At 42.7% G+C, this 123,310-nt stretch overlaps 1 protein-coding gene and 1 long non-coding RNA gene across 4 annotated transcripts; one reads left to right on the top strand and one right to left on the bottom strand.

Annotated features, from left to right (window-relative positions):
- Positions 1 to 2,101: 2,101 nt before the first annotated feature.
- Positions 2,102 to 64,109, bottom strand: NUDT4 (nudix hydrolase 4). Of its 3 annotated transcripts, none has more exons than XM_050935945.1 (5): positions 63,828 to 64,109; positions 37,427 to 37,537; positions 17,472 to 17,516; positions 10,565 to 10,656; positions 2,102 to 5,830 (listed from the first exon to the last, which is right to left on the bottom strand). In XM_050935945.1, the coding sequence occupies exons 1-5, from the start codon at positions 63,924 to 63,926 to the stop codon at positions 5,635 to 5,637; spliced, it is 543 nt and encodes a 180-aa protein (XP_050791902.1). In that variant the 5' UTR covers positions 63,927 to 64,109; the 3' UTR covers positions 2,102 to 5,634. The 3 variants fall into 3 exon arrangements, with proteins under 3 accessions (XP_050791902.1, XP_050791905.1, XP_050791909.1); XM_050935948.1 differs by having other exon boundaries at positions 10,565 to 10,653; XM_050935952.1 differs by lacking the exon at positions 10,565 to 10,656 and having other exon boundaries at positions 5,706 to 5,834.
- Positions 63,231 to 75,078, top strand: LOC127042729 (uncharacterized). Its single transcript, XR_007772031.1, has 4 exons — positions 63,231 to 63,522; positions 68,957 to 69,068; positions 73,556 to 73,639; positions 74,580 to 75,078. It is a non-coding gene; the product is annotated as an uncharacterized LOC127042729 (long non-coding RNA).
- Positions 75,079 to 123,310: the final 48,232 nt, after the last annotated feature.

Raw genomic sequence — 123,310 nt, 5'->3', positions numbered from 1 at the left:
TAGTTCCCCTTCCCCCTCCAGTAAGTACTTCCCCTCCACTCAGTAAGAGACTACACTGTGGAAATTTGGCTTTATGACACTGGTGAGGTAGGTAAGTTTCCTCCCTGTGTACAGACGTTAAGACCTATTGGTGCCTCTCACTTCCAAGGTATGCCCAATTTCAATTGTGTTCCTGAAGCAGCCTTCAAAAGAGCAAGGCTGTAGTTTAGGGTCAGGGATAAGATGAAAACTACTGCTGGCCCACTGCTGTAGTTTGTATTTATCTCTATGCTGCTTTCTCATCAGGTGCTGAGGTTAGATAAGGGATACATCAGACCAATTTATGCCTGCTGGGTTGCTGAGTGAAGCCACCTCTGGCAATACCACAGAGGCAAGCAGGAATGCTGAGATACCCATCAGTCAAATACAACTGTAGGCCTCACCACCAGCACATACCAATTAAAAAATGCTACACCAGAGGACCAGCTGGCTAAACTGAAATAATTCATCTTCATGTCTTAGGAGATATCTACTCAAAGATCACATGTATGGAGAGGTTGTACTTAAGCAGCAGCAACTGAAACAGGATAGACTAGTATCAGAGGGGTAGCCGTGTTAGTCTGGATCTGTAAAAGCAGCAAAGAATCCTGTAGCACCTTATAGACTAACAGACGTTTTGGAGCATGAGCTTTCGTGGGTGAATACCCACTTCTTCAGATGCATGCATCTGAAGAAGTGGGTATTCACCCACGAAAGCTCATGCTCCAAAACGTCTGTTAGTCTATAGGGTAGACTAGAATGCTCCCAGGCTTCCAGTTTGCTTAATTACACATAACCAAGCAAACCAAAAAGGCACAATAGCTGCTTAAGACCACTCTGACTAGCTCTCTCTAAGTCAACCAGGATCAAGGCCCTGTGTCAGAGCTTCAAACCCACACTGCAAACAGATTACAATATACCTCTGCTACAATGCTTCCCCAGATAACACCATATGCACCCACTTTGTTAAAAAGTTCTCCAGCTTCAGTCTTGAGTGCAACAGGATTAACTGATCAGCTGGTAGTGGTTTGGTCTCAGGGAGAACAGTAGGGAGGTGAACATCACATAATACAGCCAGTCCTTGCCCTCATTCATGCTCCCAACCTTGTCCATGAGATGAGATGGACAAGAGAAAAGGTAGCTGTCAGGATGGGGTTTTTTGAGAGCAGCACTTAGAGGGACAGTCAATACAGACTACCCTTGATCCCATCTTTCAGAATGGGACACAAACATGGTGCTTGAACTTCAGTCTCTGAAAATGGATGTGACCTTTCTAGGTTCTCTCCATCACTACTCCTTTTAGCCTAGGGCCATTCTGCACAACTTCCTGGCTCCCAAGCTCCTGAAACTTCCTGCAGAAAAAGAGTGAAATGTTTTGGTGCTAGCCTTCATAGCTCTTCTCAGAAAGATTTGCAAGCAGCATCAGTGTTTGCTAGGTGTCCTACATGAGACATCTATCATGTTGGAGAAAGAATGGAGTATGAAGTTAAGATCCCCTCTCCTATAGTGGAAACAAGTGCCAGGATGAGAGAGAGAACCTGCCCTCCACAGCTGGCACTAAAAGACAAAAAGGAAGCTTTAAAACTGCTTTTCCTACAAAAAAAGCCGAACTAGTGCTACAGTTTAGGACTATCAACAATGTCTACATGGTAGACAGGGAGTAAGGAATGTGACTGATCTGGCTGGAGCAGAGAGGACTTGAACATTTACAAACCCTGGCACTTTAAGTAGCTCGAAGAATGAAAATAGCTCTACTCTGCCAAGTTCAGTTTAAAAAGGTTTGTGACTAGACAACTCTTACAGCACAGGGCTGTAGAAGCCATTAAAAAAAGTTCTCAACTGTATTTGCACCCACACTATTACTTCAACTATTCAGAACACAACAGGAGCATGTGTGCATGACTGTCAGTTTTAGGCCACATTTACAATGACATTTGAACTGGAGCACGGAGAGGGCTAACCATGGTGGTGGAGCTATATTTTAAGCAGTCCTCAAACCCTTTTCAGATGGGGCACAAGCATTGTATATCAGCACTTTGCTACCAGTGGTAAAACTAGTGCCTACTGAAAGATGGCACACAGCACTAGTTCAGATTTTATTTTGATATTTATCTCAAATATAAAAAAAGTCAAAATTCTTACATCAATCTTTAAAGAAAATCCATGCAAGCAGTTCAAAATGTTTACAATTTAAATTGGGGATTTTCCTTCAAATTTCTCTTCTCAGAACAAAGTTGATAAACAAACCAGCTAGGTTTTTCCCTTTTGATTTTCTCCAGTGACTTGTCAATACACCAACGTTGGGCAAAGTTAGTGTGCAGTAAGTCACCAAATTATGCTTTTCACTATTTCCATTGGCAATATCACATCACATTATTTTATCTTGGGTCATCATGATCCCAAACCATGGCTGCTACAGGAAAACCATTGATGCAAATCAGATTCCTTTTTCTGTTTACACAGCTAGGCAAACCTCAGAGCCGCAAGCAGCTCACTTGGGGGGGGGGGGGCGGGGTTTAAAAAGGTAAATTCTAGTCCTATTTGCACAAATGCACCACCGTAAGCCATAAAACCACCACTAGTTACTTCATAAACCAAACTGGAAACCTTTGTAAAAACATGAGGAAACTGCTGGCAGTAACATGGTTCTATAGATAATCTTGACAGCAGGAGCTGATGGAAAATTTTATCCTCCTTATCCCACGTTTTACACCATCCATTTCTGTAGAATTTAACTTTAGTGTTCACTTAGACTGTTAAAAGACTCAAATATACAAAAGGAATTTGCCAGAATGGTTTCCTGTAGCATACCTAAACCAAGAGCCTGCACAGTATTGTCAGTTTACCTTTACTGTCATATACTTCAAAGTTCTGTGAATAGAAAAGCATAGGAAATCAAATTGAACAATACAGGGCTTCATTTTGAAAGCTGCATAGAGACTGAAGAGATCTGTACAATGAATGGCATTTAAGAATTCATGTGGCACTATTAACAGTCAAAATGTGTGCAACCAAAATATTAAAATATTTATAGGCAATCAACAATTTGTTAGCAACAGCAATTCTGTACATTTTTACACAGTTATCAAATACATAGCGAGCTACAAAATAAGATCATGCATTACCACTAGTATCTTATACAAATATGGGTTCTCTTTTCATTTCAGGAGTCTGAAACTGTTTTGAGATAGAAGCAGTTATGAACTAGAAGCCAAGTAACTACTTTGGACTTTTGTATGTTGTTTCATGGATTATGTTGTACAATCAAAAGAAACTTCTCAAAAGGCTAACAGTTACGAGCTCAGTTTAATGTGTTAATGACTACTGCACAAAAATGAGTGAAAAGTTCAATGGTTCACTGTTTCAGAAAGACAGACTAGATCAACTTAAAAATCAGATGTTTCTATTACCATTAAACTATTCTGTCGTACATGAGACATTCTTTTCAAAGTACCCGACTTCAGCTCTCTAGATGTTTTAGTTAGTAAGTCTCTTTTCTATTCTGTAAGCCCTTCAGTCAGGACAAAAGCTAGGCAATGGTGGTGGTGTTTAGATCAGAAGAATTAAAATGGGTTTAAAAATCTCATGAATTGTTGAGATTTTGGCCCTCAAATACCTGAAGTCTCATGAGATCAACTGTTCATGATGATTCCACCATTTTGTGGGGCATCTGAACTACACGTAGAAGACATGCCTGCTCTTCTGATTTTAGAAGGTACCTGGAACTAGAACCATAGGGCTAGTGCTGATCTGGGGATTTAAAAAACATCCCACCTCAAAGTTCAGGCAGCTTCTGTTTTTTGGCTCATGTTTAGGGCCATTTCTAATCAGTAGTTCTTTTGGCCTCTTCAAAGAGCAGTTTACATGAGGTGAAACCTCTAAAACATTACTATCCATGGTTTAAATGCATTTATATATGGCACAAAGATCTCATTTTTCAAAAAGGATCACTTGTGGCACCAATATTTTCCTAAAAAAGTGTAACAGCACGCAAAAGTTTAATTTATAGCAGCATTTTACACAATTTGTGCTAAAAAAGTAGTTGTGTATTGAGTAACAAAATGTTTAAATTACATTTACTTTCCATTTTACACTCACTATTTACCAGTTGGACTATTTACAAAGGGTTTGAATGCTATGTAAAAGAATGAGTTTACTCAAAACAGCCTTCACAAGACACACAATGTTTACCCTAACCTCAGTTTTGGCTTTCTGCCCAGAAAGAAGAGGTGACTGAAATTAATATTTAGATTCCAAAAGTACCTGCATGAGCTAGATGGCATTCTTTGTAGAAAACTGTCTTAATGGCACAGTGGCAAGAACATATTTGGGACCCATGGTTAAGTTCAGTTTCTATCTTTTTTGGTTGACAGGTACAGGGGAAATAGTAATTATGACAGGATGCTGTCCCAAGTTTACGCTAGTCAGCTCTACTTTCACTTCAGAGAGCAAAAGCCGTTATTTTGAGCGGTCAAGACTATTTTTGAAGTATTACAACTTTAATTGGGATATCCAGCATAGTCATTAATAAGGTAACAAAAATTTTGGTAAATCTGAAATGTCAACACCAGCCCTTTCTGCTCCTAGTCCACAAAGTGCCATTTCCTCTTGATTACTAGTTTGCTAATGGACTTAGACCTAGCCATGTTGTTCCCTTATAGGCATAAATTTCTTCCAAATACTGTACTTTAGTCTTATATGCCACAGAAGCTACAAGAGACTCAAAACTGGAAGAAACTGATGCAATCCTAGGAAACTATGGGATCGCACCATCAGCAAAATGAATGCTAGGATATCAGAGGAAGGCAACAATTAATGATCAGCGGGAGTGTGTGTGTGTGGGGGGGAACAACATGTTTTCAGTTTTCATGTACCGCTTTCTACAATTATGAATTTCTTGCATATTTGGCCAAGTCCTACAAAAAAAGTCTTTGAACAGCTTTTGGAATTGTAGCAACTAAACATCAATGGTTGAGCCTCTTTTCCGAATCTTTGCTCGAGCTGTCAACTACATTTTGTATGTTATGATTCCACAGGTCAAGGTAACAGAGGGAAAAATGTTGTTTGATGTTTGAATCCTTTGCTGTGATTGGCTGGATGTATTTAGTGCTTTATTGTAGTCATGCTTATGTATCTAAGGTGAATACTATGCTCAGTTTCCCAGATAGTGGTAGTATTTTAGAGGTCATCTAGCACTTTAATTGTACATTTTGAGTGGAAGTTTAAGAGAAACATTACTGCCATTTGTTCAAGAATTTTCCTGCTAAATAATTTTTTTTAAAAGACTACCTGACTAAAAAAAATTATGCCAAAATCTGGAATAAGTTCCACTTAACCCAGACGTTTTTGTTATTTTTAGCAGATGTGTAAATTTATATTGATTGTTTTTAAAAAATGGCCAGTTAAGGCATCTTAAAAAATTCCATATATGGCTTTAGTTTGCTGAAATACTATTTTACATTGTTAAAAGGGAAAAAAAGTCAGCGTCTGAATGTTATGACATATTCACACATTTTGCTGAGGACTGATAGTCAAAGATGTCTACATGTGAACATAAATACATTCCCCCCTCCTCCACCTTGTCATGGTGCATGAGTAAAAAGGTAATCCCAATTTTTATCTCACAGTAGAGGGCAACCCAGAAGTCTGTGCAGAAGTGACATATAAGGAGTTATCAGGAAGATTGGGGACCACAGAATTCCCATTGGTTGGGGAGCAGCCCAGTTTCAGTTTTTCCAGGTATTCCGCATGAACAGGCTTATGACACTGAAGAACCTTGATAGCATCTTCTACTTTAAACCACTCTCTTTTCCTTCCTGAATGAGTAATTAACATCAAAGAAAAATAGGTTACAAACCAGTTTCAATAGCAGTTCAGCTACAATAGCCAGCTCCAAAAACTCCAGGTCCAAAAACTTAAAGGTCAAGTGCAAAGCAAAAATACAAACTGAATTAAGATCAAGCATCCTTCCCCCAAGTGTAAGTGGGGGTGGCATGTAACACAGGAGTAACAGCTGAGCAGCAGAGGAAAAGTGGTCTTTGTGCCTCCCCTTCTTTGTGTAGAGAGTCCTAAAAGGTTTGTTTTCCCCTGTTTCTTTACATTGGAAATCCAGGTTGTCTGCGCTCTGGTAGACTGACAACTGGAGAATAGGGAAGTGACATCAAGAAAAGTTGGACAACAAAGATTTAGTCAAACTTATCTTGTTCATTGAAACTAAATAGATGCTAACAAAAAACATTTTAGATATAGAGTCTCTTTTGTAGAGGTCCTATACCTACTCTATCCAGTCCATCAGTTTATGCAGAATCCAAGCTCTTTAAAACAAACACATCTAGTCCTAATGGCTGGGAACAGGAAAGATGGATTCATGGTTGGCTTCTTTATAGCACAGGGCATGTCGACACAAACTCCTCCTGAATGACTCCTTGTGTGGACACTTCTGAAAGCAGTGCCATTTTCCAAAGTAGCATAATCCACTCAAAGTGTTCATGCCTGAAGTTATTCTGGAATAGCTATTTCACTTTAAACATACCAAAGGGAACATATGCATTATTCATCTGCCGTCTTCAAGATGATAGAGGGGGAGTAAATTTAACATCTGACATTTGGCAGAGGATAGATTAGTAGCAGAGCTCCAGGCACTGGTAATTGATAAGGAAAAACAGGCCACTCCTGAGGAGTACCTCCAGCCAATGAGAACAAAGCAGCCAGGAAGTTTGCTGAAGCAACCTCTTTAAGTTGCTAAAACGCTCTTAAACCTCATGTCTCAGCTGATAAGACTAAATGAAGCCATCTAAAGCACAGCCACTAAAAAGTGTTTCCTTTTAAAAGTGTTACTGGCACGCGAAACCTTAGAGTGAATAAATGAAGACTTGGCACAGCACTTCTGAAAGGTTGCTGACCCCTGTTACAGTGTGATGTATAGAACTGAAAACACCTCTAAGTTCTGCGCTCAGTACACTGGACAGTTGCTGGACAAATGAACCCGCAATGTATGGTGATTGGAGGTGAGGGCTCCATACGTCAGCATCTGTGTTCTCATTGGTATATCTTGAAGTAAATTAAACTACCATATTTTATGTAACAAAATGTCCAGAATTTTAAAGCTTCATTTGAGTAGTCTACTATGAAAATACAATAAATAAAATCCACCATTATATAATTTCTCCCCCCCTCCCAGAGATGTCTTGCATATCCCCAGGGGTACATGTATCAGTTTGGAAACCCTTGCAATAAGGGTTTGTTTGGTTTTTTTTAAAGAAGTTATTTCTATACTGAAAACATGAAAAATTTGTTAATTCTATTTTCATTTTGCTGTACAACTTGCATTACATATATTGTGCTGCTACTGTAATTTTTAAAACATTCTTTTAAAGGGATACTGCCATGACTGACATACCACTAGATGGCAAAAAAAACACAATTCTATAAATTTACAGTATTATGTTAAAGTATTAAAATTCTAGTTCCTGAAACAGGAAAGCCATCTACTAACCAAGGATACTGTTTTAGTGCAGATTCCTGTGTGATCCATCAGATAACCAACACACTGTTCGATGAGTGCAACAAGTTAATATTTAGGTAAAACCACACGGAAGGCAGACTAACTTGTTAGGGATATCTGTAAGTGATTAAATTTAGCAAAAGGGTAGTCATGTGATACATTTAAAAAATGCTTTTTAACTAGACTGATTACATCACTGGTTCTCAACCTGCAGCCCATGGGCCACTTACTGCTCAATCAGCACACAGCTGTGGCCCATATGACATCCTCAGAGCCACACAGGGTACACATTGTGTGGATGCAGTCCACAACACAGAACTGCATATGCAGCCCACAATGGTAAATGGGTTGAGAACCACTGGACTAGATGCTATATGCATCTAAACCAGGGGTTGACAACCTTTCATACATGGTGTGCTGAGTCTTCATTTATTCACTCTAATTTAAGGTTTTGCGTGCCAGTTATACATTTTAACGTTTTTTAGTAGGTCTCTGTCTATAACTAAACTATTGTCATATGTAAAGTAAACAAGGTTTTCCAAATGTTTAAGAAGCTTCATTTAAAATTAAATTAAAATGCTGATCTTATGCCGCTGGCCTGCTCAGTCCGCTGCCAGCCTGGAGTTCCGTTCACCTAGGCCAGTGGCAGGCTGAGTGGGACCGGTGGCCAGGACCCCGGCTGGCAAGGGGCTGGCAGCCAGAACCCCAGACTGGCAGCAGGCTGAGTGGGGCCAGCGGCCGGGACCCAAGACCAGAAGGGGGCTGAGCAGCTCAGCCCGCTGCCAGTCTGGGGTCCCAGCCCTGCCCAGAGTGGGTACTTACCTTCTCCCTGGTTCGAACCCATTCTCTTCCTCTCTCTCTCTGCACTGAGCTGAGGGTGGGAGTGCACTGAGCTGGGGGTGAAGGGTCTGGCCAGGAGCTAGAATGAAGGAGTGGGCTCAGGGTTGGGGCAGAAGGTTTGGGTGTGGAGTGCTTACCTGGGCAGCTCCCATTTGTTGCGAGGGGTGCAGGAGCTCCCATTTGGTGCTTAGGGTGGGAATGTGGGGGGTGCAAGAGTCAGGGCATGGGGTGTGTAGGGGCTGGGTATGTGTGGGGGTGCAGGAGTCAGGGCATGGGGCAGGGTGTGTGTGAGAGGTGTGCAGGGATCATGGCAGTGGCTTGGGGGCATGTGGGGAGGTGGTAGGGCAGGGAGCTGGGGGGGGAGGAGTTGGGACTTCTGGGAAGGGGCTGGGGTCTGATGCTCAAGGGAGGAGTGCTGGGAGCGAGGCCTCTGGATTCCTAGGTTTCCAGCTGGGCTCTAGTTGTTCGAGGGGGTGGGGGGCAGACGGAGACTAGGGCTCCGGACTCCTGGGTTCTCCCCTCAATGCCAGAGGGGAGGGGGATCCAGTGACCTGGGGTGAGAAAAGAGGTGCGACCCAGCTGTTCCCAGAGTCCAGCAGGCAGCAAGCTGTAGCCCCGGGGCTCAGGTTCAGGCTGTGGGACGCCGCCTGCCCCAGTGCAGAGCTGAGCTCATCCCGGCACCGGGACTGCAACCCCGGGGCAGCCTGCCTGAGTCCAGGGAGCGGGGCTGGCCGTACTCAGGACCCAGGACCCTTCCCCACGTACAGGCCTCATGGGCACTGCAACTCTGGTGGGGCTGGGTCCCTCTTCCTGCCCCTGCCAGCGGGGCCGCTTCAAGGACTGCTCAGACTCTGCAGACACCAGGTAGTGGTATGGACACGCTAACCCGGAAACACAACCTCCTGCCAGAAGTGACAGAGGTCAGGAAAGCATGTACAAATGCCAGCGGGAGGGGTGGAGACGAGCAGGCCGGGCTGGGCCGGATTTTTAATGGCATGCTGCTGCCTGCTGGGGTCCTGGCTGAGCAGGGCCAGCGGCCGGGACCCCAGCAAGCAGCAGAGTGCCATTAAAAATCGGCTCGTGTGCTGTCTTTGGCATGCGTGCCATAGGCTGCTGACCTCTGATCTAAACATAGCACAGGGTTTCTCAAACTCAGGGTCATGAGGTTATCATGTGGGGAGTCATAAGCTGTCAGCCTCCACCCCAAACCCCGCTTTGCCTCTAGCATTTATAATAGTGATATAAATTAAACACACTTTTTTTTTTTAATATTTAAGGGGGGGGGTGGCAGTCAGAGGCTTTCTGTGTGAAAGGGGTCACCAGTACAAAAGTTTGAGAATCACTGACATAGCAGGCTTTAGCCAGTGAACGTAACTTATGTGTAATGTTAAGATTTTTTCACGGTTATTTTTAGTAAAAGTCACGGACAGGTTGTAGGCAAACAATAATTTACCGAAGCCTGCAACCTGTCCATGACTTACTAAAAATGGTTGGGGAAGGGGTGAGACAGACTGTAGTCCAAGCAGGGGGAAAGACAGCCCAAGCCCCACTCTGGGAGATGGCTCCAGGTACTCCACTGCTGGCTGAGAGCTCTGGCCCTGCTGCTCTGAGGCTGATGCGGAAAATGTCACAGAGATCTCAGTTATGGAATCTGTGACTTTATGATCTAATCTTATCCTTGATAATGACTAATATTGGCATTGCTTGAGTGCTAGAAAAGTGATGAAGTATAAGTTTGACTAAAGCTAATCCAAGTTTTTCATTAAAGTTTGATGCTGCCTTTGTCATTGTTTTTGTATGGAAATCAAAACCTTTTTGTTTTCTGGAAACAAAAATTGAAAGTTTTTCAACAAAAAGCAAAAATCTGCTAAAAAGAGTTTTCTATAAAATATACCCATTTTCTAAACACTTGCAATTATGACTAGACTAATTATGACTAGCCAACTGGGAGTTCCAATTATGTCTAAAGTTACCGTTTATCCCATCTTATTGCTTTACAAGGCCTACTTCATATATTGTGTTATTTCTATATTGTATTTGAAGGTTAAGTTTTGTACAGTTGAGGAAACATTTACAATCATTTCAGTTTTGCCACAGATTCGGGTTCTCTCCAGATTTAGAAAAGAATCCACTGTTGTAGGTTCTAGAAAATAAAATACACTTCATAATTAAAGTTAGCACAGAGCAAGGATAAAAACAAACTTGCCTATATTAACTGAATCCTCCCAGTCTTCCAATATTTCAGTCACTGTCAGAACATAAACGTAAGTCCTATGCTTCCGGTCTTGGTTCTGCTTGAATGTCAGAAATACACATTTTAATTCACAGTAATTTGGAAGTTATTTTTAAAGACATATACTTCTTAAAATTCACATTCTTAAATTATTTACCTTAGATTAAGGTGTGCAATGTATCTGCTGACAAAACCAACTCTTTTATTGACTACATTCGATAGTTATAAAATCCTTCATAAGCCTTACTATTGCAGCACTAAACACAGGAGTATTTGAACTTCCATTTTTCCATTAAACAGGAAAGCCACCCTTAGTACTGAATAGAATCAAAATTGAAAGCATAGTGGATGCTATGGTGTGAAAACTGGATGATATTCATTTAGTTAACTCTCAAACATCTACACTTACGAGAGAGTCCAGGAAGGACAATCATGCTCATCTAGTCTGACCACATGTATAATGGAGACTATAGAATTTCACTCAGTATAGGTGAAATAGACAAGGGATTCATGAATCTCATTCATGAGCAAAAGAGTGTACTCCTTAATACTGAATCTAGATCTACCAATAGTAAGTTATGACTGTCAATGTTCCCTCTAATTTTTTCCATCCATGTGTGGAATAAATTTTATGTGCACCAAGGTAACGTGCGGATGTGTACCACCAGTAGAAACAAAAAATCTATATATATATATTTTTTTAACGTTACCATAGGGATAATTACTTCAGCCAGCACAGGTTAAGCACGGTAGAACTCACTACCCAAAGTAGTAAATTTAAGTGTAAGAAATAAAAATTATGAAAAGGCATAGACCAGTCAAAACAGTAAAACATTTTGAAAGAATAAAATTACAGAGAATACAGGTGCATTGCAGGAAGTACCAAGTAGAAACAACAGCAACTAGTATGCATTGGGATGTGAGTTAGACAGCGTGAGAGAGAGCGCGACACAGACGGAGTGTGTGCTGGCTGCTGGGGAAGTTTCTGAGACACACTGTGCGCAGTCTCTTTAAGGCACTCACTGAAAGCTCTCCTGCTCCTATCCTGAGCCATGTCCCCCCTCCCCTGCTCTGCAGAGATGGGGTATGGGGTGCGGGCAGCACCCGACATCAGCACCCCCCTTCCACACCCTGCACAGCCAGCAGGAGGGTCCCAGGAGCAACGTGGCTGCAAAGGGGGGGAGGTAGAGGGGGGCACCTGAACACAGCTACCGGATTGTGCACAGCTCTGCTAATCAAGTGCATGGCACTTAATCACTCCTGGGCAGCTGCCCGACCACATAGCTTAGAGGGAACACGGGTGACTACTACATAACAGAAAGCTTCTTTCACCCTGGAGGTCTGACTGGTTAGCAGACCCCACTAACCTATTAGAGAGAGCCTCCTTCCTTCTTCTCTAGTCACCCAACAGCTTACAGTTATGGGTAACTCATGGATGATAGCGAAGTAAGTACCCTTAATGGCTGCTCTTTGGGGCACTCCAAAGCCAGTTTTAACAAGGTAGAACAGAGAAACAGATTGAGCAGAGACAAGAGGATTTGTAGGGGAATTTAAGCTGGCTACTGGAACAAAACAACCATCTAACTTGGTTTGTATGACATATGAGACTTCTGACTTATCTACACAGAATGTTACTGTGTGGCAAGCCAAGGTGTGAATCTACAGTGCATTAGATTGCCATGCAGTATTGTCTCGTGTAGACATGCCCTAATAGTGCATATGTAGGCTGTTTTAAATAATTTACTGTTTTGTTCTAATTCCTAAATAAAAGTTCTAAGAAAGTTGTTGGTCATCAATCCTTAAAACCCTGTTAGAGCTGCAGGCTGATAAGCAAGTAGTGTACCCAGATCCCAGTTTAAGGGTAGGAGAATTGAGAAATTCCACAGAGACAGGTAAGGACAAGAAACCAAACACCTAAGGTGGGCACACTCAGACTAAAGGGGCAAAAAGGTGCAGTAACTGCAACAGTGATAGAGGGAACTTCTCCAATTCAGTCAACTTAGTCCTCACAGTGTAGGCATCTTTATTGCTTTACCACTGGAGTCCAGCATGCCTGCCCAAAAACAGCCTAACAAACTATTCAGATATGTAGCTTAACTCCTAGCTTTAAACTCTTCTCCTAAGAGAGGTATAGTGGCCAGTTCCTTACCTTCTAGCTTTGCTTTAGAGATGAGGCATTACAAATTGCCTCCAATTTAGAAAGTTAAATATATTAGCTGGTAAGGAGCTCCATCCAACATGCCCTAAAACTGAAGTCAGTTATCTAGGGGAGTGAAGCTGTTTAAGGTGCAGCCATGCCTCCAACTGAAGAGCCAGATAAGAGATGAGTAACTAGACAGATATGGTACAACTGTTACCTAGTCCAAGGGCTTGTCTAGACCTGCATGCTAAATTAGTGCTGCTGTGATCAATGTAGCAGCACTGATTTAGCGGGCCTGGTGAAGATGCGATAAGTTCATGGCAGAGTGCTCTCCTGTTGACTTCAGTCCTCCAACTCCTCGAGAGGTGAAAGCTAAGCTGGAGGCAGAGCATCTCCTGCTTACATAATGCAGAGCAGACACCTCACTAGGTCGAGATAAGCTACATTGCTCAGTGACGTGATTTTTTCACATCCCTGAGCGACGTAGTAACTCACATCAACTGTCCCTCTCGCCTCGGAGCCCGAGCGGCCGGAGCCAGCGAGACCCGCCGCCGAGGAAATGAGGGTCCACAATGAGCAAGAACAGTAACTTACTGCAGCAACTGTCTGACTTCAAAGAGAAACTGCTGAGCTTCAGTTCATCTGCAAATTTGACACCATCAGCTCAGGATTGAACAAAGACTGTGAATGGCTTGCCAATTACAGAACCAGTTTCTCCTCTCTTGGTTTTCACACCTCAACTGCTAGAACAGGGCCTCATCCTCCCTGATTGAACTGACCTCGTTATCTCTAGCTTGCTTGCTAGCACACATATATATACCTGCCCCTGGATATTTCCATTACATGCATCTGAGGAAGTGGGTATTCACCCACGAAAGCTCATGCTCCAAAACGTCTGTTAGTCTATAAGGTGCCACAGGATTCTTTGCTGCTTTCACATCAACTTAAGCAGCAGCGTAGGCAGGCCTAGGAGTCCTATAGTATTAGATGTAGCCTAAAAGAAATGCTAGGGCTACACTATGAAACAATCTGAGCAATAAAGTGAAAGCAACAAAGAACAGAGGTACCAAAGAATATTGTGAGTGTTCTCAGTTAAGGGGGGGTAGGGTCCAGAGGAACAGGCTGCCCGCAACTAGGCTAATCCAAATTTGACGACCTTTAGGGCATGCCACAAATCCTATCTGTGTAAGATTTTGTACCAAAATGATAGTTTGTGTATATAAACTATACAAATTTAGGAACAAAAAAAAAAGCACAGAAGATTCCAAAAAGTCTACCTATTAGGGATCTCATGCATATCTAGTTTGCCTCTGAAATATTTGGATACTATGGTGACACTCGCATGAACAGTGGCTGAACTTGGAGAAAATATTAACCAATCAGCATTTTATTGGTTTCTGGAAACCTACAGCTAAAGTAGATATAGCAGATGCAGTAATCTCTCTGCCTCACTCCAGGTGACTTGGGCATCAATCCATCAGTTCCACAGTATCCTCCTCAAGAGGAAAGAGTATTGTACCATTAAAGATGTTAGAGAAAGAAGGTGGGTGAGGTAATATCTTTTATTGGTCCACTTCTGTTGGTGGTATTTGACATGGAACGTGAAAGGGGTATTTAAGTATGGGAGACAGATTTTTGCCATTTCCAAAGATGGAAGTGTATCCCTGGGCCATTTATGTCTTAGCTGATTCAAAGTTTGTCATTCAGCCTATAAGTAGGATAAAATGCCCCCTTTTTTTTTTTTTTTTCTTTTTTTTAAGTCTGTTCACTGGCCGGTTGCTGCTCTAGATAAACTCCACTTAATATTTGATTCTGAACTCTTGTAATGCGAGTGCCTCTCTCAATATATATTTCATACCACTACATAGAAAAATTGTATCTCTCTACTCAGACTGCCATTTAAGATCCAAAGAAGGAAGAAAATTTGAAGCTATCTGGGTTTTCAAAGTAGAAAGAAAAAATTAGGAATGTGAGTACTCGGACATCATTTAGACATTGAAGCCATAGTTTTATCTCCTATGGTATATGAAACCATATTTTTTAACTCATGTCTTAAAACTAAATATCTGACAATCAAGTGAATGTTTTAATTTTAATTCTAGTTTTTATCTGTTGATGCTTCGTAACTGTTCAACAGTCATTGCAGTTCAACAAAGTCTGACAGCACACGACTGGAAATTTTGAAACAGGGTATCAGCCTATGGAACTGACTGCTGCACAATATGGAAAACAGACAAGAGCCAGATTAAAATAGAAGCACTTGTAGTTTAACTAGGCTAAAAGTTAGTCTGAACATCAGTACTATATATCCAAGCTTACTATCCGCTATCTCAAGGAATTTCTGCTCTCCATAATATAGCATATCGAAGTATGCAAGGTATATTATGTTTGTCTTCCTCTGAGGCAGTTATAAGTTTCTAAACACTTGTTAGGACTTCAGTTCAGAACTTGTGAAACAGTTGGCATAACCACCATCTAAAATAAAGCTACATTCACTGCATTGCTTGATGTGTTATGTCATTAGCCAAGCTACTGTCCGAGAATCAGTCCTTGAGAGGCATGGTTTTGGGAGGTAAAATAAGGTGGAAATTGAGAACTACTGTCAGAGTCTATGTAAAATAAGATTTGTAATTTTTAAATCTATTCTTTAACAATCTGTAATCCTAAACAGTAATTTCCTTTAAAGAAGCAAAGTTATACTAAGACTATTTTCTTGTTGACAAATTTCATCTATTTTTATTTACTTCAATTTAGTTTAAGATCACCCCACTTATTTTTCATACTGGCAAGGCGTTCAAGTACGTGTTAGATTTCAGTCATGAAATAATGGTAAAATTATTACATTAGAACCTTTTGTAGTAGATGTAATTCACTCTACCTTTCTTTATATAAAAGTTAATTTCCTGTGCCAGACAGCATCCATTTATATGTAACACCTTCGCCTAATAAATCTGTTTTCATACAATGGCCAGTCAATGCAATATGTTCAACATGCCTTTTTCAGTAGGCACCTTTATTTTGTATAGCATTCGTTTTCCAGGACAGCTTGGCATCATTTAATGGATCCCACCACACACTTAAGTGGCGCTTCAGGTGCATATTGTACTATGTATTAAAATTGAACCATATAACTATTTTAATTATTTTGGCCTTGTTAATATAAGCTATTTATTTACAAGTACCCAGCAAGGCTTTTATATGGCAAATATAATTAACACATCGACTCAGCTTTGCTTTGATTGTGGAGCAGGGGAAGACTCCACTTGTCTTTGAAGCTATTGATCTGTTACTCTTTTAAAGGGATAAAGAACCTAATATGCTACTGTTGCAACCAATGTTTAAAGTAACTATAGCAAAAATTGGAGGTTTTATTCTCCAATTCTTTGTGAGCATTTGACATTATTTTGTATCATCAGTTCCCCATTTGTGTGGGTCTGCCACAAAGCATCAGCGGAAACATTTTTAAAAAACAGGATAACAGTGACTGTCAAACTACAAAAATTGGAAGATACAGTTGTGGTACCAGAAGTTAAAAAGTAACTCAAGCTGACTAGATTGGGTCCCTTTGTCACCCACACTTCAAGGACAAAGGAATTTGTTGTTTTTGTGATTTTTTGCTTTTGAGAAAGCCTGATTTTTAGAATTGAATTTTTAAATCTCCAATATACTAAGAATGTTCAATCTTGTCTCGCGTGAAGCCAAAAGTAAAACCAAGGAAATGGACTGAAAGCTCTCAGAGACCTTAAAAGGACTAGGTATTGAATCTGAGTTGCCCCCACTGATATTTTGACTGATTTCTTTTTCGTCTTTCATATGAAGCACCAGAGATGGCCACAGCTGGAGAAGGGACATTGGATGGTATTGGCCAGTGGTCTAAAGTGGTATCAAGCATTCTCTCAAGTCTTGCTCACGTGCTCAACAACTAACTGTTGCCCATATTCAGGGTCAGGAAGGAATTCTTCCCTCCCGCCAGCCAGACTAGCAGTGACTAGGTTTTTTTGGTTTGTTTAAAAACACAAAAACAAACCACAAACCAAAAAAACCCCACCTTTCCTGCAGTTTGGAACTAGTCACTTGCTAGAAACATCTGGGTCTCATTCTCTGATTTCAGGGGCTTCAGGCACTGGTTCACCCTTATCTCTCCTGTTCTATGTGGCATACAACAGAGAAGTCTTACAAGGGCAGTAATACTTTGGTTTAATTCCAATGGGCTTTTAGTGTGCAGGTGGCTGGGTAGTGTTCAGTGACCTGTGATATACTGGTGGTCAGACCAGATAATCTGGTGATATTTTCTGGCTAAAGATCTATGGCTATTTTAGAAAGCTGGGTGCTGAAGAAAATCTTTAGTCTGAATTTAAAAGTCTGGTTTCACTTTTTTGGTTTCCAAGTGTCAAGCCTATTAATTCTTCAGATATCCATACATTTCTTCCAGGAAAATTGGGAAGAGAACACCTGGATTTCCAACATCTTGAAGACTTCCTACTTTCCAGGCCCTAAACATCAGAGAAGCAAAAAAGCACAAGCCCATTTCCGCACCTCCTTTTCCAACTTTTTTTTCTTTTAACCACTTTAAATCTACTTTGTAAGATCAAAACAAGTAACACTTGACTTTCTCAGAGAACTTCAAATCTGGTACTACTGCACAGATCTCGGTTTCACCAGCCTACCAACTTGCACAGTTGACACATCTGTTTTAGGTATGTGGGTTTGGGTTTCTTTGTTTTTAAATAGCTCACCTCAAATATCCCCAGCAGTCTGCCTAGTTTTCCCTTTACTCCAGCCTACAAAAGAAAAAGAATAAAGTGTTACCATGTCAGGTTTTTTTTTTTTTTTAGTTCAAAACTGAAGTCTGACTTGTGATTTTGTAAAGGAGTTGCTGTAATCCATTTTTATATGGCTTGCACAGTTTTATCAGCGGATACTGTAGAATATTTACCTAGACACCATTATATTACTTCAAAATGACCCCAAACTTTCTGGCGTCTGAATATGCTTGTGGGTCAAAAAATTTGTCTATTCAATAATTTGTGGACCGAATAGGAAGATACATATCTGATCTTATTGACTTAAGGTGGTGTGCAAGAGCATATTAGCACCAAACTGCAGAGAACAAAGAATAGCTGAACTCATATGCATCCAGACCTAAATGTTATTTTATTTGCCACATTCCTCGTAAGCTATTTACACATTAGAAAGAAACCAAACGGGGGACAAAGCGAGTTAAGGTGAGTAGAATGAAATAAATGGAAGCATTAGAGCCATACTTTACCAAGGCTAAATAATAAATTCAAACTAAAGAACCAAGATAAACCCCTTTAACAGGTCAATAGTCATTCCATAAGAAGAAGTCGTCCAGCCAGTGATGCCTGAGAACACTGTCAACTGGGTAAATCAACAGGCAAGACTCTAATACCGTTTTAGGATACCTGATATGCCAAGCAGAGTTATATGAATTGCCCTCACACAATCTGGACACAATACTTACATTGTACATGGTTCACAAATACAGATTTAAGTCATGCCCGAACCTACCTTCGGGATCCCCACACCTGTAGTTTACATCTCTATTTTTTGAGTTGGCAATGCTAAAATTCAGAGTTTTATTTTAGAAATAGCTTCTCGGCACACCTCCTATACAAGAGAAATCATTATCTACCTAGTTTTCTTCACTTTCATATCTACAAATAGTTTGAGATATTTCCAGTGAAGAGGCACTATTTTATGCTTTACACTTAGGTTTGGATTTGCAGTTTGTTCAGATTACTGATTTAGGACTCAAGGATAGCAAACCCATTTGCAGATGAGGCTATAACAAAGGGTTTTGTACACCTGAAATGTTACAGCAGCACTGCTGCAGCTGCAACACTTCAGCATAAATGCTACCTATGCCAATAGGAAGGGTTCTAGGTAATCCGCCTCCCTGAGAGGTGGTAGCTAGAGTGATGGAACATTGGTTGTTTGGTTGGCTTAACTAGGCCACTCAAGAGTTCTAGATTTTCACACCCCTAAGCGATGTATTTAAGCCAACTTAGTTTTCTACTGTATACCAGGCGTCAGTATGGACTTTTGATATAATGTATATAATACATTATTTTACAGTACTGGGAATTAATTTTCCAGCCTTCAATCCCTATTTCCTGTCCTAGCTAAAGAATCAGAATAATCGATGGCGTTTTATGCCTTTGAGATATTTAAGGAAGGAGATGGATTTTAATGAGAAGCTCAGACAGGAGACAAAAGCATGTAGAGGTTTTAACAAGCTGCTAAGAGACACTGTATATTGCTTTATAGTGAGCTCTCATGACCACTAAAGTGACCATTTTTTTATTTTATTTTAAACAAAGGCAGATGGCTGGTGTTCTTTATGAAGCATCTTTGGAAGATTAGGACTGAGCTCAATCCTATTCCAGGCAATGGGAGTTTTGCCACTAATTTAGTAATAAGTTTGGGCCTGAAGTTACTGCAGAATACACAGCCAGCTGCTTTGAATGCATAACAGCTTGCTAGAACTATTACTACACAGCTTTGAGCACACTTTATAAAAAACTTATTTTTTTTAAGCATCTGAAAATTAGGGTTGACCTACCTATATTGGTCACAGTTGGCAGTTTCACACCCTGTCTAATGGAGTTGGGTTTACTAACCCCCACTTAGATGCAGCTAAATTGATGGAAGGATTCGTCCGTTGACCTAGCTACTTACAGAATAATAGAAAAACTGTCGTTGTAATAAGTGTCTATGCTACAGCACCACATATGTCCTGCTGTAGCTGCTTTTAGTGTAGTCATACCCTCAATGAAGACAGCAGTGAGCCTTCTGTTGAGCATACTTACTAAATAATCCTTTGTATACTACTGAACAATACAGCTAAGACTCAGAATATTTACTGCCTTATGTAATTCATTAGAGGTCCCTGTGTCTACTGTAACTTCAGATGGAATTTCTCTCGTTGTTCTGCTCTGATGAAGTGCAGCTGCCCAGACATTCTTATTTCAATAGTCTATTCTCTCAGCATGCAAGCAAAACTTGGCAATTTAGTAAATTGCCTGAAATACAGAAACCTGTATTTTTAATAATACCCTTTTTAGCATGTGGCAATTCTAAACTTTATTGTACAAGATTAGAAATTATTCATTTTTTTATTATCTCCAGAAGAAGTGGTCTCTTCTTGCCACTCCAAGAATCTGAAGTCTGAAAGAACCAGCTATTCTGTAGTAAAAATGACAGTTTACTGGAAGTAATGTTAATGGAGAGCATGGCTACAGTTGAGGCAAACAGATTTTCTTCATAAAGGAAACCTGTTGGTTTGTGTCCAACTGTACCAAGACATTTGTCATTTGAGAAAGTCAGAAAAATGTTAAGAGTCATGCAGTTGGAATTCCATAGAATGGTTCAGTGAACTGAGAAAATTGTGCCATTCCAGAAGCTACCCAATTGACAACTTTTTTAGTATATAGTTAGGTTATATTTCATCTGATCCAGAAAAGCTTTAAGTAAATTGAGATTTGTTTTGCTTGCTTGTTTTTCAACTCTCTCCCAACTCTAAGGCACCCTAGTCTGACAGACCATGTTAAATTGGGTTCCAGAAGTCTGGCAGAGTTAGATTAGCACACTTCACTACAAATATACGAGTATGGCTCCTCCCTACATCAAACGCCACAGGGACTTTCTTACAAAATCAGTTTGAATTGGTAAGAAGTATTTAACTGCTTAGAGCAGTGGTTCTCAACCTGTTACCTGGGCCACAGGTTAAAAACTACACAGACTCCTCCCCCACCCCCCGTGCCTCCAACCCAGAGATCCCTCCACTAAGTGGGGCCAGGAGTGGAGCCCTGGGTGCGGGGCCTGACAGCAGCCCCAACACTGAACCTGGCTATATGGGGCTGGGTATTAGCCCTACCGTGCGGGGCTGGCCGGTGACTCTGACTCACCCTGCCCGGCAGGGCAGCCCAGACGTCACAGCGCTGGGCGACCAGCCAGCTAGTAACCTGTACCTGCGAGGCCACGGCCTTTCGCACACAAGTGGGCTGCAGCTGTGTGCTAATTGGGCTGTGGGTTGTGAACTGCTGGCTTAGAGTAATAAGTTTTAAAAGAACATATTAGTCTAATCATTTAGCAGTTTTAGTCAAATCTTCCAGCAACTCAGCCTTTAGTCTGCAAATGACTTAGTCCATATTATAGGAAAGTTGCATTTTACACTGGAAAATCTGGAAAAAGCTTCACAGGTGATCCAGGGAATTACAGATCAGTAAGTCTTACACTTGTACCTGGCAAATAGAACAACCCTATTTTTAATTAGTTCAAACATCTGGGAGATCATGATGCAACTGATCTAATCAGCATGGTTTCTACAAAACAAAATCATCTCTCACCAATCTTAAAATTCTTTGATCATGTCAATAAAGTAATGGATATAGAAGAGCCAGTTAAATTTAGACTTCCAAAAAGGTCCTGCCTGATTTTTAGTAGCCTCTTGTGCAAGTCCTGAGGCATAGGTAAAAGATTGGCTAGAAAATAAGACAGTAGAATTAAATGGTCAGTTTTCACCAGTGGAGGGTTAACAACAAGCAAGGTGCCTCCAGGAAATTCAAGCAAGTTGTGTGGTAGCAAAATTTGCAGATGACTCAGTTTACATTAGTCAGGACCAGGGAGGACTGAGGATCTTCTGAGAGACTTAAGCAAACTTGGCAAACAGGCAACAGGATGAGAATTTAAATTCAGTGTTGATAATGCAAGATAATGCACATGGGAGGGGAAAAACTGAAGTGCTCATACTCTTTACAAGGTTTCTTTGCTATGTTAATTTAGAACCTAAGTGTCACTGTAGACAGCTCAAAGAAGACCTCTGCTCTAGGTGCAGTTGTAGGGGAAAAAAAAGGGTGTTAAAATGCATAAGGAATAGGATTGAGTGTAAGAAATTGTAATACCTTTTATATACTCGTGCAGTATTGGTCACCCCATCTCAAAAATATTGCAGAAATAGAGGGGATTCCAAAAAGCAGCAACAAGTATGAAGTGAAGGGGAAAAACTGGGATTATTTACTTTAGGAAATTAGTAAGAAGGGATGTGACAGAAGTATATAAAACAAGTTGTTCAGAGAAATTAGATAGCTTCTGTTTTTCCTGTCTTGTAACAGGAGCGAGATCAGCGGGCAGGTCATCCTCTCCTGAGTCCAATGCCATCTTAGCAACCTCCTTGGAGCAAGTCTATTTGAAGCTCTAAGGCCAGCAGGTCCTAACTGAGGACTGACACTGAGCAGCAATCTAGAATATTCTTTCCCAGGAGCTGGGGGAAGAGAAAGACACGCGTACAGTATGTCAAACTAACAAGGCTTGAAGATAAAAAGGTTTTAGCTCCACCATAAAGCAGGAAGGGAGCCTTGGTACCCGGTTTTCAGCATGAGAAGAGAAAGTTGCTCACCTTGTGTAATAATGGTGGTTCTTTGAGATTATGTCCCTATGGTTGCTCCACTTCAGGTGTGTCTGCATCCCTGCCATTCTGATCGGCGATCTTTGGTAGCAGTGTCTGTTTGGCCCACATGTGTGATGAGGCTAATTAGCGCTGCATGGGTAAACCACCCTCAGTTCCTTCTCTACTGCAATGTCTCCATTGAGAACTCTGAAGGAGGAGGAGGAGGATAGGTTTTGGAGCACCCATAGGGACACACCTCAAAGAACCCTTGTTGCTGCACAAGGTGAATAACTTCCTCTTTGAGTAGTGTCCCTATGGGTGCTCCACTGTAGGTGACTCCCGAGCAGTATCTCTGATGGGAGGTTGGGGCTTCAGAGTACAGTCTTTTATGGATGACACCACTGTGGAGCCGAAGATTGCTGGAGACTCTGTTTCCAATGCTATCGCATAGTGTTCTGCAAATATATGAGCATCAGATGCCCAAGTTGCTACCCTGCAAATTTATGAGATAGAAACATTCTTGAGGAAGGCAACATGCATGGAAACTGATCTCATGGAATGTGTATGGATTCCAGATGGACATAATCTATTGCAAGCATGACAGCAATGGTTAATACAGTTCAAGATCCATTTGGAGAATTTCTGGGCTGATATCACAGAGCCTTTGGACTTTTCTGCAATGGAGAGGAAGAGCTTTGGTGATTTCTTAAAGGCTTTCATCCTGTCAAAATAAAAGGCCAAGGTCCTCTTAATGTTGAGTGTATGTAGTATAGCCTCGCTGTTGTCATGTAAAAAGTGACAGAGTCCTGTGGCACCTTATAGACTAACAGACATACTGAAGCATAAGCTTTCGTGCATGAATACCCACTTTGTCAGATGAATCTAGTGGAAATTTCCAGAACCAGGTATAAATATGCAGGCAAGAATCAGTCTAGAGATAATGAGGTTAGTTCAATCAGGGAGGATGAGGCCCTGTTCTAGCAGAATTGTGAATACCAAGGGAGGAGAAACTGCTTTTATAGTTGGCTAGCCATTCACAGTCTGTTTAATCCTGAGCTGATGGTGTCAAATTTGCAAATGAACTGAAGGTCAGCAGCTTCTCTTTGAAATCTGGTCCTGAAGTTTTTTTTGCTGCACGATGGCTACCTTTAAATCTGCTAGTGTGTGTCCAGGGAGGCTGAAGTGTTCTTCTACAGGTTTTTGTATATTGCCATTCCGAGTATCTGACTTGTGTCCATTTATCCTTTTACGTAGGGAATGTTGTCATGGTGAGGCTATGGGTAAAAGGTGGGGAGGTGAATGCGTTGGTTTATGTGAAAAGATGAGGATGCCTTGGGGATGAACTTGAATATTGCCTAAGAGTGACCTAGTCTTTAAAAACTACCATGAAGGAGGGGCGGGGTGTCATTAGTGCCGCAATCTCCCCTATTCTCCTTGCCAAGATGATGGCCATTAGGAATGCCATCTTCACTGACAAGTAGGTAATCAAGCAGGTGGCCACAGGTTCTAAAGGCAGTCTAGTTAGGCTCTTTAAAACTAGATTTAGATCCTATGTTGGAATGGGGTATCTGGTTTGGAAAAATCTATTTGTAGCTGGGTGAGTGAAAACAGAGTATCCCTCTATCTGTTGATGGAAAGCCGTTATGGCCGAAAGGTGTACTTTGAGCAAACTGAGGGATAGCTCTGTCCTCTTGAGATCTAGTATGTAGTCCAACATCACAGGGAGGACAGAAGATGTCAGGGTGATTTGTTTGGACCAAACCTAAAACCTTGACTTTTGCAAGGTAAGTGAGATGAGCAGCTAATTTTCTGCTGTTTAGTAGCACTTCCTACACCTCCTCAGAGCATTAGCTCTGTGTTGGAATCATGAAGGAGCCAAGCCTTGAGCCAGAGTATCGGCAGGTTGGATGGAGAGTTTGTCCTGTGAGAGGAGGTAAGGAGTGGCTTGAAGATGGATTGATGGACACATCGCAAGCTGTGACAGGTACAGGTACCACATCTGTCTCAGCCAGGTAGGAGCAATCAGTATAACATTTTCTCTCTCTTTATCAGGACCATCTGCAGCAGAAGAAACGGGGAAAGGAGTATGGGAGGCCCTTGTCCCATGGGAGACGCAGAGAGTCTCCTAACAAGCATTTTCCAAGTCTGGCTATAGAGCAATATAGAGTGGGCATTTCCTGTTCAGATAAGCAGTGAATAAATTTATCAGTGGGGTCCTCCATTGATAGAATATGCTGTGGAGGACTGTTGGGTTCATTCGCCACTTGTGGTCATGTGAAAACTTGCAACAAACTGTCTGCTGTTATATTCTGTACTCCTTCCCAGATTTGGACCTTAGCGTCCAAAATATGGGTGTTAGCATGAAAACCTCCAAGCTTAGTTACCAGCTTGGACCTGGTAAAGCTGCCACCACCCAAAAACAATTAGAGTGTTTTGGGGCACTCTGGTCCCCCCCAAAAACCTTCCCTGGGGACCCCAAGACCCAAATTCCTTGAGTCTCACAACAAAGGGGAATAAACCATTTCCCTTCCCCCCTCCAGGTGTTCCCTCCCTGGGTTCCTGGAGAGATACACAGAAGCAAGCTCCGTGAATCTAAACAGAGGGACTCCACCCTCTCCTATTTCCAGTCCTGGAAACACAAGCACTTCCCTCTTCACCCAGAGGGTATGCAAAGTCAGGCTAGTAAATCTAACACACACAGATTTCCCCGACTTCTTCCTCCCACCAATTCCCTGGTGAGCACAGACTCAATTCCCTGGAGTTCCCCACTAAAGAAAAACTCCAACAGGTCTTAAAAATTGTGGCAAATGCATCAGTTCCATCCCTTTAGCGCTTCTGTGCACAGTGGGGATGACTTGGCACCCCTCTGGCAGTTTGAGTACATGTACACTGTTGTCTGTCATGATTTTTTGTGTGTGTCCCTGAGCAGTGGGAGAAAGTGAGCACATGCATCTGACCATTGATTCTGAGTAGATTAATATGGAGAGTCACCTTCATGGGAGACCCCTTGCCCTGAGCCTTGAGGTTGTTCACATGTGCTTCCCAGCCTATCATGGATGTGTCCGTAGTCAGAAGCAACGTGTGTGTGTGGGGGATGTGAACGAGACCCTCATACAGACATTTGTTGGGTCTTTCCACCACTCCAGGGAGTGTGACCCTGAAGGGCATCGACAGAGGTTTGTAAGGGGGAGGCATAATTCAGCGGTTTGAGCATTGGCCTGGTAAACCCAGGGTTGTGAGTTCAATCCTTGAGGGGGCCATTTGGGGATTGGCCCTGCTTTGAGCAGGCGGTTGGACTAGATGACCTCCTGAGGTCCCTTCCAACCCTGATATTCTATGATAATCTGTCTGTGTTTGGTCTGTAGACAGATTTGAGTCATGTCTGCAGATACCTCCTCTGTAGTCTGGCAGGAGATATTACTAACAAGCCTGCCTCCACATGCCCAAGAAACTGGAGGCAATGTCAGAACTGTCTCAGAGTGGTCAGGCTGTGAAATCTGTGTTGGGGAGAGATTGACCCCTATAAACACTAAGTGCTGTACTGGAGTTAAGGTTGATTTTTGGACATTGATTTGTAGACTCAACTTTGTGAATACATCCATAGTTCCCTGGATGGCCCATAGAGCATCTCTGAAGGAGAGAGTTCTGAGGAGACAGCTGCTTAAGTATGGGTAAATCATGATTCCCAGGGTGCATAGATAAGATACTCTGGAAGCTGATGAAAGGCCAAAAGGAAGTACTCTGTACTGGTAATGGTTCTGACCGAGGGTAAACCTCAGGGATCATCTGTTGGATGGTTGATCTGATATGTGGAAGTAGGCATCCTGGAGGTAGAGGGCAAGATGCAAGTCTCCTTGTTCTACAGATTTAAAAAAAAAAATTACTGCTAGTGTGACCATCTTGAATTTATGCATTCACATATTTGTTCAATGCTATGAGATCCAGTATGGTCTCCAACTTCTTTTCTTGGGGATCAGGCTATATCAGAATAAAAGCCTTTACCTCAGAGGTGTACCAGAATGAGCTCTATGGCACTCAGGCAGAGCAGGTAACTTATTTCTCATCTTAAGTCACTCTTGAGAAGGGTCCCAGAAGAGGGATGGGGAGAGAAGGAGGTAAAATGGATAGAGAATCTATTGGAGATAGACGTATCCTTGGAGGCTACACTACCCACTCGATCAGCAAGTAGCAATCGATTTATCATGTGTAGTATAGACACGATAAATCTATCCTCTATCGCTCTCCCGTCGACTGCTCAACTCCAACTCAGTGAGAGGCAGAGGCAAAATCGACAGGGGAGCGGTGGCCGATCCTGTGCTGTGAGGACACGAAGTAAGTAATTCTAAGTTGATCTAAGATACGTCGACTTCAGCTATGCTATTCTCCTAGCTGAAGTTGCATATCTTAGATCAATTCCTGACCCCAGAGGCCAGGCCCAGGACCCATCAGTCAGTTTTCCCAATTTTGGAGGAACAGAGCAAGGCAGCATTCAAAGGGACACAAATAGTTAGTGAGTTGCAGTTGTTGTAGGGAGTTGTCTCTCAGGGCCTTAATCAGAGCATCAAAATTGGTATTTTGAGGTGAAAGTCTAGGATGTTAAGACTTGAGAGTGTTTACACCTCAACTTTAGACTTTTGTTGTGGCTCATAGTAGCGCTGCAGCAGGTACTTGCCCTCTACCTCCAGGATGCCTATTTCCATATATCAGTTCAACCATCCAACAGATGATCCCTGAGGTTTACCCTCGGTCAGAACCATTACCAGTACAGAGTACTTCCTTTTGGCCTTTCATCAGCTTCCAGAGTATCTTATCTATGCCAGGATTTGTCAGAAGACTGAGGACTAAATTTTCTTTTTTGTCCCAGTATATAGATCCCCAAATCCTTCAGTGTGGGCCTAGAGTCTTTGAGAAGGTGAAGTGATGTGTCACTCTTACCTGCAAACAATTTGGAGCCCTCAAACATTGTTGGTACCTTCTTTGGCAGCCCCAAAAGGTGTGATGCAACAAGCATCATGGTTATGACTGCTGTGATACTGAGGGGGCGGCCATATCTGCAGCATCTAGTGCAGTTCTCTCCACTCACTGCCCTTCATGAATAATGGACTGTTCTCATTGTGCTTCTGGCAGGTAGTCAATAAAAATGTTACATTTGGCATAATTAATGTGGTCATATTTTACCATAAAGGCCCGGTAATTCACAATTCTGAAGTGCAAGGTTATTGAGAAGTATACTTCTTTGGAAGGCAAGCAAAGTCTTTTCCAGTGCCTATCTTATGGGAGTATTTAACATGATGTTGGTGGCCATGGGAATTCACTCCATCCACAATGATGAAATTACATGGAGGGTGTGAAAAAAATTTGTATCCTTGGGCATGTATGTAGTTTTTACTCAGCCATTTGCATGTTGGGTGATATGGAAAACACCAGCCTCAGTATTACCTCAGCTGGACCCAAAAGCACCAAGTTAATTGGGAGGGTGATCCTCAAGGAGGACATGTGCAGTATGTCTAATGACTTATGGCAGGTGTCCTTCACCTCCATGAGACGGATCTACAGTGTCTATCACCCTCTTTGTGATGTTCTGAAAGAGTTTGAAATAGTTTGCCATGGACAGTGGAGGAAGCAACACCGCCTTTTCTGGGGAGTAAGATGAGATTTGTTTGTGGTGTGGCCTCCTCTCCTAGTCTGGTCTCCTTCTCCTCAAGTTTTCTCACCAGGTTCTAAGGCTCTGGATATAGAGGCTGAAAGACAGTGCCTCAGACTCCCCGTTGGTGACAACAGATACATGGAAAGGATGGGGCCTGTAGACTACCCAAAGATCTCCATATGGCCAGTGGTGTGGTGGAACTCGTGGCTGGTTATACCACAGAAGTGGAGGCTCAGAGCAAAGATGTATCTGGGAAGTTGCCACTTTGTGGACAGAGGAACCATGGTGAGAATGCCAAGAAAGTGACCAGGTGGCCATCCTATCTGAGGATATGCTGGATACTCATGGAGCCGATAAGGAGAGTGGAAGTGAATACCTCGCTGCTGCTGTTGATTCTGGGATTTGAGATGCAGTCAGTACCAGTACTGAGTAGAGGGGACTACTAGGATCTCAGATATAACAAGGCCCCTGGAAAAACAAACTCCTGCAGGGCCATGATCAGTTCTACTAGGGCTTGTCAGTATTGACTTCTCAGTACTGAGAAAATTAGCAGCCTTACTCAATGTGGACATTCTGACAAGAGTTGTTTAGAAGTTGTTGGTACAGAGGATTTATGCGCTGATGCAGTCTTTGTAGGGATAATATGGTTTGTGTTCTTGCCTCTGACAGGTGGTGCTGCTGTTTTGGAAACTGCTACTATACACCAGCAACTTAGTGTTTCCTAAGTTTTACAACCCATTATAAGTATACCTGGTTTCTTAAATTGATAGAGTTGTCATAGTTTTAAGATTTTCTGCTTAAACACTGTATTGTGTACAGTATATAAAAGTCTCCCAAAATGGAAACATATCACTAAACAAAGCAGTTTAGAAAGTTTCCTCCTTTTTCCCCATTTAAGCCACTTGTGTGTGAAAACTGTACTTCTTTGTAAAGAATTCCATTTAAGTTATACAGAAGGGCAATCCACACACCTTCAGTTTTGAGCTACTATTAGATAAGTCTTCACTATCAAGCAGGCTAGCTTCATCTTGCTACTCATGACATGAGGTTCCAGAGACTAAGCTGTTGCCCCAATACTGTATACAAAGGATGTATTATTGCAACATCTATATAAATACTTGTTCTGTTTTCATATTTCAAAATCTCAAACTACTGAATCACATTTAAGAATTTACTGTAGTTTGCCTGGGCTTTAGGAGACTCTCTTGTTCATAACTTAAGTCTAAAAGCAGTCAGTCTTCTAGTAAAAGAAGCCAGACAAACCAGAAGTTTTCTACAAAATGGCCCGATGAAGGCAAATACCTCCAAAAAGTGATTCCATTTCAGTTAGAGGCAGCATTATAAAATCTTAATCTTAATTTAAAATTATGCACATTAAATATATTCTAGAAATAAATTGCAAAGTTTTGAACTGAGTTGGTATCAGGAATTTGAAGCCTATCCTAGTTCAGTGGTTCCAACTGGTTATCTTTAGAGATGGCTAGTTTCAAAAGGAGTAGATGTTTCCAGCTGCCTTTTTTTTTTTTTTTTTTTTTAAAGTGGTCAGAACTTTATGAAGTACCTTGAGCCCTGTTAAAATAGTTCCCACTGCAGATACTGCTGCAAACATAGTAGTGGGGATTAGAACACCCCACCACAAGCAGAAGATCAAGGTGGCTGGGCAGCACTTTTAGGGTGAAGGAAGCGCTACGCTGGTCTTAAAAAGGGTCAGTTGTGTCACCAAATTTGCTCATTACTGAATGCTTATCCATTAGCTAGCATAAACCCTTGTAAATGTGTTCTGCAAGTTATATTGTTCCAGTCCCAATCCCAATTCCACTGACAGTTTTTTTTAAATCAGAAGTGTCCCTTAAAACTATTGTGCCATCCATGAAAGTCAAGTTCTCACAAAAATTAGTCACTTCTTTTTGAAGTGCTTGTTTTGCTCAAAATGCCAGTTTAAAGACAGGAGCAAAATGATTCAATTTTATATTTGGCACTCTCCTGTGGTAGAAATAGAAGTTTTCCCCTCCTCCCCATTTCTTAACAAGGGGAGAGATTTTAACTCATTAAAAAGTTCTTACTCAAGACAAATCAAGAGTTTTAGAATAGTTTTAGTGTTTACTCCTGGAATGTTTAATAAACAAAGAAAGTCTACAGCAGAATGTGGCTAGATTTGAAGTTCCAGGGCATTTACAAAACTCTCTTACCCAAAGGTTAGAAAAGAATGGTTACTTACTTTACAGTTACCATGGTTCTGAGTCGTGCACAAAGAGTAGAATCTGTGTGGACATGTGCCATATGCACACACAATTGGATTCTTTTGAATAGCAGTGTCTTGGAGCAGTGCTTGGGTCCTGGATACCCTCATGACCATCAGAGCTGAGGGCATAAGGGGTGGGGCAGCCTCAAACACGTTAGTTCTTTTGCCAATGAAGAATCCCAAGTTAGCAGGGAAAGAGATGGGTCATGGAATCTGTATGGTCAACACATCTTAAAGAATCAGTTACTGTAAGGTAAATAAATTATTTTGAGTGATTGTCCTCAGAGTATCCTGTTCCTGGAGGTGTGCAAAAGTCCTACTTATATAGATTGGAGGACCACCCTTCCGAAGCTTACATCTGATCTAGACGCATGCGCTAAGGTATGGATGCAGGGTGGTAGAAGTGTGGAGTGAACTCCAAGTTGCTGCCCTACAAATCTCAGTCAAGGGGACATTGTTCAAGGTGGCACCAGCTGTCATCACCTGGGCTTGAGTTGAGTCAGACTTAATGTGTCCAAGGGAATTTCTTAGACAGCAGGCACTCGTGCAGTCCAAAACCCATTTAGACAGCATCTGCACAGCTACTAGTTTGTCCTCATCTTCTGCACATGACAAATAGCTTTGGCAAGATCCTAGGTAGGCAAAAGGACAATGCTCTAACCACACTGAACACATGAAGCTTTCAGTGAAGAACATTGTTTGGGAAGAGAAACTGGCAGAAGAATGGGCTGATCATTCTTAGGCAGGAATTTCAGATACTGCCTCACCGTAACCTTTACTTGTTTAAGAAGGACCACTCCACATAAGGACCTGGATCTCCTATACTTCTGGAGAATGGGCATCAGGAGGGTAGACTTCATGGAGAGGTAGCCCTGGGCTCAAAGGGAGGACCCATTAAGCCAGCTAGTGTGACAGATCTTACAGAACAGGGGAATCTGACTGGTTGAAAGGCATGGGTCAGTTCTTTAAGAAACCTCATTACAGCTTTTGTTTTAAAGAAACATTACACAGAATAGTCTTCAGATCCTTGTATTTGACAGGGTGTTACCATATGGGAAATGACTGCTTATGAAGGAGTACTGTGGGGGTCATAGTGGATCACAAGCTAAATATAAGTCAGTAATACTTGCAAAAACAGCAAATATTCTGGGATGCTTCCAATACTCCTGCTAATACAAGACACAGGAAGTAATTCTTCCCCTCTACTCTGCGCTGATTAGACTTCAACTGGACTATTGTGTCCAGTTCTGGGCATCACATTCAGGAAAGAAGTTGGAGAAAGACCACAGAAGAGTAACAAAAATGATTAAAGATCTAGAAAACATGACCTATGAGGGAAGATTGAAAAACTAGGTTTGTTTAGTCTGGAGAAAAGACAGGAGACGTAACAGTTTTCATTTACATAAAAGGTTGTTACAAGGAGGAGTGAGAAAAACTGCTCTTAACCTCTGAGGAGAGGACAAGAAGCAATGGGCTTAAATTGCAACAAGGGCAGTTTAGGTTGAACATTTGGAAAAACTTCCTGTCAGAGTGGAATAAATTGCCTAGGGAGGTTGTGCAATCTCCATCACTGGGGATTTTTAAGAGCAGGATGGACAAACACCAGTCAGGGATAGTCCAGATAATACTTACTCCTGCCTTGAGTGCAGGGGGACTGGACTAGATGACTTCTCATGGTCCCTTCCAGTTCTATGATTCTATATTAGAGTGAGCATGACATGTCAATTTAATAAAATCACTTAAAATGGGTGAAATCTCTACCTGTACACATTTTTAGTAGATCAGGCGTGTCTACCAAATATTAATATTCAAAGAAACTGGATAGATATACTTTTCTTGCAGGTGACTGTACTTAAGAGTATTAATAAAAGGTACCCAAATATCAAAGTACTTATCTGTCCTCGAGTCTATTTTGGAAGCCTGCTTTATGACATATGGTTTGACATTTCAAGAGATCCTAATAGAGTCAATGTTGATAGGAGCACTGTGGGAGTGGGGATGTGTAGACCAGCTTGATGGTGCCCTTCTGGACTCTGAAAAACTATGGGATTCCTTCCTCCATTGCATAACCAGGTCCCACTGTGCAAGCCTCAGTGGAGATAGGTCATATTTCAATGAGGATGGTCTGCTGTGCTCCCTGGAGGCAAAAGTGGCAAAAATCCTCCTCCATAAGTGGGGCATGCCATTCAGATGTCTTGTTCTCAGATCTATAGCTGGTTCTGATCAGTACTGAGGGACCTGTCTATCTACTGATTGCCTCTAAATCTGTCTAGAATTGGAGACTCTGGTACTGTTCCCAGAGCCAAATCTGCTGGTGTGAAGAACTGTCAGTGCAGATAAGAGTGTTGGTACCAAACACACTGTCAGCGCCAAAGTCTTCCTCAGCACTGCATTCATCAGCACAGCACCACCCAGAGCTAGTGTAGGATCAGCCACCTGAATGGTACCAGTAGCAATGTGGCGTTTGTTATGGAAAGCTACCATCTTTTGTACCACTTTTGCCTTGGAGCTTGGGCGAGACTCAGCCCTGAAGCTCTGATGTGTGAGAGCGTTAGGAAGGGCTGGTCTTCTGGCTGAGAAGGGAAAGCTAGGTCCTTCCCTGATTCTTGGAGGGGTGCTCTTTACCTCCTCCCTCCTGTGCCAATATCAGGGCATAGAAGTGATATTTCTTAATGTGATATCATAGCTCACTGGACAAATGAGTGACATGAGAAAGTGGCCTCTTCAGTTGCCTATTGGGATCAGACGCTTGTGTGAACGTTTAAGAAATGAAGTTTCCATCTGACTTTTCTTGCCCTCAGGGTGTGTCTGAAGTTTTGCACACTGAACAGTGTTCAGCACATGTTCCTCTCCCAAGCATGAGGCACGTAAAGTGTGTTATGCATCTTGCAATACAGCAGTGCCTATTTTAAATCCTGTAGACTTGCTTTTGCCTATTTATACCTAGGTGCAGGGTGTCTAGCCCTTGCACGGAAGGTGGAGGATGTAAGAAAACCTATCTATACCTTGAACCTCGAAACTACAATAAACTTTACAAATGGGTCTAAACTAACTTATTTTAATAAGTAACAGTTCATAGATAACAAAAAGATCAAACTATACTGTCAACTACAGTGGCTGCAAAAGTTCTTGCATGGTCTCTACTTTTTTAAATTCTAGTTCATAGCAAATATTTCATGACTAAAAGCAGTGTGTTATGATCTCCTTGATATTTTAGTATAAACAGTGAGCAAAACCAAGTATTTAAGGGTACCTTTAGCTAATATATATTTGAACAGTTCATGTAATTTTAACTGCAGGATCATGGCTTGTTCATTTCAGCTACAGAAGAATCCTAGAGAACTATTTAATGAAAAACAGCTTAGAAGTATATTTTAGTATGAATTTCAGGATTTCATGTAAAACAGAAAGGAGTCCAATATGGTCTACACAGCCATATTTAAAAAGCTCTTTTGAAATACTCACTTACTGAACTATAAGATGCTTCAGAAGGTGAGACTTCAGGTTGGGATTTTCAAATAAGCTTAAGGCCTTGTCTACAGTAGGAAAGGTTTTGCTGGTGTCACTTACACCAGTTCACCTTCCCCTAAACAAAACAGATTCTCTCAACCAAGTGAGCTTTTTGCTGGTATGCTGCATTTATACCAGGACTTTCATTAGGGGTTTTATTTCCCCCTGACATAACTATACCAGCAAACCTTGAGTAGACAAGGCTTGAGCATCTCTGCTATGGAAGATCATAAATTCGTGAGCCAGACTGAATTAATGAGTTTGAGTTGGGTATCATTTTGGCTGATCCAGAAGAGAAAGTCAAGATAAATAAGACCTGGGAACAAGCATATCAACAGCTTTTGTGCTGACATGTTACTTAAGACAGTTTTATGGCAACTCTTCACCATTAAGAAAGAGGGGAGAAGATTCATCTTAAGGGCCTGGTCACTGGTACTCTAATACACCACCACTGGCATCAAGCACCAGGCTTCAGTTAAGAATGTTCTGCATAAGCAATGCCACAATTTGGACTGATCAATATTGAATACCTTTATGCTTATGGGGTAAGCTTTTCCTATTAAATCCTAAACATTCTATAGGGTTTCTTGATTTCCGCTGAACAGTGTCTCAAACCACTATTTGCATAGTAGCTTAATATATTGTGTTAAGTAGCTTCTTTGAAGAACTGAATTAAAGCGCATTTCCCCATTCTAATTTTGAGGAAAGGACAAGAATATACACTAGCAGGTTCTAGTAAAATCCACTCCTTTAAGGGAGCTTCCATTTGAGCAACCAACCATAACTGGGCTAAGTAGGATAAGTGGTCAGAAGCCACCTACCGATTTTTATTTTTTGGTTATAGTCCATATCCAGAGCTCTTCTAGTTTGCCTAAAGAGAAGTGTAGTTTTTGTTGGAAGTTGTCCACTAGTTACAACAGAAAAGGTGAGAATTAAGATGAATTGTTTGTGGTTTTCCTTGTAGAATTTTGTTTGTACAGTTGCAATAGCAAGTTAGAGCCTTTATTCAGGTTTTGGGAGTCAAATAGTCAGTGTTAGCTTGTTACTCCTATGCAGGATAGGACTGTCAAGTCACTGCTTTGAAATAACTCTCTGCAGTTCTTTTGAAATGTTTCATGCAGGAAAGTATTTAAGACATTCCTTTATCAGATTTTATGCATTCCCAAATATCGGTGGTCTTTAACATGCATCCAAATTGGAAGATATTCAGTTTTAGCCCGTAATCTTTAGATCTAGGAGTCATAGGCCATCAGCTGATTTTTTTATATAAAATATTGCAGTGTCAGACAGTGCTGACAGTCTTACCTCCTGTTTCCTGTAGATGGAGCAACACCCATGCAGTAGTTTAGTGAAGCAAACTTCTGTATATTTATCACCCAGTTAAAAGCTTTGAAGTTTGATTGTGAGCTGAAATTAATATAGTATCCAAGTTTTGCCAGATTTATATCCCAAAGACACTCAATAACCAAGCAGTAATTTACTTTGATGTAACACTATTCTTGCACTTTTTTGCATGCTCAAAGTAAAATCCAATGAGTTTCTCCTGCAGGGAACATAATTGCTGCAAATGCAGAACTGTATTCAGATATACATAATGCAGAACACTTTTTAGGGAAAGTTTTTGTAGGCACTTATGTATCCCTCCATTACTTGTGTTTTATTATTTTCCATGTATTTAAAGAACTACTAGAGTGAGTTTCCTAGTTTAAATTAATCCTCTATGATAAGTTCAGACATGGGACTACCAATACATTAAATTTCATTGCACCAGTGAAATGTAGCTGTTGCAGAAGCTAATGTTTGCAGAGAATATCTCCTTATATTCAATCTTCTACAACGCCAAGACTCACTTTGTTTCAGGCACTCTAATTTAAAGTTTGCTGAGAGACAGGGCCTGGTCCTTTCAGCTGGCCAATCCTTCACTACTTTTGGAAACCCTTCCCTTTTGCAATCACAGCCTGTTTTATTTCTATCCTCCATACTTAAAGAATTAAACCCCTGATTAATAAAGTGAAACCCTTAATTAAGGGAGCAGCTTGCCAAGGCCTCTTCCTTAACCCATATTTTTTTTAAGTGCTATTTAAGATGTTTTGCATTCTGTTTTAAGTATACTCAGATGCCTCATTATATGGGTAGACGTACAAAGGATATACAAAGTTTCTTTTCTCTATTGTAGTTTGCATTTAGAGGACTCAAGGTGTCAAGGGATCTTAAATTGTTACTTGTGTTTGTCAGAAGATGAAGCCATCCTTTAAGACTCGTTTTACACTATAAAAAACAGCAATAGTTAAACCTGGAATAAGAGTATGATTTAAAATGCATATTAATTTAATTGAAGCTCAGATTAAATATTTGCTTGCAATACCTAAATATTTTACATCTGTGGCTTTTATGATTTTAAATAAAGATTAAAAGAATACCAGTGTGAACTGCAGTCTTTCACACCTAGGCAGAAAGCTTATTAAAAACCAGCTAGCATCTACTACTTCTGTTCAAGAGACACACGCAGCAAGGGTTAGGCTCATGTCAATATGCAGCTATACAGCTACCAGTACCTCTCAAACTGCTGTCTTGTTCTCTAGAATCTCAGCTTTCATTTAAAATAAAGCTAGTTACCATAGCTTATGCTTTTTCCAACTAACTAGTTTAACCAATGGAGAGATGTTTTGGTGAGTCTACAGAGAGCTTGGAACAAAGGTTTGGAATTGTGAACGGCTCCTTTGTCCTCAGTGAGGTATGTTACTGTGCAGTTTGGATTTTTTTTGTTGTAGAAATATCTCCATTTCCTCCTGATTTGAGGATCTATAGAAATCCCTTACCAGGACAGTATCTCTATTTTTCCCCTTTTATTTTCAACCAGGGCCTTCACTGGTCACCGCCTTCTGAAGGTCAGAACAAATGCATATATTCATAAGTCTTAAGATCTCTAAAGCTGGCTTTAGAACAAAAATGTGAGTTGTTCCTGTCTTGCTTTATTGATGGATAATGGCCAGAAGCACTATTTTTACCGTTGAAATATCAAGTCTCTTCTTGAAGAATTACCATTATTGGTGTTCACCACATACTACTTGTAAATTCTGTTTAATTTACTGTATATGATCTTGAAGAAATTTTATGGTGCAATGCTTTTAGCAGCTGTGCATGTAGATGAAATATTCACTGCCAGAACCATTTACAGAAATTTTAGGTACTAAGTTACTGCCTATATGGCGTTCTTATACAAGTATATGAACACATTACTTGATGCCAGAACATTAGTTTTTATCTATTAGAACAGAAACTCAGCCCTCAAAATGAAGAGGCAGGGGTGAACTATTCAAACAAACATTCTCAATACTTTATCAGGAGTTTGAGTTACATTTTAAACTGAGGAACACACTAAGAATCCCTTTCCTTCCAACTACTCAGGTCTCATTACTTGATTTAAGAGACCTACTAGTCCTCCAGTAGTCCATAAAGTCTCAGGTAAGATAGAAAAGTCTGATATTAAGGTAAAAATAAGCAGAAAGTGTTCCCCTCCACCCCCCTAATCTTGCAGGCTTCTTTATAAACTCCCCCCACCCCCACCCCACACACCCCTTTACCCTTTGCATGTCACATTCTAAGAATTTGCTATGTCTGCAAAATCCAGGTTTCAATCTAATATTGATCATAACCTACTTCCATAGCAATGTATTCTGATCATTTATTTTATGACTTATTTCACTTTTAATGCAAATTAAGTCCGTGAAATAGGATAAGCTATAAATTCTTTGGAGTTTGTGGATCATTTGAATTTTGGCAAATTATATTGTGAAAGAAGTCACTGAAGTTCTGATTTCTCTTTTTTCCTTTAAGATCCCTATCTGAATAGGAGTGGAACTGTTAAATCTAAGTTTACCTCTTCATAAACCTCTCGGACTGCAGCACCTCCTGGTTCCTCCTCTGGCTCCATTCCTCCACCTGGTACAATCCACTGATCTGGGTACCGGCTACTACTCACTAACAGCACCTGAAAGGTCAAAATACATGCATTTAAGCAGTCATTTGAAAATAATCTGATTTGAGAGTCTGAAGGCTACTAACCATTTTCCTACAGTGCACTTGTTCACGAAGCCAGATGGATTATAGCTTTCAAAAATTTAAGTCAGAAATAACCTGCAGCTACCAACTTTTAAAAAACCTTGAGATTAAAAAAAAGGTTAAGAGTCAAGATCCTCAGTCCTATACTCAAACCCCTGCACATGTTTAAATAGGGCATTTTCTTGCATCACATTGTTGAGAACTCTGACTGTTGTCCCTCTAAATCAACTTGATATATTTCATCATACATCTTTCTAGACTGATAGAATTGTCAAAAATATGAAGTTTAAGTTAGATATTTCCCTGCAATTTTTACAATATTGACATTGCATGATTTAATGATGCAACTTCAATATAACTTCTTGTTCAGGTTAGAGAAATACAAATAAACAAAAAGTTAGTTGTACATTTTGAAAAATGTATTAATCCGTTATTAGTAAATTAGGAGATACTTATTTAAAATTTAAGACTTACTTTGTCTTCATGTTTAACTATTTTGCATTAAAGTTGGAAAGGACATATTGGGCAGATAGGTACAACAGACCTTTAATAAAATTATCAGAGTGGGACTCCACTGTGCTAGGCATCGTACAAAGAGGACAAAGATGGCTTTTCCCCCAAGGAGCTCTCTTGTATAACTGTTGCTGCAATAGAATTTTAGCATTGTACAGTTCTCACCATTAGCCAGCAACTGCAATTTAAAATATTTTACCATCTATCCAAGAATGAACTGAAGTTAAAGGGTAGTTTTATATAAAATTGAAATATGGCAAGGAAGACCATGAAAATGGAACTTAGATGGACAGAGCATCTGGAGTTAGTAAGATTACCTGTATTTGAGGCCATTTCCACTCTGACTAGTAGATTCTATCTATAGTAATTCAGTATGAAGCTTCTTGCAAGTTAGCACAAGATCTCTTACGTATATCACTTTTCTCCTTAGAAAATACATTTTCCTTTTTAAAGACAGAAAGGAATACAAACATGTACTATAAGCAAGCTATTCTCAGATAATGAAGCCAATAAGTCCAAAAAACAAAATTATGTAGTGGATCGAATTTTCAATAGAACATATTGCTCAGTTTAGCTATACTAGATGTTTAGATGATCACATTTGGCCTTACTGGGGGGTGGGGTGGGGTAGGGAAGGTACAGCGACATTTTTTTTGTTCTGTAAAATCAAATTAAGGCGTTCTTAATTATAATACTCTAGAACAGGGGTAGGCAATCTATGGCATGTGTGTCAAAGGCATCACACAACCTGATTTTCAGTGGCACTCACACTGCCCAGGTCCTGGCCACTGGTCCGGGGGCTCTGCATTTTAATTTAAATGTTTCAGAAGCTTCATTTAAAATTAAAAGAAAGACCTTTTAAAAACATTAAAAGGTACAGTATTACTGGCACATGAATCCTTAAATTAGAATGAATAAATGAAGACTCGGCACACCACTTCTGAAAGGCTGCCGACATCTGCTCTAGAAAATATGCAGATTATATCCGATTCCAATAAAGTTAAACAGAACAATGTAACAACCTATGGCTGGAATTTGGGGCGTTTTGTACTCACAGAGGGAAGCTTGTTTGATTTTCACATATATACTAGTATTACCACCACTGGATAACATATTTGCCCACTATCAAGTGATTTTTAGACAGCAGAACTGGTTTCTATTAATACTTTGTCAAAGATAAAGTCCTAATTTGTGGAGACAGTTGTCACAGCAGTATAATGCTCTGTAGTAACTCCTATGGTCCAGTTATTGGTGTTATAGAAGAACTAAGTTGGACTCTCAGAGCAGGGAAGGGAACCCATTATTCACTGGGCCTCTAAAGTGAACCCAGTCTCTTGTATAGAAGGCCAGAACACTGACCACAGGATTACCCCACATATTTTACAACCCATTTTTGTTAGTACAGTTGTTTAAAACCTAAAACTATTGGTAATAGGTAAATTAACTTACTATGACTCATGAAGTTGCCTATATGGATCTACATCGCTCATTCTTCCTATTGAGGCCTGGGCTACACTAGCCGGGTGGGGGGAGGGGGAGCGGGTTTCAAACTTAGACACTTCGAGTTCAGCTATGCACCGAAGTATCTTAGTTCGACTTATCTGGCTGTCCTCACAGGGGTGAGTTGACTGGCACAGCTCTCCCGTTGACTCCGCTTACTCCTCCTGCAGAGGTGGAGTACAGGCACCGATTAGCAGATCGATTTATCGCGTCCAGACAAGATGCAATAAATCGATCCAATACAAACACTACCCACAGATCCAGCAGGTAGTACAGATGTACCCTAAGTCAAGTATCTATTGTAAGAGACTATGGGGAAGGAGATACATAACATACATAGGGAGTCTACAAAAACCAGTTATGGTAATTAAATGTAAGAGCATTAACTGCTAGGTTCCCAGACTAGATGATTACAAAGTAGTCTTTAACCCAGGGAGGAGAGTTTGAGAAGACCCACTGAACAATGATTGTGGAACTGCATTCCTACTCAAGCATTTGCTCTAGAAGCTAATTACAAGGGCCAATGTTGTATAAAACATATCAATATAAATCCAGGTAGCGATTTTGCCTCTCTGGCGAAAAATGTTTTTAAAAGACACTAAAATAGCTGTCCTAGCAAGACCAGTATTTACTTCAGGAGGAATTCTGCACGCTATTTAAAACACTGCATGTTTTATTTGTCAATAATATAATCAGTTTCAATTATTTTGGTAATTTATTCCAAAATAAATGTAGGCAAGTACATCTGTAACAATAGAGACAACAAAAAAGATCCCCCAGGAGTAAAGAACTAAAATACCCTAGAACAACCTAGTTCCAATTCCTATTATGCTTTTTGTTGGGTGCCTCAGTCTGGGTGGGCCCCATGTGCCAGCTGGGGGGGGGGGGAAGAGAATCTGCCCCTGTGCTCTCAGACACCCACCCTCCAGACCCTAAGCTGTGAGGCATTCCCTGGCCTTCTCTCCACACTCCCTCCTCTCCAGAGCCCAGGGATCTCAAGAGCATGCAAGAGAGAAACAGCCTGATGTTGGGTCCTGAGCTAATACAAAGCCACCTCCTTCCTTCAGGACATGCTGTAAACCACAGCTGCCCGGAACCCTCCAGCTCCCTCTCCGACAGTGTCCTGTATTTGCAAGCTGGAGAACCAGGCTCTGCTGGGTCCAGCAGCTTCTAGTGGCAGCCAGCAGCTCTGCAGAACCAATTCTGCATGGAAAAATGAAATTCTGTGCAGAATATTAATTCTATGCAAATTCTTCATTGCACAGTGGCACACAATTCTCCCAGGAGTAAGTCTTACTGAAATTGTTGAGGCTACCTTAGAATAGATGGGGTAGGAACTGGAAAGGAGCAGTGGTAGATTACCAAGCTGCTCCTACAGCAGGGTAGCTCTGTGCTTTCATTAGTTAATGCTAAAGTTAACATGGAGATGGAACCATTCACAATATGAATCTTCAGGCTGTAGATTCAGGCAGACAGACAATCTGTTAGTTTACCACTATTCCATCAGGAATGTTCTGCAACCCCAAGAGCCACAAACAGAAATTCTCTCTTTAAGCACAAGATAGACGCTTCCAGAAAAAGAGTACCAGCCCAAGCTAGACAAGTTTTACCTCCTGGGCTTGTCTATGTGCTCTAGCAACCTAATGATACTAGGATCCTTGGTCTCTCAAGCAAGAAGTCAGTCTTCACTACTTAGGCCTGGTCTACACTACGCATTTAAACTGATTTTAACAGCGTTAAACCAATTTAACGCTGCACCCATCCACACAACGGGGCCCTTTATATCGACATAAAGGGCTCTTTAAATCTGTTTCTGTACTTCTCCCCGACGAGAGGAGTAGCGCTAAAATCTGTATTAGCGTATTGGATTAGGGTTAGTGTGGCCGCAAATCGACGGTATTGGCCTCCGGGCGGTATCCCACAGTGCACCACTGTGACCGCTCTGGACAGCGATCTGAACTCGGATGCACTGGCCAGGAAGACAGGAAAAGCCCCGCGAACTTCTGAATTTCATTTCCTGTTTGGCCAGTGTGGAGCTCTGATCAGTACAGGTGACCACGCAGAGCTCATCATCACAGGAAGCAATGCAGTCTCCTGAGAATAGAAAAAGAGCTCCAGCATGGACTGCACGGGAGGTACTGGATCTGATAGCTATATGGGGAGAAGATTCAGTGCTAACAGAACTCTGTTCCAAAAGACTAAATGAAAAAATATTTGAAAAAATTTCCAAGGCTATGATGGAAAAAGGCCACACCAGGGACTCAGTGCAGTGCAGAGTGAAAGTTAAGGAGCTCAGACAAGCCTACCAGAAAACCAAAGCAGCAAATGGAAGGTCCGGGGCAGGGCCAAAACCATGCAGCTTCTACGCTGAGCTGCATGCAATTCTAGGGGGCTGCGCCACCACTACCCCACCCCTGTCCGTGGATTCCAAGGTGGGGGTTGTAATCTCAACCATAGCTGAGGATTCTGTGGAGGGAGAAGAGGAGGAGGAGGACCTTGCAGTGAGCACACAGCACTCCGTTAGCCCCAACAGCCAGGAGCTTTTTGTGACCCAGACAGAATTACCCTCCCAGCCCTCCCAAGCCACTAGCCCAGATAGTGAAGCCACGGAAGCGACCTCTGGTGAGTGTACCTTTGTAAATATAAAACATGGTTTAAAAGCACGCGTTTTTTAATGATTGATTTGCCGTGAGGGCTTGGGATGCATTCACGCCAGTAAAGTTACTGGAAAAGTTTGTTAACATGTCTGGGGATGGAGCGGAAATTCTCCAGGGACATCTCCATGAAGCACTCCTGGAGGTACTCCAAAAGCCTTTGCAGAAGGTTTCTGGGCAAGGCAGCCTTGTTCCATCCACCATGGTAGGACACTTTACCACGCCATGCTTGTAGCGAGTAATCGGGTATAATTGCATGACAAAGCATAGCTGCGTATGGTCCCGGTGATTACTGGCATTCAAGAAACATCCGTTCTTTATCTTGCTGTGTTATCCTCAGGAGAGTGATATCGTTCATGGTAACCTTGCTGAAATTCAGGAATTTAATTAAGGAGACAGAGATGGCCATTCCTACTGGGCTGTTTGCCTGTTGCTTAAAAGAAATCCTTCCTTGCACGTAGCCAAGCGGGGGGAGGGAAATAGCACTGAGCTTTTTCGTGTTTGGCTATCAGGGATCTTCCATGATACCAGCCATGTGGTGGGGGGAGGGGTAAAGCGATCATCCCACATAATTGGAGGGGGGGCTTCTGCTGCTGCATGTTAACAGGAAAGAAGCATCACTGAACGGAATTTGCTTGGTTTTTGGGAAAGGAGGGCACTGTGTATATGAAGGCTGCAGAAGCTGAAAGACAATGGCTACCTTGGACGCATGCAAGCTGAATTCTGATGCCCGGGCCTGCATCTGTGAGATCTGCAACACCAGAGTCACAGGCACTCAATATTAAGATGCAAAATGCGACCTTGTAGTGAAATCACATGCGCTATGTAAGGTGAATAGTGTTGTTCACTGTGAAAGAGTATAACCATTGTTCTGTAAAATGTATTTTTAAATACTTCTCTCCCTTTTTTACCTCCCTCAGGCAGCTGCACATTTTTCAAACCTCCCTACTCCATCCCGAAGGCTATCTCGGATAAGGCGGAGGAAAAAAGACATGAGACGAAATGTTCTCGGAAATCATGGAAGTGACCCGCAATGAAAGAGCTCATCTGAATGAGTGGAAGGACGTGGTATCAAGTTACAGGAAAGATGCCAGTGAACGTGAGGACAGAAGGGACGCTCGAGATGAGAGGTGGCGCCAGGAAGATCAGAGGTGTAGGCAGGAAGATATGCGGTGGCGGGATGGGATGCAATGCTGGGGCTGCTGCGTGATCAAACTGATATCCTCCGACGTCCGGTGGAGCTTCAGGAAGAGCAGCGGGGTCACAGAGTGCCGCTGCAGCCCGTGTAACCACCCTCACCACGTTCCATATCTTCCTCACCCAGATGTGTAAGAACGTGTGGGGGAAGGCTTCGTGCACCCGCCCACTCCACCCCCATGGATAGCCCAACCAAAAGGCTGTCATTACATTGAAATATTTTTAGTAGCCTTTTCCTTCCCTCATATCCTCCTCCCAAACCACACCCGGGATACCTTGTCATTTCTCTCCCTCTTTTTATAATGACTTTTTAATAAAGAATACCTGTTTTTTAAACGATAGTGACTTTATTTCCTTAAGCAAGCTGTAATCAAAGGGGGAGGGTGGGTTGCTTACAGGGAATGAGTCAGTCAAGGGGGGGTTCATCAAGGGGAAAACAGTTACACTGTACCCTGGCCCGTGATGAAACTCATTTTCAAAGCTTCTCTGATGCGCACCACTTCCTGGTGTGCTCTTTTAATCGCCCTGGTGTCTGGCTGCGCGTAATCAGCGGCCAGGTGATTTGCCTCAGCCTCCCACCCTGCCATAAAGGTCTCCCCCTTACTCTCACACAGATTGTGGAGCACACAGCAAGCAGCAAAAACAAAGGAGACACTGGTTTGGCTGAGGTCTGAGCGAGTCAGTAATGTGCGCCAGCACGCCTTTAAACGGTCAAATGCACATTCTACCACCATTCTGCACTTGCTCAGCCTGTAGTTGAACAACTCCTGACTACTGTCCAGGCTGCCTGTGTATGGCTTCATGAGCCATGGCATCAAGGGGTAGGCTGGGTCCCCCAGGATAACTACAGGCATTTCAACATCCCCAACTGTTATTTTCTGGTCTGGGAATTAATTCCCTTGCTGCAGCCGTTTACACAGAGTAGTGTTCCTGAAGACACGAGCGTCATGAACCCTTCCTGGCCATCCCACGTGGATGTTGCTGAAACGTCCCTTGTGATCCACCAGTGCTTGCAGCACCATTGAAAAGTGCCCCTTGTGGTTTATGTAGTGGATGCCCTGGTGCTCCGGTGCCAAGATAGGGATATGGGTTCCATCTATTGCCCCCTCACAGTTAGGGAATCCCATTGCTGCAAAGCCATCCACTATGACCTGCACGTTTCCCAGAGTCACAACCTTTCGTAGCAGCAGCTTAATAACTGCTTTGGCTACTTGCATCAGAGCAGCCCCAACAGTAGATTTTCCCACTCCAAACTGATTCCCGACTGACTGGTAGCTGTCTGGCATTGCAAGCTTCCAGAGGGCTACTGCCATTCGCTTCTCAACTGTGAGGGATGCTCTCATCTTGGTATTATGGCATTTTAGGGCAGGGGAAAGCAAGTTAAAGTTCCATGAAAGTGCCCTTACGCATGCGAAAGTTTCGCAGCCACTGCGAATCGTCCCACACCTGCAAAACTATGCGGTCCCACCAATCTGTGCTTGTTTCCTGGCCCAAAAATCGGCATTCAATAGCTAGAACCTGCCCCATTACCAGCAGGATCTCCAAAGCGCAGGGGCCCACGGTTTGAGAGAGTTCTGTGTCCATATCCTCATCACTCATCGCTGCGCTGCTGTAGCCTCCTCCTCCTCGCCTGGCTTTGCAGGTCCTGGTTCAGCGTAGACTGCACAAGAATGTGCGAGGTGTTTACAACGTCCACGATTGCGGTATTGATCTGAGCAGGGTCCATGCTTGCCATGGTATGGTGTCTGCCCAGTTCACCCAGGAAAAAAGGCGTGAAATGGTTGTCTGCTGCTTTCAGGGAGGGAGGGGTGAGGCTGTATAATGATTTTTGCCCCATCAGCCACTGGGATCTCAACCCAGAATTCCAAGGGGCGGGGGAGACTGCGGGAACTATGGGATAGCTACCCACAGTGCAATGCTCCAGAAATCGACGTTAGCCTCGGACCATGGACGCACACCGCCAAATTAATGTGCCCAGTGTGGCCGCATGCACTCGACTTTATACAATCTGTTTTATGAAACCGGTTTATGTAAAATCGGAATAATCCCGTAGTGTAGATGTACCCTTAGTGTCTAGGTGAAAGCCAGCTCACATCAAGTGCCACAAATCTAAGACTTTGGAAATATCATGCATTACAAAATGTCCTCTATATACTTTAATACTGCAGCTTCATCTCCCCTGGTCTCAAGTGGTGCTTGGGAGAAAGATACAGTAGAGTTAGATTAATATAAAGACACTTTGCTAAGAGCTTTGAGATGTCAGAGCAGCATCTTATCTTTACAGAACACACTGATGGATCAGCATGGAGAATGGAAAGGGAGTATGCATCAGCTTGGAGAGTCTAATAGGAATGAAGACAAAAAAAGGGATATAAAAAAACCATTCGTAAATGAGTGGGGCCACTGATTTGGTTTGCACTACAAGTAAGCTCCAGGACAGGGACAACTCCTAAAAATGACAGATCTATACCTTTTGAAAGTTTCACCACTGTAACAAGGAAAGATTACAGAAGATTCCTATACTAGGGAGGCTGAAGACAGAAATTTGAAGCCAAGTGCACACTCAAGCTCAGGAAGAGAATAAACAGCAGCAAAGTAGGCAGTCCAGAATAAATGGAATGAATGGAAAACTGGAGAGAATCCTATCCTTTATCTTGTCCAGATGAAGTAAAGTTTAATGGAAGGGTTTTCCTGCTTTCTAACAGCATTTTCCGGACTTATACAAAAGAATTTTCCAGGTTGCTTAACTAGTCAGCAACCAGACTGTTGTGCTCTGGGACTTCTGGTTGGGATGCAGGATCTAGCTGAAGCAAGTCTCTCAGACTGCTTGAATTGAAGGATGCTGAAAAGCCAGAGATCTTTGTCATTACACAGATAATTCCTAAAGTTCAGCAAGTCACCTCTAAGAGTTCATGGAAACTTGAAATCAGATGAAAAGACTAAGTCTGGGGACAACCCTCAGAAACTGAAGATGGGAACAGCCCTTCTAAATGCAGCTACTAGTTATTTAGAGAATGGACAACCTTTATAAAGGATACTTGAGACGAACACGTCCTTATGGAAGCTCAAAGAAAGATCTAACTGGAGGCAATCCTTTTGGGGCACTGGGGAATCATTTGCTTTTCTGGACCCCAAACTGCTTAGCCTGTATTGCCCAATCAGGTCAAGGAGCTCATAGTATCTCCATTTTGGAATCCAAGGGCTGACAAATCCTGTAAATGGCACATCTGTTTACCCAAACACAGGTGTACAGTATTGAGAGATCCTGGAATGAACATCAGACTCCATCATAATTAAGGGTGAGGTTGACTAATCCTCTAGGTCCTTCAGTCTGATCTTTGTGAACTAAATGGATGATGTATGGAAAGGGCAAATAAGAGTGCCCTCTCGAGGACAGCAGAGGAAGAAACTGCCATGTGGAAAGACAATAAAAAGGCAGTCCCCACAGATGCCAGACAGTTTGAATCACCAGATCTGATGGTGTAGAAGCATCCAACAGTGAAAACTGCCTATCAAGATTATATCCAAAAGCAAGGCATCAGATTTCTGTCACTAAATGAGTCCCTCAACCCCCTTCCTCCCCAACACCAAGCTTTCAGTGTTGAAGCAGTTAATATGTTGGGGGAGGAAAGGAGGGGAAAAATCACAAGACTCAAGACTTTTACCTCTTCTCCCTTGGTTTCAAAGAATAATGGTGTCAGAGAACAGCATCACTTGAAGGCACCTCAAATTTGCTGTGAAGACTTACAGGAATGCTGACACAGAAGAGATAAATGCTGCCATTGAGCACTAACACCATTAACAGACAATTTGGGGAATGGGAAAGTCGTATCTGAGAATTTTCTAGAATATTTGTATGCACTGGAACTTGCTTTACAGGACCTTGAGACACCTGACATCAAGGCTTCTCTGGCTGTAGAGTCCAACATCAGCAGTCAAGCACTCAACATCAAGGTCTGTTCTGGTTCAGTGCCTTACATGTAGGCAATAGGGCCTACTTCCCACAAATTGTTCTTGAGAGCTATGCTCATGCGCCACATATGGATTTGGAGAAGCTCAGACACATGGAGTAGAATTTGGAATTGTATTTTTCCAAGGCAGAGGAAACACTAGGAGTATTCATCCTTCATGAGCATGATAATGCAGGGGGACATAGCCTGAAGATGGTCTCCACCGTCCCCTAAACAAGAAACCAGACCCACAATAAGTGGGCAACCATAAAGACTAAAACAAAACAGCCAAATGAGGCCCCAAACACAGAAGACCTTACTTACTAAGACTATCTTAACTGAAAGCCCAGAGTAGTTTCCTAGACAAAAACAGAGTTAAGCAATTGTCATCACCAAGATTCTCCTCAAATGTTTATGAATTAAGGCTGATTCCCCTTGTATCCTTTAGTATGGGTTTAAAGGGAGGGTGCATACATAAGTGGTGCTACTGAGAAAGTTCACCGCTTGTAAGCTGATGGCATGTATATTTGCTTGAGTAGAGATCCACTTAAACAATGCTCAAAGAGCAACTTTAAAACCTTACAAGATGATTAAAGGTTAAGCACAGCTGACATTCCACATAACATGAAAGTTACACAACTTCATGCTGTTCAAACTAGTGTTCACTGGAGTTAAGCGAAAGCAATCAGTAATAGTGATGACTATTACATTAAATCATTCAGAGCTTAGTGGAATGGTTTTAATCAGCATTTATTGTTTAGTTAAGGACTGAAAAATCAGTTTTATAGCATGGGATAAATCAGAATGCTTGCCCTGACTAGAAGCTTAGCATAAAGCCATGCATTTTTAACACAACTATATAAAATTTTACCATTGACCTGAGCAACAGTTACCACAAAGCTGTGTTTGTATGATGGATTGTTTATAGAGTGAACGTACGCTTTGAGAAATGGACAAATGCATGTTAAGATGACCAGACAGACTTCATAATGATAGGTACAGTAAGGAAACTCACAAGTGTGAAGGTCATTGGTTACAAGTCAGCAGTACTAAACAAGATTTCAACTCTAAGGAATGTAATGTGAGGCAATATTAACTAGAATATCAAAAAATATTAACACCCAAGAAAAATCTTAAGGCACAGATCTCATTCAGTTCACTTTAATTTTGCAACATATTACCATAAAAGTATCTTCATCCAAGAATTTGGTCCATTCATGGAAGAGGAAATCCTGCAAGCTTACTCTGATCCATACTCTTTATGTCTAGTGGAACGTTCAGGAATATCTGGGACCCCCTCCCAGAAGTAATTAGCACCTTCCTTGCCTGGTTCAATTAGACTTCCTCCTTCAAAGGCTTGTGTCATAACCTTAGTCCCAGATTTGGACCTTAGCGTCCAAAATATGGGGGTTAGCATGAAAACCTCCAAGCTTAGTTACCAGCTTGGACCTGGTACCTGCTGCCACCACCCAAAAAATTAGAGTGTTTTGGGGCACTCTGGTCCCCCTGAAAAACCTTCCCTGGGGACCCCAAGACCCAAATCCCTTGAGTCTCACAACAAAGGGAAATAATCCTTTTTCCCTTCCCTCCTCCAGGTGCTCCTGGAGAGATACACAGACACAAGCTCTGTGAAACTACACAGAGTGACTCCCCCTCTCTGTTCCCAATCCTGGAAACAAAAAGTACTTTCCTCTTCACCCAGAGGGAATGCAAAATTAGGCTAGCAAATCCAACACACAGATCTCCCCTGATTTCTTCCTCCCACCAATTCCCTGGTGAGTACAGACTCAATTTCCCTGAAGTAAAGAAAAACTCCAACAGGTCTTAAAAGAAAGCTTTATATAAAAAGAAAGAAAAAATACATACAAATGGTCTCTCTGTATTAAGATGACACAATACAGGGTCAATTGCTTAAAAGAATCTTGAATAAACAGCCTTATTCAAAAAGAATACAAATTAAAGCACTCCAGCACTTATATTCATGCAAATACCAAAGAAAAGAAACCATATAACTTACTATCTGATCTCTTTGTCCTTACACTTAGAAACAGAAGACTAGAAAGTAGAAACTACTTCTCCAAAGCTCAGAGAAAGCAGGCAGACAGAAACAGACTCAGACACAACCTTCCCTCCACCCAGAGTTGAAAAAATCCGGTTTCCTGATTGGTCCTCTGGTCAGGTGCTTCAGGTGAAAGAGACATTAACCCTTAGCTATCTGTTTATGACAGCATGGCCAACACTTACGAAATTATCACGTGCTACTCTGTGACCACATTTGTGAGCAAGCCAACAGAGATGCTAACAAAGTCATTTCTAATTTGTTAGCCAAAAAGGACCCAGAATATTTACAATTAAGTTTCAGACAGGACACAGGACAAACTGTATTTATTGTGCCAATGTATGACTTGATCTTTCAATGCGCAGACATATGGCTGGATTTCTCATTTGATACGGTCAGTCACCAAATACATCTGTCCTTCCTCAGAGATGTAGCAGTATTGAATGAATGAGCACAAAAATCTGCAACTTTTTATACTCTGAACCCAGAGGATCACTAAGATGAACTACACCACACCTAGGAACCTCACTTGTGAAGTTCCACAACACAAAATACTCCCCCATATCCTATTAAACATGAAGCCACTGGGACATTTGAGACCCTATGGGATGTGTCAACAATTCACTGGCACCTAGCTCTTACTAATATAAAAAAAGCACCATCTCCCTGCAGATTATTATCTGCACCAGGATAAATAACTGGCTGAAAATGAAGTGGGAGATAACAGGTTATGCTGATGGGGAGAAGGGAGTGCTTTGGAGATTCACCACATATACGATCTCCCTAGAGAGGCTGCTTCCTCCAATTAAGGCAACATGCAATTTTGGACTCAACACCTCACTAGTTCTAGATATCAGACTAACTACAGCTAATAAAGACACCGGCCACCTATAGCTGGCTAGAAGACGCATCCCATCCTATTAGACAGATTTGGCCACAGCGATCCATGCATTTGTGACTTAAGAATGAAAGCACTGAAAAGCACCAACTGTTCAGAATACAGCAGCTCATGAACCCAGCAGCACAAGCTGCCAAGAACCCATTCCCCCACTGCTCTGCTCTTTAGAGAATCAAATTCCAGGTTGGGATAACCTGGCACAACCTGTGAAATGCGAGCCAAGGGCTTCTCTCTACACAATTATTACCATTACTGTTTTAGGTAAACAATGGAGCTGTCAGCTACAAATGCCGAGATGAATGCAAGCAAGAAAGCAAACTAACACAGGGCCTATGACTGTTTCTGGAGTTCTACATCAAAGTCTCACTAGTTCAGAAAACAGTGCAACACTTATTTGACATGATCATAGCTTGAGGAATTTCTCTTGTCTATGAAGGAAGGCTCTCAAATTGCATAGTATAGCAAGGAATTAGATTTCTTGCTATACTATCACTTATTTGGGATTCCTGACCCAAATTTTGTCCCCTTCCCCAAAAGCCTGGGGAGGTTTTGCCTTTGATGACCAGACCCCTCTTCTTGGGGATTCTCTCTTATGTGAAATGAAGGTGATTTGGATAGGTTAGCTATCTACATCCACCTCTAAATTTAACTTCTCCCAGAAGCTGAGAGAAAGTTAATCTCTTCCACCTGCCACAGAAGTTAAGTGAGCCAGTGGGGTGCAGCTCAACTGAAGCAGGGAGGCAAAAGCTGGTCTCCCAATAGGTCTTACTGAGCAAGTTTTTACCCCTTATCTGAATTACAGAATTAGCTGTACCCTGCAGTCAAGGAGGAAGAGAAGCTGCTAGCAATCTCTTGGTTAGAAGCAGCAATTGGAAGCTGCCTAACCCAGCTGTGTGGCAAAACATGTGGCATCATGGGGCTTTTGTTATATAGAAAGCACTATTAGAAAAAAACAGGAGACTAAAAAACTCTGGGAAGAAACTCAAGGCACAGCTGTAAAAGTTTACTAGTCTTTAGTAATTGAAGGAAACATTGCATCTCTCTCTTGAACTCTTGATCTCTTTGCTTAAGATTTAACACCTCATGTTCTGGAATAATGTGTTATGTAATAAAGCTATGTATAACACATTCAAAATCTACTTTAAAAATTGTAAGGTTGCAAAGTCAGTCAGTCAAAGTTAGAAAAATGCCAAAATCAAAGTTGATTTGTGGATGTTCTTATACCTGAATTCTGGCTTAACCTAACTTTTGAGTGCTTGCCTTTGGAACCTTACCACTCAAGTTCCTTGGATACAGTTTTTAAAGGTTTAACAAAAAATCCAGTCTTGTAGAATCATATTACCCATTCCCAAATGGTGGAATCAGCAGGGTTGGGATCTTTAGATCCACAGCACAGTCCTCTACCACTTGAGCTAACGGAATAACTGGCAGCAGACTGCTATTTTCTATGTGGTCTAGCCACTAGAGGGGGATGGAGACACTTCAAGTGCTATTTGCTAGACAAAGGAGTGTTTAGACTCAATATTTGTTCAGGTTCAGGTTCTTTAGGGGAATGCTCTAGTGATTAGAGACCCATCTGTATCCTCCTCCTTCACACCTCTCCTCCTGGGCAACTCTTGCCCCACAATTTCCCACATACACATGTCTATCCACCCTGTTCCTCAATCTGCTGTTGCTTCCTCCTCACTGAGTGCATGTCAGGAGGATTGCTGAAAGACGAGAGAGTTTCCCTTCTCTCAGGCCACGTCCAGACTACCCGCTGTATCAGCAGGTTAAAATCGATTGCTCGGGGATCGATATATTGCGTCTAATCTAGATGCGATATATCGATCCCCGAGCGCGCTTATATCGATTCCGGAACTCCATCAACCCCAACGGAGCTCCGGAATCGACAGGGAGAGCCGCGAACATCGATCCTGCGCGGTGTGGACGGGTGAGTAATCCGATCTTAGATATTCGACTTCAGCTACGTTATTCACGTAGCTGAAGTTGCGTATCTAAGATCGATTTCCCCCCCGTAGTGTGGACGTGGCCTCAGTTACAGTGTTTAATGCCAGAGTGACCCACAACAGCTAGAAAGAGCAATTGCAGTAGAGGTCCTTCTCAGCCCCTGCAGCCCTGGGAATGCTCAATTGCTCTATAGGGATGGCATGTGCAGTTTGGACAGGCAAGCTGGTCAATCTGAACATGATCAGACATTAAATATTCCTGCAAGAAAGTCCTAATGTAGGCAACAACCTGCCTTCTTGGTTGCATCATGGTGCCATCTGCTAGCAAGATGAATTAACGGAAAGTTGAGCATCTTAATTGGCTAGAATCTTCTAGAACTAACACTATCTTTATTTGTATACTAGGCCATCAATGCACAGTAGAACCTCAGTTAGGAACATAAGGGTTATAAACTGACCAGTCAACCACATGCTGCATTTGGAACCAGAAGTACACAATCAGGTAGCAGCAAGAAAAAGAAAAGCAAATACGGTTCAGTACTGTGGTAAATGTAAATTACTAAAAATTAAAGGGAAACTACCACATTTTTCTTCATAGCAAACTTTCAAAGCTCTATTAAGTCAATGTTCAGCTGTAAACTTTTGAGAGAACCACAACTTTTTGTTCACAATTACAAACATTTCAGAATTATGAATAAGGTGTTTGTAACTCAGATTCTACTGTACGTGGCAGTTTAGAAAGCACATTAAAAAAGGGATATAGTCCCTGCCCCGAAGAGTTTACAATCTAAACTGACTAGACAAACATACAGAAGTTAACTCAATGGAGTGGGGGGAGGGAAAAGAGTTCAGTCATTAAACTTCCTCCCCCAATAAAAAGAGAATAGGTGCATAGCCATTAAGCTGCTTGAAAATGTGGCAGGCTACTCACCTATCCTAACAGCATTTGAAAATGTCTCATGGTTGCTATGTATTTGTTTAATTTCATACATCTTTTGAAATTGTTTAGTTTGAAAAACTTTAGCATTTAAGTGCTAACCTAACATTGCCAAAAAAGGAAGTTTTGAAAAAAACAACCTATATTTCACTATCACATTTTTCTGAATTAAAATAACTCAGTTAACTTGGTTTTTGGAATTAGGCCTAAGTATCTAAGGCTAAACCTACGGGAAACCATAACATCTTGCTCTTTTATTACTATTATAGTGCTTTAAAATTTTACCATTTTTGATATTTGACAATATCTGACTTGTCAAATGCCTAACTCTACTTAGTGTAGACAGAATATTTGGAGAATTACTACTAACTAGCTGTTCAGAGTATCTCATAACTTGACCAAACTTGGTCAATTTTTCACAGGGCTGGCAAAAGGCATGTCCTTGATACCAAAGCAACCCCTACGCCAAATTTCAAGTTTCTGCTCCAAAGCTACAACCCCTCAACAAAATGGTTGTAATTTTTGTTTAATATGGGCCAAACATTTTTCCCTAATCTCAAAAAACAAGAAGCCACTTCAGATGAATTTTTTTTTTTTTAAACTAAATCCTAGACGGATAATCATCATGGAAAATTTCAGCCTGTGTGGTTAAAGTTTATAATGGGAAGTATAGTGAAGCCTTAACTATAAGAGTCACTTATACACCTGTAATACACCTACACCCCATACCACGGAGCATAGAAAAGCTTGTGTTCTTGACTACATATCATGGTAGATGCTTTTACGGCTTCTGGTGGGATTTTGTTCAAGGGGTTTACATTTTCAAGAAGTGATGTATACAGGTTTTTGGACTAAAGAGTTCTGTTAAGCCTGCTTCTCTAGTTAAGATACTGTTACATAATTCCTTGATCTAAGAAACACTGTATAGTTTCTGTAATTCTAAAATAGTTTCTCAGTTTCTCTTCTGTAACTGAGCTTACCATGGGTCCATAATATTACCATTTCAGTTTGGACTCCAGAAACTGAAGTCTGAGGAAGACTGCAACAAAACTTCAAAACTGGAGCTTTTCCCAAAGACTGGGGAGGACCAATGCTACCAGGTTGTGCAGCTTTAAGTAGCATTTCACATGTACTGATGCCTCAGGAATTGTTTATATTGGGAATTTATTGGCATAGCTATGTAACTGCTAAAGTTATCAGTAACTTCATGTCAACACATTGTTCCAGAGTGTCTTTCCACTTTGCCACAAACTAAACTGGAAAAAAGTACTCTTATTCTGCAATAACTGTCCATATAGGGAGTTATACTGATAATTACAACAGTATAGTATAGGCATATAGGCAAGCCCTAAGACTGGTTCTCAATCAGGGTACATGTACCCCGGGGGTATTCAGCAGTCTTCCAGGGAGTACATCAGCTCATCTAGATATTTGCCTAGTTTTACAACAAGCTATATAAAAAGCACTAGTGAAGTCAATACAAGCTAAAATTTCATACAGAGAAAGTAAGCACTTTTTCAGTAATCGTGTGCTGTGACACTTCTGTATTTCTAGGTCTGATTTTGTAAGCAAGTAGTTTAAGTGAGGTGAAACTTGGGAGTACGCAAAACAAATCAGACTCCTGAAAGTCCTGTAGTCTGAGAAGTAGTATGTGAAATGCTACTTAATAAAATCTTAGGGTACGTCTACACTACGCGATTATTCCGATTTTACATAAACCGGTTTTGTAAAGCAGATTGCATAAAGTCGAGTGCACATGGCCACACTAAGCACAATAATTCGGTGGTGTGCGTCCATGTACCGAGGCTAGCATTGATTTCTGGAGCATTGCACTGTGGGTAGCTATCTCGTAGCTATCCTATAGTTCCTGCAGTCTCCCCCGCCCATTGGAATTCTGGGTTGAGATCCCAGTGCATGATGGTGCAAAAACAGTGTCGCGGGTGATTCTGGGTAAATTTTGTCACTCATTCCTTCCTCTGTGAAAGCAACGGCAGACAATCATTTCATGCCCTTTTTCCCTGAATTGCACTGGCAGATGCCATAGCATGGCAACCAGGGAGCCCGTTCTGCCTTTTGTCATTGTCACCATATGTGTACTGGATGCCGCTGACAGAGGCGGTACTGCAGTGCTACACAGCAGCATTCATTTGCCATTGCAAGGCAGAGACGGTTATCAGTCGTTCTGTACCATTGGCTGCTGTCATGGGTGCTCCTGGCTGGCCTTAGCTGAGGTCGACCGGAGGCGCAAAGACAAAAATGGGAATGACTCCCCAAGTCAATCCCTCCTTTATGGTTTATCTAAAAATAGAGTCAGTCCTGCCTAGAATATGGGGCAAGTGTACTAGAGAACCAGTGTGCCAGAGAACCAGAGAGCACAGCCGCTCCGTGTCAGATCCTGCAGAAATTATTAACTGCATGCCATTTTAGGGGGTGCCCCTGCAACAACCCCACCCGTTGCTTCCCTCCTCTCCCAACCTTCCTGGGCTACTGTGGCAGTGTCCCCCCATTTGTGTGATGAAGTAATAAAGAACGCAGGAATAAGAAACACTGACTTTTTAGCGAGAAAATGATGGGAGGCAGCCTCCAGCTGCTATGATAGTCCAGGCAGTACAGAATCTTTTCTTTAGACATGAAAGGAGGGGGCTGATGGAACTCAGCCCCCAGTTGCTATGATGAGGACGGTTACCAGCTGTTCTGTACCATCTACTGGGAATGACTGGGAGTCATTCCTATTTTTACCCAGGCGCCCCCGGCCGACCTCACCTGATGCCAGCCAGGAGCACTCACAGGATGATGAGGACAACTATCAGTCCTTTTGTACAGTACCGTTTGCCAGTGGGGAGGGGAGAGAATGCTGCTATTCATTGCCGCAGCACTGCGTCTACCAGCAGCATGCAGTAGACATAGGGTGACAAAGTCAAGAAACGATTTTTTCCCCTTTTCTTTCATGGGGGGGAGGAGTGGTAAATTGACGGCATATACCCTGAACCACCCCAGACAATGTGTTTGACTCTACAGGCATTGGGAGCTCAGCCAAGAATGCAAATACTTTTCGGAGACTGTGGGATAGCTGGAGGCCTCAGTACCCGCTCCCTCCCTCCATGAGCGTCCATTTGATTCTTTGGCTTTCCGTTACACTTGTCACACAGCACTGTGCTGTGGATTCTATCACAGCCTGGAGATTTTTTCAAATGCTTTGTCATTTTGTCTTCTGTAACGGAGCTCTGATAGAACAGATTTGTCTCCCCATACAGCAATCAGATCCAGTATCTCCCGTACGGCCCATGCTGGAGCTCTTTCTGGATTTGGGACTGCATTGCCACCCATGCAGATCAGAACTCCACGCTAGGCAAACATGAAATGAAATCCAAAAGTTTAAGGGCCTTTTCCTGTCTACCTGGCCAGTGCATCTGAGTTTGGATTGCTGTCCAAAGCGGTCACAATGGTGCACTGTGGGATACTGCCTGGAGGCCAATACTGTCAATTTGCGGCCACACTAACCCTAATCCAATATAGTAATACCGATTTCAGCCCTACTCCTCTCGTCGGGGAGGAGTACAGAAACTGGTTTAAACAGCCCTTCATATCGATATAAAGGGCCTCTGTGTGGACAGGTGCAGCATTAAATTGGTTTAATGCTGCTAAAATCGGTTTAAACGCGTAGTGCAGACCAGGCCTTGGATGCACAACCTGATAGTACTGATCTTCCCCATTTTTCAGGGAAAACTTCTTGTTTGCTAGTGCCTAAAAAGGTAAAATACTTAAGTTTTACCTAAAAATTTGGGGGAATTGTTTTCTTCAGTTCTGTGTGAAGTGCCAGAGTGGTTGCCATGCTAAATTCATAATCATGTTAATAAGACAGAAGGGCAAAGCAGTCTTTTTGGCTGATGTGATTTGACATGAAATGCTAAAAGGTGACTCAGACTAAGACTGGAAGGGACCTCGAGAGGTCATCGAGTCCAGTCTCCTGCCCTCATGGCAGGACCAAATACTGTCTAGACCATCCCTAATAGACATTTATCTAACCTACTCTTAAATATCTCCAGAGATGGAGATTCCACAACTTCCCTAGGCAATCTATTCCAGTGTTTAACTACCCTGACAGTTAGGAACTTTTTCCTAATGTCCAACCTAAATCTCCCTTGCTGCAGTTTAAGCCCATTGCTTCTTGTTCTATCATTGGAGGCTAAGGTGAACAAGTTTTCTCCCTCCTCCTGATGACACTCTTTTAGATACCTGAAAACTGCTATCATGTCCCCTCTCAGTCTTCTCTTTTCCAAACTAAACAAACCCAATTCCTTCAGCCTTCCTTCATAGGTCATGTTCTCAAGACCTTTAATCATTCTCGTTGCTCTTCTCTGGACCCTCTCCAATTTCTCCACATCTTTCTTGAAATGCGGTGCCCAGAACTGGACACAATACTCCAGTTGAGGCCTAACCAGCACAGAGTAAAGCGGAAGAATGACTTCTCGTGTCTTGTTTACAACACACCTGTTAATGCATCCCAGAATCACGTTTGCTTTTTTTGCAACAGTATCACACTGTTGACTCATATTAAGCTTGTGGTCCACTATGACCCCTAGGTCTCTTTCTGCCATACTCCTTCCTAGACAGTCTCTTCCCATTCTGTATGTGTGAAACTGATTGTTCCTTCCTAAGTGGAGCACTTTGCATTTATCTTTATTGAACTTCATCCTGTTTACCTCAGACCATTTCTCCAATTTGTCCAGATCATTTTGAATTTTGACCCTGTCTTCCAAAGCAGTTGCAATCCCTCCCAGTTTGGTATCGTCCGCAAACTTAATAAGCGTACTTTCTATGCCAACATCTAAATCATTGATGAAAATATTGAACAGAGCCGGTCCCAAAACAGACCCCTGCGGAACCCCACTTGTTATACCTTTCCAGCAGGATTGGGAGCCATTAATAACTACTCTGAGTACGGTTATCCAGCCAGTTATGCACCCACCTTATAGTAGCCCCATCTAAATTGTACTTTCCTAGTTTATCTATAAGAATATCATGCGAGACCGTTTCAAACGCCTTACTAAAGTCTAGGTATATCACATCCACCGTTTCTCCCTTATCCACAAGGCTCATTATCCTACCAAAGAATGCTATCAGATTAGTTTGACATGATTTGTTCTCTACAAATCCATGCTGGCTATTCCCTATCACCTTACCACCTTCCAAGTGTTTGCAGATGATTTCTTAACTCAGACAACATTAAGCAGCTGTATTGTGAGTGGGCTAAAAAGGTCAGTTTTTTACAAACATTTCATTAAGTTTGTAATTTCATTAGCTACATTTACAGTAGTAAACTTTCAATTTGAAGTTCTGATTATTATACCTGCATTTTACACAGTACTGAAGTTAGATTAAACAGTGTGGAGTAATCAGCATTCAGCTGCTGCATTTGAAAGGTGACCTCTTAAAAAAAAAAGAGGAGTTTGCCTTATGTTGTATGAAGGCCAGAAAGGTCTCTCTCTTCTGGTTGCACCCCATTCCCCTTTTTTCCCCTTTATGCACACTCCCACACCCTTGGAAACAAAACATGGAAGTTTAACCTAACTTTGTTGGAGGTCTCAAATTGGGAAGTTGCTCTCTCCTTAACTGATGATTCAGGAATGTTGACTAACAGACATGTTCCCAATTATCTGTAAAGCATTTAAGTTAAATGACTGTTCACTAAAAAATATCCTTCCATTTAATCACTTTCAGTACCTTTGTACCTGTGATCACATGATCCTACAAGTCCCACAGTTGTACCCTGAGCTGTACCCTAGTTGCCCAATTTCATTATAGTCTTAAATCCATGCAGAGTACAAACTGTTGCAACCAGGTTCCCTAATTATTATTTTTTAATTGTAGTGTTGAAAGGACCATAACAGGGTGGTGGAGCCAACATGAGTTCAGGTCACCTGTAAGTAAAGTCCCTTTACATATATTAATACCCAAGAGCTTGAACAGGACAGTCTTTGTATGGTTAAGCTAGACAGGCCTATACTGTACTGAAAATTAAATGAGAAAATTAAATGACAAAGACTTGGCCCACTATGCAAACATCTCCCTCACCTTAAATGCACACCACAGCCATATCAAATGGGATCTCACTTCAGCTTGAATCTGAGCCCAAATTGCAGCAGAATGTGTTTTTTACTGGTAAAACTTCAGTATCTCAATCACTTTGGGCTCCTTGCAAGAGCCATTTCTCTCTTGGTGTTGTGCTTTCCCCATTAATTGCAAGTAGCCATAAGTGTGATTTAAGGATCAGCAGGTCAATAGTTCATTTGCCAAAGTAGGACAAAGTTCATACCTTTGAGAATCATTCAGTTGTAAGGAGGACCAATTAAATATCACTGACTTGTCTTGGCATTAAGATACCTAGAAAAGCACACTACATCTTTGCAGAGGAGAGATTCTGCTTCTAGGTATTTGATTTTGTTAGTATTTAAATTTACATAATGGCTCCAAACTTCTTTAGGTCCAAAGAAACCAACACTTAACAGGTCAACTAGCCAAATAACATTAAACACTACAAAACCAAGACCATCCTCTCTCAAGCCAGCACTAACAGAAAACTACACTGAACAAAACCTTTGCAATATACCTGTGAACAAATTCTACTCTGACAGTTAAGTGAGAGGAATATGTTCCAGTCAAAAGCCCTGTGCCCCCAAATTTAGGCATTATACAGTGCCTAAAGCATGTTTCAGATACTCAGTTAGGACTTGTATTTATGGGGGGAAATGGTGCTTTTTAAAAAAAATAAAATATTCCCTGTTTCTTAAAAATTAAGTTAACAAACATGACATCTTCATGAAACAAGGTGGGTGAGGAAGTATCTTACTGGATGGACCTTGTGTTGCTAATATCCTGAGACCAACACGGATGGAACACTGCATATGATACCTTAATGTTAGATCAACTAATTTTTAAGAACACACTTCCATAATCAAGACAAGGTATGTTGCCATGTTTTCTAGGCAAAAGAAAACATTCTGAACATGTATTAGCTAAATGTTAAAATCTTAGTGTACAGAAGACATGTGGTTTTTAAACACAGCTGAGGTAAATACTAATTCAATCAGCTAGCATGTTAAAACTACACCTTTTTTCCTAGTGCAGATATAGCCTAAATGGCTGAAGTCTGTAGGTATGCAACATGAACACAACTGGTCTCTCAAATGGACAGGAGCCAGACAGCTTTTTACATCAAAAGGTAATCATCTGGAAAGTTCATTCAATCTAGGCCCATACATAAGAAAAAGTGATCCTATTAATAGAGAGACATTGTTTGAAACAACTCAGTGGCAAAATCTGGCAGGAGATCCTTCTACTTTATTAATTCCCCCACAAAAAAAAAATATGCAGAGATCAATAAGGACCAAGGAGCTACAATACAAAAGGAGGCAAACATTCACTACATGTACATGCCATTTGCTTCTTGGAGCTTTTAAATTCTCCTATACAGTAAATGCTTTTATTATGATGCTTCTTTAAAGCACTGTTGTTGCCCATGTAATATTACATTCAACATAATTAAGTCAAAATAGATAACCTGTCAACTTTAGACACTTCTGGTTTTGGGAGTTTGCCAGCCTTGACTATGGTACATAACAGATTTCATTTATAATCTGACTGCATCACATTTAAGAAGTGTACACTCTCAGGGTGTCTTGGACAGTATCAAAAAAGAAGTTAATGAACGCTAAATGCAGAAATGGATGAATTCTAATTACAGCAGCCAAGTATTTAGAATTTACTGCAGCACCTGGCAAGCCCCATCTCAATCAAAAAACTGGGGAGGCTATACTAGAGAGTACACCACAGATGCTGCTGAAAGTACTAGGCTAAGTAATATGAACAAGTGATGAACATACATCAGGAGCCTAACAAGAGGTTTGAGGACCACAAAATGAAATTAAGAATTTTAAGTTACTACTTTTTCATACCTTCTGTTGAGGTTACATAATGATATAGCTCATGTGACTTGAGTTAATTCAACAAGTGACTGGCTGTTCAAGGAAGTCATCTGGAAAGGAGTATGTGAATGTAAAGAAACAATATATTTCTGAACACCTAAATTAAAGGCTATGCCTACACCAGCACTTATGTCAGCAAAACTTTTGTTCTTCTGGGATGTGAAAAAACAGGACAAGTCTACACTGCAGCTGGCTCAGATCAGCTGATTGAATGAGACAAGAAAGCTGTAACACTGTTGAAGTGCTGGACAAAACAGGTGTTTGAGCACCAAGAAAAGCAAAAACCAGCAGTTCTTGAGTATTGAGATAGGCACTCAAATTTGAGAAAAAATAATGCAAAAGAACTGAAGTGTGCCAGAACACCTGAGGCACTGCTGGGATCCAAAGGAAAGGTGGTGCAATAGCTGAAGAGACATGGGGCTTGTCTATACCTACAACACCACCGTGGCACTTAGGCCTAGGCTACACTGGGGGGGGAGAAGAAGAGCTGGAACTAAGATATGCAACTACAGCTGTGCAATAGCGTAGCTGAAGTTCAAGTATCTTAGTTCAACTTACCTGGCCGTCCTCATGGCAGCGAATGGAGCACTGTGTCTCTCCCTGACTCCGCTTACTCCTCCTGCTGAGGTGGAGTACAGGCATCGATTCGGAAACTGATTTATCATGTCTAGACAAGACATGATTAAACAATCCCCAATACATCAAACACTAGACATACCCTTAGTGAAGATGCCACCGACCAAAGAAAGCACTAGCACTATCTACACCAGGAGTTTGGTTAGTATAACTGCATCGCTCAGGGGTGTAGATTTTTCACACCCTTGAGCAACACAGTTATACTGATAAGTTTGCAGTGTAGACCAGGGCATAGTCTCTTGCAGGTTGCTCCTTTGCAGACCATGGTAAAGGAGGAATTGAGTGCAATGTCCAGAAGTTAGGATAGTCTCCCCAGCTATTGCAAACCTCAAGGGTCAATACTCTGATAGAGGGCTTCTTCTGTCTCACACTAAGGTGCCATATTCTAGGAATAAGAAACCTGAAAGATGGTATCTTTAGAAAAAATACTTCTTCCCATATGCAGATGAGGGGGGAAACTCAAGTCTTAAAATTTCTGGTAGATAAGTTTCATTACCATTTTAGTTATTTAAGAACATTAACAGCTCAAGTTTCTAGCATTTGTTTCCAAATCACAGAAAATGTCTGATTACATTGTTCAATGCAACCATCAAAAAAGTTCTTAATGACTGCCTGTGCAATTGACCTTGATTAAGGGTACAGAACTTTGTTACCTCCTATATTTGCTGCAATATAAGACCCTGCTCACATCTATATTCACCATTTCAACTTTCCTCTAAAATTCAGTGCAATGTAGAAAGTGTCTATACAATATTTTTAAACTGTGAAGTGTTCAGTCTCCACAAAACTGTGCTAAAGACTTCATTGAGTGAAATGTAAGTAAAGTAAAATCCAAGACAGCTATGCAAATTCACTAGTAGGGCACAGTCAGGTTTATCCCAAGTTCATCCTAACACACTGTCATCACATACAGAGTATACCTCATCTTCCAATATATGCAGTATTATCTGTTAAATTACAAGTTGCTTTACCAAACATTTGGTAAAAAATGCAAACCATGAATATACACACTTAATTAAGAGAAAGCCAGCATTTAAGAAGTTACTGTAAGCTAATCATGTTCTGGTTAACGTCAGCACAAAGGCTGCTGTACAGTCCAGTCATAATTCTAAATACGCTACGAACTAAAAAGACAATAGATTCAGAGACACTGTTTTCGCTCACTATAACGATTCTGGCCATAAATCAGAGCTGGTGCCGCCTATCTGTCAGCACTCCGCTTTACACTCTGGGTTTGTTGATTATAAAATGGTGACAGCCCCAATATCTCAGTCCTCCGCAATAACGAAGTTGAAATACAAGAAAGAAAGTAATCGAAATGATGTTTCGCTAGGTCATACCCCTAAAGAGGCATCTATGATCTGTTCGACTGATGGAGCCCCACGGGTGCATAAGCGGAACGAGACGCCCGGCAGGGCGATGCGCACAAGTCATGCCGAGATGATGCCGCTTTCGCCACATGCGCGGAACCAGGGCTCCGAACAGACGGCTGTTAGCTCCAATTCACCGTACAAAAGCCGAGAAGTCTGAGACCCTCGCAACTTTCCGCCTCCTTCACAGAGTCACCGTGACATTTTCTGTCTGGAACCCGGAGCTGCCCACCCCCACCCCGCGCTCGCCGGGGCGAAGCGCAGCGGTAGGACCAGCGCCCCGGCCCGCAAAGCGATCCGATCGGGCCTTAGGCAAGCGCCACGGAGCCTGGGTGGGGAGGAGAGCGTCTCGCACCCAGCCATGCGGCTGCCGCTACCCTGCCCTGGGGCGAGGGAAGGGGAGAGAGAGCGGGAGTCGCCCCGAAACAGCCCCTTCCCCCGACACCCCGCGCGGCCCAAAGGAACCGGCGGCGACACGCGATGGGAGCCCCCCCCCCCAAGCCTGGCTCGGGGAACCATCCCCTGGCCTGTCCCCCGTGCCCAGCTCACAGCCCTGCCCCGGCGCGCTCACCTCGTCCTCCCGCTCGCTGCGGAAGCACAAACACGCCGCCCGCTTCTTGTAGCCCTCCCGGTCGTAGGTCCGCGTCTGGTTCGGCTTCAGCTTCATCATAGAGGCGGAGGTGCCCGGCCGCCGGCCTCCGCCGCCCGCCCCAAGCCCCGGCGCGCCCAGCAGACGTGGCCCCGCTCCGGCCGGCACCGGCCACGGCCAAGCTCCGCTCGGTCCCGGCGGGGAAGCGTCTCTCACAGGAGCGAGGCGCTGCCGCCCAGGGAACCGCGCCACGCCATGGAGCCCGCCCGCTGCCCAGCGCCTCCCGCTTCCCGGCCGCCGCCGCCTCCCTGCGCTGCCCGGCTCCGAGCGCCGCGGCGGCCGCTCCTGCGCCCACTATTTAACCGTAACGCACATTCCTGCGCCCGCACTGCCCCCCACGCGCCGCCGCCGCCTCCCCCCCGCACTGCGCAGGCGCCACCTGGCCGGGGAGGGGCGGGGGAGTGGAGCGCGCTCGAGAGAAAGAGGGGTGGGGGAGGGAGCTCATAGGTGGGCGGGGCTGGCGAGGCAGCTGGAGGGGCGGGGGGCGGCGATCAGAGCTGCAGCACAGGGAGAGGATAGGGTGGAGCGCTGGCTGGATGCTGTGGGTGGCTGCTGGAGGTGGAGGCTAGTCCCTCACTGGATGATGTCCTGAGTGCAGAGCAGGGATCGAGGCATTGGTGAACATGGCCCATCCTATTCTCTGTTTAGTCACCCATTAGGTGTGGTCTGCTTAGTGGATTAGCTGTAGCGTAAGTGCTGGCAGTAGGGATGCTGCTGCACCCCTATGCTTGAAGTGGTTTCCATCATATACATAGTTTACAGTCTGGTTCAATGGCTCTCAGCTGTAGATTCACTTCTGTGCAAGGTCCTAGCATAGCTGTGCTGGGGGGATGGCTCTTTTTACCAATATAGCTTTGTGGGTGCTAGGGCTTTTGCTAACAGAGTTGTGTTGACTGGGTTTGATCATGCTTGACTGTTTTAGCTATGCTGGCAAAAGTTTTAAGCATGGACCAGGCCTGAAAAACATACACCTGGGAAACTGATGTCAGGCTGCCCACTTAAGAGTTTGCACTGGTATAACTAAGGGCTTCTCTCTGCAATGTTTTTCCAGTTATACTAGTAGTTAAGCTACTATGCTGGTATAACTCACCCATGTGGAATAAGCATGGCTTTTTTGGCTAAGTCCGTGTCTACACTACCAGCCGGATCGGCAGGTAGTAATTGATCTATCGGGGATCGATTTATCGTGTCTCATCTAGATACAATAAATTGATCCCTGAATCGACGCCCGTACTCCACCTTGGCAGGAGGAATAAGCAGAATCGACTGGGGAGCCACAGCAGTCAACTTGCCGCCGTGAGGACAGCCAGGTAAGTCAAACTAAGATACTTTGACTTCAGCTATGCAAATAGCATAGCTGAAGTTGTGTATCTTAGATTGATTCCCCCACCCCCGCCCCCAGTGTAGACCAGCTCTAAGGCCTGGTCTACACTAAGAAATTAAGTCAATATAACTATGTTGTACACAGGTGTGAAAAATCCACACCCAAGTGATGCAGTTAAACTGGTCTAGCCCCAGGCATACATAGTGCTAGGTCGACAGGAAAGTTCACTGAAGTGCTAAAGTGGTGCAGCTGCAACATTTTAAGTGTAGACAAGCCCAGTTTAAAACGCTTTCAAAGTGACATAAGGTAAACTGAAAAAGGCACTAGACCTAAGCTATGTGTGCACTAGCACTTTTGTCAGGGGCGTGAAAAAAATCCCCCTGATTGACAAAAGTTTCACTGACAAAAGAGCTGGTGTGGACAGCACTATGTCAGCGGGAGATGCTCTACTGCCAACCAGTGCTGGGTTTACAATGTCTCCAGTGGCTCCATGGAGCTGGGCCCATGCTCAGAAGAGGCCCTGGTCTGCTCTGTTTGCACTGTGTCCTGACACCCCGCTGGCTCCCCCTGCCCACCACTTGATCCTCTCGGCCTGTCCCCTGGCCAGTCGAGGGCTCTTCTCTGCCCCCTGGCCCTACTCCCCTGCTCCTCTCAGTCCCCTGACTGGACCCCAGTGGACTTATGGCTCCGGGCACTCTCTGCTTCCTACCACCTGAGGAGCCCCACCTATCTCGCCGGAGCTGAGCCACCTGGGACTGGTGCAGAAACCTTTCCAATCTCAGCCAGGTGGAGGGGGAGACAGTGTGGAGGGCTTGACTGGGCCCCTCCAGGCAAGTGTGTCTTGAGGGACCCTGGCCGGGGCAGGGGCCAGAGCAGTTCCCGACCCTGGAACCGGCTCTGGCTGTACTGCCAACTCAGCCTGGCAGACACAGTTACCTCCCAGCAGGCCAGTGAGTGTGGCCAGATGGCAGGGTATGGGGGAGTGGGTCTCTTGGAGGATTGGGGGCGGGGCTGAGCTGTGAGAGGGTGGGGAAGGTGTGTGGGGGCACTAAAAAGTGTGGGTTTGGAGGGGGTGCTTGGCAGTTGTGTTGGGGCTGTGGGCAGGGATGGTGTTGTGCAGGGCACTGTGCATTTGTATGTGGGTCTCGAGGGGCACTGGGCATAGTGGGTCCAGGGGGGTTCTGGACACAGGGAGTCAGGGGGTGTTGGGCGGCGGGGGCTGTGTGGCGTGGCATAGGCCACCGCCGAGGGGAAGGAGCATGCTGGCAACACGGGGCTGGGAAGGCCACTGTGTGTCTAGAAACTGCTGGTTTGTAAATAGTGCCTTCACATTGGGTGGATCAGGGCCCCCCCCCCATGCCATGCCATGCCCCATTGCCTCTGGCTGGCCCCTCGCTCCAGGGACTGACCTCCCTGTGCCAGGGCTGGCTCCAGGCACCAGCGAAGGAAACAGGTGCCTGGGGCGGCCAATAGAAAGGGACGGCACATCCAGGTCTTCGGCAGCACTTCGGCGGCAGCTCATGCGCTGTGCTTTAGTCTTCGGCGGCAATTCGGAGATGGGTTCTTCACTCTGTCTCTTCCTTTTCGGCGGCACTCAATCATTTTTTTTTTTTAATTCTTTTTTTCCTTCACCTCTTGGGGTGGCAAAAAAGCTGGAGCCGGCCTTGCCCCGTGCCATGCTCCATTGCCTCCATGGGGCCCACAAATATGTTTGGCGCCAGGCCACAAAAGGTTAATCTGGCCCTGCTGCTCACATAACTACCACTGCTTGTTAGGGGTGGTTTAATTTTACCTGCAGGAGAGCTTTTTCCTGCTGGCATAGAGTAGCTACATAGGAGACCTTACAGCAACACAGCTGTAGCAGTACAGCCGTACCGTTGTAAGGTCCATAGTATAGCCATAGCCTGATTCCAGGATAAGAGTGTTCAGGCAGGGAGATATATCAGTGTAACTATAGAGCTTTAAATTCATACCCTACCTTATGCCAGTATAACTTCCCCATGTAGACAAGCCCTAAATCAGTTTGAAATCTGATTTTAATTAAACTAGGGCAAGTTCTGGCTGTAGATCAACCTCAATTATTACAGTTCTGCAAACTCACAGAGACATCATGCCATTGGTTGTATCTAAGGCCTGATCTATTCTATAAACTTTGGCCAGTAATGTCTCTTATGGTTTGTGTTTTTTACAACATATTTATACCGACAAAAGCCCTTGTGTAGATGCAGTTATACCAGCCAAATGCTTTTGCCAGTATGTTTTCTTTGGGGAACTGGTGTAGCCCATGCATCTACACAAGGAGGAGTTACCAATATAGCTATACAGGCAAACCCTTTCTAGTGCAGACAAGGCCTTAAAGAATACTTTGCTGATTTAATAATTCTTCAGAGAAGTGTGAACTGGCCAGTCATCTGGATGTGTGTTAGTATAGATGCCTATTAATGGTAATTTAAATGTCAGCATTAACTATTTCACTTTGATTAGATCTTCCCACTCCTTTCTACATATTTTGAACAATTTGCTGTGAGTGGCACAGTATTGTCAATCTCAAGTATTCAAAAATCCTGAATCAGCTACTAAAAATCATCAGGTTCACTTGATTTGAAGCAAGACTATCACTGCCTAACCCAAGGATGTTCTTTACACAGGCATCTGCAAAACAGCTTCATGCTGCTCTCTCTATACATTTACATAGCATTACTATTAGGATTTGGCCTTACAGATGCATTCTTCTGGTCCAGTGAAGATCACAAAGCCCAGGATGAAGCATATGAGAACTCAGAACAAAACATTATTGATCAAGGCAATCTGGCTATGGACTGAATTTGCAGAGTCAATCAGGCAGTCCAGACTGACTATCTTCATGAAATGTTGCAAAACCTTTATCTTTGAAAAAGTCACCATAAGAATTTTACACTCACTATACTGACACCTCCTTCTACTCCATAATCCCTAAAAGCAAGCAAACAAAAACCAAAAATTTACCTGAAATGGAGGGTTTTACCACCAAAATGGAAAAGAACTAGCAATTTATGTGGAAGGTTTGGATACTACAGTGATGGGCAGAAGTGTAAAACAGTAAAATAGATAGTCTTGGTTCCATTAGAGCCATTTTACATCTCTTAGTGCAAAGTAGCTGGATACACATACCCCTAGTCTGCTCCAGTGGCAGGGGCATGAAGAGGATAACAGTTTATTACTACTATCAGTTACTCTGTTAGCTCCCTTGGCAGAAATCTATGCTCTGAATCTAAAGGGCCAAACCCTGCTGATGACTTAAGTTTGGGATCAATAGGGTTCCACATAATCAAATTTCTGTTTTTTCAGTTTGTTTTCTAATCAACTTAGGAAAGTACACCCAAAATAAACAAACAAAACATTAAAATAACATTACGTTTGCAAAGTCAAACACTCAAAAGTTGGAAAAAACAGCATTAAGGTTACTTGTGCCACATGCACTATGATTCAGTATTTAATTACATGATTGCATGCTATTTTTTGCACATTCAGTGCACAGGATGGACCTACGCTGGGTATGAATCAGGATTGTCTAGTGAATAAGGTTGTTGACTCTAGTACCCCTGTATCATTTGTTGCAAAAGTTTCTGAATGCGACCCTGGAGAATTGGACAGTATCCCTGTCTCTGTCACAGAGTTCCTGTGAGAATGCTACTCTTAGCCAGTTGAGCCGAAATTTAGCCACTAATTGTGTGTTCCTCATTTTCAGAGTGTTGAACATGAAACACCTAAGGTTAGATATGCAGAAGTGCTGAGCACTCTCAACTTCACCTTAAGTCAATGGAAGCTGTATTTTGAGCGTGTAATGTCCAATTAAAATGGTAAGTACTCTGGAAAATCACAGCCTTAGATGTCTCAAGCTGTTAGCCAAGTCAATGCATCCTTTTGACAATTTTTGGCCTCAATCTCTCTGTGTCTCCATTCTCCCACTGTCAAAGGGTATGGGTGGGTGTTAAAACCACCTCACCCTACAAGGGCATTGTGAAGATAAATTCATCAATATTTGTGAAGTACTCAGATACTATAGTGAAAGCACCTTAGAAACTCCCATGGGGTAATTAATTTTGTATTCAATGCAAGGTTTGGCCATATGTGGTAAATAAGGGCTGGGTCTGCCCTGCTAAGTTTTGCCAGCATAGCTATGTCAGCTAGGAGTGTGAGAAAAATTCACCCCCTCGCAAGCAACATCTATGCCAACAAAACCCCTAGTGAAGACACACAACTGTACTGACAGAAGAGTGCCTTTGTTTGCATAGCTAACGTTGGTCATCACTGACAATTTTAAAATCAAGATTGGATGTTTTTCTAAAAGATCTACTCTAGGAATTATGTTGGGGAAGTTCTATGTCCTGTGTTATACAGGAGGTCAGACTAGATAATCACAATAATCCTTCTGGCCTTGGCATCCATGAAGTGGTATAGCTACATGGGCAAAAGAACTCCTTTTGCATCTCCATCAGGAGGCTTTGCTGGCCTAGTTGTACCCCAAAGAATCTGTAGTAGACTAGCCCCAGGCCTGTTGAATGAGGAGAATAAAAATAAATATTGAGTAACTAACCATTCATTGAATTGGCAACCATAATGTTCTCTTAACATAATTTTTTAATGTAATATAGATAAACATAGTGTGTATATATTCTCTTTCTGTGTATATGTAAAAATTTTTCCTGTATGTACTGTTAGCATGGGCCTGGTTGTTCTTTCTCATAGCAGTTATGCTCACATTTTCTTTTGGGACATCCCTTCAGCTCCAGGAGTGAGAATCCTCCTCAGATGGTAACTTTAGAGAAGGGGGACATGCTTTTATCCCCTAGCCCAATTCAGTAAAGTATTCAACTTCAGATACATGAGTAGTCCCATTGTGTTCAATGTAATTACTCAGGTAATTAAGGGACCATATCATGTAATTCTGCTTTTCTAAAAAGATAATCTTGCAGGATTCTTAGGCCTAGTCTACACCTAAAATTTAGGTCAACCTAGCTATATTGCTCAGTGGTGGGAGAAATTCACACCCGAGAGATGTAGTTAAGATGACCTAGCTCTGGTATAGATACTGCTAGGTTGATGGAAGAATTCTTCCACTGACCTGGCTACCACCTCTTGGGGAGCTGCGTTACCTATGCTAACAGGAGAACTCCCTGCCCTTCAGAATCAAAACACTTTAAGAACTAGGTAGTTCCATTAATCTTGTATTGATAAGAGAAGAGCCAGGAATAAGAATTCTGCAAGACGATACATTAAGAGAAGCAGAATAACAGTGTGTGTAATTCCATTTAAACTTTAAATTCATAATAGCTAGAGATGGAAAAGACCTATTACCTCATCTAGTCCATATCCTTTCTAACGCAGCAACAGTATATTCATCTGTGTTTTGTCCAGTCAGTGTTGCCAATTCTTATGATTTAATCATGAGTCTCGTAGTTTTTGTATTTTCCCAGAAGCCTTAGTTCCAAGAGGCAGGTGATTAGGCTTTCATTTAAAAGTTTCTAACCCTTCTGGTTTTGGAAAAAAGCTTGAAAATGTGACCCAAATGTAAAATAAAGACTCAAAAAACAGAAGGGAAATAAGAACACATTTATTTTTAAAAATTATACAGTTTAGAGGAGCCTGAGTCATAATTTTTGAACATCTGGGGTAAACATTACTATGGTCTAGTTTTAAATTACAGATGTGGCTTCCATTACAGATGGAAATCTGTGGCTTCCATTACAGATGGAAATCTGAAATTATTATAGATTTTGTAATCTTTAAAGATTATTTTTTTAAAAGTTACAAGTTTTGACCATTTTATGTTCTTATAATTGTAAAAAGGCCATGTTATTTAGAATTACATATAATTAAACTTTAGAATTTTAAACTGTTAGCAGTAACGTGGAGACCTTGTGGAATATTTGAAAAGAAATAAAGTAAATAATGGTTATAGATTTTATATTACCATGCAGTCACAGTATCTGTTATGTATATCAAGTTTGTAATGATTTCCTATTACTGATTGATATACCCTGTTAATATGATACCTTGTATTCATATGATGGTCCATTAGGAATGCATAAATTATACTATTTAAAGGAGCTGCTATGGTATTAGGTCAAAGGTCCATTTCACTGTGACATTAATGATTCAAAATAATATTTTATTACAGTGTCTCTCGGTTTGGAGCTCATACAATAGCAATAATGATTTGATTATAAAGTAAAGCTGGATACCTTGAATTCAGATTTATTTAGAACTAGTTTACACAATGTAATATGTAATGATGATGTAACAAAGGTTCAAAAAGCCTTGGTAATCAAACAAAAATAGATCTCCAACTAGTTTTAACTCAAAGTTTACATTGGTGTGACTATGAGCAAACTTTTTCTTCCTTGAGATTGAAGAAATGGTTTAAAAATTTACAGACATAGGTTTTCAGATTTCCTTGACCTACATTTATTACCCAGATTAGAAACTGCAGGATTTAATAACTATGTTCTGGGAATTGATACCAGAAAAAAATGTTTTGCACTCATGTAGTTTATCATGATTAATAAAAATAAGACATTTGTGTTGGAGGTGCTTTAGTCATTTGTTTACCATTTATCCTGAAAACAGAGAAAGCCAAACTTTGTTCTCAAATCAGTGAGTCAGATTAATAGATCTGTGTTAATAGATCTCATTGTTTTTAACTGTCTTCATGCTAAACTGCTATTTGTTCCTTCATGATTCTACCCCTTTTTGGTATGTCACCAGTTACACTGCCACAGAAACGCTATAGTCCAGAGGTAAACAATCTCTTTCGAGCACCTTGAATGCCTCAGAGAACACTATATCCTAATTCAACTGCATCACAACCCAGTAAAGTGGCTGCCATGTAATCATGTCAACAAAATTTACCAAGCATTGTAGAGACCAGGAATGGGAAAGTCAACTAGACAGTCATATTGGGGACCTTTTATCTCGTTTACTATGCCAGGACACAGCCTTAATTGTATTTTTTTTGAATCTTAAAAAAAAGGTTCAGAGTGAGAGAAGAGCAAAGATTCATTAGGTAGGTTCTTATTTTAACACAGTTCACCTTTCCCAAGTTACAAATGAAACAGGTGGTGTTTCTTCTGAGATTTAATAATGCCACCCTGTGTTAGCTCTGATGAGGTTATCAAGAGCAATGCCAATTTATTTTCACTGTAAATAGAGAATCTCTATGATGCTTTCACCAGTTATGAATGTTGCAACATTAGACTTACAACCTTTGTAAATGCCACTGCCATCAAAGAAGCTTATCAAGAAACACATACGTGCTTCTTTAAATAACATGAAACATAGGAAACTAGAAAATATTTATTTCCAACTCTTACTCTCCATTAAAGAAGTTTTTAATACTACGGCCTATGTTCTCTAGCCCAAGATCTGCATCCTGTTTTCTTGAATCTAATATTCCCCGCTATCTTGATATAATGCTACCCGATATAACACAAATTTGGATATAACGCGGTAAAGCAGTGCTCCAGGGGCGCGGGGCTGTGCACTCTGGTGAATCAAGTTCAATATAACACGATTTCACCTATAATGTGTTAAGATTTGTTGGCTCCCAAGAACAGCGTTATATCGAGGTAGAGGTGTACTAGAAAAATATTTTTTTTAAATTCAAATGTACCTGTTTACCAGATATGTGGATTAAACTTCCAATATGCATATCATCACTTTTATTCAGGATGAACCTTTGTAGTTGTTAATAATCATATCTCCAGGCAATTTGTTATTGAGAGGCAGGTCAAACAGCCTGGGTGATAGTTCTGTGATTCTGTTACTGAAAATTATGATCACTGTGCCCCTGTGAAGATAGCTACTCTCTTAAAAATGCCACAAGCTTCAGAGTGGACTTTTAGCCATAAAACAAATGGATGAATACTGAAAAATATTTTGTTGAGTAATGGGCTTCATTGTTAGTTCCTTTATGGCCCCTTTGTACTCTTCTGATATCATAAATGGGCCTTGAAAGGGGAGAAACTGTCCCCAGAGATATCCCCTGTACAGGAGGCATCCCATGCTGGTGTAGAGCTGATGTAATAGCTTTGTCCAACCCCTAGCATAGGCAGCATGTTGGACGTGGATCAGCGGTGGGAAACAGGGGTTTTCGGTTTATTGTATTACTAATTTAGCAACATTTCCTGATATGAATCAAGTATTTTGAAGATTTATGTTCAGTCTGAAAAACCATTTGTACCATTGTAGCAGCTCAGTGGAGGCTACACTCCATCCCACAGTGTGACCCATGATGCAGGCAGTTCACACCGGAGATTAATTTTATGCCCCTTACTCTCCTATGCAGGTGCATAGAATAAGGGATAATCCTGCCCTAAACAGGGTTGCTGAAGAGACTATACCTCAAAATATGGAAATTTAGAAGATGCTGGTATGTATATAATCCTTTTGGGCAGGACACAATGTCGAAAAACTTATATGATAGTGCTCCAGTGATCAAATGGATCAGACAGGGAAACTAGTCATCTTTTTGGTGAAGATTGTCCCTCATGCTCCAGAGCATCAATCTCCTACACTAATTTGCACCAGTAATGCACTCATAGTTTGGATTTCCAGAATTTTGCACAATGTAGTATGATTTAGAACAGTAACCAATCAGTGAACTGGGCACCAAATGTGCTGCTTCTAATGAAACCAGTCTTGTGTCTAGCATTAGCTATTACGTTTTTGACATCCTCCCAAAGATATATAATACCAAGCAGAACCATGAGGGATGCAGATGAGTCTCTGGGCCAGACTGTACCCCTGTACAAGAAAACTTGGAGGAGGAAGCACCATTACAAGAAAATTCTTCTGGTGGGGTGAATGAACCCTACCTTGGATCAGGGCAGGAAGAGATTAATGGTCTGTCTTAGAGGCAGGGGCTGAAGCCAACCTTTCTCTGTAAAACCTGCAAGCAATATCAAAATAAAGACCTACCCCTTCCAGGTGGGGCCCCCAGTTGCAGAGACCTTCCCTGTTGAGCTTCCTCCCCTGGAAGGTCATTGGTCGAAGATCATTCTGGCTAGAAAGGCAATGGTGCTATTATTATTAATAGAAGAGCTTACAAAGGATATACAGAGCAGTGAAAAAAGGTTGCTTGAGCAAACTTCTTTCCTTTTCTCTAGGAAGCTTGGAGAATCTACTTGGCTAGACCTGACCATCAAGTCCTACGTGTTAGGTTGTTTTGATTATTTGTTATATTTATGTTGGTATGTTTGTGTAGCCAGGCAATGGGCAGGGTATTTGAACTTCTCTCTGATGTGAGATTATAGAAATCTAATATGTGAGTTTTTTTCCTAACAGAGTGGCTCTTTCTTTTGTTTAAGCAGAAGAGCCTGTGTTATTTATGGTATGGAAATGTACTGGGTGGTTGACTACAACACGCTGGATAAAGATTCAAACTAAACATGAGTAAAATTATATTCTGTCTCCATGAGTACAGAGAAGAAAATCACTAAGGTGGATCAAATGATCCTGTGCATTGATCTAGGAATTTTTTTCTTGAGTACTTTCATCCAAAGAATCTCCAGATTTTTACAAACTTCAGACACCTTGCTGCAAAATGTTGGAGTGCCAGAATCATTGACATGCAGCCATCTTTACAGTGGAATGCAGCAGTCCTTTAACAGTTGATGGGAACTCTATACAATAGATCAGGAAAAGTAGTGATGAACCATATTATACCCAATGGAACTTGTGAAGCAAACCTTAGTAGATAGAATATAATGATGAACTCTCCTAAATAAATGCATCTCTTGCGTCACCTCGTAATGTTTTGCAGGATTGTTATGTTTTAAATGTCAACCAGATTATTGGAAAAAATTATTAATGTGGGATGAGGTGGCAGAGAAAGCAATAAAAAATTAATTGACCTAATTTCTTTACTGTTTTCATCAGAAAGCTTCTCTTCAAAATGTTGACTTTTGACCCCCGCTTTGTTTAGTCAGGTCTAACCTTTCTCCTACAAAACACTCTTTTGAAAGCTTACACATCAGTCTGAGAAGACTCATCACATCTGCCCTATCAGCTTTTTATGGAATTTTGTCATAACAAGCTGTATTACAAAAGAATACACCTTTGATAGTCTAAAATCATTGTGAGATATCTGGAAGTAGGTAGGCACACACATTAGCTTGTTGCTGCATTTTCAAGCAGCAGAGCTGGCAGGTGATGTTTGAATATGTTCCAAATTCTGATGCCAAATCGCTGGATGGCCTGATACTATCGCTTTTATTTCAGCACTTTGTTTCATACAGTGATTTATAGTCTTTTTGCACATACAGTCAAATTCTGCTCGGAGCGGAGGGCCAGCACAAGAAACTATTAAAGCTCAGCCTAGGAGTTTTATAGAATGAAGTTAACTGAGTGGTCATGGACGGGTGCCTGTGTACCCTGGCACACCACAGAGCTGGTCTTTCTGCCAGCCTACATGGGACTGACATGAAAGAGCAGGTTTTGGGCACTCTATAGCAGTGGTTCTCAACCAGAAGTACACGTACCCCTCGGGGTACACACACAGCAGTCTTCCAGGGGGTACATCAACTCATCTGGATATTTGCCTGGTTTTACAACAGGCTGTTGACAGATGTTTGGCTGCATGTGTGTGTCTCAGGCTCTCTTCTTACTACACAGGCTACATAAATAGCACTAGTGAAGTCAGTACAAACTAAAATTTTATACAGACAATGACTTATTTATACACCTCTATATACTATACACTGAAATGTAAGGACAATATTTATATTCCAGTTGATGTATTTTATAATTATATGGTAAAAATTAAAAAGTAAGCAGTTTTCCAGTAATAGTGTGCTGTGGCATGTTTGTATTTTTAGGTCTGATTTTGTAAGCAAGTCATTTTTAAGTGAGGTGAAACTTGGGGGTACGTAAGACAAATCAGACTCCTAAAACGGGTACAGTAGTCTGGAAAGGTTGAGAGCCACTGATCTAGAGACTAGGCCTGGAGGGAGGTTTCAGACCTATCTGTGTGCATGTGGCTGTAGTACCCCACACAGCTGCATTGGCTGGTTTAGTAGCTGTGGGGAATGGCTGCACCACTTTATGAAAATGATTCTGTGCATCTTTGTGATGGGAAACACTGGTTGCAAACAGCAGTGGTGTCACAAGATGTTGCCCCAAAGACATATGAGGTTGTCACCCTAGATGGATACATGTAATCAGAGAAATGTAAGTCTGGAAGGACCTCCAGAAGTCATCTAGTTCAGCCCCCTGCACTGAGGCAGGATCATGCATATTTAGACCATTTCTGACAGGTGTTTGTTTAACCTGTTCTTTAAAACATCCAATGTCAGGGATTCTACAGCCTCCCCTGAATCCTATTCCAGTGCTTAATTACCTTATAATTAGAAAGCTTTTCCTAATATTTAATGTAGATCTCACTTGTCCTACCTTCAGTAGACATGAAGAACAACTGATTCCTATCCTCTTTATAGCACCACTTAAGATATTTGAAGAATGTTATCAAGTCCCTACTCAGTCTTCTTTTCCCAAGACTAAACGTGCCCAGTTTTTTTAAACCTTTCCTCATAGGTTAGGTTTTCTAAACGTTTTATTACTTTTGTTGCTCTTCTCTAACTCCTCTCCCCACCACCACCGCTGCCGCATGAAGGCAGAGGAAGAGCTAACAGTGGTGTTGGCAACATGTCTTTTTTCTCCTATTGCAGGTTCTTCCAAGTACCTGCAAATTAAGGGAAAAATCCCTGCCTTCTTTCCTCTGCTAGCAAACCACCTTAGGCTATGTCTACACTACCCACCGGATCAGCGGGTAGCGATCAATCTATCAGGGATCGATTTATCGTGTATAGTGTAGACACGATAAATCGATGCCTGATCGCTCTCCCGCCGACTGCTGAACTCCAGCTCGGTGAGAGGCAGAAGCAAAGTCGAGAGGAGAGTGGCGGCCATCGATCCTGCGCCTCCAGGACGTGAAGTAAGTAATTTTAATCGATCTAAGATACGTCGACTTCAGCTATGCTATTCTTGTAGCTGAAGTTGCGTATCTTAGATTGATCCCCCTCCCCAGTGTAGACTGGGCCTTAGTGTCCTAGCCACATATCTTACCAGCCACTGGGAGCCTGTGTGTTTCTTAAAGCCTGGACCCCACTCCCAGCTGGAATGGGTAATTCAACCCTCTCAGCTGCCTCTAATCTCTGGCCTATTCACTGCTCTCACTTTAAAGAGCCCTGCTAGAAGTCAGGTCCTACCCCATCTAACTTCATGGCAATCTAGCCCAGACGGTTGGCAATTTAGCCCAGACTGTTGAGCAGCCAAGCCTAGATTTCAAACAGCAAACCAGTAAACAAGCCCAGAGTCCTACCAAACTTGATGACAAGTTCCCAGCACAGAAAAGTGCACCTTCCTCCCCCCGCCCAGTTAATCAATAGCAATAAGACAGATGTGCTCAAGAGATATTCAACAGCTGGGTAATTCCCTTAGTCTCCCAGCTGACATCATCTCACCAGCCTGTGGAGGAATAGGTGACATCTTCTCAAAATCACAGAAGGAAGGGACACTGAGTCTACCATTTTGCCCCACACTTTGGCCCTGGATTTCATGTTCTTGTTTCCACCTCTCTAGAGCCACAAAACACAACCTTTATGCATGTGGCACAAATCTTACCTATAGAGGCACAAGACCATGGCATCTAATAGCATTAGTATATACCAGAGTTGAGAGGGGAGGGGGGAACTGCATTATGGCCTGTTTTAGAAGCTTTTTGCACTATCTGTATAATGATGAGACTGAATTTTGCAAAGTCATAGGGCAAAATTTTGCTTTTCCATGTTCACATGATAGATCTCAACACAAGTAGTCTGACATTTCTGATGTACATGCATAAATCTCCCAGTGACATCTCTGTTAGGTAGAGGTATACCTTATAAATCAGAAAGCAAAAGTTTGTCCTTAGTTCAGATCACAGAGTAAGATCTCTTTGGTACTTTCTGCGTGTGTGTGTATAAGTTACTATCCCCATTTAAATTTCAAATGACTCAGAAATATTCGCTCTTTCCTTCAATGGCACTGGGAGAGAATCTGAATTAACTTAGAATCATGGAAGTTGGAGATGAAAATGACCTATTGTATCAAGTTTGTCCTCTCCCCACTTTGCAAGATCAGGTTGCTGTTAGAAGATGGAACACATGTTAAATAAGCCAGTAACTTTGTTAGTATAGTCCAGGGTCGGCAACCGATGGCACGCAAACCAATTTTTAATGGCACGCAGCTGCCTGTTGGGACTCCGTGTGCCATTAAAAATCCTGCCGACATGGCAAGCTGAGGGGTCCGCGGTCTGAGGCCGGAATGCCGGCCGAGCGCAGCAAGCCCTTGCCTTTCCCTCGAGCCCTGCCGCCGCGAACGCAGCTCTCTGGGTGCTGGGGCTAGGCACTCCCGCGGGGCAGCGTTTGGCTTCGTGGGGAGGGAAAGACGCTCCCCGCTCATCCGGAGCCCTGCTGCCGCGCACATAGTGCTCTGAGGGGCAGGGCAGGGCAGGGCTATGCACGCGGGGGCGGGGGCGGCAGGGCTTTGGATGAGCGGGGAGTCTCATGGTAAGGGAGCCAGGTCCGGGGCCGGCGGGAGGGGTTGGTGCAGTCAAGGGACAGGGAGCAGGTTGGGTGGGATCCCGGGGGGTGGTTAGAGGTAGAGGGGTCTCTGGAGGGGGCAGTCAGGGAGCAGGGGGGTTGGATGGGGCATGGGAGTCCCGGGGTCTGCTTGAGGGGTGGATAGGGGTCAGGGCAATCAGGGGACAGGGAGCAAGGAGGGTCCTGGGGGAGCAGTTAGGGTGTGGGGGGGTAGGGTGGTCAGGAGACAAGGAGCTGTGGGGGGTTGGATGAGTCGGGAGTTCGGGGGTGGCTGTCAGGAGGCAGGGGTGTGGAGAGGGTTTGGGGCAGGCAGGGAGCGGTGGGGGGTTGTATGGGTCAAGAGTTCTGGGGGTCCTGTCAGGGGGCGGGGACTGGTTAGATAGGAGGTCTGTCTGGGTGTGGGTTGGGGCAGTCAGGGGATAGGTAGGGGGTAGGGTCCGAGGGGGGCAGTCAGGGGATAAGGGGCAGGAGTCCCAGGAGGGGGTAGTCAGGACAAGGACCTCAGCCCTGACTGGCACCCACACACATACCCAGCCCCCCTACCCTGACACCTGCACCCCCCTCACATGCCCCAAGCCCTCTGCCCTGACTCTTGCACCCCCCACATCCCCAGCCCCCCCACATCCCATGCACCTCACACATCCCCATCCCCACCCCCACCCCCACCCTGAGCACCAAATGGGAGCCCCTGCACCACCACTCACATTCCCACCTGCACCCCTTACACCAAATGGAAGCTGCCCAGGTGAGTGCCCCCACACCCAAACCTCCTGCCCCAAGCCTGAGCTCCCTCCTTCATTCTAGCTCCTGGTCAGACCCTTCACCCCAAGCCCTGTGCTCAGTCCACTCCCATTCTCAGCTCAGTGCAGAAAGAGGAAGAGAATGGGCCAGAACCAGGGAAAAGGTAGGTACTCACTGTATGTGGGCAGGGCTGGAACCCCAGACTGGCACCGGGCTGAGCGGCTCCGGCAGCTGGGATCCTGGCAGGCAGGAGCTGGAGGATGGAACCCCTGAGCGGCAGAAGGCTGAGCTACTCACCCCACTGCCGGTCTGGGGTTCCGGCTGCTGGCCCTGCACAGACCGCTTCTGGTCTGGGGTTCTGGCTGCCAGACCCTTCCAAGCTGGGGGTCCTGGCCGCAGGCCTCACTCAGCCCACTGCCAGCCTAGGTGAACAGAACCCCAGACCAGCAGCGAGGTGAGCGGGCCGGTGGCGTAAGATCAACATTTTAATTTAATTTTAAATTAAGCTTCTTAAAAATTTTGAAAACCTTGTTTATTTTACAATACAACACTAGTTTAGTTATATAATATAAAGATTTGTAGAGAGAGACCTTCTAAAAAACATTAAAATGTATGACCGGCACGCGAAACCTTAGATTAGAATGAATAAATGAAGACTCAGCACACCACTTTGGAAAGGTTGCCGACCCCTGGTACAGTCCAACTTCAGGGACCTTTGTTATTGGTACATTTTAAGCCTGTGTCTGCAACATATTTACTGCAAACCCCAGGCTGATAGGACATATAGTGATCCTTCTATGAGTACTGAAGAATTTTCCCTCTTGGGTTTTACAACTGTGAAATCTTATGTATTTTTTTTTTTACTATGATTTTGTTTTCCTCATTATACCCAACTGGGAGCAGGCCCACTTTACATCCATATATTCTTTGAAAAGTATTAATTAGTCCCATATTTATTCTGAATTCTAATGCACATTTTAAGTAGCTCTGCTAGGTCTTAGATGCCCCTGGCATAAATGAAAAATACAATTGCCTAGAAAAAAATTGTTAGTAGCTGCTCCTTCCTCTGAAACCCAAAAATAAGCCAGCCATTGTTCCCTTATCACAAATACCACCCACTTCCCAAAAGTCTGAGTCAGTAAGCTTTGGAGTGTGCCCTGATGGCCAATAAATATGGGCAATTTCAGATCAAGGGTGGGGGAATGAGGTCTGAAGTTAAGTTCCTCATGGAAATCTCTAACAGCAGTTTCCCTTCCCTTATTTTAATGGGGCTCCAGCTTTAGTGCCTCTGATGATGACAACTCTGGCAATATTGTCTATAGTCTGAGGTGGTCTCTAGCATAAGCTCTGTATAAGTGAAGGCCTTATTCACAGTTACTGTTTGTAAAGCTAAACCACAAATAAACTTCTTAATAATTATTTATTTGTGTGGTGATACTGATCACAGTTGTCAGGCTAACTGCACCTCTGATCCTTCCTAGGCTCTCTGAGGACACCTCCCAAGGCATTATGCTGTCACCTTTCTTGGATGAAATCATATTCTCCCATTCTCAAACTGGGCCCTGGCTGCAGTCACCTGGTACTAACTATGATTACCTCAGCTGGTGTGACCTATGATCCATACCTGTACTCTTGGAGCACTGGCAGTGGTAACCAGTGACTAAACAGCCTTCTTGATGCAATGTATAATTTATTTAAACAAAAAATTTCAGAGATAATACATCTTAAAACAATAGACAGTCTACATGCTTGCCTGTCTTTCCTTAAAGTTTTGCCATTCCCTGGATCTGGGGAAAGATCAAACTCTTTCAGACTCCTCTGCACAGCCTCTCTGTTAACCTGTCCTCAAGACAGATCCTGACAACTGACCCCTCCTTCTTCCCCAAAAGGGCTTTTTAACAGCTTAGTGTACTCTACTTTTGATCTCTTTGTTTTCAGCATTGTCAGAAGAGCTGTGTCACTTCAGCCTGAGGCCTAGATACATGCCATTGTCCAGTAATTGTCTCCTCAAGTGTTTGTTTGGGGGTTGTTTATCAAGCACCATTGTGTTGTTTCAGTGCATGTTTTTCCTATTCTGAAAGCAGTCCTATTCTGAGTTAGATCAATACATTCATACAGGGAATTATAATAACCCACCAGAGTTGTACAGTAACTTGCCCACACTGGCCAAGTTACAGTGTTCATAAAAAAATGTTACATCTCAGTATTTATAAGTAGCAATTGCACATTCATCACAAGACTTTCTAAAATATTGTCTTGGGTCCCAAGCTGCAGCCCCCTTGGAGTCAATGGAAACAGGAGCAGGCCTTTTAAACTGTTCTAGACTGATTCTGCAAGGTGCTAAACGTGCTCCACTGCCAGTAAAACTACTGGGACATTAGGGCATTTATCAGGTGCTTTTCATCTTGCAGAATCAAGCTCTCAGTTCTAAAATGTGATTTATAAAAACCTTTGCTTTTCGATATATGTTTGGATTCTGATTCTTGCTTGCACTGGTGTAAATCAGGAGTATTTCTAATGTAGTCAGTGGACATCAGAATCAATTCCTCTGTATGGATTTATAATACTTTCTTCCAAGAGTGAGGTGATTAATATGATAGACATGTTTTTTTAACAATGATGACGACAGCCAATATATCTTAGTTCTCAAACTCCATTTATATAGTTTTCCATGCAGTACAGATAGGAAGACATAATCCTAGTGAGAAATTTCTTAGCTTAAGAAATACCTTATTTCTCATTTGTTTCTGAAGATATTTTTCAAATTTCTGGCAGTATAGTAGAGGATATAGACAAGCTGTAGAAAAATACAACTTCTGTTGATTTTACACTCTTTCCTGAGACTGTTCTTACTAATAAAGGAATTAATGAACAGCTTTAGTGCAGTTAGGAGTCTACAGAAAACATCTTTTTACATAAGAAATATCTTGACAAGAACAATGCAGACATAAAATTAGCCATTAGCAGTGTCTTTGTTTTTTAAAAAGATACGATGCGGGGCCGGGGAGGGACAGACCTGAGCTCTACCCAGTGTTCATTGTTTATTGCATTGCTTTGCTATTTGCACAGTGAAGACTCCTTACAGGGAGAGACTGGTAAAGCTATGCTGCTTCAACATAATATACCCATTTTGTTTTTACTAGCATTTCCCTCTGAATTTCCTGCTAAGCCTACCTTTTGCAGAGTGCTCTGCAGGTGTGTCGTACAAGGTTTGATATTAGTTGTAAAAGAAAGAGTTGATACTATATTAAAGATGAGCCAAATAAATGGTATTTTAAACCAAAAATTTAGGTTTAGAATAGGGGTTGGCACTTAGACTGAAACTGAGTAAAGATTAGGTGGATGGATGATGCAGAAATTTTATCAGCTGTTATTACCAAATTTCATACCCTAATCATAGAAATGTAAAAAGATCCTGCAAAATTACCACTACTCTGAATGTTGGAAATCTTGTGAAATCAGTTATTAGGATAAGTTTTCTGCTGTCTTGGACTGTGGCTGAACTAGATCTGGAAATAGGATATTTGCTATGTGGTGTAGAGGGTTTCTGTTTCTCTTGGAACCAAAACTGGTGAATGGTATTACTGTACCAATACAGCACAAATTTAGAGGAGCATTTACAGAAGTTTACCCAGGGCCTGCTCCAGGCACCAGCCCAGCAAACAGGTCCTTGGGGCAGCCAACGCAGAGGGGCGGCACATCCGGCTCTTCAGCAACAATTCGGCAGCAGGTCCCTCACTCCCTCTCAGAGAGAAGGACCAGCTGCCAAATTGCTGCCGAAGACTGAAGCGGCAGTGGTAGAGCTGATTGTGATTGTGTGTTTGGGTGGTTTTTTGGGTTTTTTTGCCGCTCAGGGTGGCAAAAACCCTGGAGCTGGCCCTGGGTTTACCATGGGATGGTCCCAGGGAAGTCTAATAAAATAAATGATCCTGAATACCGTAAATAAAATTTAACAACCTGGAAGCTGTGCATTTCTTGTAGCTTTTATTTTTCTCTTTCTCTGTAGTCATTTTCTTATTCCATGTCTGATTCATTCTGGACATCTGCATGCAATTTTCTCTTTTCTTTCATCTTTTCTCGTTGAAAAGTAGCATACCCTCATCATTTCCTCTCCTCTCCTATACACATACACGCTACTGTCTGGACCTGGCTCTCTCCCATGTTATTCTCTCTTTCCTACCCTTACTCACCTACTTCTGAGCTCTCACATGTCTGCTCCAGTCTCACTTCTCTGTTACTGTTGCTTCTACCTGTATTCCATTGTGTCTCAAGGTGCTGCTTCTTTCTCTTTCTCTGATACTAATTACTAGCATTTATATAGCACTCTACAAACATAGACAACAGTCCTGTAATTTAGATCTTGCAGGTGGACCTTTGCACTACTGAAGTCAATGGGGCTCCATGGAAGTGCAAATATTTTCCTGCCCTGATCCAGTTGCAGAATCAGGAGTATGCTTAATATTATCAGTGACAACAGCATTGTGAGGTGGCTAGTAGGTAAGTAGTATCCCAGTATAAAAGATCATCAGTAGACCTGGACAAATAATGGATTTTTGGTTTGCTAGAAATTCCAAAAAAGGATTTTAAAAAAGTTTTTTGTTTAATGTAAAATCAAAAATGAAAAATTTCAAAAAAAATTGATGAATCGAAAAGTCAAAAAAGATTGAGTCAGGTCAAAATAAACCAAATTAAGAATGTTTCGATTTGTGGCATTTTGACGAAAGGTGAACGAGATTAACTAAATGATGGGGACAGGGGAAGACGTGGCCTCCCTTATAACCTTTAGCCCAGTGGTTAGGGAACTCATCCAGGATATAGGAGATTTGGGTTCAGTTTCCCCCTCTTCTTTTCACATGAGTCTCACAAAGTGCAGAAGAGTGCTCTACCACTAGGCTTTAGAAGTTGGTCCAGTAAAAGATATTACTCCATCCAACTTGTTGCTCTATTAGACTATAGAGTCATTCTCACTTTTTTTCTCTGTCCCAATGAATGACAATGAATAGTGACTAAGTCCAGGAAAGAGTATGATAATGATTCTAGCGCCTGATAGTCAGGGCACTCACATCACAGAGGATGTAGGAGACCCATATTCAAGTCGCTACTCCAGTGATGATTTATAAGAATTGGAACAGCTTCAACAGGAGAGATTGAGAAAAAGCCATACCAAAATAGCTCATAGCCCAGTGGCTAGGGTACTCTGATGTAATGTATAATAAATATACCTATGTCATAGAACTGGAAGGGACCCTGAAAGGTCATTGAGTCCAGCCCCCTGCCTTCACTAGCAGGACCAAGTACTGATTTTGCCCTGATTCCTAAGTGGCCCCTTCAAGGATTGAACTCACAATGCTGGGTTTAGCAAGCCAGTACTCAGGCCAACTAAGCTAGCCCCCTCCTTCCCCCAAGTTTAAAGCCCATCTCCAAATGAAGGAGAAATTGAATCTGGATTTCCTACAATGCAGGTGAGTTTCCTAACCACTGGGCTAAAGATTACAAGGGTGATCACCCTTCTCCCTGTTTTGCAAATCTATTCCTTTGCTTTTGTCCAAGTGCCTGAAATGGAAAGAAAAACATTTGAGTCAGGTTGAAATGAAACATTTAATTTTGACATTTCTGAAACATTTCAATATTCTCAGTTTTGTCAGAACTATTCAGTGACCTCAACACAAATGTGTTAATCGTTTTGGGTTGACTGAAACTGCATTTTTTACTCACTGAAAAAATTTCACCTAGGTCTAATCTTAATGTCACTTTCACTGCAAAGCATTACAGAGTGCCATGCTAATTCTATTATGTCAGCTCCACATATACTTTCTCCTGATTCAGAAACAATTGAGCATTCCTATTCACTTTGATGTAACAGCTGCCATTAGATTGATTCTCAATTTGACTTAATGTACAGACTTCTTATATAAAGAGTAACACAGAACAAGCATGACGTTGCAAAGACTTCATTATGCATGTTTATGTTTCATAATAGCACTGTTGTATAACATGTCTCATATTAAACAATTTTAAATATTATATGCAAGCATTAAACCGAAATGTAATTTTATTCTAAGATAATTAGAAATAATGACTGTTTTACCAACTTCCCTGTTATATAATCATTTTGGCTCATGCTGTGAAACTATCTCAATAGCCATAGTCTTAAAGGCATATAATTACTGTAAAATGCATATTTCAGTGTACTTTTATGGATAATGATCAAACCATGACATAGCCCTCACAACAGATACCTGAAGATATTTAATTTACATATTGCTATAGAGCATCTGCCATCATACAAGTTGTAATTAATTGTACAGTATAGATTACCTCATCACATTCCAGAATGAGTGAGCTATTATGAATAGTATTATATTGTTGTACTATTCAAAAAAATCTAGATAAATATTTCAAGCACTTCCTTTTTAACAAAATTCTTCACAAGGTAATGAATATTATATTCAGAATAACTAGGCCTAGATTTCAGTGGTTGGAGTGGAATTCTGCTGTCTTTTACACAAATGCAACCTCACTCAGTGGGGAAAAACAGAGACCAGAATCTGGTCCATGGTGTGCAAATTATTCCTTTCTGTACTATCAATAAACTGCAAATCCTGATTTGTAGTACCTCTGCAGGCTATTATAAAGTGTTGCAGTCAGTATTGAGAAGAGAATGTGTTTTAGTTCCTTGTTACATAAATTAGGAAGGAGAGCTGAGTTATTTATTTATTTATTTATTTGTTCAGTGTATGAACTGAAAAATCTGGAAAAAAAAAGTCATTTCCTTTTGAATGCAAACTGATTTTTGGTTTTTCTTGCTGAAATGAAAAACTGAAACAAATTCGAGTCAAGTTAAATGTTTTCAAGTTGTCATTTCTAAATGAAATGTGATTCAAAGTGACAGTTTCAAAACACAGTGGTTCCTTTTGAAATTAGACATTGAAACAGTTTGTTTTGAAAAACAAGTTTTGCCAGAAAATGTCCTAATTTTTTTTTCAGCTCAAAGTGTATACCAGGGGTCAGCAACCTTTGTCATGCAGCTTGCCAGGGTAAGCACCCTGGTGGGCTGGGCCGGTTTGTTTACCTGTTGCATCCACAGGTTCGACCAATCACGGCTCTCACTGGCTGCAATTTGCCATCCCAGGACAATGAGAGCAGCTGGAAGTGGCGGCCAGCACATCCCTCGGCCCGCGCCACTTCCCGCCGCCCCCATTGGCCTGGGACGGTGAACCGCGGCCAGCGGGAGCCACGATCGGCTGAACCTGCGGACGCAGCAGGTAAACAAACCGGCCCAGCCCGCCAGGGTGCTTACCTTGGCAAGCTGCGTGACAAAGGTTGCCGACCCCTGGTGTATACAATATAACTTTTGAAAGATACACACCTCAATCCTATGTTAGTCATTGCAATACAGGAACATATTGCCAACAAAGATGGTCAGAGCTCAAGGGCAGCCACTCCTTTTTCAGGATAAGAGTGGAAATATGTCTGCTGTAGGTGGCATAATGGGGAATAGTTGAGGCTGAGAAGGGGAACTGGAAGGTGGATGATAGACGAGAAATGGGGAAGTTGCATTAATTAAGTGGTTATTTACTCACTTTTATGGCTTGTTTTGATGGGATACATAGTGTAATCTTAACTCACAGTTGACTATGTTTTCTCTGCTCTCTAATTCTAGACATGCCTGTAGTCCAGGGATTAAAGGAGGGAGCATGGGGGACAGCAGCTTCTTCTCCCCATTGACTCCAGACTCTACGTGTGTACAGAATTATTTATTAACTCTGACACTTCATCTTTTTAAAACTCAATCTTTGAAGGCTTTGGCAAACTGCTGAATTATTCTTTGTTGGGGTTTTCTTTTTCTAATATTCCTAAAACGTATAACTGCAGATACTGAGGTCTAAATTTTCAATCTGATAGTGTGTAATTGTATTAGTGCTTAAAACAGGGCAGTTACAGCCCACGGCTGGAGTTTTTCCACCTCTAAGTTAAACTAAACCAGCCAGACAAAGAAGACTTTGGTCTCACCCCACTGGCTAACCACGTCACACAAGCTATTCCCTTAGACACTCCAGTTTCCCAGTATCACCACCAGTGCCACTCGTCATGGGGATGAATGGTTATGAAAACCAACACCCCAGTAAAAGAAAAAAAAGGTTCTCTTGATCCCAAAGAACCAAGCCCCAGACCCAGGTCAATATACGGATCAAATCTTACCCACAAATCACGCTGTAGCCAATCCTTTAGAATCTAAAATTTAAAGGTTTATTCATAAAAGGGAAAAGATATAGATGAGAGATAGAATTGGTTAAATGGAATCAATTACATATAGTAATTGCAAAGTTCTTGGTTCAGGCTTGTAGCAGTGATGAAATAAACTGCAGGTTTAAATCAAGTCTCTGGAGTACATCCCCCGCTGGGATGGGTCATTCAGTCCTTTGTTCAGAGCTTCAGTTTGTAGCAAAGTCCCTCCAGAGGTAAGAAACAGGATTGAAGACAGGATGGAGATGAGACATCAGCTTTTTATAGTCTTTTCCAGGTGTAAGAACACCTCTTTGTTCTTACTGTGGAAAATTACAGCAAAATGGAGTCTAGAATCACATGGGCAAGTTCCTGCATACTTTGCTGAGTTACAAGGCATATCTGCCTTCTCTCAATGGGTCAGTTGTATAGCTGATGGTCCTTAATGGGCCATCAAGCAGGCTAGGCAGAGCTAACACCAACTTGTCTGGGATGTCACCCAGAAGCATAGCATAAGTTTGAAGTACAGACAGTATAGAGCCAATATTCATAACTTCAACTACAAAAATGAAACACTCATATAGACACCATAATTATAACCAGCAAACCATAATCTTATCTTAGACACTTCATTTGACCCCCTTTATACAAGATTTGGTGCCACCACAGGGCTTCGGTTGCAACCATGTTCTATATGGTCCCAGATTATGTCAATAACGTCACACCATCCTTAGCAATTCTGGGCTCCTATGCAGCCTACCCATGGGAAGGGTGTGTGTGTGGGGCCCCAGGCCTCTGTGGGGGGGTGAAGCTGGCTTGGGGAGCAGGGGGAACCAACCCCCAGCACTCACCGGCGGTGTGGCTGGGTCCGGGTTGCTGCACTTCCCGCCACAAATGAGCGCAGGCCTGGCCCTGCTACAGAGCTCAGAGGAGTGGGGGCAGGGCTGGGGCAGAGCAGGGCAGGGGCCTTGGGGAAGAGGCAGAGCAGAGGCTGGAGCAGCACACAGCTGCACAGGGAACCAGGAAATTTCATGCCTCAAATTTCCTGGTGCCCTATGCAGCTGCATACTTTGCGTATGGGTAAGGATGGCCCTGGGTAAGGATGGCTAGAATAGGGGTGGCCAACCTGTGGCTCTGGAGCCACATGCAGCTCTTCAGAAGTTAATATGCGGCTCCTTGTATAGGCACTGACTCCGGGGCTGGAGCTACAGTTGCCAACTTTCCAATGTGCTGGGGGGAGCTCACTGCTCAACCCCTGGCTCAGCCACAGGCCCTGCTCCCACTCCACCCTTTCCTACCCCCTCCCCTGAGCCTGCAGTGCCCCCACTCCTCCCCCTCCTCCCCAGAGCCTCCTGCATGCCACAAAACAGCTGATCAGGAGGTGTGAGGAGGGAGGAGGAGGCACTGATCGGCGAGGCTGCCAGTGGGTGAGGGGTGCTGGGAGCCGGGGGGGGGGGAGCTGATGGGGAGGCTGCTGATTTATTACTGTGGCTCTTTGACAATGTACATTGGTAAATTTTGGCTCCTTTGCAGGCTCAGGTTGGCCACCTCCAGGCTAGAAGAAAGCATCTTAAGCATGCTTATTCATGTTCAACATAATTAGGCACCTAAATTTGTATTTGAAGAAAAATAAATTGATTCTGTTCTTGTATTTTCAGGCAGGCAACACTCATTGTTTTAAATGGAAATTTTACCTTCACCAAAATTGCAGCAATTAGGCCTGATGAATTTTTTCAATGCTTTGTTTTTTATTTTATCCAAATAAAATTGCATATGAATATGATTTTGGAAAGGTTTTTATGTCTTAAAAATTTGGTTTTTATAGCTTAGAATATTAAAAACTTAAATTACTACTCTGCACTTTTCACATCTTCATTTGAGGCAATGAAAGCCTCTTGCTTCAATGTAAAACGAACAACCAGTATGAAGCAACATAGAATAATGTAAATCAAGCTTGAAAATATAGGGGCAACCTCTTCTCTTGAACTGAGATGAATCTTCCCATATAGGAACATTATTCCATAACTTCCCACTTCAGTGCTTCTTGTTACACCATATGAAGTATCTTTTAGTAAAATTAGTAGCCACCATTAGGGTAGATCAGTCGCTGACCTGACAAGTATGGTCAGGCCTATGACTTCTGTGATAATTTTGCTCAGTTATAGGACATTGGCAGTTCCAGCAATCTCACTGTAGGTGGTAAAATCGTTGCTTGTATTCTGCTCTGCTGACGTGTCAAAACAGTATTGGAGAAGCTTCTACTAGATGTCCAATGTGGATTTATATCAGGTCAAAGCACCACAGACATGCATTGAACAAAACTGTATGCTGTCTTCATTGATCTAAAAACCAGTGTTCAACACTGTGAGTAGAAAGGGCCACTGGAAAATTCTAGGAAATTTTGGCTGGCCCACCAAATGTAACATCATATCTCAATTTTACAAAGACATGACTGGTCAAGTACTGTCAGATGGTGGTCTCTCTAATCAATTTAATGGGGGTGAAACCAGGCTGTGTGCTGGCACCAGTCCTCTTTGGTCTCTTCTTTGCAGCTGTTCTGAATTATGCAGTTAACAATCTTCAAAAGGGCATCTACGTAAGGTACAGAACTGATGGAAAACTCTTCAGTCTCTGAAGGCTTATTGCAAAGACAAATGTTCTAGAGTAACTCATATGTGAAGTATTTTTTGTGAATGATTATGAAAGTGACCTACCGCTTATCCTTGTCAGGTTCTCAAAAGCAACTAAATAGTTTGGACTCACCATTAGTCTGGAAAAAAATGAAGTCCTCTTCCAAGCAGTCCCATCAACCACCATCATAGAGCAAACATCACCACTGATGGTACAAAATTAATGCACATCAATCACTTTACCTACTTTGGCAGTACCATCTCAAGTGACAGTTCCTTGGATCAAGAAATATCAATTAGAATCTGAAAGGCAAGCCTGGCTTTTGGAAGACTTTGCTATAGGATACTCAACCATATACCAACAAACTATCAATGGAACAGCAGCTGGGAGGCTTTAGACTGGACACAGCTGCAGTTATTAGAATGTGACACTTCAGGTGTTCATCTTGAAGATTTTGACCTTTGCGACAGTAAAAACAGATTCTTACACTGTGAACTTCTAATTTGGTTATAAAACCTTCTATGAGGAAATATTTTATCACCTATGGGACATTCCACCCTGAACAGAGGGACATCACTTCACCCTTGGTGATTAGGGAACAGAAAGAAATTCATTCAAAGCTTTGCTTGACTTCACAAGTTGTGGCTTCTCTCTGTGTTTTTTTTTGTTTTTGTTTTGTTTTATTTTGTTACACAAGGGGCCAGACATGCAGATGCAACAACAAAATATAAAACTCTTCTGAAGAGAAGCATTCATTTAGCAAATTTTACAGTAGGATACTTAAGAGGAATGTAAGCAATCCAAGTCTCTGAAATAACATTTTTATCACCTGGTTGATTAAACTACATTGATTTCCATTACTCTTTGGATGGGGAAGGATAGTTTGTTTACTAATAGGCTAGACATGTCATGTCTTATGTCTAATGATAAGTAAGTTCTTTGGCATAAAATTACTAATAGAGAATAGATGCAGAAAATGAAGCATATTTCTTGTCTTTCTACATTGTACTTATAACCAATGTTAAAATTGTGTCATGATTTGTCCTTAATGTTGTACAGGGACAGGTTATAGGAAAACCACTTGGAAAGAGATAGGGGTTGTAGTTTTGAGGTGTTTCTGCAATTTCATGAAACCAAGTTTATATTTTAGAAAAAGGATTTCCAAGATTTGATTAACAACATAGAATTTGCATGATAAACTGATGTACAATAAGAACAGGAGTACTTGTGGCACCTTAGAGACTAACACATTTATTTCAGCATAAGCTTTCGTGGGCTACAGCTCACTTCTTCGGATGCATGGAGTGGAACACACAGACAGAAAATATTTATACATACAGAGAACATGAAAAGATGGAAGTACCTATACCAACTGTAAGAGTCCAATCAATTGAGATGAGCTATCATCAGCAGGAGAAAAAAAAACCCACCACCTTTGAAGTGATAATTGAGATGACCCATAGAAGGTACAACAGTGTCACCAAACTTGTCAGCTCTACCCTCCAGACTCTCGTCTGCCTTTGGTGTTAAAGGTGAATTGCAAAGAAACAAGTTTTGACCTTTGTTTCAGCTTTATGATGTCTAATGCATGACAAACTTCACTAAAAATGTATACAACACTTGAATTTCTATCTTGGAAGACCCTGGGTATGGGAGAACTAGTAAAATGATGACAACAGTAAGAATGGAAAGTGAAATGGAGAGGGAAGATATTTTTGTCAGACATTGTAAAACTTTTTTTGTTAATGCCTGTTTAACTCTAATTGTCTAATGAGTATTTGGAAAAAAGGATGACTTAATTTCAACACCATTGCCACTTTTTCACAAAACTTCTCAAACCTTTAAGAAAGTTCTGCAGCAGAAATAGAAGTATCAGGAATGTCACCTAATCTAAGGTAAACAAACAGACAAAAAACCCAAGCAGAACAAACAAAATGTATCTTTTCATAATTTTTTGCTGATCAACTCTAACTATAAACCCTTAGTGATGAAGTGAAAAATTTTCTGTAATATTTTTATGATTCTGATGCATGCCTCAATTTCCTCTGCACTGCACATTGCTACCCAGTGGGAGCAAAAAGGTTAACAGGGCTCCTGGAACAGCACAGGAGACAGGAGGTATGTGTGTCACCTAGCAATCTGGGTGGAGTGGCTGGATCATTAAAAAACTGACCCAAATTAACAGAGGATCCAGGAAAACAAGGAGGCACCCCAGCCACTGAACAGTCAATACCTAAAAACAGGAAACCCCCACAGACATGATGTGCAAACTGAACAGGAAAACCAAGGAGAAAAGGTGTCAGGTCAGGTGGATAGAATAAGAGCTTCCCTTTGGAGAGACTCTCAGTTGCTCTCTCACATGGGACTAAGGACAAAGAGACAGGGGAGGGAGCGCTGGAGCTGGAGTCCATTACAGGTTAGCTGGCTTGTGGCACTGCCTCTCTGTGCTAATCTAAAGACTTTCAGATTTTGTATGCCAGGTGACTAATAAACCGTTACCTTGTTTTGGAAAGGCTGCCTGGTGTCACTGCAAATACTCACTGAGATCATTGAACCCTGATAAGCTATAGTACAAGTCTCCCACAGGACTCTGGCTCAGCTGGTTTCATTGTAGGGAGCCAGAGAGAGAGAGAGGAATTACTGGTGCTGAAGGCTGGGTCTCGGATTTGGGACCTGGTACATTAAAAGGGTGACTGACTCCCAAGAGACTGGTTACAGGCTGGGACATAGACCAGGCCTGTGGATCCATGATATCCTTGTTGGCTTTAAATCTTAACTGAAGCAAGCTCTTAGCTGGAGTGCTCCTGTATTGTTTTCCAGGATGTGTGCTCTGCTCACCTAATTGTTAAAATGTGAGTTTTCTGATTCACTGCTGTGACTTTGGAGACTGCAGATTTCTAGTTCCTAAAATACCCTCCCTAGAAATTGTTCTGCAGAGTCTAACATGCAGCCCAAAGGATGTCAACCTGGCTCCTTAGTTTTATTACTGCACAAATAGCTTGTCATGGACTGTTGTAGCTAGAAGCTTCATACCTCAACCCTGAAGACTTGGACTTTTATTAATTATAATTATTGACATTTATTTAGTAATGCCAAAACTTATAGTGCACTAAGTTATTTGTGCTTGCTTTGCTTGATCCTTCTTCCGCTGTAGTTAATGCAAGTGTTACCAGCCATTTCAGTGGGAGTAACATATGTCCTTGTATGTACATGGGCACTGGAATTTGAAAGATTTGGATGAAAATAAGACACTTACCTTTTCAGTACCATATAAGGAGCCCAAGCCTTCAAACACTGAGCATGCTCAATTCTTGTCAGTGAGTGACAGGTGTTTGGCACGTCACAAGGAGGTAGTCATCAGCTTGCAAGATCCGGCCCTGCAAGTCAAAGCATTCCTAGGAACATAAAAAGCTTTTAGGGTTAGATTATTTATCTAGATTTCTATAAATGCTAAAAGATCTCTTACTTATATGCTCTTTACTCCCCTGGTATAGTTAAAATACATTCTAAGGGAAACTGTACAATTTAAGATGGTGAACCACCAGTGAGCCAGGAAACAAACCCCATAGTCAGCTGACCGAGGAAAAAGCTAGACTTTGCAGTATGCCCTGACGATCATCAGATTTGGGCTATTTCAGGCTGGGGAGCATTCAGTTTTCCCTTGATTTATATCAAAAGGGCTCTAGTTCAACCACCTCTGCTGATTGCCACTATGACAGTATGGCATGGAGAGAGATGATCTAATGGGTAGGCAGATCCTAAGCCTTTTATGGCTTTAAAAGTTAAAACCAGAACCTGACATTTGCAAGCCACTAGTACACATTGCGGAGCATTTTTTTTTAATATTCTTGTGGTATGCTAAGAAAGTCAATGGGAGGATTACTAATGGAATAAAGTAATAGCACAAGCAAGGGTGATGTAATATGATCCTTAATTAAGAAATAGAATAGAAATATATAATTTCTTAATGTAGAAATATCATACAATCCTAAACTACTAAACTGATTAAATAAATCTAGTTGAGTTTCCAAGGCTGGGATATTTCATCATCAGTATATAGCTCAGGGTTTCTCAAACGGGTCGCCGCTTGTATAGAGAAAGCCCCTGGTGGGCCGGGCCGGTTCATTTACCTGCCCCTTCCGCAGGTGCGGCTGATCGTGGCTCCCAGTGGCTGCGGATCGCTGCTCTGAGCCAGTGGGAGCTGCTGGAAGCGGTGCCGACCAGCCCGGCCCGCCAGGGGCTTTCCCTACACAAACGGCTGCCCTAGTTTGAGAAACCCTGATATAGCTTGTTGTCTAGCATCTTATGCACTTATATTTACCTCCTCAGCAACAAGAATTTCTGCTTCAAATCCATGTTTTCTTAGACTGAAACTTGGCAGGAACACATTCCAAAGAAAATGCTACAGAGCAAGATTCAACTTGTGCTGCTATCATTTACAGTTTTCACTGAGGTTCATGTCCTTTAGTACTGTCTTGATTTTTGTGGTGAATATCATAACTAGGGCCCTACCAAATTCACGGTCATAAAAAACACGTCATGGACTGTGAAATCTGGTCTTTTCACAGATTTCACAGGGAGACCAGCATTTCTCAAATTGGGGGTCCTGACCCAAAAGGGAGTTGCAGAGTGGAGAGGGGTCGCAAGTTTATTTTAGTGGGGTTGCAGTATTGCCACCCTTACTTCTGTGCTTCCTTCAGAGCTGGGTGGCCAGAAAGCAGCAGCTGTTGGCCAGGTGCCTAGCTCTGAAGGCAGCACCCAACCAGCAGCAGCATAGAAGTAAGGATGGCAATACCATACCATGCCACCCTTACTTCTATGCTGCTGCCTTCAGAGCTGGGCAGCCAGAGAGTGGCAGCTGCTGACAGAAGACCTAGTCCTTACTTCTGCACTGCCACCAGCAGCAGGGCAGAAATAAGGGTAGCAGTTCTGCAACCCCCACTACAATAACCTTGTGACCACTTCACAACTCCTTTTTGGGTCAGGACCCCTACAATTACAACACTGTGAAATTTCAGATTTAAGTAGCTGAAATCATGACATTTACTATTTTTAAAATCCGGTGACTGTGTGTGATGCTCTGTACCTTGGGGGAACACCCAGCACCCCCATGTTCATGCTTGTAAAATGATTATGTGGTATCCAATGCAAAGTTTGTCATGTCGGGTGTCTTTGGAAGGCTCATGATGCACTGAGCGTGGTTGTTATAGTGATGTTATAGTAATTGTCACAGTAATGTTACAGTAATGTTACAGGTTTCATGTATATGTTATGAGTCTGAAAATGTATCCTCATGGCTTAAAGCAAGCCCAGGCAAAAACTCTCCAAGAACAGAGAGGCAGTTCACACCTCATCAGGGCAGGTATGGGACAAACCCAGCCCAGCCTCATAGGAACAAGGGATGCTGGCCTCGGAAGCAACAAAGAATCTGTTAGACTCTCGAGGGAGCCACCCTCTTCCTTTGGTCAGTTTGGAACTGCAACGAGGTAATGCTCTCCTGACTCTGAAGTGGGGGGCAAAGCCAAGAGGGAAGAAAGGACACAATAAAAGGGAGAGACATTTGCCATGCTTGCTCTCTCTCTCTTCCACCTACATCTACAGACATCATACCAAGCGACTGAAGCATTGATCAAAGGGGAGAGCCTGGCTGAAGAGTAACCAGCCAGCCTGTGGTGAGAAGGCTGTTTGTAAGGCTATCTAAGTTTGTAAGAACATTGAAAGTGTTAAGATTAGCTTAGAATGTGTTTTGCTTTTATTTCATTGGACCAAATCTGACTTGTTATGCTTTAACTTATAATCACTTAAAATCTAACTTTATAGTTAATAAATCTGTTTATTCTACCTGAAGCAATGTGTTTGGTTTGAAGGGTGTCAGAGGCTCCCCCTTGGGATAACAAGCCTAGTACATATCAGTTTCTCTGTTAAGCTGATGAACTCCTATAAGCTTGCAGCATCCAGTGGGCATAACTGGACACGGCAAGACTGAGGTTCTTAGGGTTGTGTCTGGGACTGGAGATATTGGCTAGTGTCATTCAGTTGCAAATAGCTGGGAGCAGCTTACATGCTAGAGACTGTGCATGAACAGCCCAGGAATGGGGGTTCTCACAGCTGGGCAGGGTAAGGCTGGCTCCCAGAGTCAAGGATTGGAGTGATCTAGCAGATCACCAGTCCAAATAACACCAGATAGGAACGTCACACTGTGAAATTGACCAAAATGGACTGTGAATTTTGTAGGGCCCTAATCATAACTTTACAATGTACAGTATACCCAAAGATGTCCTGTTGCCAGCCCAAAAATGAACACACACATTTTCTGACAGAAGGCAGATGAAAGTGAAATATTTTCTTCAATTCTTTTGCACTCACAGAAGTTTGAGGGGGGAGGTGGGGGAGAGGGATCCAGTAAAAGCTGTAACAAATCCTCAGTTTTGAAATAACTGCCTTGTGCTCTCTCTCTTCCTCAATACACTGTTTCCTCTCATATTCCACGATGTAGGAAGCTGAACTGCTATACAAGATCATTCCAAAGGAAGGTCACCTTAAATACTGCTGTATGCTACTCCAACTTCTATTTCATTGTGTTATTAATAACTGATGCAAACACTCTGGTTGACAGACATGGTAACTATACTCAAGTTTACTTTCAAATATTTCGTTATAAAATAGCTAACAAACATAGTTCATATACAGTAGAAGCCTTTGAGTTATTTCAGGAAGGAATTTGAAAAAAAGGGAGGGAATAAAAATAAATAAGACCATTACAGATTACATATTATAATAATTAGTGCAAAGTCACAGTTCATGAAAGAGCCATAGTACTGTAGCAACAATCAACTAATGCCAAATTTATTATTAAAACTAATCCACCAGGTTATGCCAATTGAAATGTAATTGACTTATGAGGGAAAACATGGGTAAACATAAGCTTATGATAGATTACCCAGCACATAAGGTAATTAAGAAGTTGTGCTCTTACTTGAATCATAAACCGCACCCCAGTAAATATAGGGACAAAGGTCCACCCAAACCCAGATTCATCAAGATTCATGAAGTTTTCTTAATATTGTGTTTTTGCCCAACTGTTACATAAAACCCAATTGCAGAGCTCTGAGGGTGTTGTAGTCCTCAATATAATTTGCCAATAAGATTAATCTCTTGAATATCTTGGCTACAAATTAAATACAGAGGCTGCTTTACAACTGTTACCAACTTGTGCATCATGTCCTCATTATGCAACAGCGTAAGCTTGTATGTAGTTTTATTAAATTTTGTGAGATGTTCATTAATACTCGGCATTTTATGTGTTCAAAGTGTTTTACAGATACTCATTAACAAAATGTTACATATAAGTAATACCCAAACCATTACATATTGTGTGCTTGACTATGAAATCTATTGTTCTGGATTTATAGGAGTGTATCTCTACTGAAGTCAATGCAAAATATTCCGGTTTTAGACCAGTGTTTAACAGTTCACACTGACCATTAGCTACTATAGTTCTCATTAAATTATCCTGGTTCTTGTTTAAGGAAATATAAAATATTACTTCTGTACCAGGTTTCTTTTGGGATTCACATTGGTCACGTTTTCATATCTTAATCGGTGATATAGTTACCTCCATGCATTAGGATTTGATTCACCCTGGGGCTTGGATGTTTGCTATTTCCATGCTCTCTCAGGCTTTGGGGCAGCTGCTTGAGAGTGAGGACAAGCCCATGGAGAATGGAGGCGGTAATATCGCCTTTGTCCGCTGACTATAGGAAGTGGTTTTAAGTTCTGACCAGGCTCCATAGCAACCTCACAAGTAGGAGTTCCATAGGAGCTGTGGTGAACCCAATGTCTACACTACAAACTTACGTTGGCTCAAGTTACGTCTGCATACAGCCGCCACAGTTAGTATGCTGCCTGTGTGCATGCACAGATGGCTCCTTGTGTTGGCAGTGCATGTACTCACCAGGTATGCTTGTATTGATGCAGAAAGTGGTGATCCATGAGTAAGTATTCCACTGTACAACTCACCTCCATCCAGTGGACTGTCTTTTGGAAGTTTTGGCAGTGCATGGTGGGGCTGAAATGAATTGCACAGGGATGACTTGGAGCATGGGGTCAACTTCCCAGTTTGCAACTGTCTCCATCTTATAATGTTATCTGTATCCCATGATTTTCATACCTTTTTTTCAAAATCCCACAAACACTTGTGCCCTTGTCTCTCTCCACCATCTCTGACAGAAATGTGGAGGTTGCACAGCTCTTCACTATTGTCATAAGTGTTGCAAACATAGTGTGCATTATCCTGAAGTACTGCAGAGCCACAGGAAGAACTGAATGCATGGGGAGTATGATGATTCCTTGGAGGGCAGACTGCGGTGGGACACAGCAAGAACCAATTCAAGGTTCTTGGTGGCATTCATAGAGTAGCTGCTGATAGTGCAGTGCTGCTTCTGAGAAACAAACACTGGCTGGTGGGATCTTATCATAGTGCAGGTTTGGGATGATGAGCAGTGGCTGTAGAACTTTCAGATGCCAAGGCCACATTCCTGGATCAGTGTGCTCAGCATAGGGACACCAATTTGAGAGCTGCACTGACAATAGAGAAGTGAGTGGTGATCGCACTGTGGAAACTTACAATACCGGTCAGTCAGGAATCAATTTGGAGTTGGGAAATGCACTGTGGGGGCCACTGTGATGCGAGTGTGCAGGACCATTAATATATGGAGATATACCTATCTCATAGAACTGGAAGGGACCCTGAAAGGTCATTGAGTCCACCCCTCTGCCTTCACTAGCAGGACCAAGTACTGATTTTTGCCCCAGATCCCTAAACCCTCAAGGATTGAACTCACAACCCATTAATCACCTCCTGCTATGCAGGTCTGACTCTTGGCAATGTGCAGGACATAGTGGATGGGTTTGCAGCAATGGGGTTCCTGACTTGTGGTGGAGCAATAGGTGGCACTTATATCCCTATTTTGGCACCAGACCACCTTGCCACTGAGTACATCAACAGAAAGGACTACTTTTCTATGGTAATGCAAGCATTGGTGCACCACCAGGGATGCTTCACTGACTCAGTGTAGGCTGGTCAGGGAAAATACATCATGTTTGCATCTTTAAAGAACACAGGACTGTGCAGAAAGCTACAAGCAGGGACTTTCTTTCCCAACTGGTGGATTACCATTGGGAATGTTAAAATGCCAGTAGTGATCCTGGGGGACCCAGCCTACCCCTTGCTCCCTGCACTCATAAAGCCTTCCCCCGCCACCCCACCAGCCCCAAGGAATGATTCAACTACTGGCTTAGTAAGTGCAGAATGATAGCTTAATGTGTGTTGGTGGTTTGAAGGGTTGCTGACATTGTTTACTCACAAGATTGGACCCCAGTGGGAAAAATATCCCAATCATTGTAGCTTCCTGCTGTGTCGTGCATAATATCTGTGAAGCAAAGTGGGAAAAGTTGCTGCCAGGCTGGAGGGTAGAGGTGGAGTGGTTGTCTGCTGAATTTGTATAGCCAGACACAAGGGCTATTAGAAGAGCATAACGTGGTGCTGTATGGCTCAGCGAGGCTTTGAAAGACCATTTTGACAATGAGTCAGAATAGAGTGTGTTGTTGTAGCGGCCTTTTGTGTTCTGATAGGAATTGTGTGGTGATTGCTGTACATGTAGGAACATAACATTGTCAATACTCCTATTATTTTTGTAGGTAAATGATCCTATGAATTGTGCGACACTGCAGTAACGGCTAATTGTTTTCTTTCAGAACTGCTGAGCACTTTGCAGCATATGCTGTGAACTAAGAAAGATGAATTATGTTCCAAAACAGAATTTTATTCTGCAACAAAATCAGTGTTAAAACAAAAACAAAGAAAAAAACCTTTGCAATTTTAAAACAAATACATTAAAAACTTAATAATTAAGAGAGCAGAACTTATGAAGGGGAAAGAACAGTCATATCCATTTCAGCTACACGTACGCCAACCATGGCTTTTGCAGGTCAATGTATGTGATGCCATGATTGTCTTTAATCTCCCCCTGCTTAGAGTGGTAGGCAGGGCTGGTGTTCGCAGGTAGCGAGCATGGCAATTGCCTGGGAGCCCATGCTATAAGGTGCCCCGTGAAGCTAAGTTATGGGTGATGGGGCTTGGGCTTTGGCTTCAGCCCGGGTGGTGGGGCTTGGGCTTGGACTTCAACAGAGTAGGGGCCCACTCCTGAGTTTCTGCCTTGAGCCCCAGTGAGTCTAACGCCAGCCCTGGTGATAGTGGTAGTGCAGTGACCACTGACACTGTCTGCATAGAATGAGAAGAGGGGGTATAGAGAGGTCCCAGTATTGAGTTCTCAATGGACTGCAGAGGAAGGCAAGCCCAGCGTTGTTGAATCTACAGGACCACCAGTGTCTGGAGCATCTGTGTCTGCTGCCTGAGAAGCCCCCTTATGTCCTGGTGCATCTCCCTCTCCTTTTCCTGCTGGGACTCCTGGGCCTTTCACCTCTCCACTCTTTTCTTCTCCAGGCTGTCCGCAAAGTTCATCCACCAGGCCCTATGTTCACAACCTGATGCAGCACTTGTTTGCAGGATCTCACTGAAAATATCACTCCGAGTCCTCCTCCTTTATCCTCCTTATCTGGCTCAGGCATTTCGTGGGTGTGGAGGAGACACCCTGAAGGCCACAATGGTAGCAGCTGAAGATTAAATACTCAGTGGTACCATTTGTCAGAAAGCAAAACTTAAGATGATGAACTCATTCCTCTTGCTCCCCTAAAATTGTAAGCGATACGTTCTCACTTCTGTTTGGGATTGCTTTTGCACAGCACCAACCAGGGTGAGAATGGCCCTCTGGGAGTTGGGGAAATGAGGAGGGAATTGCTTAGTGGAATGATTCTAGTTGAGTAGAGCAATGGCACTGAATCCTGGCACCGTTTTCCATAGGCAGAGGTGATTTAGCTGGTATCTCACTCCTCAGGGTTAACAGATGCAGAGGCAGCACAGCTGCTGCTGGCGTCCTGATGCCACCTGGACCCATATGCTGCTAGCCTGTGCACTGCAATGGTGCCTGCTGAAGTAATCGCTGAGTGGTGTGGGAAAAAAATAAGGCAGTCCTCCCTAGAAACTTTGGCAGAAGATTGCAGAGTCTCTCCATGAAAGTTTCTTTGAGATCTCTCATCAGGGTTCAAGGAATATCCCTGTGTACATAAACTGCTTCGCATACTCCCCCACCCCCAATTCTAGAGGGGAATGAAAAGCAGATATCAATTCTCTCTCTCTTGGTTATACTACTCTCTCTTCTAGCACGGGTAAATTAATGAAAAGTCAAAAGCTGTGTCCTGCTACTTTGGGGTGCCACCCTGTAACTGAAAATTTATCTACACATTTACCTGAGGTTCCTTCCCTTGCATCAAGCTCACCAGTGCCCGAATGGCGGGACTGGCTGGACTGTGATGAAGTCAAAAAACAGGCCTGGCTCACTGCGCAGCTGGGTCACCCAGTTGCCTGTCTCTCATACTCCTACTCTGTGGTCACAGCAGGGACCTATGACTCAGGCTCTTTGGTGTTCATGGTGGTATGGAGGATGGTGGTGGGGTCTCCACCGAGGATGGCGTGCAGTTCTTTATAAAAGCAGTGGGTCTGCATCTCAGCATTGGGTTGATTTTTGTCCTTCCTGGCCTTCTGATATGCCTGCTACAGCTCCTTGGATTTCATGCAGTACTGCTGCTGGTCCCTGTCATACCCCTTCTCCTGCATCCTCTGAGCAAGCTGCTCATAGATATCAACATTTCTACAGCTGGTATGAAGCTGTGCCTGCACAGCCTCTTCTCTCCACAGGCCCAGGAGATCCAATATTTCCTGCCTACTCCAAGCAGGAGAGTGTATGGAGCATGTAGCTGGCATGGTCAGCTGGACAGGTGCACTCAACAATGGAGAGCTGCTAGGTGCCAAGCCAGGACATCAGGAAAAGGAATTTCAAAAATTACTAGGACTTTAAAGGGAAGGGGGGGATGGGGCTTCCAGTCTACGTAACCTTTGGGACGTGGAGTTCACAGTGGTGACTTTAACAGTCAGTGTGGGGCATTGTGGGATATCTGCTGGAGGATGGTTACGGTCAACATAAGTAACACAGCCTCTACACTTGCACTGCATAGATCTAAGTACATCAACTGTGGTGCTACGCTGCTTGGGGAGGTGATGCTGCTATGTTAGCATAACAGGACACTTGCAACAGTGGGAGACACATTTAAGTCCTAACTTGGTAGTGTAGACCAGGCCTAACTCACCAGAGGCTAGCTCCAAGGCATTTTGTCATGTTCGTCCCACCACATGATAGCATAGTAGTCTCAGGACCAAACTGTGTCATGACAATGTCATGAATCGTACAGTGTAGATGGGGCCCAGTGTGATCTTGGGTAAATCAACTCAGCTTCATTTACATTGACCTTGATGAACCTGTGGAATTCATTTCTTGTTTGTAATACCTTGCAAGTATGGACTGAACTGAAGAATGTTTTCTAAAAATAACCCTCCTCCCACCCGAGGATCTAGCTTAACTAAACATGATTCTAATGTGGCTTGATCCAGTCCATGTTGGCCAGTAAAATCATAAGAAATCGACCAAGCTGGAACTGTGTTTATACTAAGTTTATATCTCATCTTACATTAGTATTTTTACTAGGATGATGCCCTGCTTTTGGCTTCCCCATCTGTAAAATGGGATAGTAATACCTGCCTACCACAGTGACACTCACTAGATTGTTGGTAAAGTGCTTGGAAATTCTGATATGAAAGCTCTGCAGAAAATTTTCTCCAGGGAAACCGCAGAACCATACAGTTGCGTCCTGCTAAGTTTTTGCATTATATGTGGACCCTGTCATGGTTATAACAGCTTGTGTCCCAAACTGTGCAGTAGCTTAACTAGTTTCATTTAGCATTGGACAGACTGTTTTACAACCAGGAAAAAATGCTTGCCATTTTTCTTAAATAGCCTTTTTTGAGCAACCACTTTTGAAAATATCTAGTTGTAAGCCTTGTCAACACTAGAAGTTTTGTGTGTGAAAAGCCCACCATTGCAAATGCCTTTTCAGCTGCACCCATGGTTTCAACACTGGGAGCCCAGCATAGATGGACTGCTAACACTGGAAAGCTGTGTCCGAGTCATTTCTGAGGAGACTTCACTGATGTCATGTCAAAAACTGGTGCTGGTGCCAGAGAAACACCTACTTGAGTACAGCTAAAGTTGGATTAGCAACAGTGGGAGGGCTATAGCGCAAACCATACTGTGGGCAACATGTATCTCTAATCTTGCCTCATCTGTAGCAAACCTAAAGGATAAGTAAGTGGTAGCTTCATTTAACTGCTGTTGTATCTGGCAGGGACAACCCTTGAACTCGATGCACTCTACCCTTTGAATATGTACTGTTGCAATGCCTAGTATGTTACAACTTGTGATTGTTAGAATGAAGATTAGTTGGTCCAAATTCCCTTCTTAGTTGCACTGGCCAACCTCATTGACCTCAGTGTGGTTACACTGATGTAGCAGTGAGGGCAACTTGGCTCCAGAAGCTGTAGAATTCTATAGATCTTGTTTGAAAACCTTTTCCAGCGTTTTCTTCACACTTGTTTTTTTTGGCCAGCAGTTATTGGGTTATAGTGATGGGGTGGGAAGAAGGGGTTATCAAACTCTCCATACCAGGCAAAGCTCCTGATTGCTTCAGTGGGAGTTTTAAGAGAAATAGAGTGCTGAGTGGCTCAACAGTAAGGTACAGACAAAAATTAACCAAACTGGGATCCATTAAACTGATCTAATTCCATTGTAATGGTGTAGCTGGGAGAAGGACCAAGTTCAGTGAAAACAATACTCCAGTTGACTGTCCAATACTCCCATAAGGTAATGCAAGAACAGGAAAATTCCTAGCACTCTTTTTAATTCCTCCTGTAATATGTCTGTGTCCCTTCCCCTGGGGCATATACATTTCACAACTTCTGAAATTAAAGCTTAAAATATGTGCAAGCAATGCTTATATCCACTACGTTGTACGTCCATGGCACTGTATTGGCAGTCCGTATCTCCCAAATCCCAGTCTGGCTTTACGAATGATTTGTGATGCTGACCACCTGGTAGGATTTGTAGGTGCAGTTTGGAAGCACAAGCTCATTAGTGGTCATAGCCCTTTGATAGGGACTAGTTTATAGGCAATATTTAGTAGTACATTAGGACCCAAAAGACAGTGCCTTTTATTGGCTAATAAAAGCTCTGCTGCAACAGCCTCCTGACAAGTTACCCTTTTCAGTCAGGAATCTGTCCCAGCCCCTAAGAGCTGTTAGAGCAGATAGCAGCTCCAGCCAGATCAAGTGTTTTCTTGTACGTACAGTCAGAAGGCTATTTGTTTTTTCTGGATGCAAACCTTGCAGCTGTCATCCTCGTCTTAGTCACCTCCAGACGGAAGTACAGCAGCACACTACATGGGCTACATCTGCACTCAATGCAGAAAGGGTGTGTAAAATGCAGCAGCTTGTTTGTTAGTGGCATCATTGCCAGTTGCATGCTTTCAAAAATCATGAGTCAGGCCCCAGAAAATCATGAGATTTTGAAAAATGTTGGGCTTTTCATTTGCTTCCTGCTACGTGAACCATTAGAGGTTATGTTTTCAAACTTTTCTCCACAACCATGAAGGCTAGAATCTTTTTTTAAAGGACAATTGAAAGTCTCATATAATCATGTGACTCCAGGGAACTGAAGCTCTAAAAAATAACAAATATTGTGACATGAATAAAAATAGTTGGCGACAATGACATGCATCTTTCCAGGAACACATGACACTAGTGTGTTTGGAGCTGCACTGGCTACTTAAGTCTGAATGTAATGTAAGGTGTTGATGTCTGACCTATAAAGCTTTAAATGACTTTGGACCTGCTTTTCTGAAAGACCATCTCTCTCTGCTATCCTGTAATAGCTGATCAGTGGGAGTGCTTAAGCTGGAGTCCCACTTCTGTGAGAAGGGTCAGTTGGCAGGACATTCTTCTCTGCTTTGGAGCTCACACTCCTGAGTCTCCAAAATAGTCCTAGTTTATCAACCCTCAGGGCTTACTGCAAAGACCCACTTGTTTTCCCTAGCAGCAAGGGGTTGGGAGGATTCTGGTAAGAGACTGTAAAGATATTTCCAGCTGCTAGGTTATGATGTTGGGCAAAGGGAGGAGTTACTGGTCTGATCTATTTTTAAAAAGTGTCAGAGTGCCTAAAGCAAAGGATAAACATTCCTTTCCGTGGAATGACTTTATAACTCTGAAAGTCAATAACTAAATATAAATGAGTAAAAGCAAATCCATTCTGCTAAAGAAAACAGCAGAAGGCTTAGCAATATACCTACCCAAATACTTACGTGTAGATATGCATAATGCAAAAGATCAGGAGATGAGCTCTTAGTGCACTGATGTTTACCCTGTAATTCTAGCTACAGTACATCTACATACTAACATGCCCTGGGGTGAGATTCTTTTTCTCCCAAACTATTAACCTCTAAAATTACTTTAGTAACAAAATAGTGTATATGGACGATCCTACTTATGAAAGACAAATGGGATTTTTTCCAGCTTATTTACATTTTAGACTTTTTCACTAATTCTGCAAAATAAAATGCCATGTAATTAACAGTAAACTCAAAGCTTGATGTCCCCTCCCCCCAGGTGAATGGAAGGAAATGTGAAGTGCAGGCTCAGCACCTCTGAAATTCAGGCCCTTATTCATAAATGAGTTATATTCAATACAGTTCATAGCAGATATTCAGAAAGAAACAAGTTATTATTGGTAAAAACACTCTGTAGCTATAAATAGAAGTAAAGAGCAGAGATTTGCCATCAAGTAGGTCTCTAAAATTTTAATATGAGGGTGAGATCTCTCACTTAAGACATGTCTATATGGTAATCAAGCTGGGGTATAAATCTACAGCACTCTAGCCTGTTGCATGCTAAGGAGCCATGTGGACCCTGCTACTCTGCACTAAAAATTCCCTAGTGTGCTCTGATTTACTGTTTAAAGAGCATTAGATCAAAACACGCTAGGGGACTTTTAGTGCATATTAGCAGGGTCCACACAGCTAATTAGGGTATGTCTAAACTGGCAGAGTTACAGTGCTGCTCAGAGAGCCCTGAAGGGTGTTGTGTGTACACACTGTCAGCTGCCTGTGCAGTAGCATGTTCACACTTGCAGCAGTATGTGGAGCGGTGCACTCTGGGAAGCTATCCCACAGACCCTCTCTTTCTCTTCTGCTGCTAAGAGTGGTGGGAAGGTGGAGGGGGTTGTGGGGCATCCTGGGTCCTGTCCCAATGCCCCATGATGCATTGCTTCGCATCCCAGCAATCACTGTGCTACTGTCCACATTTGGCAGCATCTTTCAATGGTTTGTGTACTATGCGCTCTGCTCTGCCTCTTCGGTCTGCAGGAATGCATCCTGCACTGTTGACCAGTATGCTGCTCGCTCTCACTAAAACTCACAAGTGGCAGTGGAGTTATTTCTTAAACTACGAAGGCAAGAGCAGTTTGACATTGATCTCGCCACGTGTAGTAGCTACGACACAAGATAGTTTGTGGCATTCATGGAGGTGCTGACCACAGTGGAACACTGTTTTTGGGTTTGGGAAACAAGCACCGAGTGGTGAGATCACATCATCATGCACATCTGGGATGACAAGCAATGGCTGCAGAACTTTTGCATGAGGAAAGCCACATTCATGGGACTGTGTGATGAGCTCACCCCAGCCCTGTGGCACAAGGACACAAGAATGAGAGCTGCCCTGCCATTGGAGAAGTGTGTGGCGATTGTACAGTGGTAGCTGGCTACTCCAGACTGCTACCGATTGGTTGCTAAACAGTTCAGAGTGGGAAAGTCAACCATTGGACTCATGTTGACAAAAGTGTGTAGGGCCATTAATCATATCCTGCTCCAAAAAACCGTGACTTTGGGCAATGTGCATGACATTGTGGATGGCTTTGCACAACTGGGCTTCCCTAGCTGCCGAGGGGTCATAGATGGCACGCATATTCCAATTCTGGCACCAGACCACCTAACCGAGTACATTAATTGGAAATGGTATTTCTCAATTGTTCTCCAGGTGCTTGTGGATCTCCGTTGGCATTTCACAGACATTAACGCAGGTTGGTCCAGAAAGGTGCATGATGCACATATCTTTTTGAACACTGGCCTGTTCAGGAAACTTTCTTCTTGGACCAGAATATCACTGTAAGGGAAGTTGAAATGCCCATTGTGATCCTGGGAGACCCCGCCTACCCCTTGATGCCATGGCTTATGAAGCCATACATGGGACACCTTGACAACAACAGGCTGAGCAAGTGCAGAATGACTATTGAGTGTGCTTTTGGCTGTTTAAGGGCTCACTGGCGCTGCCTATATGGGAGGCTTGACATGGCCAATGACAATATTCCTATGCCTATAGCTACGTGATGTACGCACCATGATATTTGTGAAGAGAAGGGTGAAAGCTTCACTCAGGGCTGGACCCCTGAGGCTCAGCACCTGCAGGCTGGATTTGAACAGCCAGAGACCAGGGCTATTAGAGGGGTGCAACATGGGGCCATAAGGATCAGGGAGGCCTTGAGTCAGCAATTTGAAGCTGAAAGCCACTAATATTTGCTGCTATGCTCGGGAGTGCAGTGCTTGTAATGCTAGGAGGTGATTGTGATTGGTACAGATAATGCACTATGAAGGTGTAAAAATATTGCCTGTGGCTTTGCAGGGCTCTGTTTGCTTTCAATTAATGGAATAAAGATTGCTTTTAAACCAAAACAATTCTTTTATTAAAAAACAACAACCGGAGGAGAGAGATAAATAAAAAAAAACAACACATCAGCACTGAGGAGGATGGGGAAGGGAGGGTTCCAAGAGAAGGTGGGGTCTTGGCATGGTTAAAGATTTGTGTATGTCCAGATATCATATCCAACCTTTTCTTTTGGAGTACAGTGCAGCGGGTACGGTACTTCAGCAGGGCTAAACTGCAGAGGGATGGGTGTTGAGTGCAGTGGGTACTGGGAGTCTACACTGCTGGATTGTGAGGAGGGAGGAGTGGAATGTGGCGGGTACAGACTGGAGTCAGGAGGTTAATAAGAGTGTGTTGGTAGTGTCTGGGGGGGTGCATGGGAAAGAGTTTTGTAACAGTTGCTGCAGTGGAGGGCTGGCGCGGAGCTGCTCGGTTTGCACTGCTAGTAGTGCCTGGAGCGTGTCCATTTGGCTCTCCATAATGTTTAAAAGCAGCGTATGGTGGTACGCACATCATACAGATACAGGCCTGCTTTCTGAAACCATCCTGCCCCCAACAACTCACTTTAGTGATTCCCAGAATCAAAGCCATTTACCAGAGGCTCCACTCCTGTGTGCGCTTCGCTAAGATCCAACAGCTGTGACTGGCTAGCCTCCTCCGGGGTAGAGAAGAGCTCCTGGCTGCATACATCTCTGACCTCTGGCTCCCCCTCCTCCTCCACATCCTTGTCCAAGATTTCCTCCTCCTGGCTTAGTCCACTCTCAACTGGCATGCGAGGCACCGAAGTATCCACAGTGGACTTCTCAGTGGAGGTGGGGTTGGCACCGACTATCATATCCAGCCTTTGTAGAACCAGCAGCTCATGGGCACAGCACTGGAGCAGCAGTTTGCCTCCCATGCCTTGTGTTAGGCTTTCTGCAGCTCCTTCACTTTGACCCTGCACTCCAATGTGTCCCAGTCATGGCCCCTGTCTGTCATGCATCATGAAATCTGTCTGGAGGTATCATAATTCTTACTGCTAGAGTGCAGGGGACTGGACAGACTCCTCTTCCCAAATGCTGATGAGGTCCAGCAGCTCAGCATTGCTCCAAGTGGGGAATCATATGGTGCATGGAGCAGGCCTGGTCACCTGGAAAGATGCACTGAGACCACCGCATGCATCACTGAACAAACAGGAAGGGGACTTTAAAATTCCCAAGGAATTTAAGGGAGGGGCAGATGATGGTTGGTCATCTGAGGGTAGGGCAGTAGAGTTCATACTGATGACCAGAGGGGCGAGAACTGGCATTGCGGGGCACCTCCCGGAGGCCAATCGCAGCACTATAATCGACCAGAGTGTCTACACTGGCACTGCAGCGCTGCAGCCCTGGCGCAGAAAGCTGTACACCTCTCGTTGGAGTGGTTTTTTTACAGCACTGCAACTGTGAAGTTTCTGTGCATTAAGTGGCTCAGCAGTGTGTACACTTTGGGAGGTACTGTGCAGAAAGCTGCTTTACTGCCCAGAAATTTGCCAGTGTAGACAAGGCCTTAGTGTGTGACAGGCTAAGAGCGCTGCAGATTCACACTGCAGCTTGCTGCACACTAAATCATCATACAGACAATATCTTAGCCTTTACAATACCTCTCTCTTGCCTGACTCTCCTTCAGAATCTCTGAGAAGAGGGGGAGAAATGTGTTCTTGTTACATGGCTCTACCAAGTCTATGCTGGAGATGGCTAACTTGTGTCTCATGATGAAAATATATCCCAAGCCTCAAGATGCCAGGGGATCGTATTTCATTTACATCATAATTTATAAGTAATCCCTGCATTAACTTTCCTCTCCTTTTGTCTTCTGCCTTCCACAGTTTTCCAAACTGATTATAACCTGTTTTAAAAGTTATACTCATTTTGCTCAGGGACATTTCTAGCTAATCACGTGCCCCTCTGTTGTACTTGTGAGGTTTTTATTTTAGTTTTCTCACTAATTTAGAGACCTAGAGTAAAAATTTCAAAGCACCTAAGTCCCACTCACTTTCAGAGAGACTTAAGCTCCTAAGTCACTTGGGTGCTTTTTGAAAATTTTACCCTAATGTTATATGTTTCTGTGTATATAAAACTAAGGTTGACAGGGAACAGGTTTGAAGAAACTCAGATCTCAATATCTGAAAATACAGATTTACTATCCATTTACAAAACAGACACCTAATCTGGAATTCTGTCCGCCTTGGGCCAAAGCCTCAGCCCTGCTCAGGTCCCTTTTCACTTCTCAGAACAGCTTTATAGAGGCTGCTGAGGATTCCCCAGTGCTGGACATCTCTAGCGTCAGGAGCTTGTAGCAAGGTGCCAAGTGGGCAAGGTGCTGGGCCAGATTGTAGCGCTCTGGCTGATTTTTGGCTGAGATTGGTTGCTATGAGCTGGCTGCAGCTGGCATGCCTCAAATCAGTTGTTAGTTTGCGCTAGGGACTCTTCTGCTCTTAGGATTAGGAAAGTTGGCGTAGAGCCACCTTCCATTCTAAGTTCCCAGTTGTGCTAAATGGAAGCACAGCACAGTTGTCTCCTTGTTTTCCTAGTTTCCATAATTTAGCTTGGTAGGAGTAAACCTGATGCCAAAACCAACTGATCTTTCACTTACGTAGCTTTTATAATGAAACAGTTAAACAGAGGAGGTCCCGTTTTGAACATAGGGCTAGATTTGTGTGCACAAATATTTGCATGTTCATAAATGTTGTACGTGTACATTCAACTATTGTGCACACAAGTGATAGTGCCAAGTTTTTGGGAAATGGATAAAAGCACCGAATGGTCTCATAACATCCTATCTAGTTACTGGAAAGGTCACTTTGGTTTTTTTCTTATAATCTAATATTAGCAAGGCTGCCACCTTTATCCTCCTCTTTGATTTAGTAATAGAACACATGGACAGACTGTTTTGGTCATTGAATACTACTAGAGTTAAAGTGGATGGAGTCAGTGATAAAGTTATTGGGCTTGATTCTCATCTACACTAATGCCACTTTACACTTGTCTGACAATGCAAAGATACCCTAAAGTGGAAGTAGCTACACTTTAAGACCCCTTTACACTGCTTGTGAGGTGTAAGGTGGCCTTAGTGTAAATGAGAATCAGCTCCACTCTGATCACTGGCTTTCCCCACTAATCCTATATCAATCTTTCAATACCTGCTTCTTTAGTGCTAAATTATTCCAGTGCATGATTTTCTAAAATCAGAGGTGTTTGTATAACCTACTTTGGTGAACTAGTATCTAGTATATTCCTCGTAATGCGGTGGGTAACGGATTCCAACTATTAGCAGCCAAGTATTTTTTCAGCTTTTGTCCCATAATATTTTTCTGCTTGGTACAACAAGGTCAGCTCATCTGGTGTTTGGCGTTATTGTGTGCTATCAACTTGCATAAGTGATTCCAAATATTCTGGGGGCCTGACCACAATTACACTTCCAAATGAGACTTGGCTAGCAGTGTTTCCTCCTGCCCTTTAACTGATAAATCCCAGTTTGGCATATGTAAGTGATATTCTAAACTATTACAGTACAAATCATTATTTCAGGCTTGACAAAGCACTGGCTGGGATGATTTAGCTGGGGATTGGTCCTGCTTTGAGCAGGAGGTTGGACTAGATGACTCCTGAGGTCCCTTCCAACCTGATATTCTATAATTATTGGAAAAGCTATTTGTCCATTGACATTTTAGTGACATGAATGTGAAGTAATGGAGAGCTTTGTAAAGCATAAGTTTGAACTTGATTGTGTAATAATGGAGAGGGGTAAGTGCATTGGACTAAAGCTATACACCCTGCAGGTGTATGGCTTAACTGGGAGGCAGGTACACATACTTATAGTAGAATATGGCATCAGAATTAGTGTGGAAGTAAGAGTTAAATATATATCAAGTTAGAGAATCCTATTGCTAATCTGTGCAGTAGGCTTTGTTACTGATTTGTTTGAATAAGCTATCTACCTATTTGCTTTCAATAAATCATTGTTCCTAACATTTAGGCATATAGCGTGGGGGGAGGAAAAGGAAGCAGAAAGAGTGAAGGGTGCTGGGATGTGGGAGGGGTTTCTGTACTTGTACAGTGTCCATTTATGTTCAGTCCTCTTCTGTCTAGTCTAATCACTGTTTTGCCCTGGCATGTTGTCTCCCCTTTGCAATAAAAAAGGTAAGACTAATCCCCATACACACATACACCGGGGTGTGCATAATACTGGTTGCAGTGCTAAAGTTCTCCTTGGGTGAAGGCAACCACCAGGCCTGTAAGTGGGGTGTATTCCTGACTACTCCGCTGGTTGTGGAATGAGTTGAAGGTGAAGTATGGCTCCTATATTGGTTGAGCAAGGACTGAGCCATACACTCATTCTGCCACCAGGAAGAAGTTATCAAAACAATCCACTGTACTGTACGTATTATTTGTCATATCCAGATTTATTACCTCGAAAGTGTCTGGTGATGTAAATTACATAGTAGAATCCCATTATAGAATTGCATAGTAAAGTTACAACATGGTGACTTCCAGCATATAGTGAAATTTGGACCCAGTTCCTGATATCGGGTTGTACCAAGCATTTGAATGTGTGATGAAAAAGAAAAGATCAACACCCTTTCCCCAGCTATCTTTCGTTTGCTAGCAGTGCTGCCCTTTGCACTGTACTAAAGGGCTAGATCTGGCTTGTGAATGAAAGGCTGACTTTTGGAAAGGACACTCCTGAATCTTCAACTTACCTGAAGGAAAAACACAACATACTTCATAGCAGAGGCTGATTATGGCGAGCTTGAGGTCAAAAAGAGTGGGAGAGAGAAGTGTAACTAATGAATAGTCATCTTTGAGTCTGTAGACAACCTGAAACAGCTTTAATTTCTGCAACACATGGTCGGAGGAGGAGGACAGGAGAGTAAACAAATCCGGAAATTGCAGGAGAAGCAGAGCTGAGGTTGGGAGGGCAGAACTGCTGTTGCTTTCATTTCTCTAGAAAGTGATAGACCCCGCCCCCCACTTTCAGACCATTTTAAGCATTATGTATAAGAATCATAATCCACCACATGTTGTGAAAAGCTTTATGTATCAAAAGTAGCATATGGCCCTGATTTTGCAGACCTGGCTAAAGAATCATAATATAATTTGACCTGCAAGGATAAGGGTTTGCAACTGATTAGATTCAAGTTCTAATAACAGCTTAAAATGTAACATAAGAGATCTTCTTTGACTGGGAAGATACATGGAAACACAGAGCAAATACATAAACCTCTTGCATACCATAGTGATGAGCATGGTATAAATGTTGTAGGTGACAAATGCTAGATATATATCGGGCTTTGCTTGTCCTGCTGCTTTGAAAATGTACTTCCTCTACAGAAGATAAATATCTGAATAAGCACCCTTCTCCAGGAATCCCAACAAATGGTTTTACATAATTAACAAAACAAAACAAAAAAACAAAAAAACTATGGGATAAACACCTTCAGTCTGGTAATTAGCATGTGCCTTTTCCCCCTAAGATCTCTAACAAATACAAATATTTATAATCCTATGTAACTTTCAGAGTAAAAGTTTCAGCTCTGCACGTAATCAGTTGTAAGAAGGATTCATTGTTGGATTCGGAAAGTGTTGTTTAGCAAGTAAAATTATGCTGGGTAGTTTTGTCAGTCATGCTTAAATTTAACAGTGCAATCAGTTTCAAGTGCCATGCTGCAAGGCGAGAACAGGTGTTAACAACTCTGCCCTTCTTCCTAAAGCCAAATGAAAGAAGCGCAGCTGTATGCCCTTTTAAAAAAGGAAAGTCTGTATGTTGCCTGGACAAGGCTTCAGAACATCAACCCTTAAATATTAAAACAGTGGGTTTTTTTAATTGACACTTGGTTTGAGCTTTTTTTAAATGCACTGTCATGTACCTACTAAAGTTGGAGATAGATCCACTCTAAAAACTAGAAAACAAATATGCTAATTATCAGACATGCTAAATCCCCCGCAGTACTAGTCAGATCCCACAGCTGGAGCACTCTGTGTTGCAAGGGAATCCGATCTAAAATTCCTATTAATTGAGGAAAGAATACATCTACAAATCCAACTCAAGCTGTTCAAACACTTGGACTGTGTCAAATATGGTACGTAGAAACATGGATAATAAGAAAACCTTAGTGTCTCAATTTTAAGTTCATGTAGGATAGGTCCATCAATGGCTATTAGCCAAGACGGTCAGGGATGAAACCCCAGGCTCTGGGTGCCCCTAAATCTCTGACTGCCAGAAGCTGGCACTGGACAACAGGGGATGGATCATTAGAAAATTGCCCTGTTGTGTTCATTCCCCCTGAGGCATCTGGCACCGACCTGAGTCAGAAGATGGTATACTTAGTCAGATGGGGCATTGGTCTGACCCAGTATGGCCATTCTTATGTAAGGCCCAAACAGGCTAGCAGATTTTGCAGTATTGTCTCACAAAAGTCTATTGACAGGCATATTTCTGAAGAAGTTAAAACAGGAAAGGAAACCTGAAGATCCTGCAGAGGCTTAAATTCTGCTCTCATAGTACAGCTTCTGAAATTTATATTAGTCATGAATTGGTCCTCAACATGTCTCATACGCCTGACTTTTATGGTCACCGCTCGCACACTGTAGGCTGTCTACCCAAGGCATAAGTGCTAGTATAGCTTAACAGTTAATGAAGGTAATACTGATCAAGGAAACATCTACAGAAGTTTCCTAAACCAACTATTACAGCCCCAGCTCCACGCAAAGGACCTGTTGAATAACCACCCCACAATCTGTAGGCAGTCCTGTCAATTCCATCTCAACCTGCACAGGCTGAAAAGGTGGTTCTAAATAGTATTCCCACTTAAGGAGGCCTGCCCTTAAAGGCACAGTAGCCACAAATGAGCCTCCAGAAATATTATTATCCTACCCCCTTGCACTTCCTATCAAGTTAAAGATTAACAAGGTGGTATGCGGAAACTACTTCATTCTGCGAAAAACACAGCTATGGATTTACTCCATTCTGGGGTACTAGCCATTGCTATCAATAATATTTAAGTCATAGAAAATGTGTCTTTTTTTTTTCTTTCTTGTGACATGCACCAATTGAAGATTCAGTTTTTCAGGTTTAACTGAATTCCTCTTTAATGATTTATTCCATTAACACTAATTTGGACAATGCACCATAGATGAGGATAGTGAAGCACAAATATCTGAACTCACAGTTCAAACCATTTGAAAGGAAACTCCATGCGTGAACCAGATCAGCAAATAGTAAATCTGCCAAGGCCACGGCCCTGTCAAGATTAGCTATCCCCTATCCAGAAACCTGAAAAGATGTTCAAAAATTGATTAGAGCAGCATTTTGAAATACTGAACGATGGGGGTATTATAAATAAATGCATGACTAAGAAGTAAATATTCCAGAGTGTTATAACATTTTCAGAATTCCTTGAAAATACACTGTAGACTGAGTTAAAAAACCCACACGCCTGATTATTTTCTCTCATATATTAATGTGAATCAGAAGTACCTCCGTGGATTTTAATAGATCTGGTATAAATGGGAATAGTATCAGGCCCTATGTATTAGAAAAACATTAAACCTTGCCTTTACTACAAATGCTTTGCAAGTACAGCTACATTGGTATAGCTATACCGGTATGTTTTAGGGGTTTGTGGGGCCCTGGGCCAGAGCAAGTGGGCAGGTGGAGCAGGGCAAGCCCCCATGCCCCAACCCCACTCCCCGGCAGGAGCCCTGGGTGGGAGGAGTGAGGCAAGCCCCCACACCCCGGCAGGTGTGCTGGATGGGCTGGGACATAGGGGCACCCATTTTTAGGGCCCCCCCAACTGGCTGGGTCCCCTAGACATAGAATCATAGAACTGGATGGGACCTCGAGAGGTCATCTAGTCCAGTCGCCTGCACTCATGGCAGGACTAGTTATCTAGACTATCCCTGACAGGTCTTAAAAATCCCCAGTGATGGAGATTCCACACCTCCCTAGGCAATTTATTCCAGTGCTTAACCACCCTGACAGTTAGGAAGTTTTTCTAATGTCCAACCTAAACCTCCCTTACTGCCATTTAAGGCCATTGCTTCTTGCCCTTTCCTCAGGGGTTAAGAATAACAATTTTTCTTCCTCCTCCTTGTAACCTTTTACATATTTGAAAACTGTTATGTCCCCCCTCAGTCTTCTCTTTTCCAGACTAAAACCCAATTATTTCAATTTTACCTCATAGGTCATGTTTTCTAGACCTTTAATCATTTTTGTTGCTCTTCTCTGGACACTCTCCAATTTGTCCACATCCTTCCTGAAATGTGGTGCCCAGAGCTGGATACGTAGTGTGTAGTAGAGCAGAAGAATTACTTCTCGTATCTTGCTTACAACACTCCTGCTAATACATCCCAGAGGTATGTTCACTTTTTTTGCAACAGCATTACACACTTGACTCATATTTAGCTTTCGGTCCACTGTGACCCCCAGATCCCTTTCTATAGTACTCCTTCCTAGGCAGTCACTTCCCATTTTGTATGTGTGCAACTGATTGTTCCTTCCCAAATGGAGTACTTTGTATTTGTCCTTACTGAATTTCATCTAATTTACTTCAGACCATTTCTCCAGTTTGTCCAGATCATTTTGAATTTTAATCCTATCCTCCAAAGCACTTGCAACCCCTCCACCCCAGCTTGGTATTGTCCACAAACTTTATAAGTGTACTCTCTATACCAGGGGTAGGCAACCTATGGCACGGGTGTCAAAGGCAGCAAGCGAGCTGATTTTAAGTGGCACTCACACTGCCCGGGTCCTGGCCACCGGTCCAGGGGGCTCTGCATTTTAATTTAATTTCAAATGAAATCTCTTAAACATTTTAAAAACCTTATTTACTTTACATACAATAATAGTTTAGTGTTATATTATAGACTTATAGAAAGAGATCTTCTAAAATGTTAAAATGTATTACTGGCACGTAAAACCTTAAATTAGAGTGAATAAATGAAGACTCGGCACATCACTTCTGAAAGGTTGCCAACCCCTGCTCTATGCCATTATCTAACTCATTGATGAAGATATTGAACAGAACCGGACCCAGAACTGATCTCTGTGGGACCCCACTCATTATGCCCTTCCAGTATGACTGTGAACCACTGATAACTACTGTATGGGTATGGTTTTCTAACCAGTTTTGCACCCACCTTATAGTAGCTCCATCTAGGTTGCATTTCCCTAGTTTGCTTTTGATACTGTCTCTCATGACTTACTCATAAGCTTTACTAAAGTCAAGATATACCACATCTACCACTTTCCCCCCATCCACAAGGCTTGTTACTCTGTCAAAGAAAACTATCAGGTTGTTTTGACACGATTTGTTTTTGACAAATCCATGCTGACTGTTACTTATCACCTTATTATCCTCTAGATGTTTGCAAATAAATTGCTTAATTATTTGCTCCATTATCTTTCCTGGTACAGAAGTTAAGCTGACTGGTCTGTAATTCCCCGGGTTGGTCTTATTTCCCTTTTTATAGATTGGCACTATATTTGCCTGTTTCCAGTCTTTTGGAATCTTTCCTGTCTTCCATAACTTTTCAAAGATAATCACTAATGGCTCATACCTGCTCAGTCAGCTCCTTGAGTATTCTAGGATGCATTTCATTAGGCCCTTGTGACTTGAAGACATCTAAATTGTCCAAGTAATTTTTAACTTTTTTTCCCCCTATTTTAGCATCTGATCCTACCTCATTTTCACTGGCATTCACTATGTTAGATGTCCAATCACCACCAACCTTCTTGGTGAAAACTGAAATAAGGAAGTCATTTAGCACCTCTGCCATTTCCATATTTTCTGTTATTATTCCCCCTCTGCCCATTGAGTAATGGGGCTACCCTGTCCTTGGTCTTCTTCTTGCTTCTAATGTATTTGTAGAATGTTTTCTTGTTACCCTTTATGTCTCTAGCTAGTTTGATCTTGTTTTGTGCCTTGGCCTTTCTAATTTCTTCCCTCCATACTTGTGTTACTTGTTTATATTCATCCTTGTAATTTGACCTAATTTCCACGTTGTGTAGGACTCTTTTGATTTTTAAATCATTAAAGATCTTCTGGTTAAACCTGGGTGGTCTCTTGCCATACTTCTTATCTTTCCTATGCAGTGCGATAGTTTTCTCTTGTGCCTTTAATAATGTCTCTTTGAAAAACTGCTAACTGTCTTCTATTGTTTTTCTCCTTAGACTTGCTTCCATGGGATCTTACCTACCAACTCCCTGAGCCCTAGTCTACACTATGGGGTTAGGTTGAATTTAGCCGCGTTAGGTCAATTTAAAAATGACTGTGTCCACACAACTAACCCTGTTCTGTCGACCAAAAGGGCTGTTAAAATTGACTTCTGTACTCCTCCCTGACGAGGGGAGTAGCGCTAAAATTGACCTTGCTGGGTCGAATTTGGGGTAGTGCAGATGCAAATTGATACATTTTTAATACATCAGGCAACACCTCCTCCCTTTTTTCCCTGCTGGTCCTTCCTGAGCAAGCTGTACCCTTCTACCAATATTCCAGTCATGTGTATTATCCCACCAGGTCTCTGTGATGCCAACTATGTCATAGTTGTATTTATTTACTAGCATTTTGAGTTCTTCCTGCTTATTTGCCATAATTCTTGCATTAGTATACCCACATCTAAGATACTGATTTGATTTCCCCCCGCCTCCAGTTCTGTCTTGTCTCTCCTTTAATCCCGGTTATAACAGCCCATGCTCCCTCCAAATTCCAAACCTTCTCCCAGGCCTCCATGTTCTTGACTTACTTGTTGGCTTTGGTCACCTGCCTCCTTCAAATCTAGTTTAAAGCCTCCCTAGATTAGCCAGTCTGTATCCAAACATGCTCTTCTCCTTCCTCGATAGGTGGACCCCATCTCTGCTTAGCAGTCCTTCTTCCTGGAACACTATGCCATGGTCAAGGAAGCAGAAGCTTTCCTGGTAACACCATCTTCGCAGCCAGGGATTCACCTCCCAGATGCATCTGTCTCTGCCTGGGCCACTACCCTTGACTGGAAGGATTGAAGAGAACACCACATGCGTTCTGAACTCCTTCACCCTTACTCTCAGAGTCCTGTAGTCACTTCTGATCTGCTGAGGGTCATACCTCACAGTATAATTAGTGCCCACATGGATAAGTAGCATGGAGTAGTAGCAGGGCTGGCTCTAGCAATTTTGCCTCCCCAAGCACGGTGGCACCCTGCGGGGGGCGCTCTGCCACTCGCCGGTCCCCTGGCTCCGGTGGACCTGCAGCAGGCGTTTCTGTGGAGGGTCCTATGGTCCCGTGGCTCTGGTGGAGCTGCCGCAGGCGTGTCTGCAGGAGGTCCAACGGAGCCGCGGGACCAGCGGACCGTCCGCAGCCACACCTGTGGCAGCTCCACTGAAGCAGCCTGCCGCCCTTCCAGCAACCGGCAGAGCGCCCCCCGTGGCGTGCCGCCCCAAGCACGTGCTTGGTGCGCTGTGGCCTGGAGCTGGCCCTGGGTAGTAGTCAGAGCGCTGGGTGATCCTCAACAATCCCTCCATAACATCTCGGGTATGGGCCCCTGGCAGGCAGCATACCTCTCAGGATGCCTTGTCAGGGTGACAGACGGGTGCCTTCCTCTCCCTTAGAAGAGAGTCACCAACCACCACTACCCTATGTTTCCTCCTAGGAGTGGTGGCTGTGATCCTTCCAGCCTTGGGGGTACATGGCTTCTCCTCCACTTCTGGGGGTGATTCCTCATCGCTCGTTGCCAGGGCAGCATATTGGTTTTCCATCACCATAGTGGGTGGGTTGGGAGTAGAGGTGGAGCACTGCCTGCTGCCAGAAGTAACCAGCTGCTAGTGTCCTCCCTGAGACAGAGCCATATCCTCCTCCCCCGGTGGTGTGACAGCAGTCCTCTCTAGATTGATAGCTTCCTCAGCCTTAGATGTCTCCATGTGAATACTCTCAAGGAATCCCTCATGTGCATGGATCCTCCTCAGCCTAGCCACCTCCTCCTGTAGCTCTCCCACCTGCTCCTGAGAGATTCCACCAGCAGGCACCTTTCACACTGGATGGTCCAAGCAGCCTGGGTTTCTGTGAGTGGGAAATGCAGGCCATGGTCTCTGCAAATCCACACCAGGATCTGGGTAGAGGCATCCATGGTTAGGCTGTCTGTCTGAATACAGATGGAGGTGGAGAAGAAAGGAGCAGAGTTAGCACTGATATTGTAGCCCTTCCTAACCGTAGCAATTATATTATGTCTCCTCCCCACAAACTCCCTCTCAAACTCCCGTTCACTAGCTTCCCTTGGTCGCTTAGCCTCTGGCTTTTAAGGCCTTCTCTCCTAGGTCAGCCCTACTCCCTTGTTAATCACACAGGCAGAGGGTGATCACAAGGCTGATTGAGGCTGACCAAAGTGCAGTCAGCACTAGAATAGATGCAGCTGATGCTGATGGAGTTTTTCTGTCTGTATAGTAACACCTCCTCCCCAATCGACATTAGCTATGTGAACAGAAGCATTCTTCTGTCAGCATAATTCCATCTATACTGGGGGCTTTGACTGACATAGCTATGCAAACAAAACTTTGTCATGTACACCTTGCCTTAAACAGGACTAGGGTCTGAGCAACAACAGAGTCTCATAGAATATCCGGGTTGGAAGGGACCTCAGGAGGTCATCTAGAGCACTCACCGGTGCCAACAAAAGTTGGTGCCTGTGGTCCAACTCACTGCTCAAAGCAGGACCAATCCTCAAAAAAATCTCCATGTCCTTGTTGAGTTATTTTTATATATCACTTATATCAGCATTTACTTAGGGCAGATTCTGTGGCAGAATCAGGTTCTTCAGGCCAAGTTGCAGAATTGATACCATTACCACTTCCTCTCCTCTCCTCTACTAGTCTCTTTTAGTAAAATAGAAATAGCAGCATTTTATTCAATTCCCCTGAGCTCTGACAACCCCATGTGAAGTCAATGGAACTGCAGGCATTTGGTGCCTCTGGAAAGTAGGCATTGTGCCATTTTCAGGAAGCAGGAACAACAGAGTGAGTTAGCTTTAAGCTGTTTTTTTGTGCCTTGTTATAGTAATAAACAGTTTGCATGCGCTACAGTACTGGCTATCTCAAATGGAACACATCTGATTCTTTCCCAGTGATACTGAAGAACTCCCTGTTACAGACGCCAGGAAAGAGAAGAAGTAGGTGACTGTAATGCCTAGCTAAAGGGGAAGGAAGAAAAACACACCTTTTCCCTTACAGCCAGAAAGAATATTGCACATCTTTTTTCTGTGTTGTGTTAGAGATGGGAGGCCTCTCCCAGATAATGAGATTACTAAGAAAAACAGATTTCTTTGCTTAGCAGACCCAGGTGCAAAAGGAGTGGATCTTTTTCACAAAACTTCCCATACAAGATGGAGAGCATAAGTGTTCAAAATAATCAAGCGAGTGTAATCAATGATATTTAGTGAATGCTCAAATACTCTCACAATTTCCATGAACTATTGATGTGTTACCTGTTTGTGTATATAGTTTTTGACCAATTAGACACAAATTATATTAACATTCATTCAGAAATCTACTACATAAGGCATATTGGGCTCCGATTGGCTTTTATTTGTCATTTTAAAAAACTTGAGTGAGAGCATCAGCTGGTAGAAATTGTCGTAGCTCCATTTCATTCAGTGCAGCTAAGCCAATTTATACCAGCTGAGAATCTCACAATCAATATTTAATAAACTACAAATTTCTTCCTTTGTCTTCTCAAAACCAGGACTCCTTTCTATGCTCTACTTTTTGTAGGTGTGCTTGACTCAGTCTGCTTTTGTCCATATTTATCTTGAGCTGAAATTTCAAAAAATGTAGGAACCCATAATGTTTTTAAACAGTAGTTAAGAATCCGTTAGCGCAGCTAGCCTAAATCTAGCAATGAGCTTTGTCTATGACACCCCTGCTTGTATTCTGCTTGTTAGGGAAAACAATTCAGCAGGTTCTCAAATTCATGAGGTGGAAACTGAAACTATTTGCAAATACTTCCTATTTGGTCATCCTCATAACTGTCAGAAAACTGCTCAGGTTAGATGGCAGTGGGGATACAGAAAAAGAGTCCAGTTTCAGTACCTTTCTTATACTGCTGAGCTTTTCAGTTCACAAGCACTCTTGTATGAGCTCTAGGCAACAAGCAAACTTTTCCAAAGACTGTTGGCTAGACCTCTAAAGAGCTGCTTGATGATGACACAAGTTTCACATTTTTAATCAAAATGACAAAATACACCTGAATCTTCCAAAACTTCAGACACTTATTCTTGCTCCAGAAATATTTGTTCTTAAAATTACAGTCAAGATACCCAATCTTTGACACTCCAGAAAAGCATATGTAAGTGATAAAGTTATAAAACTCAACAGAACAAAGTTCCTTTAATGGTAGTTACTGACCTTCTAATGTCATGTATCCTCTAGGATAGGGGTGGGCAATCTTTTTGGCCCAAGGGCCACATCTGGGTGTGGAAATTGTATGGCGGGCCATAAATGCTCACAAAATTGGGGGTCAGGGTGCGGGATGGGGTAAGGGGTCTGGCTGGGGGTTGAGGGCTCTGAGGTGCAGCCAGAAGTGTGGAGTTCAGGGTACAGGAGCAGGCTCCAGGCTGGGGTTGGTACATGGGGGGAGGAGGGGGAGGGCTCTGGGGTAGGGCTGAGGATGAGGGGTGGGGGTTCAGGAGGGTGCGCCAGGCTGAGATCAAGGGATTTGGAGGACAGGAGGGGGTTCACGGGTGGGGCAGGGGATTGGGGCACAGGAGGGGGTCAGGAGTGCAGGCTTTGGGGTGCACTTACCTCAAGCAGCTCCCAGAAGCAGTGGCATGTCCCCTTTACGGCTCCTATGCGGAGGTGCAGCCAAGTGGCTCTGTGTGCTGCCCCCTCCGCAGGTGCCACCCCTGCAGCTCCCATTGGCTGTGGTTCCCGACCAATAGGAGCTGCAGGGGTGGCACTTGGGGCGGGGGCAGCATGCAGAGCCCCCGGCTGCCCCTATGCATAGAAGCCGGAAGGGGGACATGCTGATGCTGCCAGGAGCTGTGCGGAGCGAGGCAAGCCCCCAACCCCACTCCCCAGCTGGAGCAGGGCAAGCCCCAGAACCTGCTCCCCGGCAGGAGCTCGAGGG

Source organism: Gopherus flavomarginatus, chromosome 1, assembly GCF_025201925.1.
Source record: "Gopherus flavomarginatus isolate rGopFla2 chromosome 1, rGopFla2.mat.asm, whole genome shotgun sequence".
Classification (NCBI taxonomy): domain Eukaryota; kingdom Metazoa; phylum Chordata; order Testudines; family Testudinidae; genus Gopherus; species Gopherus flavomarginatus.
Note: the sequence above shows the minus strand (reverse complement) of the source record. Positions and strands in the feature narration are given on the sequence as shown.

Bases quoted from the DNA above. Each gene is read 5' to 3' on its own strand.
- NUDT4 (XM_050935945.1), bottom strand. From the start codon at position 63,926: ATGATGAAGCTGAAGCCGAACCAGACGCGGACCTACGACCGGGAGGGC. The intron at 37,538-63,827 runs GTGAGCGCGCCG...TTGACCTTTCAG, and splicing joins GCAGCGAGCGGGAGGACGAG to GTGCTGTTAGTGAGTAGTAG. The intron at 17,517-37,426 runs GTAAACTTAGAT...TTTCTTTTGTAG, and splicing joins TCCGAGAGGTTTATGAAGAG to GCTGGAGTAAAGGGAAAACT.